Below are 144,179 nucleotides of genomic sequence, written 5' to 3' on the forward strand. Positions count from 1 at the left end.
ATTACCATGCAGTAGTAACAAAAGTGACACGTTTGAAGAACAGATCAAAAGACATAAATTGGCTGGTAATGACAATATTTCCTGGTCTTTAGAAAAACCCATTTACTCTCCCCTCTCAACAAATCAAGCCACTGTCATTCGCCACTCATCTCCTGACCAGAGGGGCCTAGACAATTTCTCGCTGTAAGTGAAAGCTGGAATGCAGATGAGGCCTGCTAACTAAGGCTTTCAAGCGCAGGCATCTGGTGCTCCTTGTCCTCCATTTCTAAATCACCCATAATGGGGGCGAGACCTCTGGAGCACTAAAAAAGAGAGCGCGTATACCCTGTACAAACTGAATTTTCCCCCTTCTTTCTCCTGGAGAAGCAGTGCTATTGCACATCTGTCACTGCTGTGTAGACAATTACTCAGAGGATGAGGAAAAGAGAGAGGGGGGAAGGCCTGCTGTTTGTTTTTCTGTGGAGGGTTGTTAACTAAGCTAAGCAGGAATGATCGTTTCCTCTGAGCTGGGGGCTTCTGTCTGTGTTTATTGACTCCCGCTTCCTTAATTGTTCATTCATTTATCCAGTGGTGTTTGTGTTTACAAAGTAATTAAAAGCAATCATGGCATTTACCCCATACCCTTCCTAATGAATAAACAAGCAAACTGAGAAATGCGAATTCACCAATGACCTGTTTTTCCCTTCTTTTTAAAATCTCAACACAATTTTGAAAGAACATGAACCAACAGATGTGCTCCAGTGTGATTCTCCATTACTATACAACATTTTAAAAAATTCCGTGGCATCTCTAGCACTGATTCTATTGCAGTGTTGACAGAATGTGAGATCCAGGAAACCTCCAGGTTAAAAGCACACAGATGAGCTTCACATGCCATAGGGCTGTTTTCAATTTCAATTTCCTTAAATTGAGGAAGCACTTAAAATGGCTTGCCAAACTGTGTTTCCTAAGAAAAGCTCACTTAATCAATCTGCAAAGTTCAAACTAACTGTTAAGCTGAACCCAATCCATACCACCTGAATAATCATTTACTGATGTATGGACCATGGGTATATAGTTTATTGTGCAAAGTAAAGAGTCTATGGGGAAGTGGAGAGAATTTTTGTATGTCCATATAGCTACAGTGCATCCGGAAAGTATTCACAGCACTTCACTTTTTCCACATTTTGTTATGTTACAGCCTTATTCCAAAATTGATTAAATTAATTTTTTCCCCTCCAAATTCTACACACAATACCCCATAATGACAAAAGCTAAGAAATCACATGTAAATAAGTATTCACAGCCTTTGCCATGAAGCTCAAAATTGAGCCCATCCTGTTTCCACTGATCAACCTTGAGATGTTTCTACAGCTTAATTGGAGTCCACCTGTGGTAAAATCAGTTGATTGGACATGATTTGGGAAAAAAACACCTGTCTATATAAGGTCCCACAGTTGTCGAAGCACAGACCAAGCATGAAGTCAAAGGAATTGTCTGTAGACTGCTGAGACAGGATTGTCTCAAGGCACAAATCTGGGGAAGGGTACAGAACATTTTTTGCTGCTTTGAAGGTCCCAATGAACACAGGGGCCTCCATCATCCGTAAATGGAAGAAGTTCGGAACCGCCAGGAGCTGGCTGAGGGTTGAGGGAAAGATGAATGCAGCAATGTAGACACATCCAGGATGAAAACCTGCTCCAGAGTGCGCTTGACCTCAGACTGGGGCAACGGTTCATCTTTCAGCAGGACAACGACCCTAAGCACACAGCCAAGATATCAAAGGAGTGGCTTCAAGACAACTCTGTGAATGTCCTTGGGTGGCCCAGCCAGAGCCCAGACTTGAATCCGATTGAAGATCTCTGGAGAGATCTGAAAATGGCTGTGCACCGACGCTCCCCATCCAATCTCATGGAGCTTGAGAGGTGAAGAGGAATGGGCAAAACTGCCCAAAGATAGGTGTGCTAAGCTTGTGGCATCATATTCAAAGACTTGAGGCTGTAATTGCTGCCAAAGGTGCATCAACAAAGTATTGAGCAAAGGCTGTGACTACTTATGTACATGTGATTTCTTAGTTTTTTATTTTTAATAAATTGGCAAAAAAACTTCTGTTGTCATTATGGGGTATTGTGTGTAGAATTTTGCTAAATGCCTACATTAATGACTGGTGTAAGTAGCTCAAATGTTAACCTAATTATTTAACCTGCCAATCCTGGCAGCACTCCATTAAGACCCATTATACAGCTTTTGGAAATTAGCATTATGTCAAAAAAAATGGGTCTGTCAGGTTTTACAGACAAAGGTGATGTGCTTCCCCTGATAGGTCTGAGAGTCTTCAGCCCCTGGATGAGGGCCCCTGAAATTCCAGTCAATCCCATGCTCATGTCAGGGGTGGGTTTTAGGATTAACTAGTGTGTTTATGAGGTTCTTAAGCAAGGAACTTTCTCGACTCACAGGTTTCCATAGGTCTCTTAAGAGGAACATAATTAAAAGCTTCTCCGCAAAGTGCTTTCCTGTTAAAGCTGATTTCTTTATGAAATGTTTTTAGCCAATAAACGCATAATGATGTGCTCAAAATACGAGAATGTATCATGTTATCATTAACTGCTGCTTTAGCACTGTTGGAGGGCTTTCCCAGGCTTCAGATGGAGAGGGTGTTCAGAGACCACAAGGATTTTCCGGCCCAAGATGATGACTGGATTATGAGCTGATTTTGTTGATTTTGATATCATTGAGCTTCGTCATGCCATCCGTGTGGGATGGCATAATTGGAATGAACCAGCGATACGTATGGTTTCCCTACACTGCGGGTGAACAAGCCAACATTTGCAACGTGTTCCCAAATGTAATCGGTGTGATCGACTGCACTCATATCACAATAAGGACACCACACGAGGTAGGGATGTAACAAATAATCAGTTTTTATGCTGGTCGATCGTGTGTCATTTAAAAAAAAAATGCAGCGGTTAAAATAAGAATTCTTCATGTTTTCATCCCTCTTCCCTATGGCTTCTGCCAGACAGATTGATTGGCATGGAATCTGTAAATATGCTGCTGTTAAGAATTTACAGATGTGGTTGTGCCTCTGTTAGATAATGTCCGAAGCACACTTGCATGCAAAACACGAAATCGGCAGCCTCGTTTTTTCGCCGTTCTGGGACCAATATACACAAAAAATCTTTTGGTAAGGTAGACGTGCTATTCCAATTAATCCAGAAATTATTTTATTAAAAAGATGAGTGAAAATATTACCATTTTCAAAAGTTTTTTTTTTGTGCTCTTCTAAACTTTTTAAAGCGTTTTACAGTTTCTCACCCAATTAGAACACGTCCTACTTTTAAACGTGCCTTTTACGTGACTAGTGCCTTTTCCTAAAATTGGGTTTTCATGTGCTATGGTTGTTATTAAAATTCATATTTAAGGCCCTGTTGAAAATGAATGGTGAAAAGTTAGTTTGTCTGTTAGCCAGTGACTCTATAATGTAAGGCATTGCGCAACTGCGAGCCACGCACCTCACGGAACATACAGATTATACAAGCCCAATTCCAAAAAAGTTGGGATGCTTTGTAAAATGTAAATAAAAATAGAATGCAATGATTTGCAAATCTCATGAACCCATATTTCATTCAGAATTTGATCATAGAAAACATATGAAATATTTAAATTGAGAAAATGTACCATTTAAAGGAAAAAATAAAGTAATTTTGAATTCGATGGCAGCAACACGTCTCAAAAAAGTTGGGACGGGGGCAATAAAAGGCTGGAAAACTAAGTAGTACTAAAAAGAAAGGAACATTTTGCAATTAGGTTAATTGGCAACAGGCCAGTAACATGATTGGGTATAAAAAGAGCATCTTAGAGAGTCTCTCAGAAGTAAAGATGGGCAGAGGATCACCAATCTGTGAAAGACTGCGTCTACTAATTGTTGAAAAATTTCAGAATAATATTCTTCAACGTAAAATTGTGAAGACTTTGAAAATCTCATCATCTACAGTACATAATATAATCAAAAGACTAAGAGAATCTGGAGAAATCTCTGTGCGCAAGGGACAAGGCCGAAAACCAATACTGGATGCCCGTGATCTTCGGGCCCTCAGACGGCACTGCATTAAAATCAGGCATGATTCTGTAACAGAAATCACTGCATGGGCTCAGGATCACTTCCGGAAATCATTGTCTGTGAACACAGTTCGCCGTGCCATCCACAAATGTAAGTTAAAGCTCTATCATACAAAGAAGAAGCCATATGTGAACACGATCCAGAAACGCCGTCGTCTTCTCTGGGCCAAAGCTCATTTAAAATGGACTGAGGCAAAGTGGAAAACTGTTCTGTGGTCAGACAAATCATAATTTGAAATTGTTTTTGGAAACCATGGACGCCGCGTCCTCCGGACTAAAGATGAGAGGGATCATCCGGCTTGTTATCAGTGCTCAGCACAAAAGCCTGCATCTCTGATGGTATGGGGGTGCATTAGTGCCTATGGAATGGGCAGCTTGCACATCTGGAAAGGCCCCATCAATTCTGAAAGGTATATAAAGGTTTTAGAGCAACACATGCTCCCATCTAGACGACGTCTTTTTCAGGTAAGGCCTTGCATATTCCAGCAAGACAATGCTAAACCACATAATGCATCCATTACAACAGCATGGCTTCGGAGAAGAAGAGTCCAGGTGCTGAACTGGCCTGCCTGCAGTCCAGACCTTTCACCAATTGAAAACATTTGAAACGCATTATGAAACGAAAAATAAGACAAAGAAGACCCAGGACTGTTGAGCAGCTAGAATCCTATATCAGACAAGAAGGGGACAACATTCCTCTCCCAAAACTCTAGCAACTGGTCTCCTCAGTTCCCAGACGTTTACAGACCGTTGTTAAAAGAAGAGGGGATGCTACACAGTGGTAAACATGGCCCTGTCCCAACTTTTTTGAGACGTGTTGCGGCCATCAAATTCAAAATTACCTTATTTTTTCCTTAAAATGGTACAATTTCTCAGTTTAAATATGTTTTCTATGTTCTATTCTGAATCAAATATGGGTTTGAGATTTGCAAATCATTGCATTATGTTTTTATTTACATTTTACAAAGCGTCCCAACGGTTTTGGAATTGGGCTTGTACATTGCTAGAGCCATATGGAGCCAAAATGGAGTGAATAGCAGGCAGTATTTTTCCTTCAAAGGCGTACTTCGCTATCCCGATAGGCTACAACCAAACGAGACCTGGTCCGTATCATTGTTTTCTCATTGCTTGTAAGCCGTTACATCCCTGCCCATCTTCGTAAACCAATATCAACCCCTAATGAAAAAGACACCTAATCCCAGAATCCCAATGTGTCCGATCTCAACACCGTGTACTGTAACAGTTTTATGTTCTTGGCTATTGTCGGTCGCATCTCACATACGCTAATTCAGAAACATTTCTGTACATTAGTGAAACGTAGCCTATGCTATATGGCGCTTCAATTGACCGATTATTGATCATTAATGCTGGGTGTTATGTATAGCATATATTTATTTCCGGAGCACAGAGGGTTGTAGTGGAGTTAAGGAGTATGCACTTTCCAGATAATGGGACACACTCCTTGTCATGACAGGCTATTTTTGACTGCTTTCAAGATGGCAGTTAGCTCAACTAACATTAGCTGTTGATTATCTTGTTAGTTACTCGTAGGTAGCGATATAACTGTACAAAGCTATAATTAAGCTAGTCAACTTAAATTAAAAAAAGACATTTACACCAACTAATGTGTTACTTCCCTAGCTATCTATCTATACTTTTGTTGCCCTGCTGCTCTAGGATCTGATTTTGCAAAATATCTAAGGAACATTATGTCTGACCCTGGAAAAATACTTTACACCACAAAAAACAGCATTTCTGGTTAGTCTGTAGCTATTCTAGTCATCAAATGTCTATCAGTGTGTCTTGTTGGGATAGCTGGCTAGCTCTATGCTTTTATGCTTAGCTAGCTAGTCTATATTGGCTTGGTGGTAAAGTAACATTGACATTACTAGCTAATTGTGTTAGCTAGCTACCTGTGTAACGTTAAATAGGACAATTTAGCTATAATGGCAACTTCTAGCTAGCAATTTTTCTAGCAAGTTATTAAAACCTGTAAAGCATAAACATTAAACCAACAACAGCAGACTAGTTGTCACCACCAAGCTTACAAAACGGCATTTTAACGTTATCTCTATCAACAGCGAGCACATCCTGGTATGAGACATGACATCGTCTCTGTTCATTCTCTTTCACTGCCCGCCACTATATTAATTACATGGATAGCTATCATAGCTAGCAATATAGGCAGAGCTAGCTAGTAACTGTCTTCGATCATGCTGTAACGTTTGCTAGTTTGAACAGTAGAGTTAGCGTATGGTTGGTTGGTCATCGGCTATCTAGCAAACATATTTAGCTAACCTGTGTAGTCAGCAGCTATTGAAATGATCTTGTGATGGAGACCCTCGATCACAATTAGAAAAAGTCTTACTTTCTTGTTTTTATCCTCACTTTTTTAACTTCAGGCAATGTTGCTACAGCAAGCTGGAAAGAAAAAACTTAATACGCTCAACCCTACACTCACCACATGCAGTGCCATGTAATTCCAATGGAGGGAAGAAGAGTGAAACTGATGTAGGATTAGATGCATGCATTTTTAAATATGGCAGGTGGTCTTTTTTAAGATTCTACATGTCCTGGAGCACCTGTTAAGACGTGATCATGAACACCACTACAAACCAACATATTGAAATAACAAAACGATCCACCCCCCGGCCCAATGAGCTTACAAGATTTAACTTTTGAATGCAATTCACTTAAGATTATCTGCTTATATAAGTACATATCATATAATGAAATATTAACTGTTTATCGACAAGTTTACACAGTTTAAAGCATTTTTAATCATGAAAAAACTGGTTTAAGCAGGTGTTTAATATTGCGGCCAATTGGTGTGTGTAGCACACTATATTTACTTCATATCAGTGGTCACTTTATCCTGCATTCCAAACAAGCAGATAATTTGAGGACAACTTTGTCATATTAAAAGGTGCCAATTTGAGAAGCTACAGCAACTACGACTGACCCTGTGGAAATAATTGCTGCCACTCATACACAGACCAGGGGTCGGCAACCCTGGTCCTGGAGAGCCGCAGGGTGTGCTGGCTTTCGTCTCCACTTTAAAATAAGCAACCGATTCAGACCCAAGAAACCAGGTGAGGTGAGTTAACTGTGTAATCAACGGCTTTCATTGATCAATTAATGGCAAGTAACAACGAAAGCCAGCACACCCTGCGGCTCTCCAGGACCAGGGTTGCCGACCCCTGACAGACTGACCCTGTGGAAATATCTGAATGGGTTTCTAAGCTGATCAGCTTTCTGCATCTAGCATGTGTTGTCGTTAGTGTCATAATATTTACATGGTCTTGGGTAGCAAGTTATAGAAAGTAAAGCGCATGCATCTCTTTCATCTCTTCTCTTTTTGCGCTTGCTTAGTGACGTAGCTAACTAGTTGGTTTAAAACAAACTTCCGCTTGCAATGCCAAACGGTAGCTGAAAGTTTTGCAAAATCATCCATCGCGATGCTTCCAGACAATTACCGTAACTTCACTATTTCATTTTTGATTCGGTCTGGAAAAGGCAGACGAGTGTGGTTCAAGGGGTTCAAGGCTTGTTGGCTACTTCACTGAAGCCCTTGCTGCAGGGATGTTTATGTTCAAGGGCCATTATGCATTTGATAGGTAACAATCTTAAACTACTTACGGTTCTTGGTCATTTTTAAATGGTCAAAAATTCTAATTATATTAGTCATGAATAGTTCAAGTTATTATGGCAAAATTAGCCAGAGTTTTCAGAAGGCAAGTGGAATATTGTAAAATACAGATTTTGAAATGGTTTACATTCTGATAACACGGTCAGGGCAACCACTGTTTATATAGATAGATTATTTTTAGAGGATGTAATCATATTTGGTTGTTGATTCAAAGAGAATATTTGATTTAATCCTCAGCAGCCTGCCCAGTGGTACATATTGTTTGAAGTAGACCACCATAGTTACAATACCCATAGCAGGTATTAATGCATTGTGTGTTGGAAGCCTTGTCAGTGCATAGGTCAAGATAATGTTCTCGGTGCTTCTGTGAATTTCCTGTCTTTTTCGGCTTTTGCCGTTATGTCATTATGTCACTTTAAACATAGTTTTTCTGTTGAATATAATATAACACTGAGTCACTTTTACCTTAGGCGACTGGTCTAATGATCATTTATGACAATACATAAAAATATATAAAATTGTATAGATGTGTAACAGTAAACTTTGCCAATGCATATTATATAGGAAAGCTGTGTTCAGTTATCTGGTTCAGTTATAACACCACTCGATTACGCCACTTAGGGAATTACACCCAAGGAAATAGTTTAAGAATCGAGGATTGGCGATCAATCCTCACCTAGGTTTGTTCAAGTAAATGAACAAGCAGAGACCTGAATTCAATAATAAAGACAGAGTTTATTCGTTACAATCCAAGAAAACACAATAGAAAACCCACACAAAAACCCACAGGATCCCAAAAAATGATCTAAAAATTAGCCTTCCGCGCCGCTAGGGTGCTACTGGGTGCGTGCGGGTGCGGGTACGGGTCCGTGGAGGGTGGAGGACTTACCGGAAGTGGAACTGAAAGGTCACTCACTCATGAAGGTGCCAGCAGACATACAGACATGCGCTGTAAATCGGTGAGATACGGACACGGTGAATCAAATATTCTACTTCTACACACACACTAATATGCAGTGAAAAGAACGGCACCACTTCCGACGGCTCCGTAGCAACCTCCACGCCAAACCAGATTCCAAACCACGCACTGCAACGTAAACAGTAAGCCGCCCTAAAGCCCCAACTCGATCAACAGTTGGTTTGTCAATAGTGCGAGTATTAAAACTAGAAATAAATATGGAATCCCAGGGAAAAGATGGGTACAGCACAGTTTAAAAACACAAGCGCTCCACGTAGCCAGTTACTGACATATTAATATAACTGGTTCCTTAGCCCTTTAATGAGACTACGCGATAAACGCAGATGACTCATGTCGTCAAAACAGCAGCTAGCAATGTCCTATAATGGCAGAAAAACATTCATTAGTGCATATGCAGTGTGGCCTTCTGGCAAATGCAATATTGTAGCGCATTTTAACTTCAACATTACCTTCGAAGCTAAATGCTTTCCTACTCATACTGTTAACAGGATAGATTAAAATAAATACCTCAATAGGCTATGCACGTGCAGAGTCTCAAGCTCCACCACCTCCATGCAACATACCTTGAAGCCAGACAGGAACCTGCACACAAGCAGGGAAGAACAAGAACCCCAATAGGTAAGGCATTTCCTTGTACCTAGTTGTTGCAGGCTATTTATAGGCTCCCGGAAATGGTTACTACGCACGTCAGCAAACCAGAAACCGGAATGCACATTAACATAGCCTATTCGCTAGTTAGGGTGTTTTCAGTAACCTGTTACAGTTGCTCAAACCGCAATAATACTGCTAGTGGTTTTTTTGGTTATCAGTTTGCTATTTTTTGTAAACATTTACAACTCAGTTTGGTTAACCATTTAAACAAGGACAAATTTGCTTTTGTTAATCAATTCCATCAGTTTACAAATTGTCTTTCTTATTTATCTTTATGAATTTCTCTTCTTAGCTTTGTGTTCTGACATTGCCGTTCACAGACATAGTCTACATAGGGATTGTCAAGGACAGTTCTATGCTCATCAATATTAATTAAGGGCATTTATTTAACCGTCTATGGGTAATTGTTGGAGTGAACTAGGCGGGTTTGTGCACGTACGGACAATTCCAAGTTGATTTGGGATTTATAAGAAGAAATTGTGCACTGGCAGGCGTATGCAAGGTTTTATAAATCAGAATATCTTTCGGTGTAGGTACATTTCCTCATTTATACGTGCACCAACATTTAGTATGGATTCTCCACAGAGTTTTACAAATGAGGGCCCAGGATTATGCCTGTAGTCAAAAGGGTTCAAGAATATTAATCATTTTATTTTGGGAATGCCATTTTCAAGCTGAAAAGGCCTGGAAATCGAATGTCTGTTTTTGCCTGCAATTTATTATTCTCTAGTAATTGGACTAGTTAAATTAATATTGGCTGAATAAATAGATTGAGAAAAAAGTAAACAAAAAAACTGGAGGAAAACTCTGGTAGTAAATTTCACGATTAATTTTCCAGTTGAACTCAATAGAAAAAATAAATCCCAACTCTGATGATGTTGATGGGTCACAGACATCAGGAAGTAATGGCATACAAAGGATATGCAACAAAATTGAAAAACATGACATTTCTTCACATTTTAAAGCAAGATTACTTTAAATTTTTTTACAATTTCTAAATAATTAAAAAGGCCCTGTACAAAAGTTTGTGAACCTGTCAGCTAGTACTTTGTAACTCCTCCTTGGGAAACTATAACAACTTGTAAATACTTCCTGTTGCGAGTCTTTAAATTCTCGCAGAACACCTATTATATTATACCTATAATATTCTTCAGCCTCCTTGTAATGTACAGCATTTTTTCTGGGGTCCATGGTGACCATTGCAAAACCTTCATCCGTCTTTCCTGGAGGTACTTCATTGTTGATTTCAAGGTATGCTTTAGATCAGGGGTCTCCAATCTTATCCAGAAAGGGCCGGTGTGTGTGCAGGTTGTTGTTTTAGCACAGAACTAAGACAGCTGATTCTACTCATCAAGGTCTTGATTAAAGAACAGGATTAGTTCATTAGTATAATCAGGTGTGTTACTGCTGGGTTAAAACAAAAACCTGCACCCACGCCGGCCCTTTTAGGATAAGATTGGAGACCCCTGCTTTAGATCATGGTCTTGCTGGAACACCAAATCTCTCTTCAACTTTAATGTCTGGACTGACCTTCAAATATTAGCTTCTAGAATGTATTGATATTTGGTGGAATCCGTTCTTCCTTCCACTCACACAATATTTCCTGTGACTCCAGCTGCCACGCAACCACAAAGCACCACCTCCATGCTTAACAGTTGGCAAGGTGTTCTTCTCATCAAAGGCCCTTTTTTCTCCAAAGATACCTCCTTTGATTGTGACCAAAATGTTTCAATTTTGGTTTCATCAGTCCAAAGAACATCCTTCAAAAAGGCTTCAGGCTTCTCAATGTTTTCTTTTGCAAACTTCAGATGCTTAATTTTGTGCTAGGTTTGTTCTTCCTGGAAACTCTGTAGCCATGTAGGTCTTTGTTGTTTGAAGTACATTGTATTGTTGTCCCATGAACAGCTAGACCTGTGTCTCTTACTACTTTTGCAGTGATCTGTGGGTTCAAGTCTCACCAATTCCTGGGCCATTCTATCTGAAATCAGTTTTCCAGACCTTGTCTTGACTTCATCTGTTCCATTTATTTTCTATTTTCCAATAATGTTTCTGATAGTGGAAATAGGTTTGAAACATTGATTGCCTTTTCTTGGTGGAAATGAACCATCTTAATTCTGACATCCTTGGACTACTGATTAGAGGAACCCATGTTAACACTAGAGAGAAGGCATGGAGTTCTTTTAGAATAAGAAGTTCAGCCCTATAATTATACTTACCTGACTCATTGACAGGTAAATCTGGGCCTTGGTAATAATCTTTTTAAAAAGTAACAAAGAATAATCCAAAAGGGTTCCCAAACCTTTTAATAAAAAAAAAAATAAAAAAAATAAAAAGCAATCTTGCTTTAAAATTTAAAAGCCTCATGCTCAAAATAGCCTCAATTCTTCGTGCCATGGATTCCATAAGATGTTGAAAACATTCATTTGAGATTCTGTTTCATGTTGACATGATTGCATCATGCAATTTCTGCAGATTTGTTCATACTGCAAATCTCCCGTTCTACTATATCCCAAAGGTGTTCTATTGGATTCCGATCTGGAGACTGGGAAGGCCATTGCAGAACATTGAACTCATTGTCATGTTTATGGTTATGGTTATGATTATTTTTGCTTTTGCATCACAGATGAGCTTTTGGATTATGAGCAGATCTCTTCTTTCTCCACACTTTGGCCTTTCCATCACATTGGCAATCTTGGTCTCATCAGGCCAATAAACTTATGGACTGATGAGATGGCTCATCTCTGTACCTCTTTGCAAATTGAAATCTTGACTTCCGATTCTTACTACTGATGAGTGGTTTGCATCTTTTGGTGTAGCCTCTATATTGCTGCTCACTAAGTCTTCTTCGAACAGTTGATTGAGATACCTTCACCTCTGCCCTGTGGATATTGTTTGTGATGTACTGACTGTTGTTTTTGGGTTTGTCTTCACAGCTCTCACAATGTTTTTCTCATCAACTGCTGTTGTTTTCCTTGGTCAACCTGTTCGATGTCTGTTGCTCAGTACGCCAGTGGTTTCTTTCTTTTTCTGGACATTCCAAGTTCTTGTACAAGCCATCCTCAGTGCTTGTCAATGGAAGTGGTGATTTCCTCTTTTTTCTAAGCTATAAGATGGCTTGCTTTTCTCCCAAAGACAGCTCTCTGGTTCTTTTCTGAAACTTCACAGGCAAAACCCAAAGCTGAAACCAAGAGTAAATATTCAGAACTATTTATTGTTTAACCAATCAATCTAACAGGACACATCTGGGCAACAAGAAACACCTGTCAGTTACATGTTCCAATACTTCTGCTCAACTAGAAATTGGGTGGTCTGATCCAAAATGTTATGTGTTCTAAGTTGTTTAACAAGATAAAAATACCAGGAAAGAAAAGCTGAAATTTGGATCTTGGATCTTTTCACATTAAACTCAATTGTCTTCAGTGTATTGCAAAAACAAAGGAATTGACCGTGCTGTTCCAATACTTTTTGTGGGGACTGTATATATATATATATATATATATCGTGAGGTGCGTGTATTGCAAATATTCACTCTCCTCCAGTGCAACCGTACTTGGTTGTCTCATCTCCTTTCTCTTTCTTCTGCTTTCTATCCAGTCAAATATTTACCTGTTCACCAGGAACTGATTGACATTCATCAGCACCACTGAAAGTGTTAGGGGGGGTGCGCTGTCAAACAGGTGCATAGAGCATTTAATGTAGGACAGGTACACCCGCCTCTTTCCTTGTCTCTCTTTCTTTGCATCCTCGTGGCTGGACTGTAGGAGATTGTTTGGCGTGTGTGATCCTCTAAAGGATTTAAATCGTGCATGTTTATTGATGGGGCGGCACGGATGGTGCAGTGGGTAGCACTGCCGCCTCACAGCAAGGAGGTCCTGGGTTCGAATCCCCGTCGGCCGGGGCCTCTCTGTGCATGTTCTCCCCGTGTCTGCGTGGGTTTCCTCCGGGTACTCCGGTTTCCTCCCACAGTCCAAAGACATGCATGTTAGGCTGATTGGAGAGTCTAAATTGCCCATTGGTATGAGTGTATGAGTGTATGAGTGAATGGTGTGTGACCCTGATCAGGATAAGCGGGTTCAGATAATGGATGGATGGATGGATGTTTATTGTCGGGCCAAAGTTAAGATGCAACTATCTGCAATCAGGAAAGGGTACATTTTACAATAGATTCTCTATTGTCTTTTGTAAACGTAGTTGCTGTTAATCTTTTACTAATTTTCTCCAGTGACTGAGTGTTATTTCTGTATACTGACTAATTAATTAATTGATGTAGATTCGTAATGTTTGGCATTTATTGTCCTTTTTTGTATACTGACGGTACAATTCATTTAATGACAACGCACTTTTAAATTGTTTGGCATTTATTGTCATTTTGCTCCGTAGGCCATTCCGCTTGGAGTGCTGTATGGCCACTGTTTCTTTTCCCTCTAATATTAGTTTAGAAATTGGTTGAGCCACCATAGTGGTTGTTTATTGATTTCTCATCTTTTTGGTTGGCCTTGGTTTATGTTTGGTGTATTGTGATTTAAGTGTGTATTTCCTTGATATGGTTTATTGTCTTTTTAGGTGCATACCCATATAAGGCATCTACTGTTGTGCCCAGGTTTTGGGCCCTGGAGAACTGAGACCATTCTGGCTTGTAGATTGGCCCTTGGGCTTTTGGTGCTGTGCAGTGAATACTGTTTGCTGTTGAAATTGTGTATTTCTTTGTGAACAGCGTGTAGTGACCATGGATTGTGCTGTGCATCACATGGGTTTAGGACTATTGTGTTCTACTCTGAACTGTTTTGGCGAGACTCAACCCCTCAGGGCCTACCCTAGCCACATGGCTGAAGTATGAACTGGGCCCCATCTGGGATATAGCATCACAGGGTGCATCTATTTCTGATTTGTTGTATTTTTCTTTTGTGTATTTATTAATCTAATTATTTGGTGGTGAAAACTACCTGTAACACCAAGGGCCAGCAGCTGTGTCAATGTGCTGGAGTATGATCATGGAACCAAACAAACTACTATTTAAGGATAAATAACAATAAAATCTTTATATTAACAGTTGTTGCTTCTTATGCTGTACCTAGCTGGTTTCCCCTACCCATTATAATCAGGGGTGGGCGTAGTCACTCTTAGCCTTGTGATGTTTTACTTCCTTACCATCCGGTCACACACAAACACACACACACACACACACACACACATATATATATATACACAGTACTGTACAGATTTGGCAGGTGTGAAAAAATGCTGTAAAATAAGAATGCTTTCAAAAATAGTTTATTTTTATCAATTAACAAAATGCATGAACAGAATAAAAATCTAAATGAAATCAATATTTGGTGTGACCACCCTTTGCCTTCAAAACAGCATCAGTTATTCTAGGTATACTTGCACACAGTTTTTGAAGGTAGGTTGTTCCAAACATCTTGGAGAATTAGCCACAGTTCTTCTGTGGATTTAGGCAGCCTCAAATGCTTCTGTCTCTTCTTGTAATGACAGACAGACTTGATGATGTTGAGATCAGGGCTCTGTGGGGGCCATATCATCACTTCCAGGACTCCTTGTTCTTCTTTACTCTGAAGATAGTTCTTAATGACATTGGCTGTATGTTTGGGGTCATTGTCCTGCTGCAGAATAAATTTGGGCCAATCAGATGCCTCCCTGATGGTACTGCATGATGGATAAGTATCTGCCTGTACTTCTCAGCAACTCCATTTGCAGAAGTGCAGTCCCAAACTGGCAAGGAACCTCCACCATGCTTCACTATTGCCTGCAGGCACTCTTGTACATAGTTGAGTCTCTTGGTCGGAGATATGTCTTTTTGACAGCAATTCTTCCATGAAGACTTCTGACTAGACTTCTCCACACAGTAGATGGGTGTACCTTGGTCCCACTGGTTTCTGCCAATTCTGAGCTGATTGCACTGCTGGGCATCTTCCGATTGCGAAAGGAAGTAAGCATGATGTGTCTTTCATCTGCTGCTCTAAGTTTCTTTGGCCGACCACTATGGTCCTCAGCATTGCCTGTTTCTTTGTGCTTCTTCAACATCTGGAAACCACTGTCTGCCTTGAAATTTCTGCCTGGGAGCAGTGCCTTAAGCACAGAAGCATGCTGTACAATTGATGCTTATTATTCCCCCATTCACACACTCACACATGGATTCAGATGAAAAATATATTTAGCTGTGTTGTAAAATAAAATTTTAATTTTAATGTTTTTTTTATTTTATTTGAACTATTAGGCCTAGGCTACGTCTACTTGGTACACCTACTATCATACCCTACACTTTATATTAACATTAAGTGTTGTTATTTGTAATATCCAAATTAAACGTAACACTGTTACCTAGACGCCATCCATTTCAAATGTAACTGTTGTGTGCTCCCAGTTTATTTAACCGCAGCATCTAATACCATGCTCTGTAAGTGGCATCACATCAGCTAAGACTTTTATGATAGCAATTTTTACCGAGTGGTAGCCTTCCCATTTCTACACACAAATATATGTGCGTTCTCAGTCAGAGCATTGATGGGAATTTGTAAGCTACCAATTGCACAAAGGACTTATAAGTGCAAAATTTCACTTGACTACTGTGTTGGGCTCGGATAACTGTATTAAGTTTTTACACATTGGCGCTTTACAGACATATCTAGATGGAATGTGCTTTGGCTACTCTATTGCCTGAAAACCCCAAATAAACAGTTGCTCGGAGCTGTCAACCATTACAAAAAATATATGCCTAAAAGTACTTTTTCGGAATGACATCCCAGAGAGTAGAGGCTATTTAAAGTACACTTTCATTGTACTTTCCAGATGTAGATGGTTTGAAAATCATTCAAGTATATCCTACCACTTTAGGATGCAGATCTTAGAATAAATTGTATTCTTTCTGGAGATTGTCTATGCAGCCTATCTGCACTATCAGAGGAAATTGCATATTTGCGAAGGAAATGCAATTTGATTGCTTGTCAGGACAAATTAGGGGTTAGGTGTCTTGCTCAGGGACAGTTTGATACACCCAGGATGGGATCGATCCGGCAACCCTCCGACTGCCAGACGACTGCTCTTACCTCCTGAGCCAATGTATCCCCCAGCATGCAAACATATATATATGGATATGGACATGGATATACCAGAGGTGAATACAATGTGAGTACATTAGATATGGACCTTTTTTGATTTATTAGGCAATTTCAGGCAATGCCTTTACATCTGGTATATGATTTGATGTGAAGACTCACAAGAGAAGACAAATGTTTAAACTATTAAAAACTAAGTGGTAAAGGCCCCCTTGCATTGTACTACATACTGCATTGTCTTAAGTATTTACCTTCTGCTATGAACAGCCAGGGCTTCAGCCAAGCAGAAATAAAAAGTCAGTAGTATGTTTGCCAAAGTGAGTGTTTTTTGTTTGTTTGTTTTTATGGTGATGTCTGGGAAAGCAACTTGAAAACTCAACATTAAGGTGTGATTAATTCTAATGTACTGACTTGAATGTACCGATTCATTTTAAAGAATTAAACTTCCCAACACTATTGCATTCTTGACCTCTATATATAAATGCTGTCTGCCACCCCTTTAACATGTTGTGTAACACCTCATGCCTGATTCACATTTTTGCTCTTCATTGCACTCTGCCAGAGATTGCAGGAAAGGGGAATGCTCTAGTGATTCTCTTGAGAGATTATTAGCTACATCTTGAGGACCAACACTGATGAAACTCCTTAACTACTGCAGCTGGTGCTCTCCGATGTCATCAATGTCAGAAGGAGAGTGACACAAGTGTCACAGAATCCAGACGCTGATGAATTATCCACTGCCAATGTGTAAAGTCCCCCTCTGTCATAAATTCTACTCCCCTGTCATACTATTGGATGATAATTCAGGCCAGTGTCATGCAAATTCTAAAGCTAGATTCTAACTGTATAATTAAAAATTACCATTATCAAAAACTGCATTGAAATGTGGGAGGACGGCTCATGTATGCTTTCCTAACTGAGGGTGGGTGGGTGGGTAGGTGTGGCTCTTTTGAAGCTTCTTCTTAACAGACAGAAGTTTGCATGGACGAAGCATTCTGCTGAAGCCCTGATGAACATAAGGATCTCTCCCTTAATGGTGGTGATAGTTAAGCTTGCCTCCTTCACAAAACTGGTCTTGAACCACCTGCCCTTCATCTTCCTCACCAACTCACTGTCGCCATCTTCTTCTTTCAGAATGTATTCTGTCAGGTGCTGAAGAACGGGTTTTAGGGCTGAGATGTCTTCTAATGTGGAAATGTATGATGCCCGTAGCTCTAGGTGCCTGATGGCACTTCTTTCTGCCATCAGAGTGACGGACACTGCATTGTGCTGCTCAACAAACTTGGACATCATGGCATGAGTGGAGCCCTATCTGGTCACTACATCGTGGATAAGAGAGTGCTGAGGGAGATTAATTTCAGCTTGCTTCTTTGTTAACTCCCTTTTTTTTTTTCCAGCTCTGAACCCCTGCACAACACCACAGCAAGCTCTAATTGCAGCATCCTCTCTGTCAATTTTCAGTGCTTTTCCAATAGACAGATTCAGAGTATGCCCAAAGCAGCGCATCCAGGTGACTGGAAGCTCAGTGACAGCCTTCTTCACATTAGAACCATGGTCTCCACTCTTCCAGAAGACTCTCAAAGGAATGACTGATGTTTTCTGCAGTGTGAACCTCCGGTCTCTAAACAAGCTGACTTCACTTCCCATGATGGTGAAATGTAATGGGCTGTTAAGCTCACGTAAGGGTGTCTTTTACCGCTTGTCCAGAGGTCAGTGGTGAATGCAACATGTTGTGCCTGAGATAATGCCTGTTCAAATTCTGCCCTGAGTTTCAAGCACATCTAGGGTATTTTTTGTTCAGAGAAGTACTTTCTGTGGGGAATTTTGTACTTTTGCGGCACTTTCTCCATCAGTTCTTTGAAACCCTTCTTTTCGACTATTTTCAACATAATACCTTTAAGCAATAAAGTAGCCCATTACAGCAGTGATCTCTTCTTCCTGATTGTCCCTAGCCTAATCTGACTTATTTTTCCTTTCATGAACTGTGAATAGACTGGGCTGACCAGAAACCCTTGGCTGTGCTGGGCCTGCACTACCACTTCCCTCTCCCTGCTTTTTGGATGCCTGAACACAAGATAGGAGAGAAATAACTGTCAGCATGTTCATAACCAAAATATTAAGTTAATAATGTTATGTCCTGTCCTAAAACTACACGGAACTCTAAAAGCAATGCATTTTATTTTTAAAGCTAGTTATACATATTTACATTATTGAAGCATATTGCTGCCAACAGGAATTTTTATTTATTAATTTTTTTGCTGACAACGGGAAAAAAAACCTCAGGTATAGTGGCCTCTAAACCTGCTAGAGCTGCTGGAACATATATAAATCCTTGTTGCTGTCATGATCTGTGTTTTCAGTGTTTTGCTTTTTTTCCCTCTGTGCTTTCCATAGTCTGTTTTCTATTCATTCATTTTATTTATTCCTTTCACCTGTGTCTCAACAGATGAGTTTCACAAAGGAAACTCATCTGTTTCCTTTGTTCTTTGCCAGATTGTAATGTGCTCATACCATTCGCTCCAGCGGTTTCTCTGTCTGATCGGCCTGTGGTTTGACCCGTTTTGTACCTCAATAAAAACAACACAATTTTTTTCCTGAATCCAAAGTGAGGGATATAATTGTTAATTATGGTCGGTAACGGAATCAGCATCAGACATGGCAAGTATTGTAAGGGACTGCAAACAAAGATGCCGTATAGCTGTATAACAGCTAGCTAATAACAGCTACCTACAGGGTTGGGAAATCCATGGAGGGAGCCATCTAGACCTCCACTTTACGTTGTGGTATTTTGGTGTTTTGGTAAATGGTAAATGGTTGGCATTTATATAGCGTCTTTATCCAAAGAACTGTACAATTGATGCTTCTCATTCACCCATTCATACACACACTCACACAATGTAATGTATAAAGAAGAAAACGAGCAACTACTGTTAAAACGGAATGAAGAATAGTCAGAATGGCACAGATTCAGCCATTCATCAGCTCCAGAAAGATCAAAGATGATCTACAATTACCTGTAAGTGCTATTGCAGTCATTAGTTTGATTGAAGCTAAGCTATCAGCAAGAAGCCCCCATAAAGCGCCATCGTTGAAAAAAGTGCAGAATCTGTAAAAATTTGCCACATTGATTGATTGGCCCAAAGAAAAATGGTGTAACATTCTGTAGACTGATGAGAGTAAAAAGTTTCACATTTGAATACTGAATTCAAGCCACAGTACACTTTGAAGACAGTGAAGCATGGTGGCACAAAAATCATGGTATGGGAATGTTTTTCATACTACGGTGTTGGGTTCATATACCAGGGATCATGGATCAGTTTGAATACATCAAAATACCTGAAGAGATTATGTTGTCATATGCGAAGAGGAAATGCCCCTGAAATGGGTGTTTCAACAACACAACGACCTCAAACACACAAGTACGCAAGCAACATCTTGATTCCAGACAAAAAGGATTCAGGTAATGGAGTGGCCAGCTCAATCCCTCAACCTCAACCCCATTGAAAACTTGTGTGGTGGCATTAAAAATGCAGTTTTGGATGCAAAACCCAAAAATTTACAGGAACTGTGGAATGTAGTTTGTTCATCTTGGGCTGAAATACCTGTTTCTAGGTGCCAGAAGTTGGTTGACTCGATGCAACACAGATGCGCAGCAGTTATCAAAAAATGTTATGCAACTAAGTATTAGTTCTGTAATTTAAAGTGAAGTTAAATCTTGAAATATTTCTTCAGTTTATACAGTTTGAAGAGAGTTTCAAGAGAAAAATGTCACTTTTTTGAACAGATTAATATTCCTTTTCTTTGCTTCCTGTAAAAGAATAACGCAGACTTGATAAAATGTGCTAATTCTTTGATTTGGAATTAAATGTGTAATGTTTCCACTACATTTGAAATATTGAACTAAAAGCTATTACAAAATATTTGCACTTTATTCACTTTTTTTAACATACTGCTATTTATTTGAACAACTGTAATTCATTCATTAATTCCATAGGGTGCCTGAAAATAAACTTTACCTAGAATATTGCTGGAGAAGACCTAATTTTGTTATTTTGTGATTTATTTGTTGAGGTTGAGTGGCCTACTGGTATTAGGTTATGAACTACTTATAAGGTTAGAACTTGCAGTACATGCTCATTGCATTTGGTGGGATTCTTCATTGTGATTACTATAGAAACCCCACAACTCTATAGGTGGGGCACAAAAAAAATGTAATCAAGTGAAATGGGGGGTCGCATTATTGTGAGGTTAATGAAAAATAAAAAAAATTCTGCCAATTACTGTTTGGAGAAAAAGGGGAAAATGTCCAGACAATGGCAAAGGGGACCCCTCTAGCCAGTGGTGCCATTCTTCAAAAGCTAGCTTGTTAGCTGGCTCCCAATTGCCGATGATATAATTATTTTCAGTAGAAGTGATTCATTGGGAGAAAAATGCGTGCGGATGCATCTTGTTGTCAGGGGCTCTAGTACTACTCCTCCGTGATACTATAGGAGATACGTCTAGGTTTAAATTGTTTCTCAGAGTCTGGCATGGACAAAGCTGGGGCAGAAGTAAAACATCTTCTGAGCTCTAAAACCGCCCTCTCGGTTTCACAGGACCAGGCAAATGTGACTTTGGTCGACGTATATGAGCGGGGCAGAGCTGTAGTTACGAATAAAGTGGCTGCCGAAACTGGCAAAGCCCAGGAATCATTTTAACTCCTTATAGCTAATAGGTGTTGGCCAGCCAACGACTGCCTTAGTCTTGACAGGGACCACATGTCCTCAGGAGACCACAAGTCCCAGAAACTGATTGGTGAACTGGTGGAATTCACATTTCACAGTCTGGCAATGCCTGCTCTCGTCAGCTAGCATTTCATAATTTTTTTTTTTAAAGAACCAATCAAGAAGAACGGCCAGTAGATTTTTTTTAGCCAATGTTATGTAGCTAAAGAATACGGTACCAAACAATAAATAGACAACACATTAATGTTAGCTGGTTCAACTTTACAAACAACTAGAAGTAACATAAACAGTCAAGTGTGCAGAGTCATTGTTATGGAAACATTTGTTATTTGTTTACTTGGTGCTTTGGTGTTCTGAGATTTTAATTAGGATATTCTGAGCTATCTCCCGTCTCATCTCCTCTGAAGTCGGCTGTTTGTAGACTGGGCTTTACATGGGTCCCCTGGGAAACAGCATTTCCCACACAAACAATGTATGTTGTCATGCTGAATAGGAGAAATGGAACAAGGGGTTTACCTTTTACCTCTTACAAACATCTTGCAATCAATTTGGGATAAAGATCTATCCTCTAGTAATGATGAAATTCCTTGGGATACCATCTGGAGCAAACTTTCATTTGTATGTAAAAATCCTGAAACACAACTTTCTTCAAAGAATATACATAACACCTAAGAAACGTCACAGTTACAGGTATTTGAACGTATTTGCTTCTTATCGCAGATCAGTCATACGGTTCATGAGTTACACCTTTTTTTTATAAAAAAATGGCCACGGCCACAACAATTAATTGACATGCCATTCACAAATAGCTTGCATATTCCCAATTGAATGAGATGCTAATTCAATTGGAAATATACATTTTGTTTGGCATAAACAAAGGAATCTGGGGAATTTCAATCCTAGACCAAAAGGTTCAAGAGTTATGGGCTTAAACCTAAATGGCTGCGTTACAGTGCCACCATGGGGCTGATAGGCATCATTACGATAATCTGAGTAGTGGTGGAGTAACTGAACACACCTGATAAATTTCTTAGCTTAGCAATTTTATGGTTTTTGCTGCCCATTCAGGTTTAGCAAAAAAAAAAGAAAAAGAACAAAAACAAAAGGGTACTTCATACATAGACCCCCTAATAAGAAGAAAACTAATGATTCCAATAGGTGCCTTCAGTTTTTTCATTATTTCACAGCATTTGATCAATGTTGTGATCATAAAATGTTAATCAATTTGACATTTAATGACTAGATTTATATGTTTGAATTGCACTTTCAAACTGAAAGCTCTATGTCATTATACAAACATCTATCTGCGAAGTAAATGAGCAAAGACTGATCAATACACTGGGGGTCAGTGATGTTCAGTACATCGCATCAAGTAAAATAGATACCTATCTTGCTGTTAAACTGCTTCTTTCAAAGAAATAAACTGTACATGACAATGCAATCTGCATCTAAGGACTACCCTCTGGTCTGGCTGCAGGATTTTCCTTGAGGGCTGACATTCCCATTACAGATACACAAATGCCTCAACAGCACAAAGCACTTGTCACAAATAATGCTAAAAATCCATAAAATCATACGTGTACTTGAAAGCAATAAAAACAAAACATTGCCAACATCGATAATTTATACTCCTCTTCATCCTCCAGTCCTCCAGTGCCAAGTTCTTGTTCTAGAGTGACAGGTGATTAATAGGGGTAAATAATGGAATGTGTAGCCTCTATCCCTCCAGCACACCTGCTAGCAGTGAACCATATGTGTGACTGACTGGGAAGCAGAGACAGCTGGTCCCCAGCCTCCTCCCACATCAACGTGTTCAGTATTTATAGTAAAAACTTTTCAGTCCTGTGACCTATGGCCTGTACTCAATCAACATTTTGTCTGAAACCTTGACTCACAATTCATTGAAAGCATTTTTACTTTACACATCCAGAACTAAATTGTGTTATCATTTACTCAAAATAAACTAGCAGTTTTAGTGATACGTAGAATTACTGAGTTTATGATAGTATCTGAATTGGTACAATATATACAGATGAAACCTAAAGAATATGTTCTGTTTAAGAACATTTAATGTTCCTCTCTCGAAAAATGGGAAGTCTCTTTGGGCGTGAAATGTTGAGCATCTTACTAGCATCGATCAGCCTAGTACAATCCCAATGTCTATTTTCTACATGTCTGTATCTGTGTGCTTTCCCATGTTTTTTTCTGGTGTCATGGTCAAAAATATATTTCCTGCTTCATTGTTCTGGGATGGTCACCTTCACGCAATGTCCTTAAACTTTTTGATTTAAAAAAAACCATGCCTAATATTTTCATATAATCATAATGTGTGTAGACTACTGGCTACCTACACTGAATAGCATTTGCCTACATGAATGCACAGATTTGATCTCTGTGAATGAGTGTTTAATTTTAAAAAAAGGTCTAATCCAGAGGAAACCATTACATTGTAGCGAAGTGGGAAATAGGGTCCATAAAATAAATAATGTATTTTTATGTGTTGCCATATTTACTAAGAATAGCTAGCAGAGATGGGGATTCGAGTCAGTGACTCGGACTCGAGTCGCATATAGTCAGACTCCAGACTCGACTCAGACTTGTCCAAAAATGACTTGAGACTCGACTCGGACTCATCAATAAGGACTTGTGAACAATAAGAGTCTGCCAAATGGCATTGTGAAAATGATGAAATGAATGTCACAGCCAATTACTATTTTTCAGTTATTCATATGAAAGATATTCCTTAGTTAGAACGCCGTTTTATGCGCCACAGCATGCGCCTTTTAGTAGCAACCAGAGCAATTGTAGCAATAGCAATTGTAATTGACGTTAACATTAAAAGCTACCGTAGAACCCGAGTTTGGCATGTTTTGTAGATTAATTTAACAATAACGGTTTTTAAATTATTTATAATTTTACTATGAATTGGTTAATGGCATTCCTAAGGATTTGAGGTTTTCCTACAGCTGTCAGGTCTTGGGACAAGGGAACCAAATGCAGACTCAGGGATAAGGTGAAAAAGGGCAGGCTTTAATGAAAAAGCGGCAGATCCAAAGCGTAGTCCAAAACAGACAATGGTCAAGATTCATGCAGACAGGTACATGGAGGGCAGGCAGAGCGAAGTAGGGAAGACGCCAGAGTTCAAAACCAAGAAGACAGGCAGGCTAAGGTACATTACATTAATGGCATTTGGCATTAATTAAGGTTTACAGGGAGGTAGGGAGGGACAGGGAGAGGTGCAGCTTGAAGAGATGCGTCTTCAGTCTGCACTTGAAGATGACAATAGATTCTGCTGTTCTGATATCCATGGGGAGTTTGTTCCACCACTGTGGAGCCAGAACAGACAGTAGTCGTGAGCGGGAGGTGGAAGTTCGAAGTGGCGGAGGCGCCAGGCAGCCTGTGGTGGCCGAATTAAGAGGTCTGGCAGGCGTGTAGGGTCTGATGATTTTTTGGAGGTAAGCTGGGGCTGACCTCTTAACTGCTTGGAAGGCTAGCACCAATGTTTTGAATCTGATGCAAACAAAGGACAGGCAGCCAATGGAGGAAAGCAAGCAGGGGGGTGACATGCAAGTGTTTGGGAAGGTTGAAGACCAGACGAGCTGCTGCATTCTGGATTGGAGGGGTCTGATGGTGGACGCTGGGAGGCCAGCCAAGAGAGAGTTGCAGTAGTCCAGGCAGGACAAAACCATTGCTTGGGCCAGGAGCTTGGTCGAGTAGGGGGTGAGAAAGGGGCGGATTCTCCAGATGTTGTATAGGAAGAACCTGCATGACCGGGTCACCGCCGCAATTTTCTCGGAGAGGAACAGTCTGTTGTCCATCAGTACGCAGGGGTTCCTTGCACAGGGTGATGCCGTCAGTGAGGTATCCTCTATGGAAATGGAGAGATGCAGATGGGGAGAGGTAATAGCAGGAATGAATATAGTTTCAGTCTTACCTGGGTTGAGCTTTAGATGGTGGCTGTCCATCCAGTTCTGGATGTCACTCAGGCAAGCAGAGATACGGGCTGAAACCTGTGCGTCAGATGGTGGGAAATAGATGAAGAGTTGGGTATCATCCTCATAGCAGTGGTAGGATAGACCATGAGCAGTGATAACAGGGCCAAGGGAACGAGTATAAAGAGAGAAAAGAACTGAGACCTGGGGAACTTCTGTGGCAAGAGGCCGAGGTGTCGATACAGTACCAGCCTAGGCAATCTGGAAGGAACGACCAGAGAGGTAGGACTCAATCCAGTTCAGGGCTGTGCCAGAGATCCCTGTTACTGACAGGGAGGACAGGGGGTTGGAGTGATCCACAGTGTCAAAGGCGGCAGAGAGATCTAGAAGAATGAGGACAGAGGAGAAGGAGACTGCTTGTGCGGCATGGAGTGATTCACCGACGGAGAGGAGTGCGGGTTGTAGGGCGGTGGGAGAGCAGGAGTTGAGAAACATCAGTCCATAAGGGGAGAGAAAGTGGAAAAGGAAGGGATGGGCCTGGGGGGGGGGCACAGAGAGGGAGGTGGTGGTTGCAAAGGATCTGCGGATGTCTGTGACATTCTTATCAAAACAATCTGCAAAGTCATCAGCAGCGAAGGAGGACTGAGGTGGAGGAGGCGGTGTGCTGAGGAGAGATTAATAATAATATTAATAAGTATGCAAGACGCAGAGAGTCTGGTTGCTGAAACAACCACACTAACTAGAATGTAAAGTTTATGAATAAACTACAGTATGGTTAATTCAGCAGTTGTTTAGCTGTTATCAGAATAAAACAATAGCGAGCTGTAGCATATGAAAACTTTACCAGTGTAACCTTATGACCAATTCGACCAATTTGGATTGTGGAGAGTTTAGTCATTGATTGGTGTAATCAATGGCAGACCACTCAAGATAAAGCTTTACCAACTGAATCATGTAAACAATGGATGAGTCGACAAACAAAAGAGATAAAGATTGAGAAAACTGTCATGACTCTCAACAAGGTCAGAATCATGTATATTTCTCTAGAATCACACAAATTTTAAAGAGTAGTTTTGAATATGTGCTCAAATGCTGTGTAAACACATACTAATCAATTGTAACAACATTTTTGGATCACTGAACTTTGTTCATCTAGGTCTTGGGTATCAGGAAATGACAAAATATTGTAGCAAACCCTATTAGATATATAAAATAAATCACAAAAACCTAGTGTTGTCACTACTATTTTTCAGCATCAGTTGACAATGGGAGAGCTAATGGCCTTTCTTCAATGAATATTTATGTGTTATGTGGTCCTGCCAGATAAGTAGACTTTTCACAGCTGGCCTGACCCCTCCCTACCTCTAAGACAAAGCCTATCCACAAAGCAATACTTAGTGAACCATTTAGAATAACCTATGTTTCTGTATGTCATTGTATCATGCTTTACAGCTGGCGTTCTCACACATGGCATCGCCCTCCCCTGCCAGAGAATAATTATCACTTTGTTACAATTTGAATGAAATGGGCTGGGATTGGGTTTGCACGAAACTCACATATTAATGAGTGAAGATTAAGAAATCGCAACTACAAGCCACGTGCCTCACGGAACATAGGGATTATACATTGCCAGAGCCATATGGAGCCAAAATGGTGGAACGGAAGTGACGTCACTCCAGGAAAGCACTTAATGGCTCTGCTGGGTGTAAGCATGATGAAGTCTTTTCACAGAAATGTGAAAAGACTTTCGTTGAAAGATACATTGTTGTACACTATGCTGAGGGAGTGGAGGATGGTGGAGTTTTAGCTGTTTTATTCCTACACTTCGAAAAATGAGACAGTGGAGGGAGGGAGTCCACAAAGATCGGTTTCCAGAGCACAGAGTGGGGGAGGGTGGTAGAGGAGTATACACTTTCTGGCTAAATGGACGCACTCATTGTCATGACAGGCTATTTCTGACCACTTTCAAGATAGCAGTTAGCTATCAATAGCTAATGTTAGCTGAGTAAAGTAATGTTAACATTGCATAGCTGGCTAGGTAATTCAATTAGCTAGTAATGTTAAATAGGACTATTTAGCTATAATGGCAACTTCTAGCTAGCTATGTTATTAAGTGCTGTAAAGCATATACATCAAACCGTAGTAGAGTAGAGTAGTTGTCCCCGCCAAGCTTACAAAAGTAACTTTATCTCCAGATTTGCAGCTATCAACAGCTAGCACATTCTGGCATGAGGCATGTCATCTTCTCTGTTCATTCTCTTTCACTGCCTGTCACTATATTCATGACATGGATAGCTATCATAACTAGGAATATAGGCAAGAGCTAGCTAGTAACTGTCTCATAATATTTACATGGTCCTGGGTAGCAAGTTATAGAAAGTAAAGGGCATGCATCTCTTTAAATTCTTCTCTTTTTGCACTTGCTTAATAACCTAGGAAAAGGTGGAAAGGAATGCGGTTCAAGGGGTTCAAGGCTTGCTGGCTACTTCACTGAAGCTCTTGCTGCTGTGACGTTTACGTGTAAGGGCCATTATGTATTTGATAGGTAAGTCTTAAACTACTTACGGTTCTCTATTCTTTTTAAATGGTCAAATACAAATTATATTAGTCATTAATAGTTAAAGTTATTATGGCAAAATTTGCAGAGTTTATTCAGAACGCAAGTGGAATATTGTAAAATGCAGATTTTGAAAGATATCATTGGTCAGGGCAACCACTGTTTATATAGATATGATTACATGACCTTCCGGTAAAAAAGTTGGTAAAAAGTCCTGAAATTCAACACAAAAACTATGTTTAAAGTGAGAGATAATGTCATAATGTTTGGCAAAAGCCAAAAAAGACAGGAAATTAAACCCAAAAACAATGTTTTAAAGACGAGATCATGATTGGCAAAAGCTGAAAAAGACAGACAATTCACAGAAGTACCGAAAACATTATCTTGAACTTTGCACCGACAAGGCTTCCAACACACATTAATACCTGCTATGGGTACTGTAACTATGGTGGTCTACTTCAAACAACATGTACCACTGGGCAGGCTGCTGAGGATTCAATCAAATATTCTCTTTGAATCAACAACCAAATAGATTATTTTAAGAGGAACACAGTAATTAATGCTCTGAAGAAGAAAAAATATCACTGTCACATTCAAGGTATGACAATGAAAATAATAGTCATAGAGGAATATCAAAATATATTTGTTTCAGCCAGTATATATCTCCATATCTTAATTTGAAAATTTACACATGTATTTCTAAATGTTAAACTGTTAAATGGTCTTAATATCAAAATCAATTGAAAAATATGAACCAGCTGTTTCAGTCCAAATGCTTTACTATCATTACCATTCATTTGTGATTGAGCAAGGTAATGTATGTATGGAAAAGATCATTTTGAATGTGAATTCATTAGAAATAATAAGACATAAGAAATTAGAAGACATAAGAAATCAGCTGATTGCAAACTATTGGTTTAAGGCTCCATCTTCAAAATGTAAGTGCTCGTGCAGTTCTGGGTACATTTATTTAGAGTATATGTGTAATGTCTTATGTAAGCCCACACAAAATATTAATGTAAGTTGCACTGCTAAATCATACCATCCTCATATAATAATGTTATATGGTAGACATAATAGACATAATAGTAGTAATAATAATAATAATAATAATAATAATAATAATAATTAAGAAAATTGTATTTAGATTGTATATAGCACTTTTCAAGAACCCAAATACTTTACAAAATCTAGGGGGAAAAGCACAATTGCTATCGTGATTAACAATACAATTCTCACTCAGGACTCATTGAGACATGTCTCATTTTCAAGAGTTCTCTGTTAACAAAAATCAGTTGAAGCAATACAGTATGAAGTAGGAAATACATTTAAAATTTTACAATAGAAACTAATGCAATTTAAAATCAATCAAATCAGAAATTCTACAAAACTTATCTGCTCTTACTTATGTTCTCTCTTACAGCTGTCTGATTATCAGATTTTCATGGCTGCTACCATTAGTTCAGATATACACTATGTACTTATGCAATTTGGCAGTGATTGCCTCTTTTCGTTTATTTTAAAGAGCATTCATTTCTACAAAGTAACAAGACAATTGGTACATTCAAAATAAATATGTACCTAATTGATTTTGAAAAAATCTTAAATTAATCAACTGCATTCCTCTGAAAATAACGTATTTGGTTGTTGATTCAAAGACAATATTTGATTGAATCCTCAGCAGCCTGCCCAGTGGTACATGTTGTTTGAAGTAGACCACTGTTACAGTACCCATAGCAGGTATTAATGCATTGTGTGTTGGAAGCCTTGTCAGTCCATAGGTCAAGATAATGTTCTCGGTGCTTCTGTGAATTTCCTGTCTTTTTTGGCTCTTGGCAATCATGATCTCTTCTTTAAAACTTAGTTTTCGGGTTGAGTTATTGATAAATGACTGCTATTTTGAGTATTTGGTTATTATTTTGAGTATTGTTTGGAGTAGCGTGCTTCAGGAGCAGAACCGACAATTACTCAGCCATCACAGGTGTTCACATAAGCCCATGATCAACATACTGTACACATTGTTCTATATTACGCACATTCCTATGTATTTGTGGTTCTCCCTGTGCAATTCTATTACCATGATAAGCTTCCATCTCTTCTTCCATCTCCTTTGGTGTAGCTGAATCCTTTGAACCCCTTCTATTCACTAAAGATGTTTACTGAGGCTGCTGCTTGTCCATTTGATGTTGATTAGGTTTTTACATCTTTGACTTACTCATCCCACCACTCCCTCGTTTTCCATAGAAACAGTCTTTAGTGATCCGCTCCATAAAATAACTTCCTTGGCTTGCCCAGGAATGTAATTCACCTGTGTAATTGGCTGAAGAGCTGAAAATCTAGTATCAGACTCCATGGCTACTAATCTAGCCAGCTGAATGCAAGCCTAATTGGCAGCTTGTTCAGTAATTTGGATCCTAAAGTGGTTTATTGATGTTGGGCGAACAGATAAATAAAGGGAGGTTATACATACTGGTTTTGTTTAATGGTTGTTGTGTTTCCATATGTGTGTTCCATATTCACCCCAACAATATTACTTCTATTCTCTTCGAGGACATAAATTACAGTAGGTGTAAAGAATGAATCCAGGGATTTAGGAAACAGGTCCAACTGTATTTGTCCCAGGTGGAGGCAACAAACCCATCAGTCAGCTGTAATATTTTAATTAGTTCTTTTTCATAAACCAATGGGAGTATTTGGCATGTGTTCCTGTATTTTGGATTCATTCTGCACCCAGTAAATATCATCGCTCATCATTTTATTTATTTATTTTTTCATTCTCTACCAGTTTAAATGAATGGCCAACTCAGTAAAAATTAGCATATGCAAGTCACAGTGTGATTAAACCCAGGGAATTTTTCTCTACATCAAGTATATGTGCTGTATACAGCATGTTTATTTTACAGAGCTCAGGAAATTAAGTCGCTCCCCTAATTTCAAACCTGTGTACCTGTAACTCCAAAGTGAGAGTCAGTTGTCCTTGGAGCAGACTAGGATAATTAAGGATATCCTTAGGGCTTTTACAAAATGTATAACTCATATTGGGAAACATGATACCCACCATTACTTTCATTTCGGTTTTTTTTTTTTCATGGGCAAAAATAGGTTCCATTTCCTCAAGCCATTTGGCCGTGGAGTGCACTTTTTCATTTTCATCCCCCCCTATCACCCCTCACCCCAAGGGAGACAAGTTCCTTCTCATTAAGCAGCCACTTTTAATTGATCAACAATGTGTTGCACATTTTAATACTTTAATATTGTTTTTTACTTCTAAATGAACACCAACTTTGTTAAGGAATTCTGAAGGGACATGGAGATCTATTTAGTACACCCAAGAACAATAGATGTGTTTACATGCAGAATGTCTTCATTCATAATAATTTGTTCAGATTGAGGATTCCAAATGAACCGTTCATATGCACGCTGAATAAATGGATCCGATTAAAGTTGTTTGTTTACATGCCAAGCATTTAATCAGAATACAACATTTTTACATACACAGAATGATCTTGAGCAACTACACCATAGACATTTTTCACACATCTCCAAATATGCAGTGTGTACAATATTAGCATTTCTGCTGTCCAGGCAGCAGCGTCTGAATATGAATTAAAAATTTCCCTTTTAGCTATATAGCCATCTTTATACTTTTTCAGCAGTTTTTTATTTGGTTGATATGTCTGTGGATTCAGCTTTCAGCCTTTTGACCATCAAAGTGTTCCACAATTTTTACTTCCTTTAATGTGTAATGTTTGCAAAAGAATGAAGCGAATTGCCCACAGACATCTGCCATGTTTTTTATTTTATTTATTTATTTATTTATTTTTTGCCAGCCATCAGAAGCTGGACCTAATAAAATAAATTAAAAAACATAATAATAATAGTAAATTACGGAATCTTATTGCTGCCAATGAAAAAACAAAACGTATATACTTTTTGTTTCTCCAAAATATTGTGCTGCCAACATAAAAAAAAACCCAGGAATAGTGGAAAATCTCATGGAATTACTATGAAATTATTGGCATGGAAAATTACTAATCCTAAAATTAAACTTGTCCCGAATAGCAAATCTCACTTAACAACGGATTAATTAATGGAGCACCCAGCTACAGGAAACCAGCAGGATCAGTAGCTATTCTGTACTGGAACTGATGGCCATCTCACTGTATCTGCAGAACACACAACCTGTGATTTTTTCATCCAATTAATAAAATGGAATACTGGAACTGAAACCTCTCACGATGTGTATTTGGATCAATACAGGTATACCTCGATTTACGAAGGGGTAACATTCCTGAGAAACTGTTCTTAAACCAAAATTTCGTAAACCGAACAGAATTTATGATTGATTTCATTGAGAAGTTCCCGGGCAGTTGATAACGATACAGAAAAAAAAGATGATAAATCTTATTTCATTCTATTTCTATTTTCATTCATTGGTAAACCATCGGAACGTAGTTATTAAATGACTGAAACTGCAATGGCAATTTGAGCTTAAACTGGTAAATGTGCATATGCAAATTAGGCTACTGTTAGGGTTGCCACCCGTACTGGATTCTCCGGGACTGTCCCGGATTTTTGTTGTCTGTCCTGGAAAAAATAATGAAACGAAATGTCCCGGAATCTAAGTATTTTCAAGTGTTGCATACATTAGTATTGCTTAATGAAATGTAGGCAGCGTATCCAGTGTTTGTTCCTAAATGTAATGTAACAAATGGTGCAGAGACATTATTAACTAATCACGAATTACACTATTTTTGCAAGGAAAGAGAAATTGGCACAAAGTCCAAGGTAGTTACGCACCACATTCCTTCAGGCTCGCGCACCCTCGATAGTCCGGCTTACTCAGTTTGCCAGCTTTGTATGTGTCCAGGATTTTTACAGGACTGAGGTGGCAACCCTAGCTAGTGTAGATGGTAAAATGAAAACATTTCATTCCAGTAAAAACGTTTTAAGCACTAGAGGGCAGCATTGAGTTGGGTCTGTTGCAATGTCTGTTGACTTTTCTTTGCAAAAATGTTTTTCTCCGTGTAAAATTTAGTTAAAGTGAACATTCCATTCGTTAAATGAAAAAAATTCCCTAAAATGTTGTGTTCGTTAATGTGAAAATTTGTAAATAGAACGTTCATAAACTGAGGCATACCTCGATTACATAAGCATCCCAGGAACTTTATTTTCTAGGAATACCATTACATATTTAAGTAAAATGCTAATTGCTGGCATCCTGTTACAAATGCTAAGATCTGACTATCTGTCGTTTTAACTCCTGTGTGACATGCAAAATACATGGTGGAATATGTACAGCATATGCAGAAAGAATAGTGCATGTGGTGTGTTGCCCCTTGGATGGATAGATAGATAGATACTGTCGTGAGAATATTTGGTTAACTAATACAACTGTTGTTGACAGAGGAATCACTGAGTGTAGGCTACAAATTCACAATAGTCTAGCTCTCTAAGCCAACTTCAAAGAAACAAGTAACGCAAGTAACTTTAACTTAACTTCAAACTAACACGCGTAGCTGCTATGAAAATGTGTTTGTTTTTTTCTTAATGATAATTATTATTTTATTTTTTTGTATTACTAAATTAAAAATGGACGGACCAATTTCCTCCTGGCTCGTCGACTGATGACATCAGCTTACCAGAAACGATTACACTTTTGAATTGTTGTGAGAGCTTTGACCAAAGCTTTGACCAAAGCCGTAACAGGTATTGCATTTGTTTAGAGCAAGTCATTGAGTTTGGTAATTAATCACAAACCACAAGTGATGCAGCCCTGTAAATGAACTTTCATTTTCTGCTTTGACAGCAGTACGATTTCCACAATAAAAGCCGTAGCTAGTAAAAGGGGCTGTAAGGTTGACATGACATAGCCAGCTAGCAAGTATAATGTTAGTTCAGGTGATTAATGTTTACTAAATAAACATAAGGTAACAAATGGTAACTCTTTGCTGTTGAAGCTAGCAAGGAAACAAAAGTGAATTAATAGTGCTGTGTCAACCATGGTTTGTCACGAATTACCAAAATCACTGACTTGCTCTAAGCCAGTGGTTCCCATCCTCAGTCCAGGGTCCCCTCTATGTATGCTGGTTTTCGTAATCAGAAATGCAATCATAGTATTTCAGCAAGATGTTTTTTTTTAATTACTCTTCTCATATTTAGAGGGATATTTTACCCTCTTTAGCCACATTGTACTAGCAATAGCCATGCATGCCAGGAAAAATACAAGTTCCATGTTCACATTGTGGCCAAACTAACAATTAGGGAGATGAAGAATTCAATGCGGAAGCAAATGATAATGCATTGTGATACTTTTTAAGGAAAAGAATAACAAAATAACTCATGTTCAACAACCTAATTTGGATCTTATTGATTCACCTCTTTAATTTGATCAGGTAGAGAACCCGCTCTAAAGCAATAGGCCCAACTAATTCTGCAGACACGCCCTGTGATCTTAAACTAGTAGTCTGGTAAACTGGTCGACTGACGTGAAGAGTAAGACAAAAAAATAAATTAGCATAACAACATAACCGTGTCTTTAAATGTTAGGTCGATGTGCCATTCTTTTGTCTTTGGGTTTTCTGTTACTACTGTTACTACTGTTACTACTACAGTGTGCATTAGTGTTCTGCAGTGGGTTGGTTGCATTTTCTCCTGGATTAGTTAAGTAGTATTTGTTTGCTTGCTGATTCTAAATTCAGTTTAGTTGTCATTATAGTGTTCTGTTGTGTACTTGTTTGTTTGTTAGCTATTACAAGTGGTGTTTATTTAGATTCAGTGAAACTGGGTTAGGTGTTTGTTTCTCTCAGGTAAGCTAGGCTATTAAGTTAGGCTATTGTTTTACTGGCTGGCAGGCCACAGCTTTTGTTGTAGGAGGAGCCAATACTTTGCACCCTGCTCAGGGTATAATTACTGAACTCACTTCAGTGTGCATTAGTGTTCTGCAGTGGGTTGGTGTTATTTAAGCTGTTGTGTAGCGCACCTCGGCTACTTGCCTCGGCGTACGAAGTCGCAGGTGTACAAAGTCGGGGGTGTCTATCTACAGGTGTCCATCGAGGCTGTCCGAGAGCCTGATGTTTGATTTTGTTTTTGCTGCCTGCCCTCATTCCACTGTGTAGTATTCCTCTTGTCCCCCCTAGTTCCCTCCATGTGTTTCCTTCCCATCCCTGTCCTCTCTCCTCTCCCCAGGTCCCAGTCAGGTAGGAGGTTCGCCTCCCGCCAACATGGGCAGAATATCTCTAACCTCATCTTCCCTCCCAGATCCCCTGGTATTGATCTCTGTGTGGCTGGTGGCCTCTGGAACTGCCAGTCCGCCGTCCAGAAAGCAGACTTCATATCTGCCTATGCCTCCCACCTCAACCTTGACTTTCTTGCTTTAACTGAAACGTGGCTCTCACCTGAGAACACGGCCACCCCGGCTGCCCTTTCCTCTGCCTTCTCTTTTTCCCACACACCCAGATCCTCTGGCAGAGGAGGTGGCACAGGTCTCCTAATCTCATCCTCATGGAGATCTAGTGTCTTCTCCTCATCCCTCTCCTTCTCCTCTTTTGAATTTCATGCGGTTTCTGTTACTCTGCCGTGCAAACTGTTTATCATTGTTGTTTATCGCCCCCCGGGTCCTCTGGGGAACTTTTTGGATGAGATGGACATCCTCCTCAGCTCCTCACCTGTCAATGACACCCCCCTGATCCTCCTGGGTGACTTCAACCTCAACTCAGAGTCCACCCAGTCTACCTTTCTCTCCCTCCTCTCTTCTTTTGACCTTACCCTCACTCTTTCCCCTCCCACCCACAAAGCAGGCAACCTTCTTGACCTCATCTTCACAAGGAGCTGCACAACAACCAACCTCTCTGTAACACCACTCCATATATCTGACCACTCCTTCATCTCTTTCTCTCTTCCACTCTCCTCTAACACCCATCCATCTCTCCCACCATCCACTGTCACCTGTCGGCGGAACCTACGCCACCTGTCTTCCTCCACCCTCTCATCTACAATCCTCTCCTCCCTACCATCTGCGGAGTCTTTCTCTCGACTGTCTACCGATGATGCGGCTACAACTCTCATGTCCTCCCTCTCATCTTCCTTTGACTGTCTGTGTCCCCTCACCACCAAACTAGCTCGGGCCTCCCCCCCCAGTCCCTGGCTTTCTGATGCTCTACGAGCTGTCCGCCTCAAAAAACCTACTCTCGATCCCTCTGCCCTGAACAACTACAGGCCTGTCTCTCTTCTTCCCTTTCTCGCTAAAACCCTGGAACGGGCGGTCTGCTCCCAACTGTCCACTTATCTTCTCCACAACAATCTCCATGACCCCAACCAGTCTGGCTTCAAGAGTGGCCACTCCACTGAAACCGCCCTGCTCGCGGTCACTGAGGCACTCCACTCTGCTAAAGCAAAATCCCTCTCCTCTGTCCTCATCTTCCTCGACCTGTCGGCTGCCTTCGATACAGTCAACCATGAGATTCTGCTCTCATCGCTGTCTGGGATGGGTGTCACAGGTTCTGCACTCGCTTGGTTTTCCTCCTACCTCTCTGGTCGCTCCTACCAGGTGACTTGGAGGGGCGCACTCTCCGACCCTCAACCCCTACGAACTGGAGTCCCGCAGGGCTCGGTTCTTGGGCCTCTCCTCTTCTCGCTATACACCATGTCTCTTGGTTCTGTTATCTCTTCCCACGGCTTCTCTTATCACTCCTACGCTGATGACACCCAACTCTTCATTTCCTTCCCCCCTGACACCCAAATCACCACACAGATCTCTGCCTGCTTGGCTGATATCTCTGCATGGATGACTTCCCATCACCTGAAGCTCAACCTTGCCAAAACTGAGCTTCTCTACATCCCTGCTAAGTCCTCTCCATCAATCGACCTCTCACTGACTGTGGAGGACTTTGTAGTTTCCTCCTCCTGTACGGCAAAGAATCTTGGGGTGACTCTTGATAACTGCCTCTCCCTGGCTCCACAAGTATCCTCCACTGCCAGAACCTGCAGGTTCTTTCTGTTTAATATACGCCGCATCCGTCATCTCCTGACGGAGAAAGCCACCCAGCTCCTAGTCCAGGCGCTCGTCATTTCCCGCCTGGATTACTGCAACTCCCTCCTAGCCGGTCTCCCAGCGTGCGCCATCAAGCCCCTCCAGCTGGTCCAGAATGCTGCAGCCCGCTTGATCACCAGTCAGCCCAGGTCGGCTCATGTCACCCCGCTTCTCATTGGCCTCCACTGGCTTCCTATTGCCGCACGCATCCGATTCAAGGCCCTAGTGTTGGCATTTCAGGCTGCTAAGGGGACTGCCCCACATTACATACAATCCCTGATCACTCCCTACTCCCCAGCTAGACCACTCCGGTCTGCCAGCTCTGGTCGCCTTACGATTCCCTCTCTACGGGCACCTGGCGGTCGAGCTGCACGTTCACGCCTGTTTTCCGTTCTGGTTCCTCAGTGGTGGAATGACTTGCCTACCACTGTCAGGACAGCAGAATCCCTCCCCCTATTTCGACGCAGACTCAAAACACACCTCTTCAAACTCTACCTTAGTCCCCCCTCCTGATTTACCCCGCCCCCCCCTTCTGATACCCCTATCCCTGTCTAACCCCCCCCCCCCAAAAAAAAAAAAAATAAATAAATAAAAAATATTGCACTTATATGACGACTATATGTTTAGAACAGCAGTCCAGGTGTATTTTTCTAGCTCTGGATGTGATGCTTTGACTTGTGGTAGAACCTATGCACTTGTAAGTCGCTTTGGATTAAAAGCGTCTGCCAAATGAATAAAATGTAAAATGTAAATGTAATTATTTAGAAAAAGGGTGTTATTTGACGGTGTTATAAAAGGTCACTATGTTAGTACCTGAAAAGTTAGGAGTTCAGAGTTTTGAGGTGTCATTTTAACATTGAAGCGACAATATACTGCTAGCGCTAGCTAGCTATCCTGTTCCAAGGATTGTGATGGATTTGGCAGAGATGCTTTCATTGTACTTTCTACTTGGCCTGAGGCACCAAGAAATACTGCAATATCTCACCCACATGGATGGTGTTTTTATTAGCCTGCATACTTTGCATAGACTCCTAAAAACTATGCGTTTATATAGACGAAAGCATCCAATCTAATCTCATGGTTATTGCACTGTTCCTCTGTGAGGAATTGTCAAAACATCGACAACTACATGGGTACAGATTTATGCATCTAAAATGCATTCAAGAGGGATATGTTGTCACCGAAGATGCAATAAGGTGCCTACTGAAAATTCTTGATCAACTGGGTGTACAGATCATAAGCAGAAGTTGGCTGCAACGCCGTCCAGCCGCTGTATGCCAACCCAGGACCTAACTTTGTTTGGCATATGGACCATTATCTAATTGTTTCATCCCGTAAAAACGTTTTTGTATTGGAAACATTGCTGACAAAATAACAGTCTTGTCCCATGAGAATGCAGAAATTATGTTTAGGGTTTCAGACTGGGGTCAAGCTTCACCATTAAAAATGTATGTGAGCAAAAAGGGGTCTGCCCTATGTTCCCTCAACCCTATGATTTTTTCCCCCATCCAAATTAGGCACTATGTTCCCTCAGCCCTATATTTCCTCATTAAATTTTTCCCCCCATCCACTTTGGGCCTGTTAGTTCCAATCAATCATCGGTTGAATGTTTATTTGTTTTTTAAACGAACCAATAAACAAACAAACAACAAAGCAAAAGTGACCAAAATTAACTATCCAAACACTGCTTACCTAGCCAACTAAAAATACCGATACACAAAGTAAATCAAAAGACAACAATTAACGTTCACCGGGAGGTAGGGAGGGACGGGGAGAGATGCTGCTTGAAGAGATGCATCTTCAGTTTGCGCTTGAAGGTGGGGAGAGATTCTACAGTTCTGACCTCAACGGGGAGTTCGTTCCACCACCATGGAGCCAGAACAGACAGTAGTCGTGAGCGTGAGGTGGAGGTTCGGGGAGGGGGAGGTGCCAAGCGGCCGGTGGAGGCTGAACGAAGAGGTCTGGCAGGGGTGTAGGGTCTAATGATTTTTTGTAGGTAAGCTGGGGAAGACCCCCTAACTGCTTGGAAGGCTAGCACCAATGTTTTGAATTTGATGCGAGCCATGACAGGCAGCCAGTGGAGGGAAGTAAGCAGGGGGGTAATGTGTGAGTATTTGGGAAGGTTGAAGACCAGGCGAGCTGCTGCATTCTGGATAAGTTGGAGGGGTCTAATGGCGGACGCTGGGAGGCCAGCCAAGAGGGAATTGCAGTAGTCCAGGCGGGACAGAACCATTGCTTGGACCAGGAACTGGGTCGAGTAGGGGGTGAGAAAGGGGCGGATTCTCCATATGTTGTATTACATTTACATTTACATTTTAGTCATTTGGCAGACGCTTTTAATCCAAAGCGACTTACAAGTGCATAGGTTCTACCATAAGTCAGAGCATCACATCCAGAAACTAGCAAAATACACAGGAAATGCTGTTCTAAACATAGTTTTCATCAGAAGTGCATTTTATTTTATTTATTTATTTATTTATTTATTTATTTTTTGGGGGGTGGGGGGGCTAGACAAGGATAGGGATATCAGAAAGGAGGGGCAGGGGAAATCAGGAGGGAGGACTAAGGTAGAGTTTGAAAAGGTGGGTTTTGAGTCTGCGTCGAAATAGGGGGAGGGATTCTGCTGTTCTGACAGTGGTAGGCAAGTCATTCCACCACTGAGGAACCAGAACGGAAAACAGGCGTGAACGTGCAGCTCGACCGCCAGGTGCACGTAGAGAGGGAAGAACCTGCATGACCGGGTCACCACCGCAATGTTCTCGGAGAGGGACAGTCTGCTGTCCATCACTGCGTCGAGGTTCCTTGCACTGGGTGATGGCGTAAGTGTGGTATCCCCGAGGGAAATGGAGAGATCCAGATGGGGAGAGATATTAGCAGGGATGAATATCATTTCAGTCTTACCTGGGTTGAGCTTTAGATGGTGGTTGTCCATCCAGCTCTGGATGTCACTCAGGCAAGCAGAGATACGGGCTGAAACCTGTGTATCAGATGGTGGGAACGAGATGAAGAGTTGGGTATCGTCCGCATAGCAGAGGTAGGATAGCTCATGTGCAGTGATCACAGGGCCAAGGGAACGAGTGTAAAGAGAAAAAAGAAGCGGGGCTAGGACTGAGCCCTGGGGAACTCCTGTGGCAAGGGGCCGAGGTGTCGATACCGTACCAGCCCAGGCAACCTGGAAGGAGCGACCAGAGAGGTAGGACTCAATCCAGTCCAGGGCTGTGCCACAGATGCCTGTTGCTGACAGGGTGGACAGGAGGATGGAGTGATCCACAGTGTCGAAGGCAGCAGAGAGATCTAGAAGAATGAGGACAGAGGACAGAGAGGCTGCTCGTGCGGCATGGAGTGACTCACTGACGGAGAGGAGCGCAGTCTCTGTCGAGTGGCCCGATCTGAAGCCAGACTGATGGGGGTCTAGCAGGTTGTTGTTAGAAAAGAAAGAAGAAAGTTGAGTAGAAGCGGCTCGTTCTACAGTTTTAGAAAGGAAAGGAAGAAGAGATACCGGCGGTAGTTCTGGATGATGGAGGGATCCAGGGTAGGCTTTTTTAGCAATGGAGTGATGTGGGCCCTCTTGGAGGATGCTGGAAAACAGCCAGAAGACAGGGAGGAGTTGACAAGGGAGGTGACAAATGGGAGAATGTCAGGTGTGATAGTCTGGAGAAGAGAAGAGGGGATAGGGTCAATGTTACAGTAGATCACTATTATCGTGTCACTGTATGCTCAAATTGATTGCGTATGTGACTCATACCAAATGAAAACGAAATAAATTAGACCAAAGCTGATCTGGAAGTCATTTTTTATTTATTCGTCATGAAAGTTGCACTGCTCCAGAACAGTGAGCTAACTTGTTCGGAACACGCTGAGTTTACACATTTGGTTAATATTGCATTGTCAGCTTGTTGTCCGCAAATGACTGTACAGCAGCTAATCATAGTTTGATTTAGAGTTGTTAGCAGTCCGGTGAAATCATCTCATCATTTTAAAATAAAAGACGCGTTCTAGTTTGCTTATTATTTCATATGTTTCCTTCCTTCCGTTTTCATAAATGGTACAAGTCACATACATTTGTCGTTTTCTCTGTGCCTTTAAGTGCCTGGGATAGGCAAAGAGTAAATAAATAAATAAACCACATTCCTCAGAACTACCATTTAAAGGATGTTAACTTCTGGTGGAAGCTTCCAGAACACAGCGTTGTTTATTGAAAGAACCCAACAAGGGAAGGAGAATAAACAGAAACATGATACTACTGTTTTATAAATGTCCATTATCTTAACCCACTTATCCTGAACAGGGTTGCTGGAGCCTATCCCAGCATACATTGGGCGAAAGGCAGGAATACACCCTGAACAGGTTGCCAGTCCATCGCAGGGCACACACGCCATTCACTACACCCAAGGGCAATTTAGACTCTCCAATCCGCCTAACCTGCATGTCTTTGGACTGTGGGAGGAAACCTTAGTACCCAAAGAAAACCCACGCAATCATGGGGAGAAACAAACTCCACACAGAGAGGCCCCAGCGGACTGGGATTCAAACCCAGGACCTCCTTGCTGTGAGGCGGCAGTGCTACCGACTGCACCATCCAATAATTAATCCCACCAGTTTTCAACACCTTCATCACCAGGCAGTGAATCCTTTATAGATTTTTTGTGTGAAATGACTTTCAACAGTGCTATTCACGCAATTAAAAACTGTAGTAGCTATTTGTGCTTCAGGTGCTGTACGGAAAATTCTGAACTGACACGGTTCTGAACAATTCATGTATCCAAGTTTTTGCGTGTCTGTGATCGCCAATAAGCAACCATAATCATAAATGGTATTCCTCAGGAGAAAAACTACTGTTGAAGGGACGGTAACTTGTGGAAGCAGCTGCTCGGGACACAGTGAGTCTACGTTAGTCTAGCTAGGTTAGCTAACTTTGCTAGATGATCTCTTAGCTATGTTTGATCCTAAAATGCAACTGACAACCGAAAGTGAAGCATATTGCCGGAATTGTATTTTATGTAGGCTACACTTATACCATACAGCTAGGCAGCCTGAGCCAATTAGCTAGCTTAAGCTGAAAGAGACATTTTGACAAACTTATATCCCGAAAGCAATAACCCCAATATAGGGTTTGCCAGGATTTAGCTTGCTACGTCTGAGTCATCAAGTAAAGCTTTACTTTCCAATCAAATGTAGTTTTCTCCAAAGAACCAAGATGGGATTTCACCTGACTTTTCACCACAAAAAAATGTTCAGCGGCTAACGTTAGCTATAGGTCCCATAATGTTAAGTTACTTGGTTTAATTATATTTCTTCCAAGTCGTCATTTTATTCACTTTATTCATTTTATTGAAATGTATGTTGTCATTAACTACATGTTAGATTAGGCTAATATCAATTTACTTAACCCCTTAAATGTCACCCCTTTTCTTCACACAAACTTGAAAATGACATACCCCAAATAAAATGGTTTCTACAATACTATTGTTTGCCAAAAGCTAGAATTAATCTAAATATTATTGAAACAAAGTTACAGATGCTGACATACAGTGTAACTGGAAGTTTTTTCTCTCACTGAAAACATGTTTGCATTTTAGTGGATGCTCATGGCTGTGTCAGGTGGGCTTAGAAACAAAATGTAACTCCAGCAAAAACACTGCACAAAATAATCCCAAAAATGAGAATTGTGCTTGCTTTTTCTAAGCTCTGTCTAGGCTATTTTTTTTAGGTTTTGTCCTATGTGAGATTCCAGAAGGACACATGAAAACAAATCATATTATTGGTTGTTCATACTATATATTATAGATTATAAAACTCTTTTTATCACAATTTTTTGTGTCATCACAAAATACTTTTTTGTTGTAAAACATCAACATTTTTTGGCATGAACTCAGAAGACTGACATTCTGCATTCTGAAAATGAAAGCAAATGACTATGCCAGCGAAGGAATCCCTGTTGATTTATGCAAGCCCAACAATAATAAAAAAATACACAGTTGGAAACATAATTTCAAGGAGTGCAAAAAATCCCACTCTGGCCTGAATAAAATTTATATTCTTCATATTCTCCAGGGTATACTAGGAAATTATTAAATCAGTCTTTAACAGTATGAGTAAAAAAGGATTACATTACATAATTTGTATTTGTAAGTGCTCAATACTTGAGAGTTTTAAATCCCTCTATAGTATTTTCATTTTTGATAGGGGGAATATTATTTTATCTGGCACAAGTTAACCACAAATTATGTTGTTACTTTTCAGAGAGACATGAGTGGTCGACTGGTGATCAGTTTTGAATGCTGCTACGTTTTAACACTTTTCTGGTTTGCATCTTGTGACAGGGAGGCGCATGAGGAGCGGCAGATTTATTTGTGGTGAGCAGCAGCTCCATATTTAATCAGATTGCATTTACAGCACCTGAGTGAATTTATAAAACCACCATCTTCTCCATATAATTTCCAGTTCAAACAATTTCTCAAAGTTCTTTTTTTAATCCAAGACAAAATAAATAGGTTAAGATAATATTTCTGGGCTGTAGTTCTGTGCTAAACATAATTTTCAGTTGGGATGTACTGTACAGAAAGAGTCTTTTTCTTTTTTTACAGCTGCATAAATTTAATAAGGAATATAAAAGGAAAAATCCTTTTAGCAGGTGATTTATAGTAGAGCACTGGGAGAATCATAGATCATGTTGGAAGCCCGGCAGCAGCTGATGGGCCATATGAAGAGCGCTAATGCCATCAGAACAAAATGTAACCAATCTTTGAACACCCTCAACCATGCAATATGTCTAATAGAAACTCAAAACTATCTGGCTGTCAGAGACAGAAGGTGGGGTGGCGGCTGAACTCCAATCCACCCCAAAATCAATTCAGGAGGCACTGTGTCAGCATGAAGGCGAAAAGGGGGTGAACAAAGAAATAAACAAACAATGAAACAATGCTTTTACCCACACTCACACTTAAATCATGGACCAATCAAGGACGTCTTAATAAACACTGAACAATTAACTCATAATAACCCTGTAGTAAACCAATCTTACATCAAAAGGTATGCTTTATAAATAAACCAGATAAACAATATAAATTAAATGCTTTTTTATTTAAATGTCTCATCTTGCCTCTGTCACTCCTGACTGGGAAACTGTTAAAATGAATGACCGAAAGGGATGACAATACATAAGTGAAATATCAATAGGTTGCTAATGCTTTACTGTCAGCTGGCTCTTCACAACATTTGTCATTACAACACTGAGGGCTATTGTTCCCAAATGCATAGCTCCATGGCATGGCCCAGGGTATGTGAAGGCATATGACATGGGTTATCACTGAATCCTTAGTTGTATTTTCAAGAGTATACCAAAAGGATACCAACAGAACATACAGGTCTCTATCTTGGATGGCACAATCCAGCGGTAACCCAAACAGAAGTGTCATTGCTAGTTTCAGAGAGAGACAATCTCTTATCTGTCCTTTTTACACTCAGCACCAACACTGTAAAAATAGCTAATTACCCATTTGGATGGATTGGTCTTTAAATGAAGTGTAGTCACTGTAATTATTGTCGTATTGCTATGTTGATGCAACTGAAATCATTTGCATTATGACCAACCAAAACCTGGTCTTAAGTCATGTCAAAGTTTCATTGCAATTTTAACGGCATAATATTATTAATATATGGAATTAATATATTAATGTGCCTACAGAGGCTACTGTGCAAAGTATGCACACCCTCCTGTATGTTATACATGTAGGGACAGAAATGAACATGCATAAAAATATCAAGATAACAATGTGAAAGATGTGTATTTTTTGAAATAATACAAAATAATAAAAATACAAGGCCATAATGCATGGTTAATATTGATCTGAATTAAGACTATTGCGGTAATGATGAATGGCCAATGGCCAATTTTGGGTCAGTTTTACTGTAAATGTGTTTTATTGCAAATGAAATAGCTATGATATCAAACTGAAAGTAAATTAATTAGCTTGCTAGATAGATAGCCATGATGTTTCTGCACTTGCTTGCTAGCCCATGAGGGCTTAGCTACGAGAAATAGGCATTTGTTGGGGCTGTAATGTCAGGTATGTAATGTTACAGTCTCACAAGCTAACACACGTGTAAACAGAAAATATAGATAAATAATTATGGAAAGTAACTACCTTAGCTAGCTAGCTTAACGGTAGGTGTTTCACATGGTTTCCTAAATGGCTAGAGTGGGCTTGCTAACCAAGTGTTCATAGCAAGCTAGACTGCTTATGGTAGCTAATGGTAGCCTCTCCTAAATGCATTGCTGACATTTGACAATAGGACAGCTAGATTGCATTTGCCATCTTTCAGGGCTGACATGGCAAGTCGCCCTTTTAGTGTGAGATGCATTTATATATATATAAATATTTTGTGTCAGGTGGATCTGAAAATGACTTGAAAACGTGAGACTCAAGCCAAGTGCGTGAAATTTGGCCACTGAGAAATTTGTAAGAACTAGCTATGTAACTGAAATTCTGGTACTAGATCAATACAACTCATTCAGCTTACTCAAAAGTCTTTCATTCTGAAAGGCTTTTGTGCAACAAATGTGAACATTTTTCAATAAATGTGGAAAAACTAAAGGGTATCTGTGACAGCAATGTTGACTAGATTTCTACTCTCAATGCATGCTCTGAGCACCAATAATAAGATAGGAAGGTTATATTCATAATTCACTCTCTAATGACAGCCTTTTAGAGAGACACCCACACCTCCGTCATCAGAGAGCCTCACAGACACACTTTTGGTCCCAAGGAGCAGCAGCGAAAACTGATTTTTCATTCCGAAAGGTGTGCGACGAGAAGCATTGCAGAGTTCAATAGCCAAAGATGTGAGTGCTAATGTAGTCCACTGTCCTCAGGTTTTTGGAGTTTTACAATTTTTACTGAGTACCCTCTTCTGTTTTGTCAGTCTCTAAGCATCTGAAGACGCACCTCTTCAAGCTACACCTTTCTCTGTCCCTCCCTACCTCCTTGTAAACCTTAATTGTTGTCTTTACCTGTGATATTTACTTGTGTATAAGGATGTTTTATTCAGCTAGGTAAGCATTGTTTGGCTAGGTAAGCGGTTCGTTCATTGTTCATACATTTGCGGTACTATGATGATGATCATGATCAAATAGGCCCTGGTCCTTATCTTTGTTGTGCAGGTAGCAGTTGAAATTGTACTTCCCTCTAGGGTCTTTCAGCGCACTTATTCTTGGTAATGGGTTTGCACTTTGCACTTTGTTGCACGTCGCTCTGGATAAGAGTGTCTGCCAAATGCCATTAATGGAATGTAATACCCTAATCACCTTCTTCCAGTCGAAAACACAGGAATAATACAGTTTTGCATATGAGTCCTCTAAGGAGTATTTGACTGAGTCATTTGTTCATGTCACGTTTCATGCTTATCATGTCATGTCTTATGTTTAGTTATTGTCTTGGTTATGTTATTGTCATGTCACGGATTAGGTTAGTCTTGTCATGTCACGTAATATAGTTAATTGTCATAGTTTTGCAAACTTGTTATGTCACAATTTATGTTTCATGTTATGTTGTATTGTTCATTGATTAGCATACACTTTTTTGTGTCTTTCTGCAGTCCTGCTTTCTCTCTCTCCCTTTCTGTCACTCACACCAATTGAGAGAATATTATCATAAGTTCAATTCCAATGTGAAAATGGAGGGGTTTTCAGTGATTCACTTTAATAGTAGAAACCTGGTTGCTATTCATACAATGTCTTAGCAAGCCATAGGGTAGGGGAGACTTCATCATGGACCTAGCATGTGAGCTGTGTGACACTTACATTATGTGTTTGGTCTTGGTTCCATGCAAACCATGAAAGTGGTGCATTCTCTGTAGAGAAGAGTGACGGTGTGTGAAGAGTTAAAGAGCTAGAATTGTCTATACTGTGCTGTGAGGCAAATTAATAAATTTGTTGAAACAAACCAGAAAAACGCTTACCTATATTGTCCTGCCAAAATGTTTTCCTCTACACTACTATCAGTATAACATTGACTATTTTCCATATTATTCATGCTTGTGGTTGTGCCATAAGGTTACGCTCATTTACTTTCACTTTTAAGCAGTGTTCTAGACCATTTCAAATGGGGGGCCAGGCTGGGGCCACATGCAATTTTAGGGGTACCAAATATATTAAGCACCACTTGAAATTATGTAAAAACTTATTATGTAACATTTTTTGAGATGCACCTGTACATTCCTTGTACAAGTCTGAACTAAATTAACTGCCTTTGACAGAGCCACAGAGGAAGACTTTCCGTACAGTGCCTCGATGTGCAACAAAATCTATCTATTTGAGAAAGCAGGCCTCTTGCCTCCACAGACCTTTCACTATTGGGTTCCTGAACAATTTCTTGCAGAACTTGTGTAATTGCCGGCAATCTGTCCATTACATTGCAGCAATCCAAATAGCAGGATGCCCAGCAGGTGTCGCTTAGTCTCTGGAGCTCTCACGGTGAGCCTTCATACATTTCTTTCTGTACGCTAAGCCATTTATGATGCACATATGACCTCAACATGAATATGTACAGGCTCTCTAATAAAGAAAAGAAGCATTCCACTTCAGGGATGGATTTGCTGTGTCAACTAACACTAGATATAAAATGTGTGCGTTGCAGTGAACGAAGAAGACATGTTTTGCAATCTCTTTAATGTTTAGCACTTATTACTGACACCCAGTTGCAGGATTGGCCAACTGGGTGGTCTTTGTATTCAAGGCCATAACTCTCCATTAGCTACATCATTTTTTCAGTTAGCCTGGACACATCTAAACAATCTGCTGATTCAAAATTGATAAAACTCTCATGAACAGCCCCATTATAATAGTATCTGAGTACTAATGATATGTTATTTTTTAATGTATGTTGTTTCATCGGCCATTATGCTGAATAGGTCACTGTCCTTTACTTCATTTATTATTGATAACTTAATTCTGAATTACTTTGCTTGTGTATTTGTCATTCAGAATAGACTTCAAATTTTGTTTGACATGTTTGTAATGCCTTGCTATGGTCTGTAAGATTACCAGGAACTGTCCTTTATTATCTGACTCCAATGTCTTATTGTGTCCTCTCTGTGCAATGTTTTGTGTTACAGTTAAGACTAACACTTCCCCTATTGTCACGCTTTTCCTGAATTTGTTTGCTGTGGTCATTAGTTAAGGTCTCTAGTAGTGTAGCATTTGTTTTGACAGCCTTTTCATGGTCTCTCCATGCAATCATGGCTACATTATGCCACTCTGACCTGGCATGGATGGCAAACCGCCCATCTTTATATGTTGCCTTCTTCCAATTCCTAAAACCATTGGGTGAATCGAACACACTCTCAAGGCTTTTTGGTGGGCTGAAATGCTGACAAGCATAACAGTATGCATGCAGCATCTTTAGCTTTGAATATTCAAGCCATGGGTGAATGTTGTACCACACTGACTTGAAACTCCTCCTCCTGTCCCCCATGAGAGTCCTTGGGTAAAGCTTCAGTAGTGGCTGCACATATGCATCATCTCTGCATTTGGATTAATCTGTAGAGAGGACAACACACCTATGTCAAAAAGTTATTTAATATCTCAATTATAGAAATTGAGTTACTTCAAAATATAGACATTTTAAAAATAGAGAAACAATCATTTTTACAGCGGAACAATGACAATACCAATATTTTATTTTTATCTCAAACCATTTTTCAATTGAATTAAGGGTTATTAATATATTGAATGATAGGCAGATTCATTCTCATAGTAGGCTTACATATTTTTAAATCCTGTGAACTGGCTAAATGAACTTATCTGTTTACAATGACAAACCTGGTGGCCAAGTAGTAGTGGATGCACGTGTCTCTCTCTGCCTCACTCTCAATCTTTAGATCACTTTTATTTATCTGTCTCTGTTACTTGTTCTCTATCCTGCTTTCCCTCTGCCTCATTTTCCAGGCTGGTTTGTTCATCTTGATTTATCCCTTCTTGTTCTGTCTCTCCAGATCTTGCTCTTTCCACGCCACTGTCTTAATCTTGTTCTGACTGCCTCTCCAGGTCTTCCTCTCTCTCTCTTAAAAAGGACATTATGTCCTTTCGTGGCTCCCTTTTGATCTCTCTGGTCTGACCTAAACTGTGCAAAAATTAGTTTAAAAAACGCATGTAATGATATGGCAGTAAACAGTGTTTAATATATATATATATATATATATATATATATATATATATACACACACACACACACACACAGTACTGTGCAAAAGTCTTAGGCACCTGTATGGCTCCTTGTTACATTTTTTAATTAAATACAAAAATGTCTCTGTAAAATTAAATCTTTTGGAAAATAAATATTTGGAAATCTGAAATGTGTTCTTTTATACTAACACAAAAAAAACCCATATATATAATAAAGTCTAGGGTGCCCAAGACTTCTGCACAATACTCACTGCCGCCTCACAGCAAGGAGGTCCTGGGTCGAATCCCAGTCAGCCAGGGCCTCTCTGTGTGGAGTTTGCATGTTCTCCCTGTGTGCGTGTGGGTTTCCTCCGGGTACTCTGGTCTCCTCCCACAGTCCAAAGACATGCAGGTTAGGCTGATTGGAGAGTCTAAATTGCCCATGGGTTTGAGTGTCTGAGTGAATGGTGTGTGTGCCCTGCGATGGACTGGCAACCTGTCCAGGGTGTATTCCTGCCTTTCGCCCAATGTATGCTGGGATAGGCTCCAGCCCCCCTGCGACCCTGTTCAGGATAAGTGGGTTAAGATAATGGATGGATGGATGGATATATATACAGTACTGTGCAAAGGTTTTAGGCAGGTGTGAAAAAATGCTGTAAAATAAGAATGTTTCAAAAATAGAAATGTTAATAGTTTATTTTGAACAGTTAACAAAATGCATGAACAGAAGAAGTGAATGAACAGAAGAAAATCAATATTTGGTGTCCGATACATAATGTCCCATAGGTGCTCAGTTGGATTTAGGTCAGGGGAACGTGAGGGCCAGTCAATGGTATCAATGCCTTCCTCATCTAATATTAAATGTATTTTTACAAACGACTTTTGGTGCCCCTTGATACACAGTTCCAGTGTGACGTGTGACGATCTGCCCAGCAGATCTCCTGAGGCAGAAGCGCCAAATGAAGCACCAAACCACGATATGTTACATTACATTACGTGGCATTTAGCAGACGCTTTTATCCAGAGCGACGTACAACAAAGTGCAAATCAATCACAAGAACAAGTGCAAAAGTAGACCTGAGAAAACAGTACAGTTCTGAGTCCTAGTGTAAACATGCAGAAATTCAGAACCCTTGAAGAGTACAATCAACATTCAAACTAGCATACCACTGTTGGCAGCTAGAATACAACAACAACCAATAAAAACAACAATACCTATACAAGTAACGATATCTATACATAAGTGCCATTACGGTCTAAGGCTAATCACAGTGATTGTGAGTTGGGGAGGGAAAGGTGTAGCCTGAAGAGATGGGTCTTCAGTCTGCGCTTGAAGGAGGTCAGAGACTCTGCCGTTCTGACATTCACCGGGAGGTCATTCCACCACCGTGGGACCAGGACAGACCAGGAATTTGATGCGAGCCATAACAGGCAGCCAGTGGAGGTTGCTGAGCAGGAGGGTGACGTGAATGTCTGGGAACATTGAATACCAGATGGGCTGCAGCATTCTGGATGAGTTGTAGGGGTCTGATGGCAGATACTGGAAGGCCAGCCAGCAGAGAATTGCAATAGTCCAGGCGGGACAGGACCATTGCTTGAACAAGGAGCTGAGTGGAGTAGGTGGTGAGAAAGGGTCGGATTCTCCGGATGTTGTACAGGAAGAACCTGCACGCCCGGGTCACCGTAGCCATGTTCTTGGAGAAGGATAGCCTTTTGTCCATCACCACTCCAAGGTTTCTTGCACTAGGGGATGAGGTCACTGTGGTATCCCTTAGTGAGATGGAGAAATCAGAGAAGGGAGAGGTTAAAGCAGGGATGAAGATCACCTCCGTCTTATCTGGGTTGAGCTTTAGATGGTTGTTGCCCATCCAGCTCTGGATGTCTCTCAGGCAGGCGGAGATACGGGTAGAGACCTGTGTGTCTGATGGGGGGAAGGAGAGAAAGAGTTGGGTGTCATCGGCATAACAATGATAGGAGATGCCATGAGCAGAGATAATGGGGCCAAGGGATCTCGTGTAGATGGAGAAGAGGAGGGGTCCGAGGACTGAGCCCTGGGGGACTCCTGTAACAAGGGGGCGAGGGGTTGACACTCCTCCAGCCCAGGACACCTGGGAGGACCGGCCAGAGAGATAAGATTGGATCCACTCTAAGGCTGTGCCACAGATCCCTGTAGATGCCAGGGAGGCTAAGAGGGTGGTTGACCTTGTCGAACGCCGCAGAGAGGTCAAGAAGGATCAGGACAGAGGAGAGAGAGGTTGCTCGTGCAGCCTGAAGGGACTCGTTGACAGAGAGGAGTGCAGTCTCCGTCGAGTGGCCAGGTCTGAAGCCGGACTGATGGGGGTCCAGCAGGTTAATTTTGAGAGAGGAAGGAAGAGAGTTGGTTGGAGGCGGCTCGTTCAATGGATTTGGATAGAAAAGGAAGGAGAGATACCGGACGGTAGTTTTGAATGCAGGAGGGGTCAAGAGTGGGTTTCTTTAGGAGTGGGGTGATGTAGGCCCTCTTGAATGATGAGGGAAAGCAGCCAGAGGACAGAGAGGAGTTAACAAGGGAGGTGACAAACGGGAGGATGTCAGGCGTGATTGCCTGAAAGAGGTTTGAGGGGATGGGGTCCAGGGCACAAGTAGTAGGGCGGTGGGAGAGCAGGAGGTGAGACACATCAGCATCTGTAAGGGGACAGAAAGAGGAGAAACAGGGGGCAGACACAGAAATGGAGGCAGGCATAGAAGTGGTGGTGGTCGCGAAGGTGCAGCGGATATCTGCAACCTTCTCGTCAAAAAATACCGCAAAGTCATCAGCAGTGAGCGAGGACTGAGATGGTGGGGGAGGTGTGCTGAGGAGAGAGGAGAAAATGGAGAACAGTTGACAAGGGTTAGAAGTGGAGTTCTGGATTTTTGTTTGGTAGTAATTTCTTTTGGCAGTGGTGATAGCGGAGGAGAATTCCGCCAGGAGAGACTGGTAGGAAGACAGGTCCGACGGGTCTTTTGATTTCCTCCACTTCCTCTCGGCTGCACGTAGGCTTGGCCTGGAGGAACGTAGAAGGTCAGAAACCCATGGGCTGGGAGGGGAGGATCGAGCAGGCCGGGAGACAAGAGGACAGAGAGAGTCAAGGGCTGAGGAGAGAGAGGAAAGCAGCACGGAAGATGCGGAATCAGTGGGTAGTTTGGAGAAGGATTCAAGAGGAGGGAGGGAAGCAGTGACTCTGGGGGCAAGGGAGGAGGGTGATAGAGAGCGGAGATTACGTCGGACAGAAACAGTGGGGGTGAGAGAAGGGGAGGGAGGTAGAGCAGCTAGGGGGATGGAGAAGGAAATTAAGTGGTGATCGGACTTGTGTAAAGGGGTAACAGTGGGGTTAGAAGAGGAGCAGTTCCTCAGAAAGATCAGGTCAAGAAGGTTTCCAGCCTTGTGAGTTGGGGGAGAGTGCTGCAGAGAGAGGTCAAAGGAGTGAAGTAGTGGTAAGAAGGCAGCAGACTGGGAGGCTTCCAGGTGGATGTTGAAATCTCCCAGGAGGATAAGTGGGGTGCCATCCTCAGGGAATGAGCTGAGTAGAGTGTCAAGCTCATCAAGGAAACTTCCCAGGGCACCTGGTGGACGATAAACAACGACAATATAGAGTTTAACAGGGTGAGTAATTGAGACAGCGTGGCATTCAAATGTGGATAGGGATAGGTCAGTGAGGGAAAACGCAGAGAATTTCCACGAAGGGGAGATCAGCAAGCCAGTGCCACCTCCACGGCCAGAGGGCCGGGGGGTGTGTGAGAAGGAGAAGGAGGATGAGAGGGCAGCGGGGGTGGCAGTGTTCTCTGGTGCAATCCAGGTCTCGGTGAGGGCAAGGAACTGTAGGGACAGGAGGGAGGCATAACCAGTAATGAAGTCAGCCTTCCGTGTGGCAGACTGACAGTTCCATAGCCCCCCTGCAACTGTGAACTTGTCACAGGGGGTCAGTGAGGGGTAGCAGAGGTTGGTGGGGTTCCGTCGTCGTGGAGGGCCACGTCGCTGGAAGCGCGTTCTGAAGGGGAGAGAGCAGACCGTAATGGGGTGCTGACACAACATACCATTCCAAAATGGGACGGAGCGTCGCTCTGAGCACGCCTATATAAACTGCTAATTACTAATGCCAACTAGCGATCTAAAAATTATCCTAACAATTGCAGCGTCCAAAGTATCCAACTGATTCTGATCACCTAATCAGAATAACAGAACCGAGCGAAACTGCCGACGGCTGGTGAAAAAACACACAAGATTTGCTAACTAATGACAGAAAATGCAAAACACCTGGTCTAACTAACGCAGTAATTTGACAACAAATCTACAACTGCTGATGGACTAACAAGGTTTCCTTATAACCTACTGCTCACACGCAAAAAGCACAGAAACAATACTTAAGTTCCCTGGAGGTCTTCGAGTACACACGGCTAGTGGAAAAAAATGCACTTTTCATATGTGGCAAGTTATCCCGAGATTCAACATGGCTGCCACCTATTGTCATTGCAAGTTTTTTTCCCGGCCGGCAGCATTCTTGCCGCAGAGGCAAAACATCAAATAAAATGGGAAAGTGGGAAAGCACTGTTTAGAATTACAGTAAATGCTTGCTTTCACTGTGCAAATTGACTCATTGTTTCAAACACTGCCCCTTTTATGTGGATGTGCAGATAGCTTCGGAATTTGTTCCAGAGTTGGTAGAGAGTTTATAACTAGCATCATGATACTTGTTTTCCGTGATTGCCATATTTAGGATTTTTTGACTGAAAAGAATGAATAGTTTTGGAGTGGTTTAGTCAAACTTCTTAATTGACTCAAATAGAGATGCTGTGGCAGAATCTGAAAAGAGCTGTTAATGCTCAAAAACCTATCAAATTGTCTCCAGTAAAGCAGAAGGGTGGGTTAGTGATGAGGAAAAACTAATATGAAATTATAGGAAGTGTTTGGTTGCAATTATTGCTGCTAAAGATGCTGAAACCAGTTAATAAATAAAAAATTTCACCAGGGTGACATGGATGTTTGATAACTTTTATCAATTAATCAATGAAACAATAAAAGTACAATAAAGTTTACTCAGGTTCCCTTTGTGTAAGATTACATTTTGTTTAGGAAGGTGGTATGATTTGCAAACCTACAGCCCTAATTCAGAAAGCAGTTGAACAAAAAAAAAAAATTCTGTATTAGTATAAATGAACATATTTGAGATTTTCCAAAATATTTAATTTTACAGAGACATTTTTTTATTTAATTTAAAAAAGTAACATATTACTGTAAGCAATTTACTACAATTTTACATAAAAACTTGATCAAGGCTGTCTGAGATCAGAAGCAAGGAGCCAACCAAAGTCTGCAGAAGAACTGTGGCAAGTTCTCCAACATGCTTGGAACAACCTCCCTGCTGATTGTCTTAGCCAACGCTGTCCTGCAGTTCTATATCTCAGAAGTGATGCAGTTTTAACGCTGAAGGGTGGTCACAAAAATATTTTTGATTTGATTCAGTTTTTAACTCTTCTGCCAAATTACTCAAATGTAATGTAAAATGTATTGTATGTTTATTTAGGACCTTTCTTTGAATTATTTTTGAAAGAATCTTATCTGCACAAGCGATGTTTTTATATTGTGTGGCCATGTCCCTAAATTTGTATACAGTAGTCAGTAAGCTTCATAAATGAAATGACTGTCATCTGTTTGTCTCAGGAATGTTCAATGCAACATATATGCAGCACCTACTTTACTACTAAGAACAGAGACAAACTGATTAGTATTGCTACAAAAACTGAATTTACAGTGGTCCCGACCATTACTACTTGTCATGAGTTGTAATTCTGCCTGCTCTGTCCACCATGCAGTTTGTTGTGGCTGAAAGGATTGATTATGTGTGGTGCTACATTGAGGTGCTCTATCTGAACTATTGATCAATGAGATTAAGGTACTTGCACCCCCTCCCAAACACACACACACACACACCAGCTTTAATCCCCACCCATATGAACATCCCTCATGACCCTTTACTGCGTGTACACAACGAGTGGGTCCAAACAGCTCTAAATAAAGGACTACTTTGTTATTGTTGTCACCCTCTATATCGTGCCTAGCAGTTACTTTTTAATTTAAAATCGATGATAGTCAAAGGCAGCCTCATTCCATCAGTATAAATGAACAATTTGTCTTTGCAAAGAGCAACAATTTGAACAGCAGCCAAGGTTAGTCCACCCCTCTACCCCCAACCCCCCACCCTTTCTCTCTCAGTTCCAGAGGAAAATACCTGAGCATCAGTAGTGTACAAAAATGGTCATCCCTGGTCAAAAAGCCTTTTACAATTAATATTTAAGTGAACAGAAACAAACCTGACCTCTTAGTGGTTACAACATTAAACATTTCTTCAAATTCTAAAGCAAGATTACTTTTTATTAAAGTTAAAAAGAAAAGAAAAGAATAAGGCCCTGTGCGAAGGTTTGGGAACCCAGTCAGTTAGTACTTTCTAACACAGGGCAACTATTACAGCTTGTAGATGCTTCCTGTCACCAGCTAAGAGTTTTTCAGTTCAGCTTTTGGAATTTTTCCCCATTCTTCCTGGTAGAACACCTCTAGCTTAGAAATATTATTTTGCCTCCTTGCATGTATGACATTTTTGAGATCTCTCCACAGATTTTCAATAATATTCAAGTCTAGGGGCTGTGGCAGCCATTCCAAAACTTTCATCCATCTTTCCTGGAGATACTTCATGTTTGATTTTGGGGTATGCTTTGGATCATTGCCTTTCTGGAATACCCAACCTCTCTTCAACTTCAATGTCTGGAATGTTGAACATTAGCTTCTAGGATTTCTTGATTTGGTGGAATCCATTCTTCCTTCCACTTGTACAATATTTCCTGCCACACAACCCCAAAGCATAATGGATCCAACTCCATACTTCACAGTTCAAGGTGTTCATCTCTACAAAGGCTTCACCCTTTTTTCTCCAAACAACCTTCTTTGGTGGTTGCCAAAAAGTTTTTTTCAATTTTGGTATCGTTCAAAGCACTTTGTTCCAAAAGGCTTCAGGCTTCTCAATGTTTTCTTTTGCATACTTCAGATGCTGAATTTTGTGTTTAAGTGATTCTTCCTGGCAACTTTGTCCTGTGAACAGACTTGTGTTTGCTACTCTTTTTTTGCGGCTCTTTTGCAGTGATGTGTGGGTTCTTCTGAGCATTTTTCACCAGGTCTCAGGCCATTCTGTCTGAAATCTTTCTTGGTCTCCCCGACCTTGCCTTTACTTGAACTGTTGGATTTACATTCCATTTTCTAATAATGTTTCTGACTGTGGAAATACATTTGAAACATTGAGAGAGTTTTTTTAGCCTTCTCCTTTTTGGTGAAAATTAACCATCTTCATTCTGAAATCCTTGGACAACTGTTTAGAGGAACCCGTGGTTTTAAAATCAGACGGAACAGCCACTGCAGTTGGATACTTTAGAAGGGATGGAGTTACTTCAGCTTCAATGAGTCATACTTACTTGATTCACTGAAGCCCTAACGAGTAAATCACCTGGGTCTGGGCCTGAGTAATCCTCTTTATTAAAAAGTAACCAAAAGGGTTCTCTAACTTTTGCACAGGGCCCTTTTCCTTTTTTATAATTTATAAACAGTATAAAATAAAAATAAAAGGCAATCTTGCTTTAAAATGTGCAGAACAGTTTCATGATGTTTAACTTTAAGAGTTCAGGTTTGCTTTCAATCACATACAAATTAATTTAAACCGGCGTGCCCTAACTTTTGCACCCCATTGTATGTCTCGTCTCAAGCCTGGGGATAATTCAACACAAAAACAACGTTTAAAGTGAGAGATAATGTCATAATGGTTGGCAAAAGCCGGAAATTGATTCAAAGAGAATATTTGATTGAATCCTCAGCAGCCTGCCCAGTGGTACATGTTGTTTGAAGTAGACTACCATAGTTACAATACCCATAGCAGGTATTAATGCATTGTGCGTTGGAAGCCTTGTCAGTGCATAGGTCAAGATAATGTTCTCGGTGTCTCCGTGAATTTTCTGTCTTTTTTGGCTTTTGCCAATCATTATCTTTTCTTTAAAACATAGTTTTTGGGTTGAATTTCCTGTCTTTTTCGGCTTTTGCCAATAAATGTGACATTATCTCCCACTTTAAACACAGTTTCTGTGTTGAATTTCCAGACTTTTTTTACCAGAAGGTAATGTAATCATATCTATATAAACGCTAATTTTACCATGATAACTTGAACTATTAATGACTAATAATAATAATATCATTAGAATGTTTGACCATTTAAAAAGAATAGAGAACCGTCAGTAGTTTAAGACTTACCTATCAAATACATAATGGCCCTTACACGTAAGCGTCACAGCAGCAAGAGCTTCAGTGAAGTAGCCAACAAGCCTTGAACCCCTTGAACCGCATTCCTTTCCGCCTTTTCTGGACCGAGTCAAAAATGAAATACAAGCCCAATTCCAAAAAAGTTCTGATGCTTCGTAAAATGTAAATAAAAACAGAATGCAATGATTTGCAAATCTCATGAACCCATATTTCATTCAGAATAGATCATAGAAAACATATCAAATATTTAAATTGAGAAAATTTACCATTTTAAGGAAAAAATAAAGTAATTTTGAATTTGGTGAATTTGAACACGTCTCAAAAAGTTGGGACGGGGGCAATAAAAGGCTGGAAAAGTAAGTAGTACTAAAAAGAAAGTAACATTTGGGGTGATATGGCTCCGGCAGTAAGTCGTCTGGCAGTTGGAGGGTTGCCGGTTCGATCCCCTGCCCGGGCTGTGTCGAAGTGTCCCTGAGCAAGACACCTAACCCCCAAATGCTCCTGACGAGCTGGTCGGCGCCTTGCACGGCAGCCAATCGCCGTTGGTGTGTGAGTGTGTGTATGAATGGGTGAATGAGAAGCATCAATTGTACAGTGCTTTGGACAAAGGCGCTATATAAATGCCTACCATTTAGCATTTACATATTGCAATTAGGTTAATTGGCAACAGCCCAGTAACATGAAAATTGCGAAGACTTTGAAAATCTCATCATCTACAGTACATAATATAATCCAAAGATGAAGAGAATCTGGAGAAATCTTTGTGCAAGGGACAAGGCCGAAAACCAATACTGGATGCCGGTGATCTTTCGGGCCCTCAGACGGCACTGCATTAAAAACAGGCATGATTCTGTAACAGAAATCACTGCATGGGCTCAGGATCACTTCCGGAAATCATTGTCTGTGAACACAGTTCACCGTGCCATCCACAAATGTAAGTTAAAGCTCTATCATACAAAGAAGAAGCCATATGTGAACACGATCCAGAAACGCCGTCGTCTTCTCTGGGCCAAAGCTCATTTAAAATGGACTGAGGCAAAGTGGAAAACTGTTTTGTGGTCAGACAAATCAAAATTTGTTTTTGGAAACCATGGACAACGCGTCCTCCGGACTAAAGATGAGAGGGATCATCCGGCTTGTTATCAGCGTTCAGTACAAAAGCCTGCATCACTGATGGTATGGGGGTGCATTAGTGCCTATGGAATGGGCAGCTTGCACATCTGGAAAGGCCCCATCAATTCTGAAAGGTATATAGAGGTTTTAGAGCAACACATGCTCCCATCTAGACAACGTTTTTTCAGGTAAGGCCTTGCATATTCCATCAAGACAATGCTAAACCTGCATCTATTACAACAGCATGGCTTCGGAGAAGAAGAGTCCGGGTGCTGAACTGGCCTGCCTGCAGTCCAGACCTTTCACCAATTGAAAACATTTGGCGCATCATGAAACGAAAAATAAGACAAAGAAGACCCAGGACTGTTGAGCAGCTAGAATCCTATATCAGACAAGAATGGGAGAACATTCCTCTCCCAAAACTCCAGCAACTGGTCTCCTCAGTTTCCAGATGTTTACGGACTGTTGTTAAAAGAAGAGGGGATGCTACACAGTGGTAAACATGGCCCTGTCCAAACTTTTTTGAGACGTGTTGCGGCCATCAAATTCAAAATTACCTTCTTTTTTCCTTAAAATGGTACAATTTCTCTATTTAAATATTTGATATGTTTTCTATGTTCTATTCTGAATAAAATATGGGTTTATGAGATTTGCAAATCATTGCATTCTGTTTTTATTTACATTTTACAAAGCGTCCCAACTGTTTTGGAATTGGGCTTGTAGTTGAAGTTACGGTAATTGTCTGGAAGCATTGCGATGGCTGATTTTGCAAAACTTTCAGCTACCGTTTGGCTTGTGCCATTGCAACTAGAATTTGTTTTAAAGCAACTAGTTAACTAGGTCACAAACTAGGTGTAAAAAGAGAAGAGATGAAAGAGATGCGTGCGCTTTACTTTCTATAACTTGCTACCCAAGACCATGTAAATATTATGATAGTAAGAACAACATATGCTAGATGCAAAAGTTGATCGGCTGAGAAGCACATTCAGATATTTCCACAGGGTCAGTCTGTGTGTGTATGGCAGCAATTATTTCCACAGAGTCAGTTGCAGTTATTGTAGTTCCTGAAATCAGCACCTTTTAATATGACAAAGTTATCCTCAAAATATCTGCTTGTTTGGAAAGCAAGATAAAGTGACCACTGATATAAAGATGTCTGTAATCAGTAAATATAGTGTGTTACATTCACCAATCAGCCACAAACATTAAACCCACCTGCTTAAACCAGTTTTTTCATGATTCAAAATGCTTTAAACTGTATAAACGTGTCTATAAACACTTAATATTTCATTATATGATATGTGTATTTATATAAGCAGATAATAATAAGTGAATTGCATTCAAAAGTGAAATTTTTAAATGAAAATGGAAATCTTGTAAGCTCATTTGGCCAGGGGGTGCATTGTTTTGTTATTTAAACATGTTGGTACGTAGTATGAGTTGGTGTTCATGATCACGTATTAACAGATGTAGAATCTTAAAAAAATAAAGACCACCCGCCATATTTAAAAATGCATCCATCTAATCCTACATCAGTTTCACCCTTCTTCCCTCCTTTGGAATTACACGGTACTGCATGTGGTGAAACATTTGTAGGGTTGCGTGAGCATATTACGTTTTCTTTCCTGCTTGCTGTAGCAACACTGCCCGAAGTAAAAAATAAAAAAAAACAAGGATAAAAACAAGAAAGTAAAACTTATTTGCATTGTGAGTCTGTGGGTCTGTTGTTTTTTTACTAACAGTTATAGTTAGGATTGGGAGAGCTCCAATTCATTAGCTGCTGACTTCACAGGTTAGCTAGATATATGTTTGCTAGCTAGCCACGTGACCAAACGACCATCGGTGAGAAACTTTGGCTAACTCTTCAAACTAGCTAACATTACAGCATGATCGGAGACAGTTACTAGCTAGCTCTGCCTATATTGCAAGCTATCATAGCTATCCATGTAATTAATGTAGTGGCGGGCAGTAAAAGAGAATGAACAGAGAAGTCATGCCTCATGCCAGGATGTGCCAGCTGTTGATAGCTGAAAATCTGGAGATAACATTACATTAAAGCAATGTCATTTTGTAAGCTTGGTGGTGACAACTAGTCTGCTGTTGTTGGTTTAATGTATATGCTTTACAGGACTTAATAACATAGCTAGCTAGCTTGCTAGAAGTTGCCATTATAGCTAAATTGTCCTATGTAACGTTACATAGCTAGCTAGCTAACACAATTAGCTAGTAATGTTAATGTTAATTTGGCACCAAGCCCATATAGACTAGCTAGCTAAGCATAGAAGCATAGAGCTAGCTAGCTATCCCAACAAGACGCATCAATAGACATTTGATGGCTAGAATAGCTACAGACTAACCAGAGATGCTGTTTTTTGTGGGGTAAAGGATGTTACCCATTTATACGGGGTCAGACATAATGTTCCTTAGGTATTTTGCTAAATCAGATCCGAGACCAGCAGGGCAACACAAGCCTGAAGTATAGATAGATAGTTAGCTAGGGAAGTAACACATTAGTTGGTGTATTTAAGTTGACTAGCTTAATTATAGCTTTGTACAGTTGTATCGCTAGCTACTAGTAATGAACAAGAAGAAAAGCTAATGTTAGCTGAGCTAACTGCCATCTTCAAAGCGGTCAGAAATAGCCTGTCATGACAATGCGTCCCATTAGTCAGAAAGTGCATACTCCTTAACTCCACTACCGCCCTCCTCCACTCTGTGCTCCAGAAATGTATTTATGCTATATATAAAACCCAGCATTAATGATCAGTAATCTCAGTAATCGTGATATTTTCCCCTGATAACTGACATATGAAGCGCCATATGTCATAGGCTATGTTTCACTAATGTACAGAAATGTTTCTCAATTCTCAATCGTGAGATGCAACCGACAATAGCCAAGAACATAAAACTGTAACAGTACACGTTGTTGAGATCGGACACATTGGGATTCTGGAATTATTTTATGGAGCTGGTCCAACTGGTCAACCAGCTGGACCAAAATCTAGCTTAAGGTGGCTGATATTGGCTTGCGAAGATGGACAGGGATGTAACATCATACAAGTAAAGAGGAAACACTGATACAGACCAGGTCTCATTTGGTTGTAGCCTATCGAGATAGCAAAGTATTGCTTTGAACTACACACAAGCTAAATGATACAAAAAACACTGCTTGCTATTCACACTCCTGAATGTCAAGTGGCACCATGCTCCATATGGCTCTGGCAATGTATAATCCGTATGTTCCATGAGTCACGTGGCTGAAGTGAAGTGTGAAACTGTGAGACGGGACAAACCCTGCATATGCAGCATGGTACAGTGTGTGCACAATCCTGGTAACGACCATGACCATGGCAGTGATATCCCTATGTGACCTCCACACAATCATCAAGCTGATACGTGGCAAAATCAGGTGCATAGATTTATTAAGTTGTTTAGAACTAAACAAAATACCTCCACCTCAGTTCACCTGAGTGTAAAAGTGTGAATCTGCTTCCATTAACATGAATATGTAACCCTTTCTACTAGGGAGAGAGAGGGTAGGGGTTGAAGTCATCTGCATTCAATGTGGAAGTGGCCCACATTTCGTGTCACTCGGTCACTAAACTGTTCAGTTTAGTACAGTTTAGTACACCATATACGCCCACTGAGGAACATTTTTACTTTATTACACCTACTTATTAATGCGATTATCTAATCAGCCAATTGTGTGGCAGCAGTACAATGCATACAATCATGTAGATACGGGTCAGGAGCTTGAGTTAATGTTTACATCCACCATCAGAATGGGGAAAAGTGACTTTGACCATGGCATGATTGTTGGTGGCAGACAGGGTGGTTTGAGTATCTCAGAAACTATTGATCTCCTGGGATTTTCACACACACTAGTCTCTTTTCGTTAGCAAAGAATAGTGCAAAAAACTAAAATAAAAATCCAGTGAGCTCTGCGGACAGAAACGCCTTGTTAATGAGAGAGGTCAGAGGAGAATGGCCAGGCTGGTCAAAGCTGACAGGAAGGTAACAGTAATGCAAATGACCACACATTACAACAGTGGTATGCAGAAGAACATCGCTGAACAGACAACACATCATAACTCTTAAGTGGATGGGCTGCAGCAGTAGAAGTCTAAAAAATAATTCTAATAATAAAGTACTCACTGAGTGTAATTCATGTGAATTAGTGATTTAATTGCACATTATATATTTTTTATTTTGTTTGAGAAACAGTTGATACCAAGTCATTCACTCCTGCTAATGGCTTGGTAGCTCATGTTATGATCGTCCCTGTTTTTTTTGTTTGTTTGTTTAATAAAATCTAAAGACACTCTTGTCAGTATTTCCTAGTTATAGAAAAGTTTAAACTATTGAGCTATAGGTTTAATGGGAAGTTAAAACTAGCCCATAATAAAAGTTTAGGCAACATCTGCCTTATCCTCGTCTTTTATTGCATTCGTAGAAAGTATGGAAATTGCTGATACAACCTGCGCAATATGCATGGATCTTAAATGTAATAAAGAGTTAATTTGATTGGATGTGAGTGAATAAAGGTGCACCACAGCCATTGATAAAAATGCCAACATTCAAAAGTAATGGCCACACACCTCGCCTTTGCCTGTGCCAATGTGCCCTGCAATGTTGACTACAGAAAATAGGGCTCTAAGACTTAACTGGATGTTTGGTGGACAAGGTGTTTACTTGGATTTGTATGATGCATGAACCCCTGGCACTGTTGTAGTCATTTCCTTCCAGTTAATTCATCTTCAAGCTGGATATGTATAAATAGTTCATAGATTTCTCACATGGAAGATATGGAATATTTGAAAACAGCCTGGACAGAACAGCCTGAAAACTTGAAGTGTTGAGAGGCACTGGAGCTACTCATGTCAATTGGAATAACGCTGAAGAGAAACAGGTACTGCTTCCTGTGGTCAGTTAAGAAAGCTCTCATCCACAGAGGCCTGTCAGTGTATCAGAGGCACTCATAGTTGCCACTGGCCACGAGCTTGGCCCAGGCAGGCCCAGCGACAGGCTGCAGAGACAAACAGACGTGATTATGGTTCCTGGCATTTGGCAGAAGTACTCATCATCAAGGAGATGGGGATGGGTCCGGACAGCGCATCAGCTGTGCTGTTGAGCTGGAGCCCCGGCAGTGTCGTGGCAATGTGCATGTGTGGGGGCAGCGGATCTCCTGGTGCCCAGGACCGGTGTGATCACGCACAGCCTGGCCAAGACACCCACTGTCACAATGGATTACAACCCATGAGGGAAACTGCAAGTGCACAACAGGGATAGAGAGAGGGGGATGGATAGAAGCTAAGTGACTGCAAAAGCACCATTGTTTTCAGCTGTTTAAGTTTTTTCCCTTTCCTTTTGTTGTATGGGACCTTGATGTAGAACTCATTAAAGAAGGCACCACACCTCCAGCTAAAATGAGAAGGAAAAATGTACCACAGAAATATATGAAGGGAGAAGTTAGAGAAGTACTGAGCGAAGGCATCTGTCCACTGTACATTGCACATTGACCCTGCTTTAAAAATTATGAAATGCAAGATGTGGGCAGGCACTTTTGAATGTGTGTTTTCAATTAATGGCAATGACTGGTCATGTGTGTGCATTAATGCTCTAAAAAAAATGACTGGTGGAGACAGTGAGCAATCCATGGCAGTAATCTGACGTTTCTCATCATGTCACTTATCTCCTCTTGTCTTGTATGTAGGGGCAGCCCTGAAGACAATATAATATGCAATGGCAAAAAAATAAAGTTTCCCCCCCACTATTGTCATGGTAATCTGCATTATGGGATCACCTGAACCTTTCTGAAACCTAAAATTCCTCACACCTGTGTCCTGGAATAAAGCACAAAACACAACAGTACTATCATCGACAGGACACTCACTCAGTGGACACTTTATTAGCTGCTCTTTTCCACAAATAGTCTGCTCCTCCAAACAGTAAATCATGTGGCTTCAACTCAATATATAAAGCATATAGACATGTAGAGGAGATTTAGTTGTTGTTCTACCCAAAATTGGAATGGATGATCTAAATATCTGCCCTTTTTTGTATCTGCCCCCATCAATATTTTCTAGTTTTCCACAATGCTAATACAGTATATCATAATAAATATGCAGTTCCCTCCAAAATTATTGGAACAGCAAGGTCAATTCCTTTATTTTTGCAATACACTTGAGTTTGAGGTCTAAAGATGATGACAGATCTGTTAAACAACTTTATCACCACACAATTTTAGGTGAGCAAAAGTATTGGAACATGTGACTGACAGGTGTTGCTTGTTGCCCAGATGTGTCCTGTTAGATTGATTGCGTAAACAATAAATAGATCTGAATGTCTACTCTTGGTTTTAGGCTTGGGTTTTGCCTGTGAAGACTGCATTTGTGTTAGAAAACCAACATGAAGACCAGAAAGCTGTCTTTGGGGGGGAAAAAACAAGCCATTTTGAAGCTTGGAAAAGAGCCAATGCACAAGCATTGGGGATAGTTTGTACAACAACTTGGAATGTCCTGAAAAAGAAAGAAACCACTGGCGTACTGAGCAACAGACATCAAACTGGTTGGCCAAGAAAAGCAACAGCAGTGGATGACATGAACATTGTGAGAGCTGTGAAGAAAAAACACAAAACATCACTTACTACTCATCAGTAGTAAGAATCGGAAGGTGAAATTTGCAAAGAAGTACAGAGATGAGCCACAAAATTTGTGGAACCAAGATTAGCCTCTACCAAAGTGATAGGAAGACCAGTGGAGAGAGAAAGAAGTGTGGAGAAAGAAGGGATCTGCTCATGATCCAAAACATACAAGCTCATCACGGTGGAGGCAGTGTCATGGCTTGGGCTTGCATGGCTACATCTGGAGTGGGCTCACTAATCTTTATTGATGATGTAACTCATGATGGTAGCAGAGGAAGCATTTAGAAGTCTACAAAAACATTCTGTCAGTCAACTTATGGAGAAATGTATCCAAACTAATTGGGGGGAACTTCATCATGCAGCAAGACAATGACCCAAAACACACTGCCAACACAACAAAGGACTTGATTAGGGAGGAAAAAGGGGAAGGTTTTAGACTGGCCAAGTCAATCACCAGACCTTAACTCAATTGAGAATGCTTTTCATCTCCTGAAGAGGAGATTGAAGGGAACCCCCCCCCCCCCCTCCCATCCCCCCACCCATGAAAAAAGAAGAAAGCAACAATTTGGTGATGTCAATGGGTCGCAGGCTTGATTAACCTTCTCTTGAGTTCATCTTTTTATCTCACCCAAAATGTGTTCAGTGTATTGCAAAAACAAAGGAATTGGCCTTGCTGTTTCAATACTTTCGGAGGGCACCGTATTCAGGTATTTGTTGTTGCTGTTGATAGCTTGGATGACAAATCTGGTTATGGCGTCCACCACACTGTGTTTGATGGCTGAAGACATTGGGTCTCACTCATGAAATGTTAGTAAATCTATGTTCAGATTTGCACATAAACGTCCACGCTACTAAAAACCTACTCCGGATTCATGAACGCCGCGGGAAACCCAGATCTGATCGTAAACACATGTGTATGATCATGAATGCCAATCCATCGTAAAGTGAAAGCGCGCTCCCGGTAATCAGCAGTTAGCATAAATCCCCGCCCATGAATAGACAATGATTGCCATATAAGGAGGTGTAGACGCATCCAGTCGACCTGTCAGTCATCATGGCGCAAACAAGGAAAGAGAGAGAAAGAAAGGAAAAAAATAAATGAAAAAATTTCCGAAGCGGAGATTGAAATCATCTAGGGTGAAATATATCTTATTGGGTAAAAAATATTTTATTTTCTTCTATCAGTAGTGGTGTTGTGACAGGGACAGGCAAAGTGAAGGCCTGGAAGGAGGTGACAGATGCTGTTAATGTTGCCTCTGTAGACAATAGAACCATATCCGAGGTTAAACATAAATTGTTTGACATGAAACTGGAGGCAAAGAAACGCATAAGCGCACAAAAAAAACATGCATCAGCCACAGGAGGAGGAAGCTCACCGGCACAAATATCACCTGCTGACGAGCGCATCGCTGGCATTATTTGGGTGACCTCTCTGTCAGGAATTATACCTGACGGAGACACCGACATGCCTCCACTGGAGACAACATCAAACCCAGATGGTAAGGTGATAATTGTTGTATCATAATACATTCTGAAAACCATCACTGATAGCTTAGTGGTTAGTGTAGTTTAACCTAGGTCGTACAGTCCCACCAAACAAACAGAACATTTGTGGGGGTTTCTCTTCGGATTGAATGAAGTGGAAACGGGAAACCAGTAATGTTATATTGTGCGATATGGTGCGTAATGGATATCAGTGTCGGAATGTAGAGCTATTTAACATTCATTTCAAGAAAGGATACGGATAACGTATAGCCCACTGCAGTTGTATGCATCGTCTTCAAATTATTTGAATCTTAATAGCCTAAAGCCCTGTTTTATACTGTACAGCTCCAAACAACTCTTCAAGGGTTCTGAATTTCTGTATGTTTACACTAGGACTCGGAACTGTACTGTCCTCTCAGGTCCACTTTTGCACGTGTTCTTGTGTTTGATTTGCACTTTGTTGTACGTCGCTCTGGATAAGAGCGTCTGCTAAATGCCACGTAATGTAACGTAATGTAATGTAAAAATAAGTCAGTCTGTAGCCAACGTAAATTAAACATTTTTCAAATAAGATTTATTTAATGTTTCTTTCAAATGAAAAAAGAGCCACACATAAAACAAAAAAAAACAAAACGTTATTTCTAGCTGGCGAGTGCTCCTCCCATGATGTGGCTCCACCACCTGCTGCCGCCGCTGCTGCTCCTGCTGCACCCAGGTACCGAGGCCGAAGAGGTGATCCGGCTGTCCTTACGGATGAGGTCCTGAGGAATCAAGAAAGTCTACTTACAGCAGTCAACCAAATCAACACGTCCCTCCAAGAAATTAACACCAGCTTGAAGGAAATCTGCAAGGCACTTTTGCGTCCTCAACAATAAAGTGTTATGTTGTCAGTATTGTGTGATGTCTGTGTTTATCCTGGGAAAACACTTATTTACTACAAGATAATCAAGCTACTCTCTTTTACTCTGATAATTAAATATAGCCTATTTGTATACATTTTAAAGAGCATGACCTGAAAATGAACTGAGGTAGCCTACTGAAACAGGATGTTGTATATAAATATAAAACAAAATACAAATGAAACTAACTTTTTGCAAAGCTTGTCGGCCTAAAATGTGCACAGCTTATTCAGTCTTAGCAACACTTACCTTAAAATTGCTCTACAAGTTGCTGGCGTGTCTGTATAGCAGCCGCATTTCGAGGCCCAAGAGCTGGTTCCGGAGGCAGTCGTTCCTCTGCATTGGGGACTTCAGGCAGGGGAATATTATAATATTATTTTGCACACCTTCCTGGGTGCATAAAGAAGGGTACCACCTTTATTGTCCAGGCAGATCCATCTTGCCTTCAAGACCCCGTTTGTGCGCTCCACAACAGCCTGAGTAGCAGCGTGTGCCTCACAGATCAGTTGCACATTAACGGAATTAAAGTTTTTCCGGTTTATGTAAGCAAATGCATCACAAAGAATGTGTAATCTATTGAGTCGATTTTCATAGATAATTCACAATCATGAACCTAATCTGGATCTTAAACCTGCTAATTGCCAACTAATTTAACTAAATGTGTTATATTTTTAATTGTTTGTTCATATCACGTGTTTCAAAGGCATCTGCGTATTGTTTACATAACAGAGCACAATATGAATTAAAATGTAAATTTCCAATAGTGACAAGCATTATTTATGTGCATTCTTGAATTTACACAAGCACTACGCGTGGTCAGCAGCAGGTGTAGATTTTGTTAGTAGCTACGAAAAGATCGGAGCTACTAAAATATTGATGAATGCCAAAAACCCGTAAATTTCCCTCTACTCACATTTTACACACAAATTCGTTCTGCTCACGTTTCATGAATGAGACCCATTATGTTTTAAATTCAGTATACCTTTTTCCAAAATAATGCTTTACCTTTCAGGCCATTTAAAGAGAAGTTCAGACCAAAGATTTGAGATGCGACAAGCTGCAACTGGTGATTATTCACAAAACTCATGGTTTGCAACACTGACCTGTTCACATTGAAGCCATGAGATGAGATGTTGCTTATGGTTTCCATAGCAACAGTTCTATCCACTTCCTTGTTCGAAGTTACTACAGTGGTTTTGTGATTAATTTAGCGCTCCCCCCTTGGCAGATCTGCCGGGCATCGGCAAATTTGCATGTAATTGTTTGCACAACCACTGCCTGGTGGCATATGTGAGCACTCTAATCCACAATGGTTTGAAATAATTGCATGTTCCAACCGCATGGGGTTGTTTAAAAGTCTGTTTCCAGGAGGTAAATACAGTACCAAAATACTCGCCAGAGGAACAGACATTTGAATCATGGTTATGTTTTGTTTCTATTTACACACAACTCCGATAAAAGGTTTTAAACATGGATTTCTTTGTAAGGGGCGCAATTTATGTCTCTTTTTCTCAGAATGGAGACAAAACACGAAACCAAAACTCATCTAATCTCACAGTAAACTAAAAAGTGTGGTTACTGTGAGATCGTTAAGTGGTTTCTGGATTAAATATCCATGCAAAATATTCTCATTTCATGTATTATAGCAATGTGCTTCTCATGTGTGAGTGGCAGGACAATTTGAAAACTTTTCCAAGAGTAATTAACACATCTGTGTTTTAGCACCATGCAAGTAAAAAATTTTTTTCACCAACAATTTTTTTTCTGGTGCTGTTCAAATGCCACAGACTCTTAATATATTTCTATATTTTATATATAAAATATTTGCTCTAATATGTGTATATGTTTTTAATCCATCAAAAACCCGTGTTAAGTGTTATGATGTTCCCCATTCTCCCCTAAACATTGTGCAAATTAATTAGCTTCTGATGAAGGCCAAGTTGTTCCTCTATGTAACAATAGACCTATAACCCAGTCTGCTTTTCTGTACTTAAATGTTCTTTAGGCTACATTTCTGTAATGACTATGCATTTACACTGTAAAAATGATAATAAAAAACAAGTTTCCATTTTCTGTTCATCTCTTTATTGTCTGCAATCACAGAGTTTGAACAAGCTCTTCATTTTTCTGATTTTTTTATGATTTTAGAATGAGTAGCCATCAATTATGCTATGAGACTATAAAGCGAGAAATTTAAGGAGAAATTATTGCCACAATTTTTGGAGGTGTTTTCTTAGGAGATATTTGAAAATGGGTGTCTTCCCCCAACATCCCCCAACAGTGCACTAATAATAGTTATCTTAAAACCAGGAAGACACCCCTCTAGGTGTGAGTCCTATAGGCCCATATCACTGCTTAATTCAGATATGAAATTGATAGCCAAATTGCTAGCTTTAAGAATTGAAAGATATCTGCCATGTCAGCCTTGATCAGAATGGCTTTGTCAGGTCCCATGCCCAGATGTTCTAGTTATTTCCTGATTTCCCTGTTTCTATGTGTTTTCAGAGTTCCGTGTTCCATTCCATGTTTTGAGTTTACCCTATTCCTGACCACAACCCCCGCACCTGATATGTGTTCCCTCATGTTTCATTGCACTCACCTGAATCCCATTGTGTCTCCTTACTTGTGTATTTAAACCTGCCCGTTTCTTTGTCCCAAGCCGTATTGCCTTTGCGCTCATGTTTCCCAGTTCCTGATGCCTACCTGTTCCTGATACGGAACAGGTAGGTATCAGGATGCTTCCCTGCCTGTTCTCGCTCCCTCGACCTGATCCTGCTTTGCCCTTCTCCTTCTCCAAGCCCCACCGTCTCGCCTGCTCTTTAGTACCCTGTCTGCCCCGGATCTGACCCTTGCCTGTGCAGTCACTACATTCTGCCAATTTTGCGCTGTTCTTGTATGCAAGTTGTTGGACCTGGACTGTCTGACCTGTTTCCTGAAAGACCCCTTTCTCTCAGTTATGAGTCAGTGTGTGGTTCCAGACATTCTGTTCTGTGACAGGCTTTGTCAAGGGAAGACATAATATTAGAAGAGTGATTAATATTACATGGTGAGAGAGGGACTTCTGATACAGCCATTATATCACTGGGCACTGAAAAAGCTTTTGATTGGGTAGAGTGGCTGTATCTTTTTGAAATATTGTCCCAATTTGAGTTTGGGAAGAATTTCTGTAAATAGATTAAAAATCTATATAGCAATCCATGTGCAGAAGTATTAACCAATAGCATAGTATCTGAACCATTCACAGTATCGAGAGGCAGGCATCAGGGGTGCCCGCTGTTGCCCTTGCTATTTGTAGCTTGCAATAGAACCACTTGCTGTTGCTGTCAAAACCCACTCTCTAATCAGAGGAATTACATTTGGAGGCTTTAAAAGTCACTTGGCCCTTTATGCTGATCATATTGTTCTTTTCTTGAGGAACTTAGTTACTTCGCTGTCAGCTCTCCTAACACTAATTCAGGATTTTGGTGCATTTTCAGGCTATAAGGTGAACAAGTCAGAAATCCAACTTCCTTTTTCCTAAAGAATCTGTGACAATTAGCCCACCTGTACACACGGTTTTCCAAAACGCCCCTGATGATTTCAAATATTTAGAAATAAATATCATGACCGACACAGAAGATCTGGTTCCAGCAAATTATAACCCAATCTCAACAGATGGACGCTACTCCCTTTATCCATGATTTGATGCATTAATATTATCAAAATTAACATTCTACCTAAATACCTACACTTATTTCCATTGAACCCGCATTCTTTCCTGAAATGAAGAAAGTAATCTCTAATTTTCTTTAGAGAAACAGGAAACCAAGATTATCCCTGTTATACTTGCCTCATGAAAGAGGGCTCCTGCTACCAAATTTGGTGTGGTATTGGGCAGCCGAAATAAGAGCAGCAATCTGCTGGTTTTTAGAGGGAATGTCTTTACGCTGGATGGAAATTTGATTTCTATTAATACTATTACTTTTTTTTCAATTAATACCAAATTCAAGCTCCTGCAGTAAATGTTAAATGGTCGGCATTTATATAGCGCCTTTATCCAAAGCGCTGTACAATTGATGCTTCTCATCCACCCATTCATACACACACTCACACACCAACGGTGATTGGCTGCCATGCAAGGCACCAACCAGCTCGTCAGGAGCATTTGGGGGTTAGATGTCTCGCTCAGGGACACTTCGACATGCTCAGAGTGGGAATCGAACCAGCAACCCTCCGACTGCCAGACAACTGCCCTTAGCACCTGAGATAATGTCGCCCCAAGGGTTAATGGGTTAATGCTTCCACCCTGCAGCCATGATTTGATCCATTAAACGCTGACAGGGGGCAGATTTGAAGCCTAATGAGGCTGGGTGCAGAGTTAAAGGAGTGGGCAGCCTGGGGTGAGCTCTCTCCAGCGGAGGCCAGCTCACCTCGGCCCCCAGTGCGTGCAGCGTGCAGTACAATTGGAAAGATATGTAACCCCATCTCTATTGAATCTTTGAATGCCAATAATTTAGACCAATGTGCAAAATGCAAACCTGAGAAGGGTACTTTGTTACATTGCTTATGAAACTGCCCAAGGGTCAAAGAATATTGGAGATATATACTTGACACATTATCACAAATAGTTTCCGTTAAACTACCGGAATGTCCAAACTGTGTATTCTTAGTCTGTTCCCTGAGGCTATGAGGCTTAATAAGACCAAGAAGAAAATTATAGTTTTGTCTCTTCTACAAGCTAAACATACAATAGCTATATTTTTGGGGGAAAATATAAGCGCTCTATCAGTCTGTGATTGACCTCTCAGTGCCTTGCCGAAGAGAAGTTAACCTTTGCCATCGAAGGGAAGCCAAATATCTTTTATAAAACCTGGGGGAAATGCCAACATTTTGTATCAGTAGAACCGATGTTGTCCATCGAAAGATCTTGAGTTTGAAAGATGTGACCGGGTACTGTGAAGCTGTGTATCTCATTGTCAAGACTCAATATATATTTATCATCTTCTGTTACTATCTATGATTTTTTCTTTCATTTATTTGTATATGTGTAGCCATGTTCAGTATTGTGCAAAAGTTTTAGGCAGGTGTGAAAAAATGCTGTAAATTAAGAATGCTTTCAAAAATAGAAAAGTGAATAGTTTATTTTTATCAAAATGCAAATTGAAGCAGAAGAAAAATCTAAATCAAATCAACCACCCTTTGCCTTCAAACCAGCATCAATTCTTCTTGGTACACTCAGGGAGTCAGGGATTTTGTAGACATAGAGTCAGGCGTGTGATTAACCAATTATACCATATAGGAGCTAATGATCATCAATTTAATATGTATGTTGAAACAACACAATCATTAACTGAAACAGAAACAGCTGTGTAGGAGGGTTAAAACTGGGTGAGGAACAGCCAAATTCTGCTTCCAAGGTGAGGTTGCTGAAGTTTAATGTCAGAAGTCATACACCAAGGCAAGACTGAGCACAGCAACAAGACACAAGGTAGTTATACTACATCAGCAAGGTCTCTCCCAAGCAGAAATTTCAGGGCAGACAGGGGTTTCCAGATATGCTGTCCAAGCACTGTTGAAGAAGTACAAAGAAACGGGCAATGTTGAGGACTGTAGACGCAGTGGTCGGCCAAGGAAACTTAGTGTAGCAGATGAAAGACACATCATGCTTACTTCCCTTCGCAATCGAAGTGCCATCAGCTCTGAATTGGCAGAAACCAGTGGGACCCAGGTACACCGATCTACTATACGTAGAAGTCTGATCTTTGTTGGGGCCAACGTAAGAACTTTTTGAAACAGGGAAACGCCTTTGTCTACGCCATTGATGACGCACTCCATGCGGCCTCCCACTGTAATTTTAATGGACATTTAACCAATACAGTAACAGCCGGAAATATGCAACTGCTGGACCTCACAAAAGCCTCAGGCGCGAATTTAACGGTCTCTTTCTAACCTACGGCTATCCCGTGCTGTTCGTTGTGTCTGAACCCTTGATCAAGGTTATATTCATTGGGCCTGCTAGTTCTAAAATTATATATCGCGAACACTTGCAAGGACCCGATATTTTATCGGAGATCGCACATACATTGCAAGGTTTTAATCAACTTTGGAGCCAGAAGACAACCGGCCTCTCTTCCAACTCCACCCACACGTGAGTCGATGACGCCTTCCCCTGGTCAGGCCAGAGACGGATTTCCCAGACAAGAAACTTTGCCCACTGACGACGGTCAGCTATTTGAGACTGGTTTAAATGTCATCGGATATTCACCACCAAGTAAGGCTGCGCATCTGGGCATTAGTCTTGTTAATTTTCGAATACACTGTATCTTCTAGATTATTATTTGTGTAACTTTGTTTTAATTGTTTTTGTTTACAACTGACGCATTTTCATCTCAAAGCACACAAGCTTATCATTACATTCTACGCTCTCTCTTCCGTATAACTAACCCTTAGAGAATGGCCTACGGCTCTCCAGGCTTATAGTCAGTGGACTGTTTGAATTGGGTGAACTAAATTTTCTAAATTAATTTAATCAAACACTGCAAATTCGTGAAAACGCTTCCCAAAGTGTAAGTACCCTTGTTGTGGTAATTCCATTAATTTGTCTCTTGACCACCCAAATTTCAACTAGGTATACGCGCCATTACGCGCTATAACCATAGTCCACCCTTGTAAGGCCCAAGCTATATTCTCTACAAATTCTTTTCCCCATCCTCTTCGCCCGCCACATGTACTCACGTACATGCGCTCTTCCTCCCTCTTCCTTTGTCTCGCTTTCTTGACGCGTGCATATGTGTACGCGCATTCCTTTGTCCTCCATCTTCCTTCCCTCTTCAACACATAACTTTTCCGTCACGCCATTTTTATTTAGCTGTGTTTATAATTAAAATCTGTGTTCAGTAAATATTCTTTATTGTAACCGGTTGTCCGTCTCAATGTTTTTCCAACACTGAACTAAGCCAATTAGCTATTTAAGAACTATATTTTAGCCTACTTATATAAAATCGAATTCATATAAGTTGTTGTTGAATTAATATAATTAATTCAACTGTATGACTGTTTTGATTTATTCATTCATTACTATTGAGTCCGTTATTAATAACGTAGCTAAATTGAAATAATTAAATGAGACTGATTTGAAATTGGATATTACCTTTCAGAACCTACATCTTCATTGAAGAAATGTGGCCAAAAAGCCACACCTCCAACGTGGAAACAAGGCCAAGCGACTGAACTCTGCATGGAAACACAGGAACTGGGATGAAGAAAAATGGCAGCAGGTTCTCTGGACTGATGAGTCAAAATGTGAAATATTTGGCTGTAGCAGAAGGCAGTTTGTTCACTGAGGGGCTGGAAAGTGGTAAAAGAATGAGTGTCTGCAGGCAACATGGTGGAGGTTCCTTGCAAGTTTGGGGCTGCATTTCTGCAAATGGAGTTGGGGATTTGGTCAGAATTAATGGTCTCCTCAATGCTGAGAAGTACAGGCAGATACTTATCCATCATGCAGTACCATCACGGAGGCATCTGATTGGCTCCAGATTTATTCTGCAGCAGGACAATGATCCCAAACTTACAGCCAATGTCTTTAAGAACTATCTTCAGCATAAAGAAGAAGTTCTGGAAGTGATGGTATGGCCCCCACAGAGCCCTGATCGCAACATCATCGAGTCTGTCTGGGATTACATGAAGAGACAGAAGCATTTGAGGCTGCCTATATCCACGGAAGAACTGTGGCTAGTTCTCCAAGATGTTTGGAACAACCTACCTGCGGAGTTCCTTCAAAAACTGTGTGCAAACATCCTGACACAGACATAACAGGGGATGACGAAATGTAATAAACAGTAATGGGTGGGAAACACAAAACCAGATATGATAATGAGAAATGATAAACTACGAGAAATAAACAAACTAACAGACAGAACTGGAAACATAACATCAGGTTTGTCACATAATCATTTGCTTTGGCCTATCTTACCAAATGGTTCGTTCATCAATTCACAACTTATCCATCACAGTCTGTAATTTTATCAGTTCAATAACTGTTACATCTTTTTATTTATTTGTTTGTGTTCTGCATGATCTGAAATCCCACTTTGTCCTTCCTCAAGTTCCAAAGTCACTAAACCCACAACCAAAAACAAACACTATCATTGTTTTCTGGTTACCAGACTACCCACAGCAACAGAAAAAATGTAAAAACACCTGTGTGGCAAGGGCACAGTTTGTGTGAAGGAAGCAGGGAAACGGCTATTGTCCAATACCAAAAATGACCACCGAATCTTGAAAAGAACAAGTGTAAAGCCAATTTTAAGATTTGATATGTCTTCCATATTTAGTTGCAGATGTTGATAGTAGAATGATGTGGTATAATGACACAATACTTCATCTAGTGAATCTATTCAGTGAGCAGCGTTTTTTACCACTGTATTGGAAAACGATTCAGTCTTTTTTGTTTTTTGCCAGGTTCTGTTTTTTTCTGTATCTGTTTTTGTTCAAGTCTTTAGCATTTCTGTGTATTTGTACCCTCTGTGCTTACCATAGTCTGTTTTCAGTTTCATTCCCTCCCATTCATTTGTTCCACCTGTGTCTCATTTTGTGTCTCAGCCTCCCCATTCCTTATATGTACTTCGTTCTGTTATTCTGTTCCCTACCCCGGTTCTAGCTTCCTCCTTTCATGTTTTCCAAAGGGTTACAGGACAAACACAGGTAGTAGTCATTATTGTTAAGTTGTCTATAAGCCTCCTGCTCATATTTATCCCTCCCCCATACAACGACAGCTCCTCCTTTATCAGCACTTCGAACGATCAAAGTGTTATTATCGGACAACCATTTGATGGCTATTTCTTGCTTAGTGAGATTGCCAGCAGAAATGAGGGGTACAGAAGCAAACAGTTTATCTACATCTCAAGACATTTTTTTGGTAAATGCATTATGACAGACATTGTTCATGACAGGATGAAATATAGACTTAGGTTTAAACACAGTGGTGCCATGTTTGAGACCATTCCATGATGTTGTACTGGCTTTGCACCTAAAGGTGCAAATTCCTATAGAATTTAAACAAGTCGATTTTAGTTTGGAACTGACACACGCTATAGGTAAGAGCAAAAGACAAGCCTTTTAGACAAAGCTGAGGCACAATATTTGGAAAAGGGCGTGTCCGAGAGTTTCATCACAGTGTCCGACTCTGGCTGTAAGAGCGCGTTTGTGACCATAGTTGGTATTGGCAGTGTTGAGGATAGGCTGGGCGCCTTGTTCTTCTTCCCCCTCCTTGTCTTCCTCCTCTTGTAACACTTGTTGTATTGTGTGGCGTGTCTAAAAAATTGGATGTATCATTGGCTTGAGAGGTGGGAAGACCCTCTTCCTCACTGCTTGGCAGATTGAATGACACTGACCGGGAACACCTATATAGGGATCTTTGATGGGACCCCCGCTCTGCTTTACTGTGTATCCAAGAGTAGTCACTGTCTCTGTTAAACTTTTCCAGTTATTTTACATCACAAAAAACAACACTGTTTTTCAATGTCCTCTTTCAATTTATCCTCAAAAGTGAGCTTCTGATCATCCTGCTTGTACTGGGCAATGCCCGCCCTGATCACCTCAATGTCTGCGTTGAGGGAATCCTTTTGACGTTTGGACTCTTCAATAAGCAACAAAATTAAATCCAGTGAACACTTATTTAAAATTGCTTCTCATTTCTCCTTGAAATCAAAATGGTCATGGCCAAAGAATGGGAACTTTTTAATTCTCAGACCTCTATGGATAATTTAGTTCTTCAAATAGTCAGACAATGTGATAGCATGCAAATCTAGTTTCGTTTGTTTTTCCATTATTTTTTTCAGATCATGATACAATCTGTGTAAATCTGGCGGAGACTCATTGGTCTCGTTACTCAGTAAAGAACCTTGAAATATGATGTTCTTGCCTTGCTCATTCATTAAATATATTTGTAGCAGCCATGATGAGGCTGCAAAATGATCAATCACGTTAAAGAGCATGAACGGAGCAGCTCCCTGCAGACTCCCTCCAGAGTCTGTAGATGAGGGAGAAAACAGAAAGGAGCACGTTTGTGGTAAACGGTGAAATCCAAAAAGATGCTCTTTGGAACATGAGAACAGGGTGATGAGAATGATGAGCTAAGGATGGCTACCAAGGCACTGTTGGTATGGATGCGTTAAAAAGCCTTTATTATATGGCTAATGCATAGGCAAGAAATTAAAACACACACCGAAGTGGTGTGGCACACAGGCCTTCATCAGGGTGAATAAGGAGAGGTGAGACACAGTCAGGTGTATATGTAGACCTGTGACACTAAGGTTCATTAACATAAAAAGCACCAATATTCAATGCACATGGGAAGCCCCACATACTTATCCTCTTAGCATCAGACGCCCCCTAGAGGTAATGCGGACGTTATGGGATGACATACGTTTTATATTTGATTAATTTGGTAAAATATAATGAACTGATGACCTCAACATTTTAATTAAATATCCTTAAGAGACATCAATCTTTCAGATAAAGTGGGTTTTAAGCCCACAATGACTGCACCCTGCTGTGAGGCTGTAAACAACTGGCAAGCAGACTGTCCCTATTCATTGTTTTTCACAAAACTTCCATTTGAAAAATCGTTCTACCTTTAGTCAGAAAGAAAATACACTTCAGAACTTTCAGTGTGGCTGTTTATTCTTTTTTCTCGTTAACTAGACAGACTTGCATTTTCCAGTGCTAGTAATTTTGTTGGCTGGGTTTGGCGTTCTCTAGCTCATGCACAAGGCGGCCAATCATCTCTCTAGTTCAATATGTTGTACTTAAAGGGGCGTTTATCTTCTTTACAAAGTTCTGAGACTAACCATTCTCAATTGGCTGACTTATCTTGACTGATAATGTCGTGTCTAGGAAACGACAGAATTCTAAGTCCAATTTCTAATTTGTCAAAAAACAACTTCATGAGGGAAAAGACACCACGGCAGCAAGCTCTTCAGGAAAATCTGACTTTATTAGCACAAGTGCACAAAGCCGGATCAATTCTTCAGAATTGAACCTCGATTGTTGGTTTCACGCACATTTTATACACTTCTTTCAACATAACACCTCCTAAAAAATACCAGCTGATCTCTGAAAAAATTATAATTTCACTCGCTTTGTATGCTATTCTCTAAAAATAAATGTTTTCTTTAAACATGACGTTTGTTTTGTCAGCTGTTCTTAAATGTTCTCTTGTCTGAAATAATTTACATTTTGTATCATAAGCTATTCTTAAAATAAATGTTCTTATCACATTGTACAGGCATACAGCTGTACAAACTGTCCTTGACCAAGCTAGCCCACCCCCACAACGGAAGACATCCTGCCCTGCAAGCTGTTTTTTTTTAACAATCATAAATCATAAAATCATAAAAGATGAATCATGCAAAACAAGGTGTTATTTGGTACTTTCCAAGTTTCCTTTTAAGCATACACATTATTTTATTCAATTCAGGTTACCTATGGGTCACTATACTTCTAGCACAAATTAGCAGTTAATCAGTTTGAAAATATATATGCAAACTTAATCACACTTTTAGAGTTTTGGAGGAACCAGCTGGCTCAACTCTGACAGTTTGACGGTTTAATCTGATTTTGACTTGTGATTGATTTGCAGAGGTGGACAGAGTACACAACTTCACTACTTGAGTTAAAGTATAGATACTCCCTGTCAAATATTACTCCAATACAAGTAAAAGTAGCTTAGTCAAAATATTACTTAAGTCAAAGTACTAAAGTATTTGCTTAAAAAAATTTGAACACATCATAAAAATCTGTTTTTTCGCTTGCTTTGCTAGAGGACATCCTCATCATTGGTCCAGGATGTTTTGAATTTGGGGTGAATAATGGCTGCAGCAACCAGCTCTTGAAAAGTTTTTTTTGCTTGTAATAAGAAAAAAAAAACCTTGCTCCATGGACAGATTTTTCTAATTATTTCAAGTGAAAATTTGCTTGAAACAAGTGAAAATTGTCTAAAAACAAGTTACTTAATCTAATTTTAAGTGTAATGAGATTAGGTTTTGACTTGAAATTAGACTTTCTTTTTTTTTTGTGTCCCCAGTATGTTAGGCAAGCAGTATGATTGATCTGGGTGCCGTGTGTTTTGGGGCCAGTTTGATCTGTAACAGGGGAGTATTGGTACCCTTGTATTCTTCCAGAGGTGTCAGATGTTCCCCCTGTTGCTCATTTCATACTTTATTTTGGCATATGGGGATGGAATATGAGATGGGGGGGGGAGGGGTGGAGTAGCGAATCTTCGTCTTCGTCTTCTTCCATGAGTAGGCTGTTACTGCTCTCCTTCCCCACGCCGCAGATTGAGGGGGGCCGGACATTTTGACTAGAAATAAAACAAATATTCTTTGTAAGATTTTGAGTTTTTGTAGTCATTTATTTACCTATACCACAATGCAACATTAGCTTTTAACTTGCCAGTTCAAATATGTATATCACAACATTAGATTACCATTTTTAAACAGGCTTTTTAACAAAGTCTAATGGATCAGCTTTGCCTCTGTTGAAATAACAGATGAGAACATTCTCTCAAGTTAAACTACTCAAACTGAAAGAAGCCCTTATTCAACTTCAACAGAAGTTGATTTTCCAAGTTGTGAGAATCAATTTGTCCTCTTCTTGGGCTGAAGATAAGTCCAGCTGCACTAAACAGCCTTTCGCAAGCAGCAGAAGCAGGCAGGGCTGTGTTCAGCTCGAGTGACAGAGATGATATGGCAGGGAAAGAGGTCAACATGTCCATACCTGTGAGAGAAACTATTGTCCCTTTGTGCACAGAGCTATAGATTTTATTTTTCCTGTTTCTACTAAATACATCTGTTTTGATGTTTCCCATTGAGAACTGAAGCTATTGATATCTTTTTATTTATACATTTCCTTAACATACCTTCAGCTGCACATGTCTGGTAGGCATCCAGTTGTTTTGTTGTTTCTTGTGTGTGTCCATGCCTCATGCTGGAGAAGAAATCATTTTCATCAGAAGCACTTGATGAGTCAGGACGAGGCTGCTGCAGAGACTCGTCATGGTCAGGGAGGCGTCTCTTGATGTAACCGAGTCCTAAATGAGAAGAATAATAGTTTATATGATTGTTAAAATTCATCAAGCAAAAACAAAGCAATAAGAAATTGAACAGTCAGTTTTTTTGCTTGCCTTGCTTGAGGACATCCTCATCACTGGTCCAGGATGTTTTGAATTTGGGGTGAAGAATGGCTGCAGCAACCAGCTCTGGGTCAGACATCATTTTCCCAAACCTTTCGTCAGACCGTCAAGCAGGGCATCAACAAGCGGTTTGCAAAATCTAAGTGACACTCTTGCTCTCTCAAGCTTGGCAATGAGGGTTGTGATGGTAGGCAGCAGCCATCCCATCTGAATAGATTCTCCCTGTAGTATGTTGATAGCTTTGGCAACTGGAGTCATGGTGTTGGTGTATTCACCCAAAAAGAAAATATCAGCTGGACTGTACCTAAAACAGATTTAAAAAAAAAGAAAAAAAAAGAAGGAGCATATATTAATCTTACACGTTAATATCCACAGTTTACACAGAATGTGATGTAATAAAACAATCCTTTTCCTTTGGCCAAAATCATCTTCAAACAATTAGAAATAGAACGATAAGTGATTAGAATAATACATGTACCATTACTTTTTCTACAGCCACAGGATGTCAGAGAGGAAAGTATTATGAATACATTACATTACATTACATTATTGGCATTTGGCAGACGCTCTTATCCAGAGCGACGTACAACAAAGTGCATACCCATAACCAGGGCTAAGTGCGCTGAAAGACCCTAGAGGGAAGTACAATTTCAATTGCTACCCGTACAACAAAGATAAGGACCAGGGCCTATTTATTTTTTTATTTTTTTATTTTTTTAATCAACAAATAAACAAACAACAAAGCAAAAGTGACCAAACTTAACTATCCAAATACTGCTTACCGAGCCGACTAAAAATGCCGAAACACTACGTAAATCACAAAGACAACAATTAAGGATCACAGGGAGGTAGGGAGGGATGGGGAGAGGTGCTGCTTGAAGAGGTGTGTCTTCAGTTTGCACTTGAAGGTGGGGAGAGATTTTACAGTTCTGACCTCAACGGGGAGTTTGTTCCACCACCGTGGAGCCAGAACAGACAGTAGTCGTGAGCGTGAGGTGGAGGTTCGGAGAGGGGGAGGTGCCAAGCGGCCTGTAGAGGCTGAACGAAGAGGTCTGGCAGGGGTGTAGGGTCTAATGATTTTTTGTAGGTAAGCTGGGGAAGACCCCTTAACAGCTTGGAAGGCTAGCACCAATGTTTTGAATTTGATGCGAGCCATGACAGGCAGCCAGTGAAGGGAAGTAAACAGGGGGGTGACGTGTGAGTATTTGGGAAGGTTGAAGACCAGACGAGCTGCTGCATTCTGGATAAGTTGGAGGGGTCTGATGGCGGACGCTGGGAGGCCAGCCAAGAGGGAATTGCAGTAGTCCAGGCGGGACAGAACCATCGCTTGGACCAGGAGCTGGGTCGAGTAGGGGGTGAGACAGGGGCGGATTCTCCGTATGTTGTATAGGAAGAACCTGCATGACCGGGTCACCGCCGCAATGTTCTCGGAAAGGGACAGTCTGCTGTCCATCACCACGCCGAGGTTCCTTGCACTGGGTGATCGTGTGAGTGTGGTATCCCAGAGGGAAATGGAGAGATCCAGGTGGGGAGAGGTATTAGCAGGGATGAATATCATTTCAGCCTGGGTTGAGCTTTAGATAGTGGTTATCCATCCAGCTCTAGATGTCACTCAGGCAAGCAGAGATACGGGCAGAAACCTGTGTCTCAGATGGTGGGAACGAGATGAAGAGTTGGGTATCATCCGCATAGCAGTGGTAGGATAGCCCATGTGCAGTGATCACAGGGCCAAGGGAACGAGTGTAAAGAGAAAAAAGAAGCGGGCCTAGGACTGAGCCCTGGGGAACTCCTGTGGCAAGGGGCAAGGTGTCGATACCGTACCAGCCCAGGCAACCTGGAAGGAGCGAACAAAGAGGTAGGACTCAATCCAGTCCAGGGCTGTGCCACAGATACCCATTGCTGACAGGGCGGACAGGAAGACGGAGTGATCCACAGTGTTGAAAGCAGCAGAGAGATCTAGAAGAATGAGGACAGAAGAGAGGGAGGCTGCTCATGCGGCATGGAGTGACTCACTGACGGAGAGGAGCACGGTCTCTGTCGAGTGGTCCGATCTGAAGCCAGACTGATGGGCGTCTAGCAGGTTGTTGTTAGAAAAGAAAGAAGAAAGTTGACTAGAAGCAGCTCGTTCTATGGTTTTAGAAAGAAAAGGAAGAAGAGATACCGGGCGGTAGTTAAGGATGATAGAGGGATCCAGGGTAGGCTTTTTTAGCAATGGAGTGATGTGGGCCCTCTTGAAGGATGCTGGAAAACAGCCGGAAGACAGGGAGGAGTTGACAAGGGAAGTGATAAATGGGAGAATGTCTGGTGTGATAGTCTGGAGAAGAGAAGAGGGGATAGGGTCAAGGGCACAGGTTGTAGGGCGGTGGGAGAGCAGGAGTTGAGAAACATCAGAGTGTGTAAGGGAGGAGAAAGTGGAAAAGGAAGGGATGGGCCTAGAGGGGGGGAAGGGCACAGTTAGGGGGGCGGTGGTTGTAAAGGATCTGCGGATGACTGTGACCTTCTCATCGAAAAAGTCAGCAAAGTCATCAGCAGTGAAGGAGGACTGAGGTGGAGGAGGCGGTGCGTTGAGGAGAGAGGAGAAAATGGAGAACAGTTTCCGGGGGTTAGAAGCGGATTTCTGAATTTGTGTCTGATAGTATTTTGCTTTGGCGGCAGTGACAGCAGAAGAGAATGCCGCCAGGAGAGACTGGTAAATTGTGAGGTCTGAAGGGTCTCTGGATTTTCCCCATTTCCTCTCCGCTGTGCGGAGGCTGGTCCTGGAGGTACGGAGGGTGTCAGATATCCAAGGACTGGGAGGGGATGTGCGAGGTGGCTTTGAGACAGGGGGACAGAGAGAGTCAAAGGCGGAGGAGAGAGATGAAAGGAGGGTGGCAGATGCAGAGTCAGTGGGGAGTTTGAAGAAGGATTCAAGAGGGGGGAGTGAGGCGGTGACAGTGCTGGCAAAGGAAGAGGGTGAGAGGGAGTGGAGGTTACGGCGGGCTGAGGAAGTGTGGGTGGGAGGAGGGGGAGGAGGATGGGGAGGAAGAGGGAGGGAGAATGAGATGAAGTGGTGATCAGATGTATGCAGAGGGGTAACGGAGCATGAGCAGTTCCTCACAAAGACAAGGTCTAGGGCATTGCCCGCCTTGTGGGTTGGAGGAGAGTGTTGCAGGGAGAGGCCGAAGGAGTGGATTAGCAGTAGGAAGGCAGCAGCCTGGGAGGCTTCAAGGTGGATGTTGAAGTCTCCAAGGGAAGGAGTTGAGAAGGGTGTCTATCTCATCAAGGAAGTTTCCCAGGGGCCCTGGAGGACGGTAGATAACTGCAATGAATGGACTGGAGAGAGGCATATGCAGGGATGAAGTCAGCCTTCCGAGTGGCAGACTGGAAGTCGCTAGCGTCGCTCTGACACGCCTATTTAAATCACCTACAATTGCTCACAAGCAATATCAAATCAAAGCTAATCTACTGATAAATTCCACAGCTATTTAAGCTATTTAAGACAAACGTTCAATCACTCTACAGGTATGCAACTAGTAGAAGTGATTAACAGCAATTGAGACAAACAAACTGGCTCAAGCCCTAACCCTTGCTGTTCAAATTAGCAATTTAAGGTTCAGCATTATTAAGTTTTGTTGGAATAAAATGGAAAGCAAAACATGCAAACATTTACAACTTACATGGGCACATTGAGTGTAGCACAGACAGCTCTCATGGCCCCCTCTCCTTGGTTTCTGATGATTTTGACGATGCGCTCTACACCCAGATAAAAGGAGTTGAATCGTGTTGCATTGGGCTGTACCAGCTGAAGCTTGCAGTGTGCTTCTATCACGTCAGCAGCAGTAGTGGACCTTGCAGTCTTGTTGCAGAGAGCCTGTGACCTTGAGAAGGCTGACCTTGACAGCTTCTTGTATGCCTCTGTCCTATTTGCATTATTTGCATCCACTGTAGATACCAAATTAAGCAAATGGCAAGCACAGCGATGATGCTTTGTGTGATGCCGCGGCTTAAAAGACCCTCGACACCCAACTATTTCACACTTTGGGAGCTGGTACTGCAGGCCATCGTTGACGTCTTCTGCCATAATGAAATAAAATCCACTTCAACTTCCATCTCCGCAGTATCAGGACCATCCTCTTGAGTTGATTCCTCTTCAGTTACTTCTTCAGTTGCAACATTGTTGGTTTCATCTTCTCCATAGACTCGGAAGGCCTTGATGAAATTCTAACCGTTATTAGTTGTTGTTCGGACGATTTAATCACGGATTCCATACTCTGAATGTATGTCATTCAGCGCACCTGCCAAGACTTCAAATGTATGAGCACCCTTTAACTGCTTACATGCAAGACCAACAGAATGCCTCTCAAAAGTGCCAGGTTCCAGCCAGTGTGCTGTAACTCCAATAAAACTTCTCCTCCTCGCATTCCAACAATCAGTTGTTGTCGCTATATATGCAGTCTTCTTCATTGCCTCTTTCACCTGATTCTTCATCACTACTGTAGCATTGTCAATTTTGCGCCGAACAGTCGTCCGCGACATGACAGAACAGTTTGGCTGTAGATTTTGAACAAAGCTTTGAAATGCTGGCTGTTCAACAAGTGAAAAAGGCTGGAGCCCTTGAACTATTAAGTTCAGGATTGCATTGTCAACAGTTTTCTGGGATATTTGCTTTGTTTCCTTAAGCTTTTGCTGTTTGAGGTTTGAGGCCTCACTCTTTCTCTTGCAGGCAGCTGCAGTCAGTTCAGAATATTTTTGCATCTGACATGCTCTACATAAAAAAGATTTAAAAAAGAGTATCTTTAGTTAAAGAGGCCCTACAAGAATGTATATTGACATTTATGGATAAGCAACTTATTGGCTAGTTTATTTTACTGATATCATGCATTATTGCCAAAAATGAGCTGGATAACCCACATCAAAGACAGCCCCCACCTCACTAACGCGCGCACACACACACACACACACACACACACACCTCTCCCGTCTTGGACTCTTGATATGAATAGTATAAAAAAGATGAACAGAAAGTCAGCTTAATCATTCAACTGCACTGCAATAGTTGCAATATTTTTTAAACCGTTTAAAAAATGGCAACTATGATACTACAAGCACAGACAATTACGTTTAAAATGTTCATCTGCAATTTAGCTAACAAACATTAAGCTAGCTAGTAGCGGTGACTTCTCGCCATTCCGAAATATCGCCATTCCGAAGGTCCGCTATTCCGAAATTCCAAAGGTCTGCCATTCCGAAATTGATATTCAAGTCCCTATATCTCTGCGTTTCCTGCATCAAATTCCAACATCCTATATACCAAATTAAGGGCAAAAATGTGCATTATCTTGAGAACATATGAATAATCACAGTCTGTGTCTGTATCTACATTATAGGCATTCATAAGCTACTGAATACATTGCCATAACATATATTGTCATTTTCCATAAGTTAGCTGTAGCCCCGCGAAATGTATAACCGTGCGTGCGACCACGGTAACATGACAGACAGACATACAGACAGACAGACTTATAATAATACTTACTTATAATAGCCTACATAGCGCGAAACTGTGCATATAATAACGTTAGGCTATAACTACATGCGCGAAACTGCGCATTCCCTGTAGTCGTCCATTGAATGGCTGGCGGCGGCTAATAAAAAAAAACTACACAATATATTTTTTATTTAAATGATCTTGATTAGCCTATTTTCAGTTTCGGAATAGCGGACCCTTTGACAAAATAGAGAAGGGCCGCCATTCCGATAAATGGAGGGTCAATGGTCGGAATGGCGGACATTTGGAATGGCGACATGTAACCGCTAGTAGTTACATACCGTGACATGCTTTTTCAGGTTGGAAGACAAGTTTTTGTAGGCCATGATATAATTTGTCCACGGTAAACACAGCAAGCACTTGAACTGATACGAATCAGCTTTCATGTCAAAAAGCTCGAATATGGGCTTGAGATATGGCCACGGATGCCCGGGGCTGGGGTGAGTTTCTCCGTCTTCCTCCATCACCGATGAAGCCATCGACACCGTCAGTGAATCAAAAAAGTGCTCATTGCAACTGTATGACACTAACTATAGCTACATAAACATACGGTGAATTGTTTTGTTTCATTATAAAACTGTGTCATGATGCTGCAAGCCGTGTTCACTATATCCCGGGGAGTTTGTGGAAACATACTTAGATTCAAATAATCAGCTTATGTTATATTTACCAGCGATTCGTAAATGCCTGTTGTTACAACAATTTCCCTTCTACAGTGGAAAGTTAGCAAGCCCAGGTACCCTTGCTCATATGAGTATAGCAAAGTTATTGTGATAAAGCTAGCATATGCCAAACATTTTTTTTTTTTTTCAATGTATGAAGTTGTTTGTGAAAGTGTTTGCTCAGTAGATTTGGTTTAGTTTGTTCAGAAGCATTTGCCCATTGTTCCAGCTGACACCCTGACATTTGCATGCCAGCCCAGTGCTGCAGGTCCTTCTCTGAAGAGGCCGTGCAGACAGGGTGCTAGTAAGGGGTCTCTCCCACAGTGATCTCGTGCCCAGGTGGCAGCACAGTGAGGAAGGGGCCATTCCAGTCTGTACCTGGGTGGAGAGACGAGGAGACCAGTGCCCCTCCAGTTCGTCATCCAGCTCATCCCCTCCACCCAGAGGTGACACAAGCCCACCTGTGCAAGGGGGGAGGTGGATGGAATCAGCAGCCATTAGTCCACCCGTTCTCTCCGGCCAGGATACCTGAGGCTCAGCTGGACTTCACCAAGGAGTACTCACCCTTGGAGCTATTGCATTTTACCTTTTCCGGTTCCGGTTGTAATATGTTTTTGTTGGGTTCCATCTCTAAAAATGAACTTTTATTGTCAAAATATCTTACTTTATCGTAAAAACTTTCAAAATAAATCATATTGACACTTTTTTGGAACATTAGCATTTTTGGCACAATTTGGCGTAATTCTGGCACAGTTCGGCACAATATAGAGTCAAAAGAACAGAATTTGCACTAACAGTTCAAATACATGCAGACTGCACTGTGTATATTGATCCATTTACAATAACATTCGTACTATTACAAGACATTGAATTGCTGATACAATATCACAGTGATTTTTGAGCAAGTTCTCAAGCTGTCACATGACCACTTGCCCCAAAGTCATTGAGACTACTTGCCCCAAACTGACATGCGTGCTAATTAGGGTTATATCTCGAGGTCAGCTTAACATAGGACTGCAGCTAAAGCAGGGGTGCCCAGCAAAGGCTGATCTGTTTCAGGATATTGTGGCAACTTAATTATTTAATTAACTCAATCATGTCTAAATATGATATGTGTATGAACACCAGCTACAGTAACAGACTGCAGGTGTATCCTAATCATTTTGCTGATCCAGTACAGGAGTGAACCAGTGTAGTTTATGGAGTGGTCAGAAAACTAAACTTAAGGTAACTGGTTGGAACAAAAACCAGATTGGCCCTTCAGGACTGGAGTTGTGCACCCCTCAGCTAAAGTATCAAAACACACTTTATTCTCTTCTACTCAGTACAAAGATATAATTTTTCATACTTAAAAAGGTTTTATTACATAACATGTGAAGTGCCATTCTTTTACTTTTGAAGGTGAAAAATAAGAATGATCCTCACCTCAGATTGGTGTTATTTTGACCACATGTAAACATCTTGTTTTGGAGAAATGAACAGAACAACTTACCTATATCACTTACCCCACTCTCCCCTACTCAAAATCCTGTCAGCAGCTTTCTTTCCAAGGCCTCATCTGTCTTAATTATCTTCCTGTTCTTTAACGCTTTGCTCTATTTTATGAGTAGAGAAAAAATGAAGCTAATCCTCAATGTTGAAATCACATCCGCTTACATTTTCAGAACATATTGTAATGAACTTTCACAGCACTCACCTTTTCTCATTTAAACCTCCTACTCGGGTGAAAAAAATCAATTCCCAAGACACACCTACCACATATTCACAGACAGTTGTGTTCTTTAAACATATAAATCTTCAGTGCTATATTTGGTTATTTTATTCCAGTGCATATCAAAGTGCCATAATGAAGATTCACAGCATCTTCTCTTTTATCCTAACACCCTATCAAACTTATATCTCGTTCCAGAAAATCAATTTTCTTTCATATTATTATGTCTTATCTTCTACCGTATGCATTTGAAAGCCAGGAGGAGGAAACATAAGGTAATTGAACTCCTTAAAGTTAAGGTTTTTTTGCATTCATTATTTTTTTCAGCCTGCAATTTTCAATCACTATGATAACATGATATACCATTTGAAAGTGTTAAAACTCAAGGTATTTGCATAATATATTTTGACACGCCATTGCTTCATCAATGATAGTTCCTTGTTTTGTAATGTGTATGGTAAAACAAGTGTGGGGGGACCTCACCTTCTCTTCATTTTGGAAATCCACATACAAGAAATGAGGTCAGTGTCATTTTCACAACAAAGGGTCCAGTGGACCAAATGCATAATAGTTTCTCATTTAAAAAATGTGTTAATATGTGTTGATAGAATGCCAAACAATTATCATTGTTGTTGTTTTGCCGTTCTATACTTCTACAAAAGTACTTGTACATAGAAATGCTATTATCTATGTTTTGTATAGGCTCTCTCGAACACGATGAGCCCAAGTATTTGAAGAGCTGAAGAGTATTTTTAATTTAGCTGCAGAGAAAATGCGTTACCACCATTCTTGTGTAAGAAAATTACTTCAGATCATCAAAAAACCGACTATGGGAATGTTATTGAAGTCACGACTAAAAAGCATTTTAGCTAATGACTTTACGTTTCCAATGGAAAAAACACAGCATTTTCTTCGCCTGCAAAAACAGTTCTTGAGATTTTATGCCAAAACAGGTTGACAATTTACAACAAAAAATGTATTTTGCGATGCTTACATCTCAATGGAGGACTTCCAAGGGCTTTCTCGTCTGAGTGAATATTTCTGAGGAAGACAGTGAAAACTTTGACAGCACAATAGAGGGACATTTCAGTGACGTGATCCCATTTTCTATAGAAAATGGGATCAATGGACCTCAATGAATATATTAGTATACAAGATGTTATTATTAGGATTATTGTGCTTATTTTGCTGAAGCTCTTCTCGATTTGTTGCTGAGGATAACTGCAAGGAGAGGGAGTTTGGGACAGAAAGGTAGGGTAGGGTGAAAGGTGGTGGGAAGTGCAAACATTTTTTTTCAGGATAAAACGTGTTGTATAGTTTAGTAATGCAGCATTTTATACTGCATAGGACCCATAATATAATTTAATGTTTCATTCGGAGTCTCCATGTGCTCTTTTTGGAAAACTGCAAAGACATTGATTTGAAAAAACAATGCAGAATCTTTATCCAGTCAAATACAGAAAGTATTTTCATTGAGAAAAGAAAGTTCCACATTCACTGTGTTTCAGCTTCTGTAACTTTGTTTCTGTCAGAATTGTGGGACAGAGGAACCAAGCGCAGCCTCAAGGGTAAGGTGAAAAACATAATAAAGGCAGATCAAGCGGAGCACAACTGAAACAAATGAATGAGGGTGAATGAAACAGGGAACAGACTATGGTGGTCACAGAGGGTAACAAGGAACAAAAATGCTAACAAGTTAGACAAAAACCAGATAGAGAAAAAACACAGAACCTGACAGTTTCAGTAATACTGACTCATGGAAAACAAACCCCAAAGGGTTACCTTTCAGAAGAGGATTATGCCTATAGCCAAAAGGGTTCAAGAATATTTTTTAAGCTTTTGTCAAGAAAAGGGGCCATACCTCAAATGTACTCGCCAATTATAATAGCCCTTGGTCTCTAATGGAGGATAAATCTAATGTATTATCATTTTTAAATAATATTTTAGACAGTAAAGTATATGAAATAGACAAAACATAACAATGAGCAATACAATGTTGGAATTATACCTATGCAAAAATACATTTCAGAATATATTAATCTTTCTTTCGATGCGTCTATAATGGCAGGCGTCAAACATGGTGATAAATTAAATCAATAATTAGTCTTGTATTACCCTTTTTTTTCTCTGAAATGATGATTCGTTTTTTGAATTTATACTGAAGGATTTGTATGTCAGTGTGTATGTGCATGCATGCATGTGTGAAATATAATGACATAAATTACAATCCAACAATGTAAGCATATTCTTTCTGTGAATACACATACGGAATAAAGATAAAATATTTTAATTGTGTATCGGGAACAGTTAATATGATGTATGCAATATGTCTGTGCTTTCATAGACTGAACCAAGTTTCTACAATGGTAAAACTATGGTAGACTGTATCAAACATCCACAGCAGCAAGTGTGTTGTTACTGCTCAGTGCCTTGTGGATTTGCAACATAGGTCATTATACATTTGCCTGTATACTGGTACAGACACAAAGTGCTTTTCACACTTTTCAAACTGAAGCTGTCGAACACTGCTGTCCATAGATACGGCTGTGCATTTGAAAAATATTTGTTTACATTTCCTGCCCCCTCATGGTATGGCCAGTACCACCCACAGGCGTTGTGTCACAAATCCACCATTTAATCCACTATTTATTAAAAGTTCACATTCAGAGCCTTCTACCCCCTTTCAGGACAGCATCTGAGATTGACAAATAAAGCATTCAGATTTAATTTAAAGTTAAAATCTGTTCAAAATGTCTTCGTAATTTTGCATTCAAAAATTACTTTAATAATTTTGTCCAGAGAAGGAGCAGGAATTTTAATACCCACATATTTTTAGATGATGGTTTACAGCTATATTTTGTGTAATATTTTGAAATCAACTCCCTTGACCTAAACCAGGTCCTTTTCCAGTTCATGTATGCAGCATTCATATGCTAGCTGTTATATTGTGTCTTTCTCTGACGCAAGTTTTGAGTCGATCCAATGCGATTACAATATTACTGACAAGTAAGGCGACCAATCTGAGGTTTTGGGAAAAATGTTTGTTGGTTCAACTAACATTTTGTTGTCTGAGGAGCAATTGGTTTCCTTTCAAGTCAATCAAGTAATAGGACAACTTAGACAGGACTGTGTGGTTTCAAATGAGCTCTCGTTGGTATTTAAGGTTCAGTGAGTGGGCTTTATCAACCAGCACAGCAGGGGAGCAACAGGCTGGCAGTGCAGGCCATTTAAATGGCTTGATTTAAAGGTCCAGTGGTCATTTTGAAAACAGCTTAGTATTGTGTTCTAAAATACAGACAACGATTACAGTGGGCACTCAAAAAGGCTTTTCACTGTGGCTACTTATGAAATAACTGAAAAAATTGAATCATCATTGTGAAAAGTAGTCTTTCCTTGGAAACCTTTTTTGAATTTGACAGCTTTTAGATGTATGCACAGTTTTGTTTCCAGTGGTGGCACTGTAGATGAAATGTGTACAATAATTTTGCCACATGCTGATGTGGATTTTATTTAATAAGCTGTGCATGCCAAAAATATTTCCTCAGATTTCATAGGTTTTGATACATTGATCAAGCATTATTGTCATCAACAATGCTCCACTGTCTCTTGCCACACATTTATAAGGTTTTGATTTTAGGGTATAGTGCAAATGAGAAGTCATTAAATTCCTTTTAAGTGTATGTTTTTAAGTGCACAGATTAAGTGCATTCATTTTGTTAGGCCTTGTTGTTTTCAAGTGTCTCTGTCTTTGTTTTAATATTATGGGGGCCATGTAGGTGTTCCTGACTGCAGCTCTGTCTGGCAGCAGCACAGTACTGTGTGTGTGAGAATTAAGTAAGGGATAATACCCTATGAACGAGTCCATTATGAGGAAATAATTGCCTGACAGGGTGGTGCTACCGTTTACCACCCTGAAGAGCAGTTATTTCTTCAAAACTGACATTCATAGGGTATTATCCCGCTTAATCCATGGCTAACTTGGCAAAGTAATGTAGCTATGGACAATTTATTTTTTGTTTAGAAACAAATGTATTAATTGAAACGCAATGGGAACGGGAGAAAAAATAGTCCCTGTTGCTGAGAGAATTTTTTTTCAATCAGCCTAAATTTGCCTACTGCAACGGAAAGCCAACTGCTTCACTGCTGAAGAAAAGTTCACTAGCTCACCATCACCAAAGGAAATAAAATGCTAGACTATTAACTAATGTGTGCTTGCAAAATAATAGGAAGCAATTTATAGACACTATATTCCAGACTTCCATGCTGTGCAATTGAACATAACACCTTTTTGAACTGAAGCATAGAAAGACCTCAATATTTTGTTCAGTTTTACACTGAATATATTTTCCAAGTATATTCCTCTATGCTTGTGGCACTGTTTTACAGAGTGAATTACAGACAAAAGTTTGATCATTCTCTCCTCACTCACTTGTGCATTGTAACTTATGTTATTATCACTGTCTAAGTTAAAACGCTTGGATAGTGGTTAAATTGCTGTAATGTTTATCAGTTTGTATGTATAAATATAATAAACAAGGAGCATGTTGACAGTAGATTGAATTGAAATACTTATTTGTATAACCATTTCAGCAGTAGGTATTTTGTTCATCTCACTTTTCTCCAAATTATGTTACCAACTCCCAAAGTATCATATATCCTATCATATACCCATATAACTCATGTGGATTGAAAGACTTATTTGTATAACCATTTAAGCAGTAGGTCTTTTGTCAATCTTACTTTTCTCCAAATTACGTTAGCAACTCCCAAAATGACATATATCATATCATATATCCATATAACTCATATCATCTATGCATACATCAAATAATAACTTATGTAATAATTCCCTTTACACTTTTCATATTCACGAAACAATCTTATAAATTGTGTTGTTTGTAAAAATGTAAGGAATATTTCTAAATTACAGAATGATGGCTTTGTTTTTGCCAGATTAAGATTTTAAGGAGGGAAAATACTTGGGGAACTCTGCATAATGCAATGGGTGCATACACAGCCACCTAGTGGGTGGACACAAACCTATTTAATATATTTTTATTAACCAAATGTTTTAACAACCATAAAATGTAGGCTATATAATCTCAAACCACCTCATATATTGACCATCAAACTAATTTACACATATCTACTTAATGTAGTAGGTAAGATTGTATTGCTATTTAGTGCTGGCACAAACCACAGCAGTGCTTTCCAAGAGTCCCAATTTTCTTTTCAAACCTAACGTTAACATTAGTTACATAGCTAGCTAAGTAAAATGCTAGCTCGCTGCAACAGACAACGCAAACGACACCCTAGGCTAGCCTCATTCTACCTTTGTAACTTAACGTTAATGAACTTAGACCCTCACAATTGACACTTAATTTTATTAAATGTCATATCATGTACGTTTTTTTAACGTACCTTTGGTACATATAACTTTACGGTGTAATGAAGCACCTTCTTCGATCATCACACGGTGTAAAGATCACAATAACATAGCTAATGCTGAGCAAAACCATCTACGCTGACTTCACTAGAAGCAGACAACTCAAAGTATTTGTTCCTGCATGAGATCCAAATAAAGCACACTGTCATATAGTAAAGTCTGCATGCAAACTGATGTGAAACAATGTTGCCGATGTTATTAGTTAGCTAGTTAAGGAAAATTATCTCTGAAAGTTATATTCTCTGCACAAACATTATTAAGAAAAATGTAAAAAAAAAAATTTAAAAAAAAGTGAAACCATGGATATGTACCATTTACTGATTTTTGCAGATTAGCTACCAATGTAGCTAGACTGGAGGACAGTTAATGAGTGGTATAATTTCTGCCATAGGGAATGCTTGAAGGTGAAATCTCCGATGGAAAATGAAAGGCAGCATAATTTCCAGAATTAAATCTTCTTGAATTGTGGGGAAACCATAGGGAGAAACGTTACAAGGGTGGAGTAGTCTCAGACAGCCCGCCTAATCTCATTGGCTGTCTGCAATGTCAGTCACAGGAGTGTGGACAAAATTGGTGCTTATGTTTTTATCAGTCAGTTGGGAAGTTAGCAAACAACTCTGCACACAGCAAGAACACTCGAAAAGATTCAGGGCTAGTCAAAAAAGATTCCCAGATGAAGCCCCAGAAGCCTGATGCTGGTGACGCCACTGCTATTCTTGTTTGCAAGATTATATGGAAGTAATGCACACCCACGTGACACGTCTCGGGCAGTCGGAGTGCCGTGTTTGCCCAAGGTGGTTGGTTATTTTTCAGTGCTGTGGTACAGGCAATTTGAATGGTCACATTGGCAAGTAAGACTGAAGGGTTTTTCAAACACATCCAACGTACTTTCTAGTGGTGCAGCTTACAGCCATCAAAGTAACTACCTTGTAACTAGCATTTCTCCAGTCCAAGGGTCTCTTCTGTATGTCTCCCGACCCATTTTTATTGTTTTTGATTGTATGATTGGTGTGTATAAAAATGATCTGTTTTCTTCTATCAATTTTTTTTTAATGCTAAAACATTTTGACCATTCACTGTTCTATCATGTGTAACATTCATTTTCATTCATTCACACTCAAAGCTGCATTTTATAAACACAAAATCTGCATTTTTCTACATGATCTGGGGTGCGTTTCCTGATAACGGTGTCTCTTAGTGCTTTATGAAGACTCTCTTAGGTACACCTTACTAAAGTTGTTTACTTTTCTACATTCCACTTAGGTGGTTGCTTAAGGGATAGCTTCTACGTGCGACGTTACTAGGCCCATCGACTCGCTCTAAGATCGATTATGCATTCCATGCAGTGACTGTTGGACTGTGTTATGAGAGAAAGTCTTTTTTTTTCTTTTTTTTCTGCTTTATTGGACAGTATAGTATAAAGAGACAGGGAGAATGGGAGCTAGAGAGAGGGAAAGACATGCAACAAATGTCGGACGGTCGGATTTAAACCGCCGACGTCATGGCTCGCAATGAGCATGCGGATAGTGCTCTACAGGCTGCGCCACCGAGACACCAGAAAGTAGTATTTTTATTAGTTATTTATTAATAAAACACTGCAGGAATACTTTCAAATATTGCATTTATCATGACTGGTAGGAACATATTAATAGAATTAAAAACTTACACACTAAATTATCCAACCGTATATATAATTTGTGCAAAATTGTACATATGGTTAGTGATACGGTTTGTGGCTACGCCATCTAGCAATACGCCTTCTTTGGCATGTCATGTTTTATTTAAATTGTTTTAATATCTTTGTCATAGTGCTTTAAATTACTTTGCAATCAGGGTTGATTTGGCAGAAGCACCATCAGATTATTGGTGTAATTCACTATTTTCTCTGATTAGCTGACGTTTTCAATAAAAGCGCACCAACAAGCAAAACGCACCAACACGAAAACAACATAAAAAAATAAATAAAGATATGGCGGAAAAAAACAAAGAAATAAGCAGTCCTACAGCTTAACAGCAAACAAAATAGAGATATTGTTAGACTTGGCGCTGAATAAAGAAACATTATTTTCCAGTTTTAGGACTAGTGTCCAACAAAACCAAGAACTATGGTTAAACATCGCTCCAGCACACAGAGAGAGTGGGAAATAGTCAGTTTATGAATCTCATTTAAAAGGCATTTAGGCAACATGTTCAATAAAGTGCAACATGCATCCTTCGTAATTTACAATTTTATTATTTGCATGAAAACAGTGCCATTAATGTGGTATTTTAGTAATATTATTAGCCAACTACAACTGAATTACTAGTGTACACTAGCAGAGTGACCTGACGACATCAATAAGATATAGCTAAGAGTTGTCCAGACCAACCTTACGAAAGTACGATGTACAGAAGGTATACTTAGCTAAGGATGTTTCGAGAAACACTCTGAAACGTTAAGGTACAACTTACGAATGATGTAGCGTTAAGAAGGCTTCGGTGAATGCAGCCCTGGGCTGAACTAAAAAACATAAAGAACATGACACTGTTGAGATTGACACCTTACTAACAACAATTAAACAGTTTCAACCCACATTGAAGCTTTATTATTATTATTATTATTATTATTATTATTATTATTATTAATATTATTATTGGTCCAAAAAGGAAAGCTGCTGGAACCCTATTGTTTTCCCTTAAAATGGAATGGGCAGCAAAAACTGTAGGTCACAGTGCTTTGAAACTTGGCAGGTATGTTCCTATGCCCCCAAACTACTCAGGTTATCACAATTACACCTAATGGTGGCTGTAACATCTATACTGATATAATTTTGTATCAATTTATGTTTTGAATAATGTTTTGTCTTAATTCTTTTTTTCTCAGATTCCTTTGCTCATGTTGAACAAAATGTATTTTCCCAATTTAATATACGCTTGCCAAAATGGCCATTTAAGATTTCTACGTGGAAAACCTAATTTTGCGAACTCGTCCATCTTCACCAAATTTGGCTAGGAAGAATCTGTGGAGTCTGAAAATGAATAATTATCCAAAAGATGTTTACTTTTCAAAACAATATAGCCGCCATGCATCAATAGATTATTGTGGGTGTGCCAATTTCACTTAGTCCGGCACACTTTGACCTTATCCAGAGCGATGTACAGTTGATTAGACTAAGCAGGAGACAATCCTCCCCTGGAGCGATTCAAGGTTAAGGGCCTTGCTCAATGGCTGTGCGGATCTTATTGTGGCTACACCGGGATTAGAACCACCGACCTTGCGGCCCCAGTTATTTACCTTAACCACTACGCTACAGGCCGCCCCTCTATGCTGTAAGTGGTGCTACAACAAGCAAATAGGTGCCTAAATCACTTCAACCTTTTGACCAATAAGGTTGACATTTTGTATCTTGCATATATTCGGAAGACCCAACCAGTGCAAGGAACAAAAGACGTGTCGGCCGCCATCAGCCAATCAGATATTAGATATTTGGAATCCGTCAGCAAGGTTTTCAGCCTTTACGATGGAGGTTCATCCTGCAACTTGTAGGTTAGGGAATACCAGAATTTGAGTTTCTAGATGCACCAGCATCACGCCAGTATTTGGTGCTACAGTTTTTTTTTGTTTTTTTTACCTTTATTTTACCTGGAAATTGTCCCATTGAGATTTACATCTCTTTTACAAGGGAGTCCTGTCCAAAATAGCTTGAAATAAATGACACAGATTATGCATAACACACAGTAAGAGACAATAAACAAGCAATTTAGGCTAAAATAAGTAAAAACATTTTGGTAAAACAAGCGCATACAGTGTCCATTGTACCGCCGATAAGCAGTTGAAAATTTTCTTATGGAATCAGTGTATTCAGTTGGATTTTTCTTGTCTCTTCTTCCATGCTGAGGGAGCAGCATAGCTGAAAGCTTTTTCACCAAAGACAGTACATACTTTTTACATTAAACAAAATGTCAAATTAATCAAAATTAACCAATGATATTGCCTATGGGCTGAGAGTGAGGGCAGTCCAGCTTTCTGATACAGAGTACAGTGATGTGTGCAATAAGTGGAGTCAGTCATGAACCTTAATGCTGCATGATAAACACTGTCCAATATGCTTATTTCGGTACTGTATTAGTAAACCAAATAAATATTATTTATAGCAAAACTTGGTTATATTTACATTTATCACATGCACATTTTGTTTGTAATAGCTGTCTATCTTCTACATGTTTGACTGCAATTATGCATGTGTAAAGTTAAACATCAGTCACATGCTTCATGTTTTCCTAATTCAAACTGGAATAAAGAAAGTAAATTTATCGGACATAGCCTACATGTATTTTGAGTTTGCCTAATAAAGAGGGTGATGAGTGAAAACTTTTTTCCCCTCTTGTTTTGCACACAATAACTGGAAGGCCGACTGAAAAAATACTATCTTTTATTAACCTTACGTGACCCCACATTTTATGCAAGCTCAATTTTTGCACCCTGCTTAACACCTTATTGCAGGGTTCTACTGTATTTGAGCCCCAATTAGAAGAAGATCACTATTGTTTTTATAAGTCCAAAGTGTCTCTACCTTGAGAATTCTGGCTGAACTGCAGCCTTCAGTGCCAGAAAGCAAAAGTTAAGACAAAGGCGTGCACCTCGTTTGTTGTCAAAGGTGGGTTGAGGAGGCCAGTGGAATGCAGAGAAAAAGGGTGTGTGGGGGGGGGACTGTATAAGGCTGGGCAGTGATAATGATGAGGGATCAAGGATGTAAATGTTACTCACTTGTGATGATGGGAATCCTGGGAGAGCGGTCCCAGTCTCTCATTATAGCCCAGCCCGTGAGTGCTGCTCTGCTGGGGGCACAAACAGAGAGAGGGAATAAATAGATAATAAAAAGAGAGCAAAGGGAGAAAACAAATGACTGAGCAGAGGGTGGTGATGTATGCAGGGCTGTCAGCAGGGGGAAGATGCAGTGTGGTCTTCCGCAGGGAGGCTATCTCCCACCCACTGGGCCAAGAGCACTGCAGACGTGACAGTAATGAAGTGGTCCAAGGACAGGCAACACAAATTCACTATCGTGGCGTTTGCTGCCGAGGGCACAATCTTCTCATCCAACAACTCCCCCCCCAGTGCCCCCACACCACAAACCTCCCGGACCCCCAAGTACAGTTTACACACCCCACCCATCATAATGCTTCCATGCTCAATCTCACTTTAGGCTAATTGCATGAAAAACACATGCAAAAACGATTTGGTTTTGTTCAGCATAGTCTTATTTCACATCGATCAACCCATTTTTTGCTGTAACCATTGAAAATGCTGCTTCTTTGAAGGCAGTGTTTTTGCTTTTGCATTGGTACTGATCTTGTGGTGTTATTGGTTGGGATGAGACATCTTTTTAAAGAGGAAAAAATATATACAGGTGACTGCAGTGCTCAATGTAGTGGTCATGATGTGAGAGACTGCCCAGCAACCACTTTCATATAGCCTACAGCTGTTAAACCTATTCCAGGTAGTGGGATTGTGTTGGCTGGTTGGCCGTTACAGGACAATGCAGAGGTGTTGAGGGCCAGCTTGCTGCCTCTGTCCCCATGTGAGTGGGCTCCTCTGTTGCTGGTGTGCGGGTTTTAATCTCAGACCAATCTCTGTGGAAGGCTTAAAATAGGAGTATGGCGCGACACTGGAACAGTAATCCATTCTCAACAGTGTGGCACAGGGAGAGACAGCCGCATGCCTATTGTCATGCTGCGTTATATGGATCCATGATCACATTATCTGTTGCTGGACCTGACAGATTTATTCAGTTTACAGTACTCTTTGTTTGCAGGCAACTTATTTCCTTTAGCTGGGGTCTCCGACAATCCCCCCTTGCCATATTAATCTTGTTTACTGACTTATCTCACCAAAAATATCACAAAACTAGTCAGGTTATTTTTAACACCCCTCGCAGAAAATAAACATGATGTTGACAGAAGCTGATTCAATTCTCTGCTGCTGTAAAAAGAATGGAAAAAGGGGAAAGAGAAAAAGAAACAGAGAAATTGCCAGTGAAAGTAGGTGGAGAGTCTTAAAACTAGGAGAGGGTACGCCACACAATTACAAATGTAAGCATACATCTTTAATACACATAAAATGAGAAAAACACTTTCTGAGATCTGAATTTATGCTGAATTGTATTTTTGAATTATGAAGACAGGCCCTGTGACAGACAATTCACTCAATGAACAGAGTTTACTCATATACTCCCACACATAAGCAATGAGTGAGAAATCAAAAGCACACTAAACATCTGTGCCTTTTTATCAGCATTCACGTAAAGCATTAAATATGCGAAAGAAGGAAAAGAATATTGATGTCTTCTTTTTAGAAATGATAAATGAATCTGGAAATGAGAGATTTCATGCTTTAGGAGAGATATGAGAGGGATTATAGTGATTTCATTACCCTTCCTTTGTGAATTTAGCTTGAAAATCCCATGCATATGGTGACAGTTTTTCTTTTTAGAATTGCTCACACTGATAATGCCAATTGGTGTATTTCTGCAAGAGAGGAGTTGGCTGGCATTTATATAGTGCCTTTATCCAAAGCACTGTACAATTGATGCTTCTCATTCACCAATTCATACACACACTCACACACCAATGGCGACTGGCTGCCGTGCAAGGCACCAACCAGCTCGTCAGGAGTGAGGGGTTAGGTGACTTACTCAAGCTCGCTCAACGCACCCAAGAACCAGCAACGCTGCCAGACAATTGCTCTTACTGCTGCCCCAGTGACACCATTCTACCACCAGCCTGACTGAATACACTCACTGAGCACTTTATTAGGTAGACCTGTACACCAGCTTGTTAATTCAAATATTTAATTAGCCAAACATGTGTTAGCAACTACATTTTTAACAGCAGACATTGTCAAGAGGTTTAGCTGTTTTTTGGACCAAATGTTGAACGAGGAAGAAATGTGATCTAAGTGACTTCAACCGGGGAATGATTGTTGGTGCCAGACAGCGTGGTTTGAATATTTCAGAAACTGCTGATCTCATGGGATTGTCACATGCAACAGTCTCTCAAGTTTGAAGAGAATGGTGTGAAAAACAAAAAACATCCAGTGCGCGGCAGGCAGGCAAAAACACCTTGTTAATGAGAGAGGTCACTGGAAAAAAGCTCACAGGAAGGTGAGAGTAATGCAAATAACCACACAAAACAGAGGTATGCAGAAGAGCATCTCTGAACACATCAAACGCATCAAACCTCTTAAGTGGATAGGCTACAGCAGCAGAAAACCAAAAAGCCTAAAAGATAAGTAATAAATACCTAATAAAGTGCTCACTGTCTGGTTATGAAGCAGACTTTCATGCTATTATTCAAATTTAAGAAATATGTTGAAACATTTCAGTAAATGTGCTATCCAAAGGTAATTTTCCTGCCTATAATTTGATATGCTCTGTTATGTGAATGTAACCAAAAAAGTGTAATATACTTACATACTTATCCACAGATTTTTTAAAAAGAAAAGAAAAATAATCATCAAATGCTCATCCTCAGTGCTAGATTGAATAATAATTACAATAACAATATTTTTATTCTGGAACCCTATCGTTTTTGTTCTGTTTATTATCATTGTTATTATGATTATTATGATTATGATTATTATTATTTTGATTATTATTATTTTCCCTAAAACAAATTGGGCAGCAAAATTGTAGGTCGTAGAGCTATGAAACTCAGCAGGTACACTTTATTAGGTATTTATTAGCGGTTTCTATTTCTTTTACTTACACTGCTGTAGCCTATTCACTTAGAGTTATGACGCATTGTGTGTGTTCAGAGATGCATACCACTGTTGTAATGTGTGGTTATTTGCATTCCTGTCAGCTTTGAGTCTGGTCATTCTCCTCTGACACCTTTCATTAACAAGGCGTTTCTGTCTGCTATGATTTATTTAGTTTTTTTTGCACAATTCTTTGCAAACTCTATAGACTAATGTGCGTGAAAATCCCAGGAGATCAGCTGTCAAGAATCAGAACACTGAACCCAAGAGCGAGACCACAGAGGTTAATGTAAAAGTTTTATTAACTTCAGAACAGATCAGACAGACAGGGGTCGATATCCAGGCAAAGGGTTGGTACACAAACAAACAGGTTCAGCAGGGATAATCCAATACGTGGTCGATGTCACAAGCACACAGGCAGTCCAAACAAAATCAAAAATCGAATAGCCAAACAGAGTCCAATCACAACGGGTTAAATCAGAACAAAAGGGCAAATCCAGAGACGGAGGTCTAAAACAGAAGTCAATCAGAAAATAACGCTGTAAAGTATAGTCAGGTCACATAACAATCTGGCAACAAAAGACAGAAACAAAGGGGTTTAAATACAACATGAAACAAGCACAAAACGAGAAACAGGTGGAATCAATGACAGGAGACAGGAAGGAGTCTCATATAAGGAGTAAATATAAGGCGTGGGGAGGCGGAGACACAAAATGGGACACACCTGAAACAAATGCATGAAGGTGAATGGAGCAGGAAACAGACTACGGTGGGAAAAAAGGAATGAAAATGCTAAGAACTTAGACAAAAACAGAAAACAGAAAAACAGAACCTGACATCAGCAGTTTCTGAGATACTCAAACCACCCTGTCTGGCTCCAACAATCATTCCACGATCAAAGTCACTTAGATCAAATTTTTTCCCCATTCTGATGGTTGATGTGAACATTAACTGAAGCTCCTGACCTGTATCTACATGATTGTATGCATTGCACTGCTGTTGCACAATTGGCTGATTAGATATGTTCATGAATAAGTAGATGTAATAAAGTAAAAATGTTCCAAATAAGTGCTTGGTTGAGAGTATGTTCCTTTGCTTACGCTATCGCAATTCGCAAATCAGTTGGCCATTAGGGGGTGCTATAGCAAATTTGCAGGTTTTTAAAGATTGTTTCACTGGCTATGGTCAATGAAAACAAAATCTACTTCCTACAGCTGAACAACTTTGCCTCAAGAACCAACATCAGCAGCCATTTCACACAAAACTTTCTTTCATGAAATAGTCATTTTTTTACATACATATATTTATTTAATTATTTAAACAATTATAAAAGCTGTAACTCATGAACACTTTGTCCAATCTTCACCAGCTTTGGTACGCTAATGTAGTACTTCCCTGCCTATAAGTCATCCCATAAGAAGTAAAATAGTACAAATTCGTCTATCTCTTCAACCATTTGACCAATTAAATTTGCATGCTATGTCATATATGAGTCTCCAATTACAGGTAAAAAAAATTCATATCTAAATCTATGGCTGCCATTAACGAATCAGTTGTCAGTGGGCACATGACAGCCTGAGCAATGGCAAGTCATCACTTTTACCATTCATCCAATATGTGTCTTTCCAGCTTGAAAATTCATAATTGCCGCATACTGCTCGGCGTCCATTACATTTTACTTTTTTTTTTTTACATTTTTTGTCATTTGGCAGACGCTTTTAATCCAAAGCGATTTACAAGTGCATAGGTTCTACCACAAGTCAAAGCATCACATCCAGAACTAGGAAAATACACATGGAATGCTGTTCTAAACATAGTCGTCATCATAAGTGCAAAATATATATATATTTTTTCTTTTCTTTTTTTTTGGGGGGGGGGGTTAGACAAGGATAGGGATATCAGAAAGGAGGGGCGGGGGAAATCAGGAGGGAGGACTAAGGTAGAGTTTGAAAAGGTGGGTTTTGAGTCTGCATCGAAATAGGGGGAGGGATTCTGCTGTCCTGACAGTGATAGGCAAGTCATTGCACCACTGAGGAACCAGAACGGAAAACAGGCGTGAACGTGCAGCTCGACCGCCAGGTGCACGTAGAGAGGGAACCAAAAGGCGACCAGAGCTGGCAGACTGGAGTGGTCTAGCTGGGGAGTAGGGAGTGATCAAGGATTGTATGTAAGGTGGGGCAGTCCCCTTACGGATGCGTGCGGCAATAGGAAGCCAGTGGAGGCCAATGAGAAGCGGGGTGACATGAGCCGACCTGGGCTGACTGGTGATCAGGCGGGCTGCAGCATTCTGGACCAGCTGGAGGGGCTTGATGGCACATGCTGGGAGACCGGCTAGGAGGGAGTTGCAGTAATCCAGGCGGGAAATGACGAGCGCCTGGACTAGGAGCTGGGTGGCTTTCTCCGTCAGGAGATGATGGATACGGCGTATATTATACAGAAAGAACCTGCAGGTTCTGGCAGTGGAGGATACTTGTGGAGCCAGGGTGAGGCAGTTATCAAGAGTCACCCCAAGATTCTTTGCCGTACGGGAGGAAGAAACTACAAAGTCCTCAACAGTCAGTGAGAGGTCAATTGACGGAGAGGACTTAGCAGGGATGTAGAGAAGCTCAGTTTTGGCAAGGTTGAGCTTCAGGTGGTGGGAAGTAATCCACGCAGAGATATCAGCCAAGCAGGCAGAGATCTGTGTGGTGACTTGGGTGTCGGGGGGGAAGGAAATAAAGAGTTGGGTGTCATCAGCGTAAGAATGATAAGAAAAGCCATGGGAAGAGATAACAGAACCAAGAGACATGGTCTATAGCGAGAAGAGGAGAGGCCCAAGAACTGAGCCCTGCGGGACTCCAGTTTGTAGGGGGTGAGTGGCCGGAGACTGAGCCCCTCCAAGTCACCTGGGTGGAGCGACCAGAGAGGTAGAAGGAAAACCAAGCGAGTGCAGACCCTGTGACACCCATCCCAGACAGCGATGAGAGCAGAATCTCATGGTTGACTGTATCGAAGGCGGCCGACAGGTCGAGGAAGATGAGGACAGAGGAGAGGGATTTGGCTTTAGCAGAGTGGAGTGCCTCAGTGACCGCGAGCAGGGCGGTCTCAGTGGAGTGGCCACTCTTGAAGCCAGACTGGTTGGGGTCATGGAGATTGTTCTGGAGAAGATAAGAGGACAGTTGGGAGCAGACCGCCCGTTCCAGAGTTTTAGCGAGAAAGGGAAGAAGAGAGACAGGCCGGTAGTTGTTCAGGGCAGAGGGGTCAAGAGTAGGTTTTTTGAGCAGGGGAGTGACTCTTCCCTGAAGAGGGCATGGTGCCGGAAGAGAGGGAGGTGTTGATTAGAGAGGAGAGAAAAGGGAGAATGTCGTTGGATATAGATTGTAGGAGGGGGGAGGGGATGGGGTCAAGAGAACAGGTGGTCGGGCGGTGGGATGTAAGGAGTTTCAATGTGTCGGCGTCAGAGAGGGGAGAAAAGGAGGCTAGGGAGTTGGGGAAGGTAGGAGGGTCAGCAGGGGGAGAGGGTTGTGAGAAGAAATTGCGAATGGCATCAACCTTCTTTTCAAAGAAGGAGACAAAGTCATCAGGTGTGAGTGAGGAGGGGGGATTAATTACCGATAAACATGAATTACCGCTTGCGGTTAAACAGTATTTATTATTAATAGTATTATTATTATTATTAGGCTACTACTACTACTACTACTACTACTACTACCACTAATAATAATAATAATAATAATAATAATAATAATAATAATAATAATAATAATAACAATAATAATAATAATAATAATAATAATAATAATAATATGAAACATTGAGGAGAACCCACATTTACTAATGCATTGTTTATATCAGGGGTGTCAAACTCCAGTCCTGGAGGGCTGCAGTGTCTGCTGGTATTTCTGGTTTCCTTTAATCAGCAGCCAATTAAGGCCTTGAGAACAAGGTGTGTGGACTCTTTAGCCAATTTGAAATGTATCTCTCGTGCTGAAACACACCAAAAACCAGCAGACACTGTGGCCCTCCAGGACTGGAGTTTGACACCCCTGCTTTATACTGTTAGTCCCTTTCAGCATACATCCGTAATAGCTGCCTGTCATCCATTTGTGAGGATTGGAGAGAAGCTCCACACATGTGGCTTAATAACATAATGGGGCCAAATAACAGTTACCACAGCTGTACTAATAAACCAGCATGCTGTTGCACACACAGCTCCATTATTGTTCCAAACAGCAGCTTTGAGCACCCTTTGCACTGTCTCGGAATGGCTGACAACTATATTTACTACACAGTTGTGACTCTTTCCAAAAATCCACATGCCTCACATTTATCATCAACCCATCAATTGTCCAGACCCTAGTTAATATTATGTTCATGGATACATCATTTATCTGATTTTTTTACTACATGATACATTATTTTCTTTTTCTGTCTAACTCAGAATACCCAGTAAGAGAAAAGAAACTGAAATAATAATGTGTGTACAATTTGACACATTTTGAATTGCTTGCTTGTCAAATAAAATGTACATTTGTATTCCTATACTTTGGAGATGGGACAAAAGACAAACAATGTTGCTACACACAGGTCCCACTGGGGTTCACAGCTATGTTTGAACAGGACAAAGTTGTTAGCTATATTCCCCAATAATGGAATTTAATTCCAAACCTGCTCCCTTCTTTAGGCCATCTTCAAAAGGGAACATTTCACAAAAGGCAGATTGCATTTTTCCATCGACATTACTCATCAGATTTTTCAGATATAATTTTCTGGATGAAAAGGATGTTCATCTCTGTGTGGGGCTGGAGGAACAGGAGAAGAGCTGTGTGTTGTATGGAATGCTGTGAGTGGCCTCTACTGGCTGACTGAGGGCAACATAACTCATGAGACAGGTTGTTGCAGCATGCTCAAACCAGCACATGCACAACACTGAACACAATGTACTGCATCATGTACTACACAAGGACAAAGGGGTAACTGAAGGGGCACAATGCAAATCTCAACAGTTCATGCTGGAATGGCTACTGTTCACAGAGCATTGAATACAGCATGTACCTAAATTCCTGCTCAGACACCAGCCATAAACCATTCCACACAAACTGTGAGTGTGTGTGTGTGTGTGCATGTATGTGTCTCCTATGAGGGGCCTTATGTGACATAATTCAAACTATAACTCTATCACACACTACGGAAATTACAACTGAAAAACATGTTGCACACCTACAATTGAAACCTCAGACAAACACTGCTTTGGGCTGCAAAGCAATACAATCAAAGTAGATTAAATAAATTAAATGTACTCCCACATGAGAGATTCAGCCTAGCCCTCTTGTCTTGGTGCTTGTGTATATATAGAGCCTACAGCCTGCTCTTTTCAATAGTCTGCTGTAGCCTACTGACAACTCTGGCAGTGTGACTTATTTAAGGTACGCTAACCTAGTTCTTGGCGGCATGGATGGGTAGCACTGCCGCCTCACAGCAAGGAGGTCCTGGGTTCGAATCCCCTTCGGCCGGGGCCTCTCTGTGCGGAGTTTGCATGTTCTCCCCGTGTCTGCGTGGGTTTCCTCCCACAGTCCAAAGACATGCAGGTTAGGCTGATTGGAGAGTCTAAATTGCCCATAGGTATGAGTGTGTGAGTGAATGGTGTGTGTGCCCTGTGATGGACTGGCGACCTGTCCAGGGTGTATTCCTGCCTTTCGCCCAATGTATGCTGGGATAGGCTCCAGCCCCCCTGCGACCCTGTTCAGGATAAGCGGGTTAAGATAATGGATGGATGGGTGGATGGATAACCTAGTTCTTGATTAATTTTAGTTTTGATCACCCTGTAAAAGCCACAGTCGCAGTAATAGTTAAATTCTGTAGCAATTGAATTTCAGGAAAACTGGACAGAAGGAATGGTGCTTTTAATACAGCAGTTCAGCAAGATCATTCATTGGTCCTTATTCCTCCTTAATTATCGACCTCAGTCTGTTACAGGTTTTCGCTTGGAATAATTACTTTATTTTGGGTATTTTAGGTTTGCCTGTTCAGATAATGTTTTTGGGCACCACCGAGACTTTGTACTTGTCATCTTGATAAATAGACCACATAGCCTACAAAGAAGCAGGATTCACCTAATGAGTTAGCTGGATAAGGTCACAAAGTAAAACATCCAGTTCTGTGGATTTATCTATGTAGCTAAGTCAATAATCCTGCTTTGTGATATATGCCCTGATGGTGAGCAATATTTCCAGTAACTTCGTTTTATTTGGCTTTCTAATGATCTGGTTCTTTTTATATTTTTGCAGAAGCATGTGATCAGGAAATAACATGTGTCAAGTTTGGCTCAAACATACAAGCAATATAAAACTCTAGCAATTTAAAATGAAAACAATCATTGAAATTGTATTGATTGCTGTGCACACTGATTTGTGTGACAATGGACTCTGATTGGATTAAATTACATTACATTTCCTTTTTATTTATTTATTTATATATTTATATGTCACTTTTCATACATGTCTGTAACACAAAGTGCTTTACAGAAAGAAAAAAACAAAATGATTAGATGAGTATACACAGTTAAAAAAAACTATTAAATAATACAGGATTAAAAATAAATCAAACGGAAGGGCTTGTTAAAGTATGTTTTAAGGCAAGACAGCAGGTGAATAGGGAACATTTTTTGACGAAAGGATAACATCATGAAACTTTGACGGTTGGAACACGTGACCTCCTGGGAAGATGGCTGCCTGGTGCCTTTGCTCCTCTCTCCTCTATATTGATTTATTTTCACACAACCAACTTAACAGATCTCTCCAAATGTAGTTTATTAGTACTATCAATCAAGATATCAGATATGTCCAGTTCCTAGAAGAAGAGACTTTTACTTGGGCCAGACTCACGTAGAAAACCGTGCTATGCTAGCGACCATTGTAGAGGCAGCTTTAGAAAAACACAACCAATACTTCAAGATGCAGCTTTTTTGGATCATCGACAGAACCCCGTTAATACAAGCCGAAATCACTCCATATTCATGCAACATAGCAGAGCTGCCAGCTGAATTTGCCAGTTTGCAAAGTTAAACAAGGTGAAACAACGACATCTCTGCACCAGGCCAAACAAGATCAGCTGATGGCTGAAATGGCCAAGCCACAGGATAGGAACAGGTGATGCAACCTGTGCATTGTTAACCTACCTGACAATGCTGCAGGATCTGATCCGGTTGGCTTTCTCAATAATGCCCTGAAAACATGTCCAAGACACGGATCGCCAGCATATCCTGCAAGCTGCCAGGGAGTCACCGGTAAAGCTCCTAACTACCGGCCTCTCCCTTTTGCTTTCCTATCTAAAGTCTCTTCTCAACAGACAACTTATCTCGTCCAGAACAGTCTTCACGATCCAAGTTAATCCGGCTTCAAGAGTGGCAACTCCACTGAGATTGCCCTACTTGTGATCACTGAGGCACTCTACTCTGCTAGAGCAAAATCACTGTCCTCATTGCTGACTGGGATGGGTGTCATAGAATCTTCAATTGCACGGTTGACTTACTACCTCTCAGATTTTCCTAGCAGATGACTTGGAGGGGCTCAGTCTCTGACTCACGCGTCCTACGGACTAGTGTCCCGCAGGGCTCAGTACTTGGTGCCCCGCTCTTCTCCCTGTACATCATGTTTCTTGGTTCTGTTATCTCCTTCCATGGCTTTTCTTACCACTCTCATGCCAATGACATACAACTCTTTCTTTCCTTCCCTCAGGTCACCACACAGATCTCTGCCTGCTTAGCTGACATCTCTGCATGGATGACTTCCCACCACTTGAAGCTTAACCTTCCACTACATAATCCTACTACATAGTCCCCCTTGATGACTCCACACATATCTTCCACTGCCAGAACCTGCAGGTCCTTCCTCCATGATATACACTATATCCAGATTTCATGCTTTTTCACTTGTTGAGGAATTTAGGCACCTGTAAATCGCTTTGGATTAAAAGTGTCTGCTAATTGACTAAAATGTAAAAACACCATCAAGATACACCATCATAGATCCCCAAACTTGTCCTTCAACAGATAACTTACACTTGAATGAAAAAAGAATTCCAACATTATATCAGGCACTCAGAACGGGGAATCCAACAGCAAGAACATAACGAAAGTTCTTTAGAAAATAAGGTCTTTATTTTCTCAGGGTAGGTTGGTACAGCGAGGGTCAATAGCCAGCAAACAGTCATAGCAGGGATAAGGCAGTTCGTAAGCAATAGTCCAGGCAAAGGGTCAGATCTCCAGCAAACAGATGTATTGAGGATAATCCAAAGAATAGTCGTGGTCACAGGCAAATTAAAATTAAACAGAAACACAATCCAGAAATGGAAGTCGATAAACAGAAACACTACAGGTCAGAACAAGACAGAAGGAATAAAGCTAAATTTGATGTTCGGGGACGAAACAGGTCAAAACAGGTATCAATCCGAAAACGCTGGAGAGTATGGAATAAACACATAACAATCTGGCCACTAACTGCACAAACAAGAGTGCAGTTTTTATACACAGTTTTTATACTGTGTTTTTATACACAGTAAATGAGAGGGAATGGGAATCAGGTGGGGAAACAATCAGGAAGTGAAACAGGTGAAACAAATGAATGAAAAGACTGGGAGACTACCGTGTACACAGAGGTTACAAAAACAGGAAAACGCTAACAACATAGGCAGAATACAGAACAGGAAAACACTCACAACATAGGCACAATACAGAACAGGAAAACACTAACAACATAGGCAGAATACAGAACAGGAAAACGCGAACAACATGGGCACAATACAGAACAGGAAAAACCTGAAACCTAACAAACTAAATTTTTTGGGCTGAGCAGGCATGAAGTTCCAGTAGCTCAAAGTGTTTGTTCCTATTTTTATGCATGGTAGGTTTCATAAGTGCAGCGACAGCGTATTCTTCATTCTTAATTAATGTCACAAATGATGTGATATTGACTCATCCACTCATATTTAAATACAATATTTATTGGGGACAGGTTGTCCACCATACATTTCTGGGTCAGGCATTTTGCATGCTAAGAAGACATTTTAGGATAGCAGGTGCTGCAATGAAAGCGAAGCTAGCAATTTGCTTGCAGGCATATTTGTCCAGAAGTAAACAGGTCGGGACTTATCACGGTAAGAAATTTTATACAACATTTGGTTATGGCTAAAACTGGCTCAACAGGCTCTGGGAACTTTCAGCCTCGAAACTCAGATATGCACAAAGACATTGGGCTCATTCCAATTGCTTATTTTTCGCCTCTTTGTCCTTTTCCTTTTTTTTATTTTACTGGCCCCGGAAATCGGTTGAAGTCTGCCATTTTTGAGGAAATTCCAACCCGTTAAATGTTCCTTCTAGGAGCTCTTTCTTTTCAGCAAGAAAACATCAGCGCATCCTTCGCGGAAGTATTTTTTCGGAAAGCCTGAAGTATAAATGATCCACCTGTAGATCAACCTCTGTAGCCAACATGGATTTGAACTGACGTTTGAAGGAGTAAGGACATTTAATTTGCCTAATTAATGTTTTCTTGATTTCCCCATCTTCATTTATTTTTTCTTGCTACTTTTCCTAGCCTCTCCCAAGGGTTGGCTAGAAGTACAAAAAATACCAAGAAAAAGAAAAAATAGATAGAGAAAGATAGTCATTGAGAAAAATAAGTAATTTTTCTTTGCGCTATGAAGGCATGGCGGAACTTTCCTGCTTTTAAAAAATTCTGTGAGAAGTAATCTGAACAGACCTTACATTGCATAAAAACGTAGCGCTAGAAATGGAACGTAATGCTAGTAAGTATTCATTTTCCTTTACACAGTTTTTTCCTTTTTATACTAGAGTAAGAGTAAAAAGTATCCTCCTATAAAACAACTCTTAGAAGTACAATTTATTAAAAAACTTACTTAAGTAAATGTTACAGAATAAATGTAACAGATTACTACCCACCTCTGTAGCTGAGTCCAAGTCCAATTATGTACATATTGTACAAAAAAACCCCAATGTCAATTTGTTTTCTTAAAATGAAGTAAATCACGTCAATTGAACTATCATTGTCCTTGGTCTTGATTTTTCCTGTTGGAAACAGGTTCTTGTCATAGTCTCTGCAAGTACTTCCTCCTAGGAATGTTTGATTGTGTCTGCCTCTGTGTCTCCGTCCCTGCCCTCCTGCCTGGTTACCCACTCCTGCATGTCACCTGCTTCGGCTCGGCCTATCAGAGATGCCATCTGCTTCCCTCTATTCCCTGCCATTTTGTAATCAATGAAGTGTTTAAGTAGAAATTTTGATAGAATATTCTAGTCTAGCCATTTATGCCCTGTCCTTGTCTGCTGACTTTTATGTACTACCTGCCTGTTTTTTCTGCGTGTTTTTGACTCTTCCTCAGTGTCCTGCCTGCTACAGGCCTGTTCTCTGCCCTCGGCACATCTGGACTTTGTTTTGATTGTGATTTTGGATTGGCCCATTAAACTAATTTGAACAGTCTTCCTGAGTCGGTGTCTGAATCTCAGCCTGGTTTGCCTGACATAACGTCCTGGTTCTACATGGACTCATCAGATAAGAACTAGCTTCACTTTGCTGTTGAGAAGCAAGGATACATTTTGGGTCAGTACCACCAGGAAATTCAAACTTTGCAGACCTTAGCTGCTAGCATGGGCACTTTAACCACTGAACTTCAATAGTTGCAGCTGCCCCTCCTCAGCCAGCCACCCAGCCCCTCCAATTGGCTGTACCCACTGTTGTTGTAGCACCTACTCAGGAACCTAAATTCCCACCTCCTGAACATATTCTGGGGAACAGGGTACCTGCCATTATTTTCTGTCCCAAAGGTTCATTGGTGTTTGAATTGCAACCATCTACTCTCCCTATGAACCGGTCCACGATGGCGTATATTACCACCCTGCTGGTTGGCAGAGCTCGAGAGTGGGGGGAACTGCCATCTGGGCTTCACACTCTCCAGTATATTCCAGTCTGGATCTGTTCACTGAAGAGATGAGACAGGTTTTTTATCAGTCAGTTTCTAGAAGAGAGGCCTCCAAAGAGATAATTCGCCTTCACCGAGGTAACCAATCTGGTTCTGATTTATGCCTTGTATGATGCCTTCTGACTGTTAAAGTCTCTTAATGAGTCTCTACTAGTAGACTACTATGATTCCGGCACAGCATACAATGCAAGTGGATTGTACCCATCTATCCAAGGAGGAGAGGCAAGGCAGAGTGGTCACCAATGCCTGTCTGTATGGTGGTCAGTGGGTCCTCTAAAAGCCAAGGCTCACTAGTAAACCAGAAGCTACTGCTTCAATTCAGTTCAATTCAATTTTATTTGCATAGCAGTTTGTACAATGCAAGATTGTCACAAAGCAGCTTTACAAAGAGCCCATGCCTGAAACCCCCTCAGAGCAAGCCTAGGGCGACAGTGGCAAGGAAAAGCTCCCTGAGTATCAGGAAGAAACCTTGAGCAGAACCAAGCTCAGAGGGGGAGCCCATCTGCTTCTGGCCGGCAATGGGAAAATAGTGAGTTTAACCCTCTGGGGTCGCCAGCAACACCGACAAGATTAGGTCAACTTTCCTTTTTAATTTGATGATTCACTTTGTGAGATTTTACCATACAGATGCAAAGAACATATTGACAGAAACCTTTGAATGCACCTATTGACACATAATATTAATATCAATTAATATCAATCTTTACTCATTAATATGTCAGTGTCACCCTGCGCGAAATCCGGCCCATCTCATTGAAACTGAAACAAGGTGATAATTATTCTTTGGCATGATGCCATGTGTGGGAACACCAACTGTAAAACATGATACAATGACACACAGAAACATAGGCTTACTTCTTTTGAGGTAAACATTTTTCATCACGGAACACATTTCTTTACTGAAAATGGCATGGATGACTGGACATCATGAGTAAGTGCATTTCTTCTGTGTCTACTGCAACTTCTCCACCTTTGTTTCAATATTCAGCAATATGCGCGTTTGTAAATTCCCACACTCTAACCATTGCATCTCAAAATAATACATACGTGATGTGTAGCGGCATAGCCAAGATTTCTAAAACTGTGTGTCCTTGCACACTCGATATTAGCATACTGTATCTAGGTTCAAGGAAAAAGCAGAAATAACTGTGTATTTCTTATGATCATATTGGTAAATACATGTGCTGTATTGTAACTCTGTGTTCATCTGAATGTTATATATTTATGAACAATTCTAACCATTATATCTCAAAATAATACCTGCATGCATCGCAGGATGGACATTGGGAAAAAAACAGAACACCATGGAAGTGCAAAGTGTGATGCCCCCTTGTGCTTACAGTTAAACAGGAACTGTTTTGAAAATTCCAATCTGCCATTCACAAAACTTTGATGTGTTTGTGAATGGCATCTTCATTGTATGTAGTCTGTGTGGTGATTTCAATAAATTACTGAATCAAAAAGTGTATTTGTTTCTGTCTTCTAAATGGCTCGCTGAGTATTAGAGGTAGGGAGGGGTCAGGCCAGGTGTGAAAAGTCTACTTATCTGGCAGGACTGCACACCACATAAATATTCATTGAAGAAATGCCATTAGCCCTCCCATTGCCAACTGGTGATGAAAAATAGTAGTTTTTGTAATTTATTTTATATTTCTAATTGGATTTGCTACATTATTTTGTAATCTCTTCATACCCAATAACTTAATGAACAAATTTCAGTGATCCAAAATTTTTGTTACAATAGATTAGTATGTGTTCAAAACTGCTATTTACAATTTGAGTGGTTCTAGAGCAATTTACAACATATGATTCTGACCTAATTACTGTTGCAATAATATTGCAAATATATAATATAGCTGGGTTTGTGCTGAAAACACTTTGGAATCACTGCATATAAAGTTGTTTAAAATGACGCAAATGTCAGAGCATGGCACAGTCGTGTTTATATGCATCCAATCCTGACACTGTGCTGGAAGCAAAATAATTCCACAAAAGGACTGAATGAAATGACACTTCCTGTAATAACAAAGAACAGGCATGCCCCTCTTCCACAATCCCACCGTCTTAAAGGGGCCATGCACCATATGGCTCGGCGGCCTTGGCCATAGTGAATGTCAGTGGCTTATGGTCCACAATGCAGTGAACCAGCGTCCACCTTGTCAGGGTGGGGGGTCGCTCCATCCTTGGTGACCTAGTGCCCGAGAAAGTCAATGGTCGATAGTCCAAACCGGCACTTGGCCGGGCTGATGATGAGCCCATGCTGGCTTAACCACTCGAACAGCTGCCGGAGGTGGGCCCGATGCCCCGCCACTAGACTAGACTGTACTGGCCATTAGACTGTCATCCAGATAAACAAACAGGAATGGCATATCTAACAGCACGGAGTCCATGAGCTGCTAAAAAAAAGTCTGTGCAGTCCAAGTGGCATTCTCAAAAACTCACAGGCCGAACAGCGTGATCGCAGCTGTTTTTGGAACATACTGTGGGTGGACCAGCACCTGGTGGTACCATGCACTGGATCCACTTGGGAAAAAATGACAGTCCCCACCAAATGGGCGGATAAATCCTGGAGGTGAGGGACGGGGTAGCGGTCCAGCGTTGTTAAGCCGCCGGTAATCCCCACACGGGCGCCAGCCTCCATCAGCTTTTGTGACCATGTACAGGGGAGGGCTGTTGGAACGGCGCACGATGCCGAGTTGCTCCATGATGGCAAACTCCTCCCTGGTGATGGTGAGCTTGGCCGGGTCAAGGTGCCGGGCGTGGGCGTAGGATGGTGAGGATGTAGTGCTGATGAGAAGGTAGACATTGTGGGGTTTGGGAACTCCGTGAGCAGGCATTGGTACCTGTTCTTAACAGCAAGCATGTTGGACAGGCCGATGGGCCCTGCCTCCCCCAGTGTACACGGACAGGAGCAAAAAGCGTCAGCGTCAATTAGGCGGCAGTTCTTTATATCCACCAATATTCCATAAGCACACAGAAACTCTGCGCCTAGGAGGGGAATGGACACTTTGGCCATAACAAAGTCCCAGCCGAACTGCCAACCACCAAAACAAACCTCAACGTACCTTGTGCTGTAGGTATGGATCGGGGTGCCATTGGCAGCATCCATAGGGGAGCTGAATCCCCCAGCCATTATGTCCACCGCTGTCGCGAGATGGCATCGGGAATAAACAGCAGCCTGCACTCCTGACCAGCGCCCAGGGCCACTACTGAGCGCCAGCCCAGGCGTTTCCCACTCTGCTGAAGCTGCACGGTGCAACGCAGCGCTTGGCTTTATATCCAAACCTGGCGTGGTGTTCCGAGTCCAGCTGCCGACAGGAAACTGCTGCTGCAGCGACACCCTCCGTGTCCTCTGGCAGCAGTGGGAGAGCGTGGGCGGGCAGCAGTGCAGTGTTGCAGACATGCCAGGAAAACCCTGTCAGCCTCCTCAGCCAGAGTCTGTGATGTTACTGTTGGCCAGAACAGCACGTACCAGGGGAGGCAGCTGCCACAGGAAGAGGTGGGTGAAAATAAAATCCGGCTTGTGTGGGCCCAGCAGGTTCAACATCCTGTCCATCAGCTTGGATGGCCTGCTGTCACCCAGTCCATTCAGCGCGAAAAGACGGCTAGCCCGCTCAGCATCCGACAGCTCATAAGCCTGTAGTCCTTCAGAGCCTTGTATTTTTCCTGCTCTGGGGGAGCCTGAAGGAGGCTCAATGCCCGGGAGGCTGTCGAGCTGCTGAGAGCTGCTACCGCTTAATAGTACTTAGTCTCATCCGCTCTAATGGTCCTGATCGCGAACTGTGCCTCCGCCTGCACAAACCATGCTGCAGTCGAGGTTTACCAGAACTCTGGCAGCTTAAGGGAAACTGCATTGGCCATCGCCAAACAAAAGCCTCTAAAAAACAGCGTCCCGGTAATCAACGAGAATGTTGAGGTCACCACTTTAGAGGCGCAGGAAACAGCCGGACCTCCTTAGTTATCTTTGGCCACTTCGAGTGCCATTTATTCACCCACCAATAATAATAAGAAACATTGGTGTTTTCTGTGCTATGCATACATTAGGGTCACATGATCTCATGGTATTTAAAGGTGCTTTGAATAAAAGTATTAATCAAATGGCATACAGTGCATCCGGAATGTATTCACAGCGCTTCACTTTTCCCACATTTTGTTACAATGTTACAGCCTTATTCCAAAATTGAATAAATTCATTTTTTTCCTAAAAATTCTACACACGACACCCCATAATGACAACATTGAAATTTTTGCAAATTTATTAAAAATAAAAAACAAAGAAATCACATGTACATAAGTATTCACAGCCTTTGCTCAATACTTTGTTGATGCACCTTTGGCAGCAATTACAGCCTCAAGTCTTTTTGAATATGATGCCACAAGCTTGGCACACCTATCTTTGGGCAGTTTTGCCCATTCCTTTTTGCAGCACCTCTCAACCTCCATCTCTGTACATTGGTGCATTCATCTTTCCCTCAATCCTGACTAGTCTCCCAGTTCCTGCCACTGAAAAAAACATCCCCACAGCATGATGCTGCCACCACCATGCTTCACTGTAGGGATGGTATTGGCCAGGTGATGAGTGGTGCCTGGTTTCCTCCAAACATGACGCCTGGCATTCACGCCAAAGAGTTCAATCTTTGTCTCATCAGACCAGAGAATTTTGTTTCTCATGGTCTGAGAGTCCTTCAGGTGCCTTTTGGCAAACTCCAGGCAGGCTGCCATGTGCCTTTTACTAAGGAGTGGCTTCCGTCTGACCACTCTATCATACAGGCCTGATTGGTGGATTGCTGCAGAGATGGTTCTCCTTCTGGAAGGTTCTCCTCTCTCCACAGAGGAACGCTGGAGCTCTGACAGAGTGACCACCGGGTTCTTGGTCACCTCCCTGACTAAGGCCCTTCTCCCCCGATTGCTCAGTTTAGACGGCGGCCAGCTCTAGGAAGAGTCCTGATGGTTCCGAACTTCTTCCATTTACGGATGATGGAGGCCACTGTGCTCATTGGGACCTTCAAAGCAGCAGAATTTTTTCTGTACCCTTCCCCAGATTTGTGCCTCGAGACAATCCTGTCTCGGAGGTCTACAGACAATTCCTTTGACTTCATGCTTGGTTTGTGCTCCGACATGCACTGTCAACTGTGGGACCTTATATAGACAGGTGTGTGCCTTTCCAAATCATGTTCAAGGTTGATCAGTGGAAACAGGATGCACCTGAGCTCAATTTTGAGCTTCATGGCAAAGGTTGTGAATACTTATGTACATGTGATTTCTTCGTTTTTTATTTTTAACAAATTTGCAAAAAATTAAAAAAAAAACATTTTTCACGTTGTCATTATGGGGTATTGTGTGTAGAATTTGGAGGGAAAAAAATGAATTTAATCAATTTTGGAATAAGGCTGTAACATAACAAAATGTGGAAAAAGTGAAGCGCTGTGAATAATTTCCGGATGCACTGTATATTCAAATGGCATAATTTCAAATGCAGTGCTGGAGTGTGAGCTATTGATAGGTATTACACTTTTAGTTTTTAGCCCCCCCATCCAGTTTCACCACCAGCCACAACTCGTAACAGGTACTTGTTTCGTCTGAGTATTCAGATCACCCAAAGTTTAAACAAATCATACCCCTCTAGTCTTTCTGGATAAAATTTGAAATGCAAACCAGAGGCTCATGCACTTTTGCATTTACCTTTTTGCATTTCTGCCTATTTGGTAATTCATTTAATCTTGCAACCTTATAATTTGGAAATTCATCATGTCCATTGCTGAGATACTGCTGTGACTGACACACTATCCCAGGCCCACCTCATGTTACTGGCACGTTTGTGTATCTCTCCTTTTCTCTCTTTATCTGTGCTTGATCTGCTAACAGAACCTGAACCTCCACCTCACGCTCACGACTACTGTCTGTTCTGGCTCCACGGTGGTGGAACGAACTCCCCATTGAGGTCAGAACTATAGAATCTCTCCCCACCTTCAAGCGCAAGCTGAAGACGCACCTCTTCAAGCAGCACCTCTCCCCATCCCTCCCTACCTCCCTGTGAACCTTAATTGTTGTCTCTGTGACTTGCCTTGTGTATCGGTATTTTTAGTTGGCTAGGTAAGCAGTGTTTGGATAGTTAACTTTGGTGACTTTTGCTCTGTTTGTTTGTTTGTTTGTTCAAAAAAAAAAAAAAAAAAAAAAAAAAGCCCCTTGTCCTTATCTTTGTTGTACAGGTAGCAGTTGAAATTGTACTTACCTCTAGGGTCTTTCAGCGAACTTATCCCTGGTTATGGGTATGCACTTTGTTGTACGTCGCTCTGGATAAGAGCGTCTGCCAAATGCCAATAATGTAATGTAATGTAATGTAACATGCTTGCATTCCTAAACGGCAGTCTTGCATTGGATGGTTTGCAACTTACTGAGGACAGCATACATAAGCAATCCATCATATTTTTATCTTCCTTTCACACCATGTTCTACATGACCATGTGCTGTACATTGTTTTGCTGTTCCAGAGTCTTGACTAAAGTCAAGAGGTGATTGAGCTTTTGCTGTAATGGCCCCTTGGCTCTCGAACATTCTTCCATACAATATTAGGTCTGCTGATACAGTCTCTGCTTTTAAAACCAGTCTTAAAATCTATTGTTTCTGATCAAACAAAGGCACAGAATTTCACTCCTAAGACTTTTATTCAACTTGCAATCTGAGAAAAGAATGAGAGAGTACTTACAAGGCTGTCATGTTTCTCAGCTCTACTCTAAGGAATTTCCAGGAACTACCTTTTTGCATTTACCTTGTTGCATTTCTGCCTATTTGGTAATTAATTTCACTTTGGCAATGAACAGTGATGAGGCAATCAATTCCCTCGTGCTGACAACTGATTCGTGCCACGTGGTCTGATTGCCTATGAAGGTCAGCTGTGTATCTTCCGAATCTGCCTATGTTTCGCATTGAATCGGTGCTTGTTTGTTGCATTCCCCATAACACTTTTTTTTTTTTTCATTTGCGCATTATGTGAGGTGTGAATGACGTGTCCCTGTTACCTGTGGTGTCAGGGTTTATGGGAGCTGAACACGCAGCGATTCCCCGGCACTCTAAGGCAGTGTGGACAGTCTGTCACCTTTTATGTTGTGCACAAATATTAGATACCCGGTAGTTGGAGGACGGGCTTCCTCTGGGAAGTGAAACCCTGTCATTTTGTTCCCTCTGTCTAGGCCAAGTGTTAGGGTTTGAGTTTGATCACACCCTTCGCTGTAGGCTTGCTCATGCTGTGCGTCCACCTAGTTTATTGTTTTCCTGGATTTAACAGTTACCTTTGTCAAGTAAGGAGTTGAAGGCAGATAGTTGAAGTGCTATTGCCTGCTTGTAATTCAAGAGGCTGGCTTAGACTTTCTATAACTTGGGGCAAATGTAAGGGAGACGACGATGTTCACCCTTTCCGTATGTTTTAATTGGTGTAGGCTTTATTGTATTGTGTTTCCTGTAGTGTGTGGTTTTCCCAGTTTGTCAGCCACCTAACGTTTACTATAGTATAGCGAGGTGTTTCCTTTTGTCACTTTCTAAATGCATTATTTTCCTGATTGTCATCATCAGTCTCAATTCGCCACTGTCGGAGGTAAGATCCGTACTAAAGAGACCCCTGCGCACCCCCAATAGTCTGGGGATCTACATCAGAGATTCCCTTGGCAGATGGCGTAGTTGGGTTACTTTTCCATAAGCCTTCTCACCAAGGTAGCAGCAGAAATATCCATAACATAAAGGATCATCAAACTACGTTACTCAAATCATCAATCAAATCAAAACTCGTTTGTACTTATTACTAGTTTTATCTCGTTGGCGTTGCGTTAATGCACCATATATCCTTTTTGTTATTGTCTCTTTCCTATCAATTTCCATTTGCTATCTACGTTCACTTCCTTTTTGAAATAAGATTGTCAAAATAAAAGCACTTCTGGTTAACATGAATAACAAAATAAAATAACAAATACAAATTATGCATGTATGCTTAACTTATGCATCTACTATGAATTGAGACATTTTTTAATTAAAACATTGAGGTAATTTACAGGTAGAATGGGAGATTTGCAACATGAATGTGCAGCTGACTAAACTGCACAATTGCATGAAGCAATCATGTGAACATGGAACAGAATCTCAAAGGAATGTTTTCAACACCTTGTGATATCCATGCCATGAAGACTTGAGGCTGTTCCTAATAAAGTATTAGTATAGTGTTCCTAATAACATGTATAGTTGTGTTCAAATAAATAGCAGTGCATTAAAAAAGTGAATAAAGTGCAAATATTTTTAAATAGCTTTTTGTTCCATATTTCAAATGTAGTGGAAACATTACACATTCAGTTCCAAAGCATTAACACATTTTATCAAGTCTGCATTATTCTTTTTCGGGAAGCAAAGAAAATGAATATTAATCTGTTCAAAGAAATGGCAGTGTCAACATTTTTCTCTTCAAACTCAAACATTACTGTATAAACTGAAGATGTTTTTCAAGATTTCACTTCACTTTAAATTACTGAACTAATATTTAGTTGCATAACCATTGTTTTTGATAACTGCTGCGCATCTGTGTTGCATCGAGTCAACCAACTTTTGGCACCTAGAAAAAGGTATTTCAGCGCAGGATGAACAAACTACATCCCACAGTTCCTGTGAATTTTTGGGTTTTGCTTCAGAAACTGCATTTTTAATGTGACCCCATAAGATTTCAATGGGGTTGAGGTCGGGGGATTGAGCTGGCCCACTCCATTACCTCCATCCTTTTTGTCTGGAATCAAGATGTTCCTCACTTACTTGTGTGTTTTGGGTCTTTGTCTTGTTGAAACACCCATTTCTGGGGCATTTCCTTTTCGGCATACGGCAACATAATCTCTTCAAGTATTTTGATGTATTCAAACTGATCCATGATCCCTGGTAATACAAACCCAACACTGGAGTATGAAAAAACATCCTCATACCGTCTTCACAGTACTTATAGGTAATTCTAGATCGCTTTGATCTTTCCGGAGCTGATGAATGGCTGAATCTCTGCTGAAAACCTGCTATTCTCAAAGTGCCTAATGGTCTACTCCTCTCTGCTGACAATGGCTGCATCTTGTTACTTCTGCTTCTAAACCAGAGGTGTCCAATCTTATCCTAAAAGGGCCAGCAGGTTTTTGGGTGCAGGTTTTTGTTTTAACCCAGCAGTAACACACCTGATTATACTAATGAACTAATCGTGGTCTTTAATCAAGACCTTGATGAGTAGAATCAGCTGTCTTAGTCCTGTGCTAAAACAACAACCTGCACACACACCGGCCCTTTCTGGATAAGATTGGACACCCCTGTTCTAAACCTTTGAGGGCCGCCTTTGATATTATGGTTCATCTTATTCTCATTGACCGAATTGAAAATTTTGTTGGCGTAAGTGGACAGGCCTTCTCCTGGTCCAGGTCCTATCTATCAGAACAACATCAATTTGTTTCTATTACCAATGAGTCCTCATATCGCTCTAGAGTAAGATATGAAATTACATTACATTACAATATTGGCATTTGGCAGATGCTCTTATCCAGAGCAACATTCAGTTGATTAGACTCAGCTGGAGACTGTCCTCCCCTGGAACAATGCAGGGTTAAGGGCCTTGCTCGAGGGCCCAACGGCTGTGCGGATCTTATTGTGGCTACACCGGGGATCGAACCACTGACCTTGCGGGTTCCAGTCATGTACCTTAACTACTACACTACAGGCCGCCCTAAAGGATTAGTACTTGGACCTCTGCTCATCTCCTTACATATGTTACCTCTTGGCAACATCATTCATAATCATGGCATTAACTTCCACTGTTATGCAGATGATACTCAGCTGTACATATCAGCCAAAGCTGACATAATTGTGAAACTATCAAACATGGAATCCTGTCTCAAAGACATAAAGAAATGGGTGGCCAAAAATAATAGCTTTCTTTCACCTGAGGAAATTCTGACAAGAGGCAACATTGCCTCTGGCGGTAAGAGCAGTCGTAAGAGGTTGCTGGTTCGATCCCACCCTGGGTGTGTTGAAGTGTCCCTGAGCAAAACACCTCACCCCCAAATGCTCCTGACAAGCTGGTTGGTGTGTGCGTCAGGATTTGAACCACTAACCTTGCGGGTCCCAGTCATATACCTTAACCACAATGCTACAGACCGCCCCGTAGCGTAGGGGTTAAGGTACAATATTACCCCAATATTATCGCTTTCAGACGGATGCGTTTCTGGTTCTGGCTCTGGTTCTGTTCTAGAGTCTCAGAACCTTAGTGCTTTCTGGCAAAACAGTCCATGTCCATACCAGTTTAAGCAGAACCAAAGTTCTACCGCCCTCCATCATCAACGGAGGGCATTGCTCAATGCACAAGGCAGGTGGAAGTAAACAAACCAGTGGCAAAATGGCTTTGTGTCCTTCTTCCTCTTGTCTTCAGTGCCTAGAATATGACATGCCCACTGATGACGTCACGGTACACAAGGAAAAACTATTTCAGGTTCCGAACCAATTTACCAATTTCGGTCTGAATGCGCCGGCCGGTTAAAAATTAGGTTCGGAAACCGGAAGGTCTATGTTAGGATCTATCCATTGGCTACCCATTAAATTTTGCATTCACTTCAAAGTACTCAAATTTAAGGCTTTAAATGGGCTTCTCATTGTTGAGTGGGTAGTGGGTAGATGTACTGTAGGTGGTAGAGTCTTTTCCCATCAAGTCCCTCTCCTGTGGAACGATTCATCCACTGAAATTTGTGGAGCAGACTCTCTCTCGGTTTACATCTCGGCTGAAATCCTACCTATATTGAAAATCCTTTCGTTGAGGGACATGGCTTGGTGTTGGCATGGACCATAGAGTCTCTGGTAGACCCTCTGTGTTGAGTAGATCTGGTTTTGGTCTGATGTTGTTTGCCTTAGGGTTTCCATCATGTCCGTGCCGGTCCCTTACCTCTTGTCTCTTAGTTATGCTGCCATAGTGTTATTCTGCCAGGGGTTTTCCTCATTGCACACTGGCACCTCTTCCCTGTGCTTTTCTGCTTCTCTTTTCCAATTCTTACCAGTTTTACCATCTAATCATTGTTTTGTTTCTGCTTTCCTCTCCTTGCTCGAGGCTCTGGCTCACAACCTGACCCCGGATTCAGCTAACCTGCCGCTTCTGCCCTCCTTGTGTCAAAAACCGGACCTTCCCAGATAACGATCAATATTTGTTATTGCATACTTATTATTTGTATAATTATTGATTTAATTTATTTCATTTCTATATTACATATAGTCGTATGCAAACATTTGGGGACCCCTGGTCAAAAAGTATTTTACAATTAATATCTTGGTGAACAGAAGCAATTCTGAAATGTTAAACATGAGACCTTTCAGCAAATTTTAAAGCAAGATTGCTTTTTATTTTTATAGTTCTTCTAAACAGTTGTCCAAGGATGTCAGAATGAAGATGGTTTATTTCCACCAAGAAGGAGAAGGCTAGGAAAAACTCTCTTAATGTTTCAAACTGCCGATTTCCACTGTCAGAAACATTATTAGAAAATGGGAGATAAATGGAACAGTCAAGGAAAGGCCTGGAAGTCTAAGAAAATGTTCACACAGAATGGTCCCAGACCTGGGGCCTCATTTATAAACGTTGCGTAGGCACAAAAGAATGCGTACGCCACTTTCTAAGCAAACTTTGGCATTTACAAAAAACTAACTTGACGGGAAAATGTGCGGTCCTCCACGGAAACTCTGACCCATGCGTACGCACATTAACTGGAGAAATGAGAAACTGCGACTCCGATGGCAATGGGATGAAACGCGAGAAATGGTGTGAAATTGATACTGTTGTGTCCTGTGCCTTTAATGCTTGTGACGTAAGACCAGGAAAACGGAAGTGAAACAGGATGTAAAAAGGTATAAAGATTTGCCGGGAGTTGTGGCTGGGTATGGCTGGTGTAAGGACGTGCTTCGTCCCTGTTATACTTATTAAAGTGTTGTACTGTTGAATCTCGCGATACGGGTTCTCTCCCTTCCTAAGTGCAACACAACATTTGGCGACGAGAGAAGTCGAAAATGATACACAACAGATACCACTGTGTAAAATAAATCGAAATTGATTGTTGTTGATTGTACTCTTAAAGGGTTCTGATTTTCTGCGTGTTTACACTAGGACTCTCAGGTCCTCTGCACTTGTTCTTGTGTTTAATTTGCACTTTGTTGTACGTCGCTCTGGATAAGAGCGTCTGCTAAATGCCATGTAATGTAATGTAATGTAATGAAATATTACCTCTCACGTATCATATATGAAGAGTTAATTTGCAAAAACGGATAAAAGCCTCTCTTACAACGAATAAACAAACAGCTGTTTGATTGATGCCCAAAAAATATGATTTAGGATGATAAATATAAACGGAGATGTTGTTGTAAAATAATCCCTCAAATATGTAGACAAATTGTTAAACAATACTTCATGTTATTAAATGTATTCTCATAAATAATATGGTGAACAGTCGGACAAATTGCAGATACGAGTGCATAGTTTCATATATTGTTATCATATTCATATATTATGTTTTATAATGTGTTTATTGTTATGGATTTTTGTTCGTTTTATCTCTTAATTTTGTAACTGTTTTCAATGGTGCTAGACAAATAACGTGTATTATTATTATTATCATCGTCATCATCACATCCGTTGTGCAGAACTGTTCGTCATTTACAATCAATCAGGATAATTCCCACACCTGTAGCTTTTCAGAGGCAATCAAATGGCTGAAATCCCTTTTCTTGGCCTTCTTTTCAGCGTTTGCCATTGTCGTCTTCGTGAAATGCATATTCATTAGGGGTGTTTCACTGCCTATTTATAGGCAACTGGCAACTGGCAACTGGATATGAAGCTGGCAAAGTTGCGCCACATTTAGAGTTGATTGTGATTTATAAAGGAAAACTGGCGTGGGACGTGCGTATGCACTGTTTTATAAATCAGAATATTTTTTTGCGTACGTACGTCCTGGGTTTCATGCTTACGGAACCCTTTGACGTGAATCCTGCGCAGTTTTATAAATGAGGCCCCTGGTGAGAAATGCTCAGAAGAACCCACACATCACTGCAAAAGAGCTGCAAAAAAGAGAGTTGAGGAAATATTTCTGTCGCTTTTCCTCCTTGTCCCTTTTAGGTTGGTGAAGTTGTTGACAGCAGTGATGTTTGAAGAAGCACTCCGAGTCAATAGTTGTTCAAACTACAAATCTTTAGTTTAAAATAAAACGGATTAATCTGGGGAATCTGTGTGCTCTGTGCAAGAAGCTTCAAGAGACCAGAGAATTACAAAGTAACAGTAGGAAGTGTCCTAGCAATCATATGTCATACAAACATTACATTGTCTCTCTTAACCCGCCTTAATATTTTCTGTCACTCTATGACAGCTGAGCTGTCTTAAGCCCCCATCACTGCAATGCCAGGACGCCCAGCCTGCAATCACCAAACAAAAATATTTCCCTTGTGAAAACGCACACTACTAGGCCTGTAATCAGAAACCAGCATCATGGCCTTTTAAACACCTGATTAAATGAGCTTTTTGTACTTTGTGTACTCTTGTACACAACAAGCTCTTGTACAGCTCAAACATTAGTGCATCATTGTAACCAGGTGTGTGGTATCGTTGCGGACCGTCCACTAGACGCGGTAAAGTGTAATTTTATCATTGCTAATTTGAACAATCTAAGGTGAGGGCTTGAACCAGTCTGTTGTATTGCTGTTAATCGCTCATACTGGTTGCATACCTGTAGAGTGATTGAACGTTTGTTTGAAATAGCTGAGTTTGTCAGGAGATTAGCGCTGATTTGATACTGCTTGTGAGCGATTTGTAGGTGCTTTAAATAGGCGTCTTCAGAGCGACACCAGCGTTTGTTATGTTTCACCCCATCCCAGTGTGCGCTCTCCCCCGAAGACACCCCCTGCGACGTGGGCCTCCGTGGTGTCGGAATCCCTCCAACCTCAGCTACCCCCCGCTGACCCCCTGTAAGGACTTTGCGGTCACAGGGGGACTATGGAACTGCTAGTCTGCCAGTCTGCCACTCGGAAGGCTGACTTCATCCCTGCATATGCCTCCCTCCAGTCCCTACAATTCCTTGCCATAACTGAGACCTGGATCACACCTGACAACACCGCCACTCCCGCTGCCCTCTCATCCTCCTTCTCCTTCTCGCACACTCCCCGGCCTTCTGGCCATGGCGGTGGTACTGGTCTTTTAATTTCCCCCTCGTGGAAATCTGTCTCTGACTTGCTTTGTGTATCGGTATTTTTAGTTGGCTAGGTAAGCAGTGTTTGGATAGTTAACTTTGGTCACTTTTGCTCTGTTTGTTTGTTTCTTTGTTCAAAAAAGAAAAAAAAAGAAAAGAAATTGGCCCTCGTCCTTATCTTTGTTGTACAGGTAGCAGTTGAAATTGTACTTCCCTCTAGGGTCTTTCAGCGAAGTTATCCCTGGTTATGGGTAGGCACTTTGTTCTATGTCGCACTGGATAAGAGCGTCTGCCAAATGCCAATAATGTAATGTAATGTAATGTATTGTTATGCCCATAAAGGACTGTAAAACTGTTACATTATGCTAATTGTAGTACACTGTATTGCCATTGTGTATTGCGCTGCATCAGCATTAAAATACATAACACATAGACCTCTCACATGAGTCTTTCATAATCTATTTTAACTCCTAACCAGTAGCCTAACCACCGGTGTTCAGATTAGGGATGTTTTACAAAATCATCAGTTTTTGTAAATGATTACCATCCTACTTTTTAAATGGTTAACTGTGTAACTGATACTGCGAATGACTGCTTGGGGTCTTATCAAAAAAATAAAAATAAAATAATATATAGACAAATTTAATTTCAAACCTTATTTGGGGCTATCTTAATAGTAAAATGGCAACACTGTAAGTCAGATAATAGCCTAATTGCAAAATTAAAGATTTACATTTACATTGACATTGTGCAGTGTAACCTCAGTTACAGCAGTCTGTTGTTAAATCCCTGTAGTTTACATCCAGGCATGCTGGTCGATCATGTGTCATTTTAAAATGCATCGGTTAAAATGGATTCTTCATGCTTTCATCCCTCTTTCCTAAATGGCGAATGACTGCATTTATATAGCACCTTTATCCAAAGCGCGGCACAATTGATGCTTTATACACACACACACACACAAAACTGGGTAGGCAGTCCAAAAACAGGGCAGAGGTACAGTGTCCACAATCCAAGGGCAGAGTCCAAAGAAGAGCCAGGCACGTGTCAAAACGGAAAACCTGAAATCCAAAAAAGAACAGAATAGAATAGAATAGAATATAAACTGACATAAAACAGAGGCTAGACCAGGACAGAGACAAACGTTACACAGGGGAAACAGAAATCACGAGCACAGAAGAACAAAACAGGCAGGCTTAAGTATACTAACCAATTAACTAAATGATAAACAGGTGTGGGTATTGGGGCAAGACGGGAAGCAAATGCATATAAGGAGTGGGGGTCGGAGACACATAATGGGGAGAGAGGTAAACCAAGGACCGGAGTAAAAGCAGAGAACATAGAAAAGGGAAAAACAAATAGGGCACGGACATAACACTGAACCTGAAGAAACTGCATAATGTTACAATAAGCATATAAGTGAACCAACAGCTACAGAAATACTACGATAGCGAACTATAATACTGTAGCATTCAATTCCCTGCGATATTTGCATTTTTAACCCCCGGAAATGTCCAAAAATTGCTTCCTAGAACTAATGTAGCTTGTTGATACCTAGATTAGAATGTTAACCGCAATAATACGCCTGGTGGTGAATGTGCATTTAGTTTAAACTGAGCTTACCATTTCAGCTTCAGAAAACAATTATTGGTAAGCAATTTTTTGTCAATGTTTACAAAGTTTCGGTTAACCGTTTATACATTACCGTTCACATCCCTAGTTCAGATCACAACACACATTCATATCTGCCATACACCATCAGTCCACTATTTAGCAAAGAACTTAAATAAAATTAAACAATGATATTGCCTATGGGCTGAGAGGGTGCCCGAGCCATATGGAGCCAAAATGGAGGAACAGCAGTGACGTCACTCCAGCAAAGAAACGCACAGGTCTGCTGCCTCCTGACATCCAGGAATGTGAATAGCAGGCAGTGTTTTCTGTGTCATTTAGCTTGTGTGTAATTCAAAGGCATGCATGCTATCTCGATAGGCTACAACCAAACAAGACCAGGTTCATATCATTTTCTCGTCACCTGTCCAGCTACGCAAACGAATATCAACCCCCACTGAAAAAAAACACCTTCAGCTTGGTTTTGAAACAGCTGGTTGACCAGTTAGACCAGCTCCATAGGCTAATCCCAGAATCCCTGTGTCCAATCTGAACACCATGTACTGTAACAGTTTTATGTTCTTGGCTATTGTCAGTTGCATCTCATATACACTAATTCAGAAACATTTCTTCACATTAGTGAAATGTAGCCTATGCTATATGGCGCTTCATACAGTATGTCAGTTATCGTGAGTGTTCGCATTGATAAACAATTACTTCCCACTGTAACAGCTGTAACAAATGCATTGGTAATAAATATGCCATTTAGAAATGGATGGTTGAATAAATTCATCTATGCATGTTTACGTTTACGTAGGCTAATTGTAGCTGACTTGCTTGTTAACAGTCAAGCTGGTTTTATGTAGGCTACAACCAGTGGCATAATGTTTAAAAGAACAGCTAGGAAATGTGAATTTCTGGTGAATTCTAAGGGGAAAATACGCCGGATTACTGATCATTAATGCTGGCTGTTATACAGTGCATCTGGAAAGTATTCACAGCGCTTCACTTTTCCCACATTATGTTACAGCCTTATTCCAAAATGGAATAAATTAATTTTTTCCCTCAAAATTCTACACACAACCCCCCATAATGACAACATGAAAGAAGTTTTTTTTGAAATTTTTGCAAATTTATTAAAAATAAAAAACTAAGAAATCTCATGTACATAAGTATTCACAGCCTTTGCTCAATACTTTGTTGATGCACCTTTGGCAGCAATTACAGCCTCAAGTCTTTTTGAATATGATGCCACAAGCTTGGCACACCTATCTTTGGCCAGTTTCACAGCACCTCTCAAGTGCACAGGCATTTTCAGATCTCTCCAGAGATGTTCAATCGGATTCAACTCAAGGACAGTCCTGAAGCCACTCCTTTGATATCTTGGCTGTGTGCTTAGGGTCGTTGTCCTGCTGAAAGATGAAGCATCGCCCCAGTCTGAGGTCAAGAGCGCTCTGGAGCAGGTTTTCATCCAGGATGTCTTTGTACATTGCTGCATTCATCTTTCCCTCAATCCTGACTAGTCTCCCAGTTCCTGCAGCTGAAAAACATCCCCACAGCATGATGCTGCCACCACCATGCTTCACTGTAGGGATGGTATTGGCCAAGTGATGAGCGGTGCCTGGTTTCCTCCAAACATGACGCCTGGCATTCACGCCAAAGAGTTCAATCTTTGTCTCATCAGACCAGAGAATTTTGTTTCTCATGGTCTGAGAGTCCTTCAGGTGCCTTTTGGCAAACTCCAGGCGGGCTGCCATGTGCCTTTTACTAAGGAGTGGCTTCCGTCTGGCCACTCTACCATACAGGCCTGATTGGTGGATTGCTGCAGAGATGGTTGTCCTTCTGGAAGGTTCTCCTCTCTTCACAGAGGAACGCTGGAGCTCTGACAGAGTGACCATCGGGTTCTTGGACTCCAATTAAGCGGTAGAAACATCTCAAGGTTGATCAGTGGAAACAGGATGCACCTGAGCTCAATTTTGAGCTTCATGGCAAAGGCTGTGAATACTTATGTACATGGGATTTCTTAGTTTTCTATTTTTAAGAAATTTGCAAAAATTTCAAAAAAACTTCTTTAATGTTGTCATTATGGGGTGTTGTGTGTAGGAAAAAAATGAATTTATTCCATTTTGGAATAAGGCTGTAACATAACAAAATGTGGAAAAAGTGAAGCACTGTGAATACTTTCCGGATGCACTGTATATAGCAGAAAATACTCACTGAAGTGGCGGAGTAGTCACACAAAGATTTCTGTTTTTTAAATAGAATAAAATTATCAGATCTCATGCGTGTAATTAACAATAGCAACAGTTGGCTAACAAGTGCTTGAATTTTCAAATTGACCCGTTTTCAGGTCCTCTTGCAAAAGAGATTTCGACCTCAATTGGGTATTCCTGGTTAAATAGGTTGAAAAAAGAAAAGAATTGCCTAAATAAAGAAAACCAAGTCTCAGGAGATGCTATAGGAACAGCCTACAAGTGAATTACATTGATACATTCTAATCGCTTAATTCTGTGCATCACAGAATGAAAAAACATGCTTTTTTTTTAGTTTGTTTTGGTAGGCATACAGTATTTTGTAGCCTATGTTGTCTTTTACAAGCACCTGACCATAACAGGGGAAGGTGCACTGGTATCAGTAGCCTATACTGTTCACAGGGGACGTCAAAAACCATCTCCAGAACTGACAAGGATGAGAAAGGGGGCGACATGGCTCAGGCAGTAAGAGCAGTCGTCTGGCAGTCGGAGGGTTGCCGGTTCGAGCCCAGGCTGTGTCGAAGTGTCCCTGAGCAAGATACTTAACCCCCAAATGCTCCTGACGAGCTGGTCGGTGCCTTGCATGGCAGCTGATCGCCATCGGTGTGTTGGTGTGTGAGTGTGAGTATGCGTATGAATGGGTGAATGAGAAGCATCAATTGTACAGCGCTTTGGATAAAGGCGCTATATAAATGCCAACCATTTATTTATTTAGAAAGTTGATCCCAGCCCGTTCCAAAATCTGTATTGTTACGCATATACATTGTCTCCCAGCATTTGCCAATTGGGTATTGTTAAAATGCGTAGGCCTATATTCTGCAATTCACATCGGCTAAATGGGCAGCACGGATGGTGCAGTGGGTAGCACTGCCGCCTCACAACAAGGAGGTCCTGGGTTCGAATCCCCCGTGGGATAGGCTCCAGCCCCCGTGCGATCCTGTTCAGGATAAGCAGGTTAAGATAATGGATGGATGGACATAGGCTAAATGTATGTAGCTGCTTATTAGTAACCTAATTAGCAACAATTCAAATTCACATCATTTGAATCAAGATTATAATCTAGATTGGCTCACATTACTACGGACACAAGCAATGCTAAAACCATTTTTGTGCTGCAGTAATGTCGGGGACTGGTGATTGATGAACAAAGTTTGTGTAAGACTTGATAGAGCAGCGTTCAATTAGCTTTCTATTATTATTTGGGCTGGGATAAGTCGCCTTCATACTGAACTGGCAAAGTATAGGCTATGGAGTGGGACTGATCCTCGGATCCTCAGAGGTACACAATAGATCATGGGCAAGCAGAAAGTTAAAACACTTTGCAACTTTGTTAATAGCATGAAACATGCGTTTGAGTTTGAAAATGGCAAATGTTTCCAAAAAATACATTGCCTCTAAAATGTTCTTCGTCATTTTAAATTCGCAGCCAAGAGGGTGTAGGCAGGACAAAGGAGCGGACGTGGTCATTTCTTTTTACAATTTTCATAGGCTGACAAACCTACAGGGTGATAGACATAGACAGGGAGCATATAAAGTACATATTTTGTGACAGGTGACGGACGGGCCCCTACTGTATCCGCCCCCCCACCCCCAGAAGTGGTGTCGTTTAAACTGTCCCCCATACTACATTGAAACCAAGACTTTCACCTGAAGCACAACTACTACAGTTTTGCACTCTGTTATGCAGGTAAATCTCTATTAAATCTGTATTTGGTTAATCTCAAAATTAATTAAAAAACGAAACCGTTGATACAAAACGATGTGTGTAAGCAACTTTGTTAGATAAATAAAATATGCAGATAAAAATTACCCGAGAATTTATTGTCAACATTGTGAGATGTGTTGTCCCACCACTGCCCCACCTTTATCAGCATTCTTAATTACTAAATCATCTCTGGACAATAAAGTTTTCAATGCTTCATTTTCACCTTTGTTGTTGTTGTGTATTTTGTAACATCTTAGATCTTGTTCTTTAAACAGTATATCAACATCTTGTTCAACAACCCGACAAAACATTAACAGAAGATTTGTGTCAAAATGTACTGCAAGGTTTAAATGTCTTGGTAGTAATCTCAGTAGTACTGTTCTGACTCTAGTCAGACTAGAGGTCACATACTGACATCTGTTGGTTTTGTTCGGTACTTTAAATAGTAACTTATATATTAATTTTGTTGTGGAATGTGACATGTTTATGTTTCATGCTAAATGTGATATGCAATCTCATGTAATCTGAATTCAGATTGATTGACTGAGATTATGCCTGTGTTTTTATTTTTCAGTTTTACCAACATTGAATCAACCAGTAAAGGTTTTCATGTTTTGAAAACGTTTTTTATTGGCATTTCATTTTATTAGCTATCTGTCTAGCCATTGCTCAGAATGCAATTTGCAAGGACAGAAAAGTAAAAGGACATTTACACAGCGGGTTAAGGGGAGAAAGCAGTACTGTAACAAGCACACTGCATCTTTAGCTTATCAGACGCTCACAAAGGTGATGAAAAATCAGGGTAGTGAAGAAGGAATTCAACAACTTCATGAGACTATGTCACATGTCTCCATTTCCAACCTCAATTTATCAGCAAAATCAGGCGCATCCTCAGCTAGCTCCGCAGCAATCAGAGCAAGGGCTAAAGCAGAGGCAGCAAAGGTAAAGGCCTCCTATGAAGAGAGGGCAGCCGTCATGATGACGGAAAAAGACTATGTTCCTGTAGCACCACAAAGATCTGACTTGGCTAGGTAACTGGTCTGAAAAGAGATGGTGAGTTCAGGGCTGCTGAAATTTGACGACCGACCAGAAAACTACTGGGTGTGGAAAACATCATTTCTAAACATCACAAAAGATCTTGACAGCCAGTGAGGAACTTGACCTACTCACAAAATGGCTCGGCCCAGAATCGTCTCCACAAGCAAAACGGATTAGGTCAGTTCATGTCCATGATCCATCAGCAGGTGTCAACATGATATAGCAGTGCCTAGAAGACTGCTATGGATGCCCTGAGGTGACTGAGGATGCTTTCTTAAAACGTCTTGAAGACTTCCCTTGCATCTCCAACAAAGATGCTTGTCAACTAAAAGAGTTAGGAGACTTACTCCTAGAAATGGAGTCTCCTGATGGGCTCTTACCTGGACTGGCATACCTCAATACTGCACGGGGAGTTAATCCCATAGTTGAAAAGCTCCCACACAGCCTACAGGAGAGATGGATCACACATGGCTGCAAATACAAAGAGGACCATCAGGTCTCCTTTCCACCCCTCAGCTTTTTCGTGAGGTTTGTCTGCAAAGACCAGAAATTATCCAAGCTTTTCATTCTCCTCATCCAGCAGCTTGAGTTATGCAAAACCAGAGAAAGCAGTCAAGTTCCGTAACAGAAAAACTATATCTGTGAGGAAAACTGAGGTGTCAGCCTCGACCCCAACTTCACAGCCTAGCATGTCTGAAAGGAAACGAGAAGAACCAGACAAACAATGTCCGATTCACAACAGGCCACACCCCTTGGCAAAGTGTTGTCGATTCAGAAGCACGTAGATGAAAGGAAAACCTACCTGAAAGAAGGATCAATCTGCTTCCGATGCTGCGCATCCACCAAGCACATTGCAAAGGACTGTAAGGCAGCAGTCAAATGCAGGGAGTGTGGTGCACCTGCCCCTTGGTCAACTGAAGTGTTTGTTAATGAGAAAGATCATGGTGGGGAGTCAAAAAGTGCACTGCCGGAAGTCACAACCAAATGCACAGAGATATGTGGTGATGCTCCCAGGCCCAGATCATGCTCTAAAATCAGCCTGGTGAGGGTCTACCCTTCCAGCCATCCAGATGAGGGATTATGCAGTGTTAGATGACCAAAGCAATCGGTCACTGACCAAGTCAAGGTTCTTTGACCTATTTAGCATCAGCAGCCACCCATCTCCCGACACTCTAAGGACATGCTCAGGCATAGCTGAGTTGGCTGGGAGGAAGGCAAGCACCTTCACTGTTGAATCATTTGACGGGGCAACAAAGGTAGCACTACCCACTCTGTTAGAATGCAATACGATGCCAGATGACAGAAGTGAAATCCCCACACCAGATATAGCACAGTACTTTCGTCATCTAACTCCAGTGGCAGACAAAATTCCACCTCCAGATCCCAGCGCTCCTATCCTTCTCTTGCTTGGAAGGGATGTTCTTAGGTTGCATAAGGTACGGGAACAGTACAATGGGCCTAACAACACACCATACGCACAGCGCCTGGACTTAGGCTGGGTAATTGTGGGAGAGATTTGCCTTGATGGAGCCCACCAGCCATCTGATGCTAATGTGTACAGAACCAGTGTGCTTCCCAATGGTTGTGCTTCATTCTTTGATCCATGCACTAACAGTGTTTACATTAAAGAGCACCTCAGCACTCCATCTCAGTACCTTTCCACCCCCAGCCAAACAGAGGGCTCAAGAGTCTTCACCATGGATTCAGATAGTCTGGGAGGAAGCATGTTCCAAAGAACCAGAAATAAACTTGCCCCATCAATAGCGGATAGCATCTTCATGGAAATCATTCATGGAGAGAGGTGTACATGGATAAGGAAAACCATTGGGTAGCTGCACTACAGGGCAAGGCCCTTGTGAAAGAGCTCGCATCTGAGCAACATGATTGGGACTCACCTCTCCCAGCAGACAAAGAGGCACAGTGGAGGGCATGGCCTAATTCCTTAACGGAGCTTGAACAACGGCAGATTCAGAGGTCCTACATACCACTCTCAATGTCTCATGCTCAGAAGAGGGAGTTGTGCATTTTCTCTCATGCATCCACAATGGCAATATCTGCCGTAGCTTACCTTCGGGTCACGGATACTAAAGGATATTGCTATGTAGGATTTGTAATGGGAAAATTGAGAACCATATCCTGCTCATACCATTCCGCACTTGGAACTGTGTGCTTCAGTCTCAGCTGTTGAACTGGCAGATGTGATAAAACAAGAGATCAACATAGAGCTACATGCCGTCAACTTTTACATTGACAGTCGCACAGTGCTTGGCTACATCCATAACACCCCAAGGTAGTTCTACATGTATGTTGCTAACAGGGTGGCACAAATTTGGAAATCCACCAAACCAAGCCAGTGGAATTAGGTTCAGGCCAGAACCCAGCTGATTATGGCACCATACCTATTCCAGCAGCTTAGTTACCATTTACCAACTGGTTTGCAGGCCCAGCATTCCTGGGGAAGCCTAACGCAATGGAAACAGAAGTAACCAGATCTAGATGTTAGGATTTGACCTCTCAAGGAAGACACTTGAGTCACACAGGTTTCAGCGCTTCTCAAGCTGGAAGTTCCTTGTGAGAGGTATAACAACACTGACTCACATAGCAAGGCAATTCTCCAAAGAGTCAAAAACAGATGACTGGAAAGGCTGGCACTGCTGTCGAAAACCTAACACCACAGAACTCTCACAAGCCAAGACATCTATAATCAGAGTTGTATAGCAGGAGACATATGCAGAACAGTGCAAGACTTTGACACAGGATGGGAAGGTGTCAAGGCAAAATTATCTGAAGAAATTGGACCCCTTCATTGACGAGGAAGGGTTGATGAGGGTTGGTGGTCGTGTCCGCTCAGCTGACATCTCAGATAAGGAAAAGCATCCTCTGGTAATTCCAGCCCATCACCACGTGTCCACTCTGCTAGTCCGTCATTACCATAACCAGGTAGCTCATCAAAGCCGCCATCTGAAGGTGCACTGCGTATGGCTGGCAAAAGGCCAATTTCCAGTGTAATTTCCAAATGCACCATATGCAGGAAGTTGAAAGGGAGGTTTGGGGATCAGAAAATGGCAGACCTACCTGCAGATAGAGTTGCCATGGATCCACCATTCACACATGTAGGCCTCAATGTTTTTGGCCCATGGAAGGTTGTGTCACGCCAAAGAGGGAACAGCGCTGAGAGCAAAAGGTGGGCTGTTATTTTCAGCTGTTTGAACACCAGGGCGGTCCATCTGAAAGTAATAGAGTCCATGGCAACTTCAAGCTTCATAAATGCTTTGAGACACTTCTTGTCAATTTGAGGACCGGTCAAGCACATTTGTTCTGATAGAGGCACAAACATTATCGGAGCTTGCAAGGAATTGCAAATCAACACAGAAGACTTGGAGATCAAAAGCTATTTACAAGATCAGGGCTGCACATGGAAATTCAATGCACCCCATTCATCCCACATGGGAGACAATGATTGGTGTCGCTTGGCACATCCTTGACTCACTCTTGCTGAAGAACGGCGCAACACGCCTCACACATGGGGTATTGACCACTCTTATGTCATGAACGCCAGACCCTTGGTTCCGGTTTCGACGGATGAGCATTCGCCTGCAATGCTCTTAACCCAAAAAGCCAGAGTAACACCAGCTCCTCTCAGCAACTTCAAGATGGAATACCTCTGCAAAAACCAGTGGCGTCAGGTTCAAAGCCTGCTGATTCCTTCTGGAAGAGGTGGAGGCAAGAGTACCTGGTGACGCTGCAACCAAGGAGGAAGTGGACTGATGAGAGACCCAATCTTCAGGAAGGTGATGTCGACTTGCTGAAGGACAGTCAGGTGAAATGAGTGGCCAGTTGGACTCATTGTACAAGCCACACCAAGCAGCGAAGACAGGGTTTGTACGGTCATGGTGAGGACCATTAAGCAAGGTACTGTCAAAGAATACCTTAGGCTTATTGGTGACATAATTTTGCTAAGAAATAAATGGAAATGCATTTTTTTTTTTAATTTTTTTCCGGATTTTCCCCTTTTTCTCCCAATTTGGTAGCCAATTGTACCTCGTCTGATTCAATTGGAGGTAGTCGTATTAGATGTACCGCTCGTACCCCGTCCCTTGGCGGCCCGAATGAGAGCAACACGCCTTCTTCAAGCCGTCTCGTCTCGTGCCCGTTGCCGTGATTCCGAGGCGCCCGAGGTGCTTATTGTGCGGCGATCTAATAACCCTCCCTCTGGAGCAGCGAGCCAATTATTGCTGCCCCACGTGAGCCGGCCAAACTTGGCTTTTGGCAGGACCAAGAATCGAACCCCGGTCCCCGGTGTGCAACTGCAGCAAACTGCAACCGCAAGTCTGCTGCATCTTAGCCTGTTGCGCCACCGTGGCTCCGGAAATGCATTTCTGATGGATTTACAGTGAATTTCGTTTGGCTCACGTTTTATAAATGAGGTCCACTGTGTGTATGTACAGTAGTGTGCAGTGATGATTATACACCACCATGCTTGTCTATAAGGGGTCCTAATATATTACTTCTTTAAACATTTTTCCTGAAAATGTATTGAACAATACTATTGTAGGCAATGAGAACAAAAAAATCATTCCCACAATTACACTGAGGTAAAAGTATGGCTAATAAACAGAAACACTGAAAACATAATTTTTTGAGAAAAATATACTTTTTTTTTTTTTTACTTTTAGCCGCATTGTAACCTTACATGATGCCGGTTGGTCTCTTGATGAAAAGAATCATCTGGTGACATAAAAGTTATGACTTTGCCCACTCAAAGTCCAGACCTTAATCCGATTGAGCAAATCTGGGATTTGCTGGATACCAAGATAAGTAAATCGAAAGAATCTCTTTGGAATGAACTTCAAACCATATGGAATGGTTTAACGAGTGAAGAAATAAAAAAAATATGTGAACAATTAAATGCAAAGCAAAGGATGGTCACATTAGATATTGACTTTTTTCTCCAAAAGAGACTGTTATTTTTGTTTTCACAATATATTGTTATCTGTTTACTTATTTCCATCTACATGAACCAATATTACATGAAATAAATATTTGAATAGTACTTGGTTTCTGATTTATCTTCCTTGTGTTAAGTGTATAATCATCACTGCACACTACTTTATGTACGGTATATATACACGCACACATACACAATAAGGTCCAAAAGTTTTTGTTGTAGTTTTGGCTGTGTACTCCAGCAGTTTGTACATGACAAAATCACTATGTGATCCACGGCCAGCTTTTCCTTCCTGTCATTTCTGCCATTTCTCTCACCTGTTGTCTTTCAATCAGTAATGTATTTCAACCTGTTGTTTTCAGTTCTTGTGGCTAGTTCGTCTTTCTCTTATTCTGTTCCCTACCTTCTAGCTTCTAGCTCGTACCTGTGCCCTGTTATTATGGGTTTAGTTCTGCTCTGCTCTGCTTTTGGATTTTATGGTTTTGATCTCTGCCAAGTTTTTTGTATTTGTACCTTTGCTTGTTTGGACTTCCTGGTTTTTGAACATTGCCTGCTTCCTGACTCTGCCTGCCTTGTATGTACCTCTCTGTTTAGATTCCGACCATTGCCTGTTTTTTGACTATGTTTCGGATCTGCCCTTTGCCATTAAAACCTGCCATATTCACGTTATCCCTGAGTCTGCAATTGGTTCTTCTGTCCGAAACCCTTACATTTTCAATGATGGGAAGGGATTTACAATGGTCTTGTAACAATGTTTTAACACAAATCTTGCCTATTGTACCTTTAAGACTCCAAACATTACAACAGACCTGGCTTTTTACTTTCTGGTTAGAATTGGAAGTAAAATCTGCAGTCCTGCACCTTGGTCTGGTGTTGTACTTTTCATCCCTGGATGTCTTTTGAAATGTTTGCCTGTCTTTCATGAGCATTTTGGGAGGAAACAAGCTGGGGTTTGGTATTTTCATTCATCCATTTGCATTGTGACTGTAATGTGTCTGTGTCTCTAACCTTCATTGTTTTAAGGTAGATTAACTATGTCTTAATAACTAAGATTAGCCAAAAGGCTATTTGAAAGGCAGATTTCAGATGATGAAAAATGCAATCCCAAGCGCTTCTTTAAATAATGTAGTAGGAAAAGGAAAATTAAATTAGTTTGAGTGCATTAAGAATAACAAAAGAGAACTGCTGTATAAGAATAAAGATATTGCTGATGCCGGAAAGCACACTCAGTACCAAATATTGAGATAGGGGATAAAAAAATACTGGATAAATTACATAAATTAAAGACAAATAAGGCAGCAGGACCCAATGGCATATTCCCAACAGCACTGAAATATTTAAGTTCAAACCACTGGCAAGCATTTTTAGACAGTCTTTAGAAACCTGAGAAATACAGGATGACTGGAAACAAGGTAAAAATAATACCAATATATAACAAAAGGGGACCAAGGAAACTACAGGCCTGTCAGTCTAACTTGTATCACATGCAAAATACTGGAATCTATCAGTAGGAATCAACTGGAATTATTTCTTGAAAATAGTAACATTCTAAGGGATAGTCTGCTTGGTTTTCGAAAGGGTAGGTCATGCCTGACAAACCTTTTGGCATTATTTGAGGAAGCTACCAAGTGTTTTGATCATAGCAAGGCTTATGATATTGTATTTCCAAAAAGCATTTCATACCATATGACAAACTCATTATCAAAATGAGGAAGGTAAGAATTATAGGAGCCATTTCAAAGTGGTTTTAGAACTGGCATCGGGATAGAACACAAAGAGTTGTAGTAGGAGGGGCCTTATCCACGCAGGGTGTTGTGGGAAGTTGAGTCCCACAGGGATCAGTCCTGGGACCACTGCTTTTCCTCATTTACATAAATGACCCTGACATAGGCATTGCAAGTAATTTTGTTAATTTCTAGATGCATTTGCAGATGATCCAAAACTAGAAGATTCCATACTGTTAGCTAAAACTCCTAAAGTAATTGAGGAAGATTTAAACATAATCCAAAAGTTGGCAGAAACCTGGCAAATGAAATTCATTATTTACATTACATTAATGACATTTGGCAGATACTCTTATCCAGAGTGATGTACAGTTGGTTAGACTAAGCAAGAGATAATCCTCTCCTGGAGCAATGGAGGGTTAAGTGCCTAGCTCAAGGGCCCGAAGGCTGTACAGATCTTCTTGTGGCTACATGCCCTGTGGCTAAATGTAAAGTTCTACACGTGGGACATAAAAATATAAGGCAGGATGACTTCATGGGGGAACAACATTGGATAGTGCTCAAGATGGAAAAAGACTTGGGGGTAATAGTTGACCTTTGCATATTGACAATACATCCAAGGAAGTTATAGTCACCGTATACAATACTCTTGCTAGACTCTTGTTAGCAGAACAAGAGGGCACAAATGGAAATTGGCAAAGGAGAAATTCCATGCAGATATTAGGAAGTAATTTTTCACACAGCGAGTGGTCAATTTGTGGAATAGCTTGCCAGTACATGCAGGAAAAGCAGTGCTAGCCTGTTCTCGCCATTACCTTATGTTATGTTAAGTTAAAATAATTTTGTAGACAGAATCCCCCCCCCCCCCCTTCTAAATTGATTCTTGTGATATTCTGTACATAGTTTAAAAGAAAGATGAAGGCATAAAGAACAAAATATCTGTGAATCAGGGAGAAGACAGTAGAAGGAAGTTGGTCATGAAAGCAAGAGCCATTGGTTCAAAAATGTCCTCAGCTTATTAAAGCAAAACAAAGCCCCATGGACAGCTCTTTTTTAGAGCTATGACTTCCATGGAGGCCTGTCAGAGGGCCCCATGTATTCACAGTTTTCAATTGTCACCAGACAGCTCAAAATCATTGTCAGCACACACCTTGTCCAGCTTATTTCACACCAGTGATCGGATTCTGATTCACGTGGCCTCTCTTTTCCATTAAATTCGTCATGGAAATAGCAGCGGGAGAGCACACCACACAGATACATTCTCATGCTGAGCATAACTACTTTATTGCTCAGACAGTGCTGAGGTGGTTACACAAGTAGCAGGTGACATCTTTTCTAATACAGCAACAATTTTGTGCCAAAAGACTGATCATTATGTCTTCACAGTAGTTGTGTCTGTACATATTTATTTCAATATTAACAATGCTTTATAATGCTTTAAATATTCATAATGCTGTTTCTGACATGTGAAGGTATTTGGAAAAACATTCATACATCTTGGGGGCATGTCATATACCAATAACCTATAGTGTAAATATCAAATAAGGCAGAATGTTGAATATAATGGTAGATCAGAGTGTGAAGAAAAAAATATAAAATTGTGAAACTGAAGCCTTGTAGACATTCTAGTGGTGACTAGTGGTGTGTTAAACAAAAATAAATATTTGGAGTGGCAGAAAGTAACTGTGGCAGTGTTGTCAGTTCAGAGGTGCACAGATGCGTGCATTGCAGAAAATAAAAAGCTATGGCTTGGCACGGTCGTTAAGTACCTTGATATACAGGTGGAAATGTAGTATTTGATTACACATCAAGGGTAGTAAGGGGAAAAGTTAATTAAATGTGGACAATTAAAACAGATGAAGGCAAATTTCACTTTTCAATTTATTGGAGTCACACAGAGTACGAAAAGCAAAATGATTTTCCCAAGTTTTTTTTTGGTCAGCCTATTGTTTGGCCAATGTCTTTCACCACTTCATAGTGGTTCTCATGTTGACAACTGCCAGTAATGGACTCCAAAGGCAATCAAAACCTAGAATCAAAACTAGATACTGATCGCTTTCTTAGACCTGCACTGTGAATAACCCTGACTAAATCAGAAACAGCTGAGAAGTCAAATGTCCAATTACTTTTGGTCCCATAAATGTTGAAAAGGGGATGTAACTCCAAGATGGATTGCCTTACATAAAATTAAAGGTCTGTCTGCATTTTAACTTCATTTTTCATTGCTTCATTTCAAATCCAATGTGCTGGAGTACAGAGCCAAAGGAACAGAAAATCTGTGTTTCTCATGTAATGGGTGATAAAATGCCTGAGTCTGAGGTGGGATTTGAACCCCTGCCTCTCACTCATCCAAATATTTGTTGAACAAACGCGTTACCAGTCAGCTACAGACGAGCTCGCCACTAGCCAAGGGCAACAACGTTCTTTTGAATTTGAGGGTTACTTCATCAGGGAGTGTTGTCACGGTAACCTGCCACAAGCCTTCGCTTTCACTGCACTTCACCAAGCTTACTAGTGAACTAGCTGAGCTAACCATGCTACACTCACCCCCCTTTGACTTCCCCTCCATTTGAAACTCCGCAGCAACCATTTAAAAAATAAAGAAAAAATTTATATTTTCACTCCCACCCAGATCCGAGTCACAACACCAGTGTAACCAGGTCGAACTTTGTCTCGCCTCAGTACAATGAGGATGAGTGAAGTGACAGTCAGGACATGGGATGTGCTTTCCCCAGGTTTATTCTGGACAGACAAAATAGTATGTAAACACAGAGTGTTTATGTGACAGGCGTTCTGTGTGTATTCCCTCTTCTATTGCAATGCAAAATGGATTATTGCAGTAATATAATGGTTCAACTAACATTACGTGAATACCAATTAAATATACAAGTGGACAAGTGATCGTATAGATTTCAATGACAAATAGTTACAGTCATGAGACTCATATCCGGGAAAGCATTTTCGTATTTTCAGAAAACGTTCGGTACAAAAAGTATTTTCAACAATTCCAGCGTAACACAACTCTGCGGCCATGGCATTAGCTAGGCTATGAACCACATTCTTGGCTAATATTTGGTTCCAACCCCGTGTTTTCACTGTGAGTGACTTGGTTAACAGGTCGCTCAAGTGTACTTGGCTGAGGGAGGGGCAAGAGCTTACTGTTAATTCCTCTTTGTGGTCCTGTGCAGCTACAAATGTTCCGTTTTCTGAAGTGAACAATGGCAATACACAATATAATTATGCAATGAGACTGATTATTAAAATCTGCTATTTATTATTTTCTTTTGCTAGTCAGCGATATACATTTGGGCACCCCTGGTCAAAAGGCCTTTTACAATTAATATCTTGGTGATATTAATTTAAAAAAAAGGAAAAAGGCCCAGTGCAAAAGTTAATAAACATCCATCCATTATCTTAATCTGCTTATCCTGAACAGGGTCGCAGGGGGGCTGGAGCCTATCCCAGCAAAAGGCAGGAATACACCCTGAATAGGTCACCAGTCCATCGCAGGGCACACACACCATTCACTCACACACTCATACCCACAGGCAATTTAGACTCTCCAATCAGCCTAACCTGCATGTCTTTGGACTGTGGGAGGAAACCGGAGTACCTGGAGGAAACCTACATGAACAAGGGGAGAACATGCAAACTCTACGCAGAGAGGCCCCAGCCGACCGAGATTCGAACCCAGGACCTCCTTGATGTGAGGCGGCACTTAAAAGTAAAAAGGCTTTTCCCCTATCCATTCTTAGCTAACTGTTGTGGTGGGTTTCTTTTATTTGAGTTAATGCAAATGATAAAGTTAGCTGAGCAGACTGAATCTCCTTGTGTTTAACTAAATACCAATGTTAGGAAGTTTAAAGAAGTGCTTTCATTCTCCAGTTTCAGCTGCTAATTGTTCAGAGCCACCTTAACTCTCTGGGGTCCCACACCAACGATCAGATTAACTTTCCTTTCTATTTGAATGATTAACTTGTTTACCATACAGATGCAACAAACATATTGACAATCAATATAACTTTATAATTCTTGACTTCCCAATGCACCTATTGACACATAATATTCATTGTTTTAAAAAGTTTTAACTTAGATGAATAAGACCACAGCGATTTCTTACTCATTAATATGTGAGTCCCGCCCTGTGCGAAACTCGGGCCCAT

This window comes from Conger conger, chromosome 1, assembly GCF_963514075.1.
Source record: "Conger conger chromosome 1, fConCon1.1, whole genome shotgun sequence".
NCBI classification, from domain to species: domain Eukaryota; kingdom Metazoa; phylum Chordata; class Actinopteri; order Anguilliformes; family Congridae; genus Conger; species Conger conger.